This window comes from Mirounga leonina, unplaced genomic scaffold (genome assembly GCF_011800145.1).
Source record: "Mirounga leonina isolate KUSES-001 unplaced genomic scaffold, KU_Mleo_1.0 Mir_201, whole genome shotgun sequence".
NCBI lineage: Eukaryota > Metazoa > Chordata > Mammalia > Carnivora > Phocidae > Mirounga > Mirounga leonina.
Genome location: NW_023270504.1, coordinates 17,789,591 through 17,933,769, shown reverse-complemented (window position 1 = coordinate 17,933,769; position 144,179 = coordinate 17,789,591). Strand labels below are relative to the sequence as shown.

The 144,179-nt window shown below is 40.5% G+C and overlaps 3 protein-coding genes across 3 annotated transcripts; all 3 read left to right on the top strand.

Annotated features, from left to right (window-relative positions):
• The first annotated feature begins 49,769 nt into the window (after positions 1 to 49,769).
• LOC118025425 (receptor-type tyrosine-protein phosphatase O-like) lies at positions 49,770 to 53,101 on the top strand. Its single transcript, XM_035027835.1, has 3 exons — positions 49,770 to 50,348; positions 52,206 to 52,367; positions 52,965 to 53,101. The coding sequence occupies exons 1-3, from the start codon at positions 49,883 to 49,885 to the stop codon at positions 53,099 to 53,101; spliced, it is 765 nt and encodes a 254-aa protein (XP_034883726.1). The 5' UTR covers positions 49,770 to 49,882.
• Positions 53,102 to 55,738: 2,637 nt separating this feature from the next.
• Positions 55,739 to 74,126, top strand: LOC118025424 (receptor-type tyrosine-protein phosphatase O-like). The gene is made up of 7 exons (XM_035027834.1): positions 55,739 to 56,098; positions 62,829 to 62,949; positions 63,300 to 63,493; positions 64,627 to 64,738; positions 68,960 to 69,111; positions 70,796 to 70,916; positions 73,990 to 74,126. The coding sequence occupies exons 1-7, from the start codon at positions 55,865 to 55,867 to the stop codon at positions 74,124 to 74,126; spliced, it is 1,071 nt and encodes a 356-aa protein (XP_034883725.1). The 5' UTR covers positions 55,739 to 55,864.
• Positions 74,127 to 87,001: 12,875 nt separating this feature from the next.
• On the top strand, positions 87,002 to 135,475 carry LOC118025622 (receptor-type tyrosine-protein phosphatase O). The gene is made up of 14 exons (XM_035028153.1): positions 87,002 to 87,526; positions 90,556 to 90,688; positions 92,592 to 92,712; positions 96,852 to 96,920; positions 105,484 to 105,519; positions 108,965 to 109,046; positions 118,447 to 118,537; positions 119,635 to 119,711; positions 120,287 to 120,421; positions 120,649 to 120,771; positions 125,598 to 125,752; positions 127,020 to 127,155; positions 133,785 to 133,905; positions 134,931 to 135,475. Exons 2-13 carry the CDS (start codon positions 90,685 to 90,687, stop codon positions 133,887 to 133,889), a joined length of 1,134 nt encoding a protein of 377 aa, XP_034884044.1. The 5' UTR covers positions 87,002 to 87,526; positions 90,556 to 90,684; the 3' UTR covers positions 133,890 to 133,905; positions 134,931 to 135,475.
• Positions 135,476 to 144,179: the final 8,704 nt, after the last annotated feature.

Sequence of the window (144,179 nt, the reverse complement as noted above, 5' to 3'; positions counted from 1 at the left end):
ATGGCTACTGTTCCCAGGCCTAGGGCAAGATGCCCTAGGAGTTTGGCCGTCGAGCCACTAGTTGGTTCTTGACTAAAAAAAAGTGGTTATTTCCCTCACTGACACTGCCTGGATAACACATGAGGCTCTAAAAACCAAAATTACGGTCCACTAAGACTTTGCCTTCAGCCTCCCAAAGCATGGAACTGGGTTTGAGAGGGGGGATTGTACTGTTATCCCCTCATCATCTCAGAAGGGATTAATTAGTTATTTCACTCACATTGGAAGAATTTGCCTTCAAAAATTGTACCTTTTGAAAAGCCATGAAAACCACTTATTCATTTCTCTCCACTCAAAATATCATAAAGTATTTAATTTTCTTCTCACTTCAATTTTTCTTTTCTTTTTTTTTTAAAGATTTTATTTATTTATTTGAGAGAGAGAATGAGATAGAGAGAGCATGAGAGGGGGAGGATCAGAGGGAGAAGCAGACTCCCCGCCGAGCAGGGAGCCCGATGCGGGACTCGATCCTGTGACTCCAGGATCATGACCTGAGCCGAAGGCAGTTGCTTAACCAACTGAGCCACCCAGGTGCCCGAATTTTTCAAAGATTTTACAATAAGGAGCCATGTTAAGTGATCCCTTTTTAAAATTAAAATATTTTAGTGGGTGAGCAACATAACTGCTAAACTAAGAAAGACCTATAGTTATTTTAACAAACAATTATAATTGTAGTGGTTCCAACAATTATCATTCAACAAAATAGGTCTTTTTTTTCTTTTTTTAAAAAAGATTTTATTTATTTTGGGGTGCTTGGAGGGCCCAGTCAGTTATGCACCCACCTCTTGGTTTCAGCTCAGGTCGTGATCTCAGGGTTGTGAGATCGAGTCCCCTGTGGGGCTCCCCACCCAGCGTGAAGTCTGCTAGAAATTTTCTCTCCCTCTCCCTCTGCACCTCCTGCTCATGCTCTCTCTGTTTCTCTCTCTCAAATAAATAAATAAATCTTAAAAAAAAAGATTTTATGTATTTATTTTAGTTGAGAGAGACAGAGAGCTCGTGCATGTGCATGAGCAGGGAGAGGAGCAGAGGGAGAGGGAGAGAATCTCAAGCAGACTCTGCACTGAGCGAGAAGCCCAACTTGGGGCTGGATCTCACGACGCTGAGATCATGACTTGAGCCGAAATCAAGAGTCAGACATTTAACCAACTGTGCCACCCAGGTGTCCCCAAAAGAGATGCAACTATCAAAACAAATGAAAATACAATAAGAAATTCATAGTTTTTCTATATTGCTACAAATTCAGATAATTTTCAAAGGGATTTTTTTTTCTCTTTTATTTGACTTTTTACTTTAGAAAAAAAGTATTAATATTAGAAAAACTTTGAGTGGGGAGTTATATTCTTCACCAAAAAAACCCTCATATATTATTTCAATAACTGTTTCCTGATATTTAGTCATTTATTTTAAATCTGCTCTCTTGGGGCACCTGGGTGGCTCAGTCGGTTAAGCACCTGAGTCTTGATCTCAGGGTTGTGAGTTCAAGCCCCGCGTGGAGCCCACTTAAAAATGAGTAAGTAAATGAATGAATGAATGAATGAATGAATGAATAAATAAATAAATAAATAAAAATAAACCTGCTTTCTCAACCTAGAAGAGCATGCACAGTTTCTCTCCTTATTAGGGCTACATAGTACCACATGGCGATCTTCACCAGTATTCTAGGACCATGTAAGCATCTTTAGTGTGTTTACATTAATGTTCGTTGTGATCTTGAGCACAGAACCTTCTTTTCTTTTCTTTTTTTAAGACTAAATATTGTCCTGTATATTAAGGTTCAAATTCCTCCAGGACTCTCTGTCCCTTGGGGTCCCAGTATAGCCACTGAATTCCCTGTGTGTGCCTGGACCACGGGTCCTTCTTTTTACCACTTTGCAGAAAGGTTGCTTATTTGCAAATGAGTACTTCGGTAAAAAATATCCTTCGCAGAATTACTTCCCTTACTTCTATTACAAATCCTATCAAATTTTAGCATAACTGCTAGAGGCTGCAAACAATTTAAAAATTATTGCCTTATCAGGTGAAAACAGGTGTGGCCCCAGATGAGATATCTGATATTCAAATGCATGAATTTCCCATTTCACATCAAATTTCAAAATACATGTTGGCCTCAATTCAGCATTTGGGTTTTGATTCACAAGCAACAAAAGTAAATAAATGTAAACTGATTTGGGTGGCATATCTTTCAAGTAACAGTAAAGCAACTGAGGGCAAGTAAGTGCTTTATTTTCTCTCAAGTAAATAGTAAAGTCACAAAGATCAATATTTCCAGGAAAAGGGGGAAACCTTTTGCAAGGGGTGTGCAAATCCATTTCATCATCAAGCACTGTTCACAGAAACATAAAAGCTATTGCTGGTATCCCCTGATTTTCAAAAGTTCACGTTTTGCCAATTGCTTTTACAAAGACCTACATTAATACCTGTTTTCGCTAACCAAAAGAAATTTGAAGAGAATTCTCACTCTTACAGAAAAAGGCAGAAAGCAAAAATAGCATTCAGTGTTTGCTTCCCTGCGATCTGCTGTAGAGAAAGCACACAGCGTGACTTTTCTAGCGGGGCCCCGCGAACTTTCTTTCCCAGGAGCCACACTCAGAATCTCAGCATCTCAGCATCTCAGCACCAAGCCAACAGAACACTGAACTGTGTCTGTGAGCATCTGTGCCTTATTTCCCTTTATTTTGTGCATCCATTAGCAAGATGTGTCCTGAGGTAGCAGAAAAGCATAAGAGAGGTTATTTTGGGAGTCTGGGAATGCTGAAAAAAAACTTTCCATATAAATGTTAATTGCTTCTTCACTTTATGCGATTTCAGGTTGCAAAAGGTTTCATAGGCATGCTCTACTTTTGGATAGCATGGAAACCCGTGTTCCTAGGTTCTTTCCAACTCACCTGCCATAAGCTGAGAAGATCTGATCAGTTTATTCAATCAAAACCATATACAGAGCATCCTCCATCATCATAACTTGTAGATAGGAAGCTGAAATGAGGTTATCGACCTTCTCAACTATCAGAGGATGAGAGTAACTGTAACCATCAAAAATATAACAGAGCTTTCTTTCAGAAGTATGTGAATTTAGCCATTCAAATAATGGCTCATAAGGGATGATTTTCTATGATTTGGGATAGTTTTACAAAACACAATTTTCAGCTATCTTAAAAACTAAAGCAAAGAAAAACTAAAAATTTTTGTGTCCCCCAACTGACATGACACACGGAGTCTCTGCTTGGTTGGTATTTTGTCATTCTTTCAAAAATAATTTATTTACTAATGTCAACACCAATGCAGCTTTGCACTTCATGGATATACATCTGTTGTTCTTTTGAAATTTCAACTAAGGTTGACTATAGTTTCTTAGGAAATGAATTAGCAAAGCATCTCCTTTTCTTCTTGGCAATTTCTCCACATAATTCCTCTTTACCTCTTTCAATTTTTCTCTATCACCACTGTTTCTTCTCTCTTGATTCAGAATTTCTGAGAAAGGCTGGTCTGGAGTAACCAGCATTCCAAGGTTAGAAGAAATAACCAGGCCCTAGTGAGAAATGATGGCCCAGTCACATGAGTGGTGGCCTACCTGCTTCCCAAATACTAATTCATATAACCTCAAATCTTTGTTGCTGTATCACTGAAAATATTCTTATTAGCCAGCCATTGGCTCAGACTATGATTTCTGGACCAAGAAGTTCTAGTCAGACTAGCTAGATTGGCCTCAGTTTTTTGAGCTATCTAGTAAAAGACCAAGGTTATCCCCTTCCCTGCCCCCAATTTACATGAACCAATATTTCATCAGAAATAAGAGTATGAAGAGGGGCGCCTGGGTGGCTCAGTTGGTTAAGCGACTGCCTTCGGCTCAGGTCATGATCCTGGAGTCCCGGGATCGAGTCCTGCATCAGGCTCTCTGCTCGGCAGGGAGTCTGCTTCTCCCTCTGACCCTCCTCCCTCTCATGCTCTCTGTCTCTCATTCTCTCTCTCAAATAAATAAATAAAATCTTAAAAAAAAAAAAAAAGAAATAAGAGTATGAAGAATTACATTAAAGCAGGCATATAAAATGCAAGCCCCAATTTGGTTTTTATTATTACATGTCAGCAGACATACCATCCTTGGGCCATAAAAAACTTCAGTGCTTACCCTCAACTGATGTGCTTTCTTTGTCACAGATTATTAATACACAGTTTCAGACCAGCACTGTTTTACAGCCCACTCTGACTAGTAATGACCAAGATGCATAAGACAGCTTGTTTCACCATGGGCTCTGTAATTGGCAAACACTATAAAGTTTCAAGCACTGGAAAGCGGAATACGATATAGTCACTTAAAACAAATGCAGACAGGGAATATCTATTGATGGGCAGAGTTTTTCCCCTATATTTATTCAGAAAAGCATGTCATAAAGTAGTATGATCTCATTTTTATTAAAGAACAATGTCACAGTAAAGGAGTCAGCAAGTCAAGTGTACAATGGTACATAAGTGATAGACTTATGACAGTTTTTTTTCCTTTGTTAACATTTTCTTATTTATTTGACCTAATTTTGGTATCAGGATCATGTATTTCTTTTATTAAAATATTAGGACTCAGGGGCGCCTGGGTGGCTCAGTTGGTTAAGCCACTGCCTTCGGCTCAGGTCATGATCCTGGAGTCCCCGGATCGAGTCCCGCATCGGGCTCCCTGCTTGGCAGGGAATCTGCTTCTCCCTCTGACCCTCCCCCCCTCATGCTCTCTGTCTCTCATTCTCTCTCTCTCTCAGATAAATAAATAAAATCTTAAAAAAAAAATATTAGGACTCATGGAACTGATGATTTTTTTATTTATCATTTGTTCATATTTTTGAATTTCAATTCAGGGCCTATTACGCTGTCTCAATATGTGATGCTAAGTGGCTGGCTGGAGGCCCCCATAAATACAGTCCACAGCCAGAGAATGTGACAAAGTATAGTTACCCAAATGGAAGGGCTGAAGTTAATTGGTTTTTATTTTCAAAGCATCTAGTTTCAAAGATGTATTTGGTTGAATATTAGCAATTTCATATGGCTTATCCTAACACTAAATAGGATTTTATTTAAGCAGGATTTCCTCTCACCCTGTTCTTTTTTTTTTTTTTTAAGATTTTATTTATATTTGACAGAGAGAGACAGTGAGAGAGGACACACAAGCAGGGGGAGTGGGAGAGGGAGAAGCAGGCTTCCCGCTAAGCAGGGACCCCGATGCGGGGCTCGATCCCAGGACCCTGAGATCATGACCTGAGCCGAAGGCAGACGCTTAACGACTGAGCCACCCAGGCGCCCTCTCTCACCCTGTTCTAACTTGCCATTGATCACATGCCCGTAACAAATGGGTAATCATTACTTTTCTCTATTCCACAAAATATACTTTGGTACCTCTATTTAAGGTAAAAAAAAATGCTTCACTAAAATGAACCAGCTTGAACTGACATCAACAACACGTTCTGCAAATTTCTGCTTGGTTTCTGCATTGTAAGTTTCCTTCAATAAATTAATCCTTATCTCCCTAGGGCAGGCTTTTGACATGTCTGGAACAAAACTCAGCCAAATGTCAAAAGAGGAGGGACGGAAACAGCTCAACTGAAACATATCAGCCAAATCCAACTTAGAAGAATTTATTTATCTGGGACAGAGAGCACTTATGAAATTGATATTGGCAAAGTAGAACTTGTGGCATATTAATAAAAGGTACCAAACACATAGGTTTTTTAAATAGTGGATCATCTAACACTCTAATGTCTCATAATTTGGTGTCAGGCTAACTAGAACAACACATAATAGCAGTGCACTTCCTCAGTAGATTATTCTAGTGTACTTCAACTTGAAAAAGAATCAATTATCCCAAACTTTTTCCTTAAACTTTGGGGTTTTGTATTTTAAATTATAGAAGTTTATGTTACTTGAGGCTTAAATTTTATGAAGATGCCCACATCTCTGTAATTAAAGGTTCTGGTCAGGGTAAAGGGCATTATTAGAAGAAGCAGAATAAAATATATTATTTGCTTTTCAAAACATTCTATTCTCCTCCCCTGCCCACCAAGGAAATGAGGAGAAAGAGGTCCCACGAGGTCCTCAATGCAGCAAGTACTCAGCAAGTACTGAACTAGCTAAAATAGTGGGAGAATCATGCATCTCTTATTTAACTGGGGCCCAAAAGCAAAATAAGAAAAGATTCCCTCGGGGCACCTGGGTGGCTCAGTTGGTTAAGAAAAGATCCTCTCAGGTGCCACCAAGACGTCTCTATACGAGAGAGCAGAAGGGACTCCCCTGTGGAAAGCAAGTTTGGAAAGAGCAGACTAAGTTGCACTTCCCTTTTTTTCTTTTTCTTACCACCAGAAGACAAAAATAACAACACCATCCCAGAAAGTAACACCTGCAAGGATCCTGCATTACTCATGCTTGGCATAAAGACCATGCGTCATTTGGTCCTGACTTTCCCACGTGTTGACACCCAGGCCCAACCTCCAGTGACTCCTTTGGTATTTGCTTCTTGCAGCCTATGTTCAGCATATGAGTCATCAAACCCCCAGAAGGAGCTGCCGAAAAAGCCTAAGATTTTAGTTAGAGAACCAGCCTTATGGACTGATGGGTGGTTCTTACCCCACAACTCTGAATGACAATGAAATGGAATACCATCAAATGGCCATGCTCTTCTCTTTCTTAATGGATTTCAGGGGAGAAAGGCAGTAGAAAGTATAAATGTCAGAAAAGAATGAACATTCAGGTCCAAAACTGTGCTTAAGTAAATTTAAAAAAAAAAAAAAAAAATCACAGCGAGTACTTCTTGCTCCATTCCAGCCCATTTGCAGAGAATAAAAAGACAAAGCAATGTGAGTGAAAGGCAAGATAGCAGCCTCAGCAGGAATTTGCCACCTTAGCTTTAAATGCTGCTGAATTTATGAGTCTCGCTGTTTTACCATTGGCCTTCCCCGACCTCACTTGACCTCCATCAAGAAAGATGGAGACACTTAGGATGAGCAAGACAGCACGGACACGGAATTAACTCCAGGAAGAAGATAACACACCCCACCATGAAGGAATTACTAAACTTAAAAACAGTTCATGAATTCCTAGTGGAATTCCTGAGGGATACATCCAGAATTTGATTGTGAACTTGCCACAAACCTATGCCTCGTACCTATTGTTCTCCACAAAGGAAGAATCCAGGAAACCAGATTTTTGAAAGTTGAACTTGCCAGCTACATGAGTGGGTTGCATCTTATTGTCTTAAACAAAAAAAAGACAATTATAGATATGTTGGATTTCTGGTTCTTTTGAGACTCGTGATTCAGTATCTTATGTCAGGTTCATTTCAAGAGGATTGTGATTTATAAGAGAGAAATTGTGGATTTTGTGAAGGTCTTCTCGGGAAATATTTATTTTATTTTGAAGTATAATTCCAGTTGAGCTGCCTCGCAGAAACCAGTGAAAATTGCTTCTGTTGTCATCGAGATAAAGGGTGGTTTCGGTTTTCAGAAATTCTAAATTGTGTTCACTTGTGGCAAGAGTGACAAGAGAGTCACCAATCTATAGCCATGCTGTAGAAATATAGAACTTCTCTGGAACATGATGATTATCTCATCTCTTTACCTGTAAGATAGTGGAATACCAAACATTACATGCATATATATTTTCCCTGCTCAGCCCATCCCAATATAACTTGGTTACAGTTTATGTTAAAAAGGATGTTTTCTAATACTAGGAATGCTCCTCATGGGATTGTATGTAAAAGGACCTATCCAGGGTCATAGTTTTGTGTATTCAATCTTCCCCCTCTGATTATGCAGGAACCATGGTAAGGAATAGAGAGTTGGCACCACCTGCCTGCACATATAGGTAGGCCTTGAACAGTAGGTTCTCATCAAACACTTGTTTGAATGGTTTCTTGTCAACAGTGTTCAAGTTCTTAGCCCGGCATTCAAGGCTTGGCTTCATTTGTTCTAATCTGGCCCTTTGCCTTGTCTCGCATTCTCATGTGCCTAGTGCTATCGCTGCATAAAACCTTGGACTCTATCTGAAAAAGTCCTATTCTTCACACTGGCTGTCTCGAACAAACTTTCCTCACCATTTTCACCAGCCCTAAGGATCAGACTAAATTGCTTCCAAGATCCCTTCTAATTTTAAATGTAATGAGTTATGATTCGAAGAAGTACTACTTCCTGCTTGAAACATCCTTCGCTTCCCCAGGCTGAGTATAATCTCTCTGGCTTTGTTCCCCGCTCTTATTGTTCATTCACGTTCTGTATGTTACCTATCTGTATCCGTGTCCGTATCCCCTGCTGCATTTGCAAGTTCTCTAAGCAATGCTGCATTTTTTTTACCTTGTATCTCCTATAGCCCCATGACAGTACCCGGCTTTCAGGATATTGCTAATTATTGAACTGCAGTGAGTACTAAGCAACATCCTCGTCAATATGGGAGTTTTATATGATGGCTTATTTAACAGCTTTTCCTCTCCTGTGTATTGGAAACCCTCTGCCCAAAGTAGCTCAAGGAGAGGGCTGTTTTCCGGTCCTGATCCACTTCCTCTCCTGCCTTTGCCACTCAGCCCTTCTGCTCGTGTTGACCATAGTGATGTAACTGCCTTACAGAAACTTCGCTGTTGCACCAAATACACCAATTATAAGTCTTTCTGTCCATAATTGCTTAACTGAGTTCTTAAAGCCTGAGCTTTCTGCCTCTGCCACATGGAGTTCATCAGATTTACCTGCTCTTTCTAGACCTAAATCTGATTCGAAACCCATATATCCCTGGAAACGTACAGGTGCACCCCTCTTTTCTGACTCTTTGATAGACCATCGCCGTGTGTAAAGAATTATACTTAACTGTCTGATACAGAATGGCTGATGAATTTCCCAGAGCTGGAATGGGAAAAAGACTAGTTCCAAGGCTTAAAGATTTGCTCACACGATTTTCAAACATCCATCCCTCTAATGCTTTGGTACTATGTACAGGTTTCCATGCATATTATCTTATTAGCTTCTTTGAATAATTCTAAACATAAAGATGACAAAAACAGAAGCTTGAGATGTAAAATGGAATAAAACCAAGGCTCATAATGTAGGTCATAAAGCTAGGAATAAGCACCTTAAGGCAGAGTCTAGCACTCCCAGGGTGACACCCAGGGAGTCAAGATGTGTCAGCTGTGGTGACACATGGCTAGTTCTTCCTCTGGTTCACTTAGAGCCCCTGAGCCTCATCTGTGTGCTGCCCCAGTGATGGGAATCACCCCTTCCTGAAGATGGCTTCACAATGGAATATCAGCGAATTGCCTTGTCCACCCAGGAAGATATTTCACACTCCAAACGCCTCCCAGTCAGAGCTTCTGCTTAACCTAGATGGCTCCTGGCCTTGCTGATTAACTATTCATGCCTGTTACCAGTGAATAAAAACTGAAAAGTAAGCTCTTACTATGCAGTGTGTTCTGTGGACCAGCAACATTAACACCACCTGGGAGCTTGTTGGAAATGCAGACGCTTGGGCCCCATCCCAGACCACCTGAACTCATATGCCTTTTAAGTTTGAAAAGCCCTACCCTAGAGCACTATATGCATTTAAGATACTTCCTTTATGATATAATGATATCTTTAGTATGTTTGTGACTACAGGCAATCAAAACATTCTCAATTTCTTGGTTTTTGTTCTTAATTTATTCGTTTGTTATAAAGAAAAAAATTATAAACTCTGAAGGCAGTCTTCATTGCCTCTTGGCAAGCACTCGCTTGTTTACAATAGCCTTACAACCTAAGTGTGCCAGATTTGACTTGGACCTCTACAGCATGCACAGAAAGCCCATCTAAGTCAGCTTTCTTATGGCAGAAAGAGAAAAAAAAAATCAATTGATTTGGTAGGTTTGGGAGGCAAAATATTCTAATGGAAATATCACTGGAGACAGTTCAAGAAGATGTGCATGTAAAGAGTCTTCCTCTGGCCATAGCAACATTTCTCCTGGGGCAAGAGAAAAAGAAGCAAAAATAAACTATTGGAACTACATCAAAATAAAAAGCTTCTGCATAGCAAAGGAAATCATCAACAACTAAAAGACAACCTCCTGCATGGGAGAAGATATTTGCAAATGTTATATCTGATAAAGGGTCAATATCCAAAATATATAAAGAACTTATGCAACTCAACACTGAAAAAGAAAACAAACAACCTGATTAAAAAAAGGGCAGAGGACCTGAATAGAAATTTTCCCAAAGAAGACATGTAGATGTGAACAGACATTTTTCCAAAGAATACATCCAAATGGCCAACAGACACATGAAAAAGTGTTCAACATCGCTCGGCATCAGGGAAATCCAAATCAAAACCTCAATGAGATACCACCTCACACCAGTCAGAATGGCTAATTTTAACAAGTCAGAAAATGACAGATGTTGGCAGGGATGTGGAGAAAGGGGAATCCTCCTACACTGTTGGTGGGAATGCAAGCTGGTGCAACCACTTTGGAAAACAGTATGGAGGTTCCTCAAAAAGTTGAAAATAGAGCTACCATACGATCCAGCAATTGCACTACTGGGTATTTACCCCAAAGATACAAATGTAGGGTTCCGAAGGGGTACGTGCACCCCGATGTTTATAGCAGCAATGTCCACAATAGCCAAACTGTGGAAAGAGCCAAGATGTCCATCGACAGATGAATGGATAAAGAAGATGTGGTATATATATACAATGGAATATTATGCAGCCATCAAAAGGAATGAGATCTTGCCATTTGCAATGACGTGGGTAGAACTAGAGGGTGTTATGCTGAGCGAAATAAGTCATCAGAAAAAGACATGTATCATATGCATATGACCTCACTGATATGAGGAATTCTTAATCTCAGGAAACAAATTGAGGGTTGCTTGATTGGGGGAGGTGGGAGGGATGGGGTGGCTGGGTGATAGACATTGGGGAGGGTATGTGCTATAGTGAGCGCTGTGAATTGTGCAAGACTGTTGAATCACAGATCTGTACCTCTGAAACAAATAATGCAGTATATGTTAAGAAAAAAAAAAAAAGAAGACAATAGTAGGAGGGGAAGAATGAAGCGGGGGAATCGGAGGGGGAGACGAACCATGAGAGACGATGGACTCTGAGGAACAAACTGAGGGTTCTAGAGGGGAGGTGGGTGGGAGGATGGGTTAGCCTGGTGATGGTTATTAAAGAGGGCACGTTCTGCATGGAGCACTGGGTGTTACGCACAAACAATGAATCATGGAGCACTACATCAAAAACTGATGATTTAATGTATGGTGATTAACATAACAATAAAAAATAAAGTCAAAAAAAAAATAAAAGAAGACATGTAGATGACCAAAAGACACATGAAAAGATGCTCAACATCACTGATCATCAGGGAAGTGCAAATCAAAACCACAATGAGATACCACCTCATACCTATGAAGATGGCTAAAATTAAAATGACAATAAATAACAAGTGCTGGCAAAGATGTAGAGAAAAAGGAACCCTCTGTGCACTGTTGGTGAGAATGTAAATTGGTACAGCCACTGAGGAAAACAGTATGGAGGCTCCTCAAAAAAATTAAAAACACAAATACCATATGATCCAATAATTCCACTATTGGGTCTTTACCCAAGGAAAATGAAAACACTATTTCAAAAAGATATAGGCACCCCTATGTTTATTGCAGCATTATTGACAATAGCCAAGATATGGAAGCAATCTAAGCATCCATCAATAGACAAATGGATAAGGAATCTGTGCTGTGTATAAATGCATGTGTATACACACACACACTGGAATATTACAGAGCCGTAAAAAAGGATGAGATCGTGCCATCTGAGACAACATGGATGGACCTAGAGGATATTATGCTAAGTGAAATAAGTCAGCCTGAGAAAGCCACATACCATTATGATTCCATTCACAAGTGGAATCTTAAAAAAAAAAAAAAAAAAATGAAAAACAAACAAAAAGCAGAGTCAGACCAATAAATACAGAGACCTGGTGGCTGCCAGATGGGAAGGGAGCAAAGAGTTGGGCAAAATGGGGGAAGGGGTATGAGAGATACAGGCTCCTAGTTGTGGACTGAAAAGTTACAGGAATAAAAGGCCCAGCATAAGGAATACAGTCACTGGTGCTGTAATAGCGATGTCATAGGGACAGATGGTAGGTACACTTGTGAACATAGGTAGCATCATGTATAAACTTGTCAAAGCACTAAGTCGTACACCTGAAATGAATGTAGCGTCGTGTGTCAACTGTACTCAAAAAAGAAATTGTCTTCCTCTAACCAGCAAGATAGCCTTAGGCAGGCCCCTTCTCACCTCTGGGCCTGGGTTTCCTCATCTCTATCAATTTTGGATTACAACATAGTCTAAAGCTCTTTCCCATTCTGAACACTTGTAGGCACTCTACCACTACTTCCTGACTAGATCTCCCCCTGTCTCCCTCATCTCCTTTACCACTGTGAAGCCCAAGTCAGTCTTGCTTCAGTTATTATGAGGGCCTTCTAATTGATCTCCTGCTTCGCGCTGCCCTGCCCCAATCCAGGTCCACACCACCATTAGTTCTGTTCTCAAAAGAAAATCTACTCATGGCCATCTCATGCTTACTACATTTCAGCGGCCCTGAGGTAATGCCCAAACACCTGGACATGGCCTTGAAGGCCCTTCCTGTTCCGTGAAGGTGCTGTGCTGTCCTCCATCCCGGGTTTCCAAGCCCTCTTGCCTGAAATATCCCCTGCACTCCAGCCTCTTTACCAGCTGAGTCCTGTTTATTGTCCAAGCGTCAACATTGCCATTACTGGGTAAGGGGTTCTTGTTTCTGGAGTACTTTGTGCTTCTTGTCATAATATTTGATGCTTCTTACTGTTATTGCCCATTAGAATGAATCCTTGTGAGGTCTGAATCCAGTCTCCCCTGCTCACAATCATGCTCTTGTAGCTAACACCAAGCAAGCCCTGTGAATTATTGTTTGAATTACTCTTATTTGAATTTCTGGTCTTCTACTTCCTAGTTATTGATCAAATAATAATAATAATGAATTCTAAACGTTGTTCTAAGGATGAGACCTAATTAATCTAAAGCACCTAGAATAAACCCTGGCATATATTAGGCACTTAAGACACACTCTTACTATTGTCATTCTTTTCTTTCTTTAATTATAGCACTTAGTATGGGCTTAATTATAATTACCTGATAACTAAAAGTCTCTCTCTTACTTTGAATGCTAAAGGGAATAGACAAAGAAGGAGACACATTAATCAACTACACAAATGGATCAGATTAATGGTATTTTTTTATTCCAATGAAATAGAGAATCATATTGTTATGTACTAAATATATATAATTAATCATATTTATTATAAATCATGCAGCAATATATTTGGAAAATATTGTATTGAATTATCTTAAACTATGATTTAATTCTTCCAGTAAATGTTGTATGATTTGTTTCCTTGAAGCTTAAGCTAATGGAAAAGGCCTGGGAGAAATTGTCATTTTGAAGAAAACAGATCCTGGGTACTTATAACCTAAAAGGAAATCTGGCATGCATCTCTTAATATTCTTAGAAATTACTCATAGGTTCAGCCTTTATTAATTTATAACTCTTCAAAGTTATGAATTGAAAGGGGTCCTAAAGTCCAGTCTCCCATCCAGTATTTGAATCTTCGTGGCACCATCCTTGCCAAGTGGATGGACGGTCTCTGCCTGAGCAATTAGGCCATTAAATCTCTATTAGATCCCATAGCAATGTAGGATTTATTAATGGTTTATCTATGAGTCTATAGAATATATTCTCTGCAAATCAGAAACAGACTACAGAATAGTCATAGGAGAGAAAAGGAAGGTGGACAGTGGATAAGGAAACAGTTGAGATATTAATAGAAATTCAGCTTGATTCTCTTTCTCTGTCAAGTATTAAATAATGACAGAGGTAGAAGTCATGACCAGCAAAGATCCAGATATGAATGTTTTGTGTCCCTGGTTTATTGTTCACTCTTATGCTCTTTCCCAGTTTACAAATGTTTTTCACGGTCTCCCACCCATTCTTCCCTTCTGTTTTTTAATCGTTCCTCTTCATCTGATGCCTCTTTTCTCTCCACCTGCCTCCTTGCTTATTTCCCTAATACCTCTCTTTGTTTAGCCAAATATTCTTTTATTTCTATAATATGAAGATATGATTTGGGTTTAATAATCCAGAAACTGAACTATAGTTCTAAATATTCAGACATATTAAGAATAGGCTGGACAGACACAGTAAGAATATGTCATTAAAGGCTCAATAAATGACGAGTAGATGGATGAATGGATTATTTAGGTTTACAAATATCTGTTAAGTTCCAAATAGTAACACACTGTGATAGATAACAAGTGAAATCTGAATGCCTGTCTTTAGAAAGTTAAAATCTAGCAGGAAATTTATAGACAGAACTAACCAAACACAGCACAAAGCAGACCATGAGAAGCAATACAAGAGAGGAAAATAAGGAATGAAAAAAAAAAATAGGTGCAGAACTAGAGAGAGGGGGAATATTATTCAGGGAGGAGGAAATAGAAACAGAGTAATTGGTAAATGGAAAATTAATGTTGATCATAAGTATTATATTTCAAGGTATTTAAAATAAGAAAGGCATGTTTCAGAACTTAAAGTATATTGATATTAATTCTAAAACTCAGGGACACCTGTGTGGCCCAGCTGGTTGAGCATCTGACTCTTGATTTCAGCTCGGGTCATGATCTCCGGGTCATGAGAACAAGCCCCATACTGGACTCCGTGCTGGGCATGGAGCCTGCTTAAGATTCTCTCTCTCCCGGGTGCCTGGGTGGCTCAGTTGGTTAAGCGACTGCCTTCGGCTCAGGTCATGATCCTGGAGTCCCCGGATCGAGTCCCGCATCGGGCTCCCTGCTCAGCAGGGAGTCTGCTTCTCCCTCTGACCCTCCCCACTCTCATGCTCTATCTCATTCTCTCTCTCAAATAAATAAATAAAATCTTTAAAAAAAAAAAAAAGATTCTCTCTCTCCCTCTCCCTCCACCCCTCCCCACTCTCATGCTCTCTAAATAAATAAATAAATAAAATTAATAATACAAACTCAGCCATTTGATAAAAGTACTGCATGCTATGACTTTATTAAATCTTTATTATGAACTGAATAAACACTTTGTAAATAAAGATCTTTTGTTAATGCAAACAATGAAGATTATTGTAAATTGACATAAGGTACATGTATCAGGTGACCAGAACAGCTTCCGCCTTCAAGAACAGAAACCTTGTAAAGATGTGGAAAGAGATTTAAACACTTCTGTAAAGAATCCTATGAAAAATTTTCGCAGTTGCCATTAGATTCTGTACCATCCAAGCTTTCTAATGATAAAAAACACTTTTCAAAATTATCTCGATGCAAATATTTCTACATTTCACCTTTTAAGATACATATTATAGACGGCAATAAGAAAATATTTAATGATGAGGGGGCGCCTGGGTGGCTCAGTTGGTTGGGCGACTGCCTTCGGCTCAGGTCATGATCCTGGAGTCCCAGGATCGAGTCCCACATCAGGCTCCCTGCTCGGCAGGGGGTCTGCTTCTCCCTCTGACCCTCCCCCTCTCATGCTCTCTGTCTCTCATTCTCTCTGTCTCAAATAAATAAATAAAATCTTTTAAAAAAAAAAGAAAAGAAAATATTTAATGATGAAACACCAATTAGCAACAAGTGCAGTATGTCAAGTAAAAGCAAGGCTCTTTCCTTACCAAATAGCACAGAATGATTTATATAAATGCCATCCTTTCCCAAAGAATAGAATCCTTTCACTTGATGCAGTAAATTGCATACTGTCTTTTTACAGCTGTTCTGAAAGACAAAGATATTTTTGAGCTTCATTTATAAAACATAAATATCAGATTGTTGTTTTAGCCTTCTTGTAATTCAAAATAGCATCAATGCTGGCTGAACATATTACTCATACCGTGGAAAGTAAGAAATGGTGACAATCTAAAACTAACATTGTGAAATGAAGATGAATATGTGAAATGTTCACTTCAAATGATTTAAGTAGATGTTATAAATACTTAACGTGAGGATAGCAGGATCTTGGTAAAGAAGAGCCATTTGAAATTATTTCTACTTCTTCCTGCAGGAACAATCTACCTGCTACTAGATGTGTATGATTCTAAGTACAAAGTGATGTGTCCTGGGAGAGATGTAGATATTGGGCTGTGAGGTGACAGGAAGAGAGAGACCATTTTTCTGAGATGGTCATAAAGACTTCTCAAAGAAGGTGGCATTTAGCCAACAGACACATGAAAAAATGCTCCACATCAGTCATCATCAGGGAAACACAAATCAAAACCATAATGAGATATCACCTCATGCCAGTCCGAATGGCTAAAATTAACAACACAGGAAACAGCAGATGCTGGTGAAGATGTGGAGAAAGGGGAAACTCTTACACTGTTGGTGGGAATGCAAATTGGTGCAGCCACTCTGGAAAACTGCATGGAGTTTCCTCAACAAGTTAAAAATAGAGCTACCCCATGACCCAGCAATTGCACTACTTGGTATTTATCCAAAGGATACAAACATAGTGATCTGAAGGGGCACCTGCACCCCAATGTTTATAGCAGCAATGTCCACAATAACCAAACTATGCAAAGAGCCCAGATGTCCATCGACAGCTGAATGGATAAAGAAGAGGTGGTATATATGTACAATGGAATACTACTCAGCCATCAAAAAGAATGAAATCTTGCCATTTGCAACGACGTGGATGGAACTAAAGGGTATTATGTTAAGCAAAATAAGTCAGAGAAAGACAAATATCATATGATTTCACTCATATGTGGAATTTAAGAAACAAGACAGATGAGCATAGGGGAAGAGAAGGAAAAATAAAATAAGACGAAATCAGAGAGGGAGACAAACCGTAAGAGACTCTTAACTCTAGGAAACAAACTGAAGGTTGCTGGAGGGTGGGTGGGTGGGGGGATGGGGTAACTGGGCGATGGGCACTTGAGGTAATGAGCACTGATGAATCACTAAACTCTACCCCTGAAACTAAAAAAAAAAAAAGTGGAATTTGATAGAGATGTCAGTGCCAAATAGAACTGGATATTTGAAGTGGGGGAGAAAGGGTATTTCAGGCAGAAGGAACACATAAATAGAACCACAGAGGCAGGAAGGCACCTGGGGCATATGGAGTGGGGGGTTTGACTAGTGTGTGGGGTTCACGGAATTCCTGACAGAGAAGTGGCAACAGATTAGATGGGATAGAAAATTTGGGGACAGACTGTGGAGGGGGTTGAGTGTCAAGCAACCGAACCTGGTTCTTATTTGGTAGTGAGTATTAAGCTCAGTGATTCTTCCCCCGAGTTTTTAACCCAGAACATTCACACGATCAGAACTGTGCTGTTTTGGGGGTGCTTAGAATGCACCCAGCTCTACCAGGTAGTCTACAAACATTACCCAGTATAGTCACCACAAAAGTATAGCTGCAAGAAGATGAGCAACTCCATTTTACAGATGAAAAACTGTCTCAGAGAGGCTACGTAACTTGTCCGTGTTCAACAATCTAATAAGCAAAACTTTTTTACGCTAAATTTTATGTCCTTACTCTTCATCCTCCTATTTTCATAATTTTATTGTTTAACCAAGATCTTGTAACTTCATTCATAATTTGGTATTTTGAAGAAGAGAGAAAATGGAAGAAAGACTAGTTTAGAGGCCATTTTAATAAAACAATAAGAAACAATATTTCTAATTGAATTCTGTCTGTCACTAGTTCAAGCAGCATCAAATCTGAGCTACCATTGTTCCTGAGAAATGCACACTGAGAAATTGCATGATTATTAATTTAGGGCTTTATTTGATATTGAGGGTTCTTATACAAGGGCAAACTTAAATCCCTTTTGTGATCTGTGAGGTTTCCTATGATAATCAGAAAGCTTTGCAATGCAGCTAACAAGAGTTTCCTTAGCCAGATTCATTAGGTGTAATTTCCACTTCTTTTAAACCATCAAAATTAAGCACTTAGTATGTGTAAGGCATAAAATATGGCAAGTATCTTAGCTACATTTTTTTCATTGTATTCTCATAACAACCCTGTAAAGTGAGCACCCTTTTCCCATTTTATAGAAAAAGAAACTAAGGTTCAGAGAGTTCTGTGTGTGATGGCACAGATATTCATATTCAACTTTATTTGCCTTTAAGTCACTACTCTTCCTACTACAGCCAAATGCCCTGTAATTCCCCATGTAATAAGGATGAGTGATTAGGGGCGCCTGGGTGGCTCAGTCGTTAAGTGTCTGCCTTCGGCTGAGGTCATGATCTCAGGGTCCTGGGATCAAGTCCTACATTGGGCTCCCTGCTCAGTGGGGAGCCTGCTTCTCTCTCTGCCCCTCCCCCTGCTCATGTTCTCTCTCTCTCAAATAAATAAATAAAATCTTAAAAAAAAAAAAAAAGATGAGCGATTAGTTAAAGTGACATTCATGCCTCTTGGTTGCAAAGAAATTAAGTAAAATCTGAAATGCAGCTCATGGCAGGAACACAAACTTTGGAATCAAGAGAATGTGGATCTCATTCTCTTGTCTACCTCTTAAAAGCTATGTGACCTTAGATGTGTTACTTAATCTTTCTGAGGCGCAATTACCAATCTGGAAAATGCAAATAATAATACCTATTTCAGAGGGTGGTTAAGAAGATTAAGCTAAGTAATGCCTAAAAAGTTCTTAGCACAAAGTACATTCTTAAAAGAAGTCAGCTCTATTAATAGTAGCGGTTGGTATTTCCTTGATTTCCAGGGCCCCAGCTGCCATCTGTGATACAATCTGTTCCAAATATTTGGTGCAGACCTCTCTTCTGAATTCTGGATCCATATATCTTACCACCTACTTGGCATTTGCTCTTGGATGTCCCACGGGCATCTCATACTCGTTAGGTATCAAAATGAACTGAAAGAATGATACACATCACTCTTTTTCTGACCCTGCTAATATCTGCAGTCTTTCCTGTAGATGATGACGATGGTGATGATGATGGTAAGTGTGTATGAAATCAGTCCCACAACCAGCCCACAACCAAGTCAAATCTCAGGTCACTGAGTTCTGGGGAACATAACCTCTGAATTTCTGCTGACATCACCCTGGTCCTAGCCTCCTTCATTTCTCTCCAAGAGTAGTTCGATCACACCTACTTCTGCCTATCTTCACCAAGGAGCAATCTGCTCTATACTCAGAAGGAGCTTCCTGCACCCTTGAGACCCAAATGAAATTGGCCTTAAATCCCTTACCATCTCTGACGGAAGTTCACGTTCCCTTGGGATTTTTGCCATTTTGGAGGACGTTTGCATGTTCTCACTTTCTCCTCCCCCAGACACCAAGTTGCACAAAGAGCGCTTCCATGCCCCAGCACTTGGACGTGAAATGCAGCCCCTTTAGCAAGTTTCACAAATGACCCACTCACACAAAGCATTTGTGAGTATAGCAAATATTATTGAAGACTGGAATTTGGTAAGATGGATAAGTGTTTACTATTCAAAATGCTAACTTCAAGTGGAACATTAGGCATTTCCAGTTTTAAAATGCTCTTTGACCTCCTCCATCTGGATATTTCCACTGGCTGATTGCCCTTCTCTATCTCAGCATCACACCATCTTGCTGGCTCTTCTCTCCATGTTTTTCCTAGTCCCTTCCCTCTTATCTCTCCCTCTTCCTTTCTGGAATAAAGCCATTCTTTTCTTTGTGACTCTAATACTAGTTTGACTGGTTTTTTGTTCTTGTTTTTGTTTGTTTCCCTAGATGCCTCTTCTCACACTGTTAGAGTGTTCCCTTCTCTCCCAAGTGGTTCATTATCAAGCACTTTTCCATTAAAAGTTCCACCAATAGGAACTTGAGAGTCAGTAGTTAACACACTATCTTACTTCTATTACGGATGCAAATCTGATCATTTCATGCCCCTAATGACCCATAAGTGGCTTCCCATTTCCTTTAGCATTCAACTTTTTTAGAAGGACCCAACAAAGTATCCCATGATCCAGTCTCTAGTATTGGCCATTTTGATGTTATTCTGGTTTCTCAAATACACTGTGCTTTCTCTGGCCCCCAAGTCTTCAAATACATTGTTCTTCAGAGATCCTATTCTTTCTCCAGCTCCTCATCAGGCTAAGTCTTACTGATGCCTGTCCTTACATGTGTAGACTCTTACTTCCTCCAGGTTAGATCCTCCTCCTAAGGTCCTCTGAACAATGCCTTTTCCACTTGTAATTATTTAATTACTTAAAATGGTATATTTCCTCTCTTTTGCTGTAGACTCCAAAGACCATTGGGACGGCGACCAAATTTCTTTTCTCAACCTTTATATCCTTAGCACCAGGTATACAGTAAGCACACCATTTTTTAAAACTACATGAAGGTAAACATTGAGCAAAGTTTATATGTAAAGTATTGCACCTCATCTCCCTGAACTTCTGGGCTTAAATTTACCTGGCACAGACAGATCAGTCTTTTAGGAAAACCATAAAATCTCAGTGATGGTGGAGGGCATAAGAGATTATACACGTTGAAGGTCTGGCAGTTTTGTTGTTAAGGATGTTAACAGCTCAGGGGAATTAAAGGTCAGCGCTCCCAAAAGGTCACGAGGGTGGCACCTAAATATGCTGTGAACTACATGTTGGGTAACTCGACTGCCCTCTTTGTTATCTATCATCAGGATTTAATTAACTGGTGTCACAGTTGGAGAGACACTTCAGGCCCGGGGGGAAATTTGACTGAACTCATCCATTCTAAAATAAAAAATGATTAACACCATCATCTTCCACATTAGCTTTCAATAAGTGGGACAGATGCGTTTTCCTAAGCATCTTTCTGAGGTAAAAACTATTTCAAAACTATAAATACTGGAAAGGGTAGAAAAAGAGGTTTGGGGAATAAAGAAATTCAGGCAAAATTCTATTTGTGAGTGCTTGATTTTATTAAAATAACACTTATTTCACAGACAGAATCCACCTGCCAGGAAGCCCTATTTTTCATAACACATTAAACCAGAAGAATGTTGCGTATTTTTAGAAGTGGCCTGATCATTGAACTGTTGAGGACAAATGTATTTTGTGGCTTCCTGGATTGTGGACCCACCTCCTCCTGAGTCAATCATCAGCCAGGCACAGCTTCCCAGGTCTCAGAACTGCTCAGCGCAGTAGGTTCTGGAAACTGTTCCCATGGTAACCTTCAGTCAAATAGGGCAGCTCAGGCTGTCGTACGCAGGCATAATAGAAACAGAAATACTGGCTGCTCTCCCTCATGATGCCACAAAAAGGGGTAAAACTGATTACTGGATAAATAGACTGAAAGGCAGAAGATCTTTTGAACCATATATGAATCATGTTGTTAGTGTCCTAAAAAGATACGACTTCTACAACCTATATGTCCCAAAGAAAATCAGTGTGAAAGCATAGGTCATAAATTTTGAAGTAACAATCAGTTACTGCGTTCAGAGAATCTATTAAATATTAGGCATCGGGTTAAGTAATGTACACATACAATCTCATTTGGTTGTCCTCAAAAACATAGGTATTTTAGTATTTCCATGATTTACCTGAAGCAACTGAGGCTCAAAGAATCACAATGAGAGAGTATCACTTAAGTGGGACTTGCACCCAGGTGTGCCTGTTTCCAGAATTAATTAATTAACTAATTAGTTAAGATTGATTTATTTTTTTGAGAGAGAGAGAGAAAGTGCGAGCTGGGGGTGGGGCAGAGGGGAGAGAGAATCTCAGGCAGACTCCCAGTCGAGCGTGGAGCCCATAGAGGGCTCTTTTGATCCCAGGACCCTGAGCTGAAACCAAGAGTCGGACGCTCAACTGACAGAGCCAGCCAGGTGCCCCAGAATTTCTTTTTATCTCTTTAAATTGCCTTTTTTCGTGACAACACCCTTTTGGAGCATCTATCAATCATAACCTAGAGGGATAAGTCATAGTTTGTGCTGAGGGAGTTCACCACCAATTAAATACAGATATGAAAAGTAGCATCTGGGAGATCATTCTGGCTCCAGGATCTGATCGTCTGGGAGGAGTGGTATAATAGAGTCATAAAACTTGTAGTTAAAGAATTGCCTTGAGTACCAGCCCCTCCACGTCATCACAGAGTAGCCTTGAGAAACTCATTTGATTTCTTTGCACCTCAGTGTTTTCATCCAGGAAGTGAGATAATAACTTAATAGGATGTTTTGAGAATCAAATGAGAAAATGTGTTCGAAAGTGTTTTAAAAAACATGAAATGTGATATATGGCTATTATTATTTTCCTAAATAGCACATCGAATTTTTCTGGCATATCTATTCAGCAGAGTGGCTTCTCTCTACTTAAAAATGCCAGGTTAAATTCTTTTCTTAAGCATGTTTTGTTTAATCTCCTGAATTAAGAGTTCTGCAGAGCTTCTACTACAAGTCCTTATTAGGAATCAGGAAATAATTACTGCATTAATATATATAATAAAATGCCATTTAGCACGCACACACACACACACAGACACACGCATACCCGGTAACTTGATAAGGAAATGCCATCTGTATTTATTTTAAATGAATGCATAGGGGGTACCAGACTTCAGTTATCATTTCTGCATTCTGGCTGGGCAGAGCAAAGGGTATGATCAGAAGCTGAAGGTCCAAAGATAAGGTGTTTGATCAAGGAAATGGCAGTGCAACAAATTCAGGTGTTGTAATGTGGCAGCCTCTGGGCAGAGATTGGCCTGCAAAGGTGTTTTCTTTGGCCAGCATTGTTTTATTTTGTTATAATTGTGCTTTTTAATGATGCTTTTAGGTAATGCATGCACCCTCCCATTGGCTAACTATTTCATCAATCAATCCTGTTATACTATTTCACTTCTCTCATTTATATGACCTGCCTGACATGTGAGTTTGAACTCCTTTACCAAAAAGAGGCAAAAAAAATGAGGACTCTGTATCATGAAGTCATAAAAACAGAAGTGAAAGTATCTAGGCATTTAAAACATGAAAGGTTGACCTGGTGTCGATGTGGACTCAGGCATGGGGAGAGAACCCACAGGCTCTACCTGAAAGGATACATTTAGGACACTTATATAGAAGTCTGGTATTACACAGCAGATTGTAACTATATTCACTCAGCAGGCATGTATCAACAGCTTGCTGGATGAGCTTCAGAGAAGTTTCTGGCGACACATTATAACCACTATGTAAGTTAGTGTCCTTTACGATGATAGCATCTTCCTTATCATCATCATCGCTATTATTGGTCAGACACAATGCTAGGTGGGACAAAGGCACATAATACCAGTCTTCCTCTTCACTCCTCAATAGAGTGAATCCCCAGCATCTGGCACGGTTCCTGATATGTGCTGGCTGCTCAAGACATATCTAAAGATTGCATGCATGCATCATGGAAAATGAGAGGGAGGCCATCATCCCTAACCTTTGAGATCAACATCCAAATTCTGTTCTGACAATTTCTGAAAGAGACCTGTGAATAATTCTGAGAAAGGGTCAGGAAGGGATCTCTGCCCTGTCAGGACAGCTCTGGGAAATTGATCTTCCTGAAGGAACTGAAAGGAAAGAAGATCTTGCTGGAAACGTTTTCCCGCAGCTGGACAGGAGGCTAAGTGGATGAATTCCATAGCGTGTCTGGCCATAAGTGCTATAGAAACACTGGACACCATTGATATTATTATTGAAAAGAACTGAGCATCCCATTACTTCTTATGTGGTAACCTTAGCACAGCAGAATTTTCTACTTGTTCCCTCTAAAATGCCTTCTAATAAGTCTAATCATTGATTAGGTTGCCAGCTGGAGCATTAATAATGTTCTAAGTGCATGTCCCACAGGAGATCTGGTGTAACCAGCATTTGCTCAGACTTTCATCGGGTCTTACCTGAAGGGCTGCAACAGCCTCCTTACCATCTACTGGCCTTCGGTGGGTGCAGTCGGGCAATCCCTAACTATACTAGTCCATGTTCCTAATTGTATTGATCTTTGTAAGCTGTGATCTAACTATGTCACTTTTCTGCATTAAAACAGACCATGATTTCTTTTGGCCTAAAAAATACTCAAATTCACATCTTGGACTTGGCTATCAACCCTCCTCTCTGAAAGTCCTACCATGATCTAACCACTCCTGAGGCCTGTAGGGTCTTCTTCCCATTTCTCCAGATGGTGCACTGACCTTCGTTCCCCTGGGAAATTCCTGAGTGTCTTTCAAGCATCACTTCCAACTTGAAACCCTTCCTCATACCCATTGCAGAAGCGGATTTAATTGTTTTCTTCTCTACAAGTCTAGAGCACTGAACAATTCTCTTGTATTGACCAGGACCTTTGGCTGTCAGTTTTGGAAGTCCAGCTTAACTGACTTAAGCCATAAACTGGGATTTATGCACTCAGGTTGCCAGACTGCACAGGGGCTGGGCCTTAGGGTGACTGAGACCAGGGCCTCGGACCACATCAGGGATTTTCCCTCAAGCAATTGTCTTTGTGGGGCAGAAATGATAGACACTGACTTCTCCAGATTTGCATCCGTACATACTTGGGACCAGAGGAGAAAAAAACTCTTCCCCACTAATTCCAGTTATAAAATTTCAGACAAAGCATTCCAGTTGGCTGGCTGGGTCCCCAGTGGCATCCCCCTGGCTCTCTCCATGAAGGGAGAACGGGGCATTACGATTCACCCAGACTGAGTCCAAGTACCTCCTGCTCTAATCTGGGAGTAGCACACTCGTATTAGGAACCCCCATCGGGACCCCTTCTTGGCTTTATGGTGGAAAAGAAGCAGTGCTCCAAAACAAGAAGATATGATCAAAGAAGGGATCCCAGACAGGCAGGAAAAACAAGCATCAAACACTTTTTCAAAGTCTGTAACTAGTAACACTCACATGGTGTTGTAACTATGCATTTGGGTGAGCCTTTCTGACTAGAGTCTGGGCTCTAGGAGGTCAAGTGCCCCATCTTTCTCAGAGCCTGTCGCCACCACCCAGCGAGATACCTGATGCCAAGACATTTTAAAAGGCAATCCGTACTGACTGATCCATATTATAGAGACCGGCCTAGGACTATCCAGATCACAGAGTAGCTAACATATGGCCGCTAATGTTTTTTTGTTGTTGAAATGATAGAACGGATACCTCTACAGTGTGAATATAACATCCAGTAAACGTGATCACAGAATTCCATAGAGTTGGGAAGTTAGTTAAATGGATGTTTAAGGGACCTCTTTAGTTGACAGGTCATTGAGGGATTCAATTTAATTAAAACACGAGAATCTTTGAGATAGAGCTAATACTTATTGGGTCCAACCTATTAGCATTTTTATAAAAGCCACTTAATTCTTACCCCAATCCCATGAGTTTATAGGAACCACCCCTATTTTAGAAATTAAGCAGATGGGGATGCCTGGGTGGCTCAGTGGGTTAACTGTCTGCCTTCAGCTCGAGTCATGATCCCAGGGTCCTGGGATCGAGTCCCGCATCGGGTTCCCTGCTCAGTGGGGAATCTGCAGCTCCCTCTCCCTGCCGCTCCCCCCTGCTTTGTGCTCTCTCTGTCTCTGACAAATAAATAAATAAAATCTTTAAAAAAAAAAAAAGGAAATTAAACAGATGAAGTTAAGAGATCCTTGTGTTTTCCCATGTTGTCAGATAATAGGCTGCAGCAAAGGAGTAGAAACTCAGGCCCTCTGATTCCAAGTCTAGTGCTGTGTTCTTAAGCAGATTATTTAAACTCTCTGAGTAAAATGGGGAGAAAGACACTTATTTCTAAAGATTGTTGTAAGGAAAAAAAGAAAAAGACATAAAATGCCAAGTGCAAAGTGTAGTCTAGATTAGAGGATCGATAGATAACAGTTGTTATATTTGTCAGAGATGGTGGACGATTTCTTATGATGTCAGACTGGAATATATGAGACAAATTCTCTTCTTGTCCCACATTCCAGGGACTCATCTTGCATTTTCCTCCTCTTTAGTGCGGCCCACTCTGTCTCCGAGAGCTTCTGTCCCTTTAGGACTGGCCATAGCGCAGTTTACAAGCTCCTGGGCTCCCCCTTCCTTGCTGAAGCCAAGCACCCAGCCTTCCTTTGCTGCCTCAAACAGCCAACTCTAGTTCAGGAAAGAGCACTACCGGGAGACGTAAGGATGTGTGGATCCTAGACCTTGTTCTGACATCAATTAGCTGGGCGATATTTGTACCGCTGTGCTTTCAAGTGTGCAATGAGGGTGTTGGAGCGGAGAAATTTCTATATTAAATTGTATTATGCAAAGGAAATTTCAGTAAAAATATTTTCATTGCAGAGTCAAGCAATGTTACTACCCGGTTTCAAAAAAAATAATTTTAAATATTTCTCTATCCACCAAACAAATCCACGTTGGACTTGCCTAAGCTTAAATCCATTTCTGTAACTTTTAACTCTTCCTTCTTGCTGTACATCCCGGCAGGGATTGCATGCCTGCAGCATGCATTCAGAATCTTCTCCTGAATATAGATTCCAGGAAAAGCTGAAGCACAGAGAGCAGAGAAGAAATAGCGTGATGACATTTCTTTAGGCTCACTGCCTAGACTCACTTGGCCTGCTGCCTTATTCTCATTAGTTCGACTGACTGAATCTGATTAGCCTACCCTGATTTATTTTTGGTGACCTGGGAGCACATGGGTCAATGCTTATTTTCATGGCTGATACAATCATCCCCAAAGCTGTCTTTAGATTTTGGAAGATTAGACCCTTTCCCTGGAAGACTGCGCTGTCTATGCAGCCTCATGACCCATTAGATACATATTTCTTCAACACTTTGCAAAATTGAGTCTATGTAACCCTCTTTTCATTATCACAAAATTTTGTTATTGGCTATTAAAACATAGAGCAAAAAATTCTTAATAATTCTGAAGCTGATGTTTGTATCCTTACTGTTTTCTGAGTTAGTGAATCCATTTCTGTAACCAATAATAAATAAAAGCTAGAGTTCAATGTTATTGGATATTGGATGCTTGGTTAAGCCTCACAGTTCCACCTGGACCACTGGCAATAATAGTGGGTCACATGTTCTGTATGTTTGTTATGTTTCCCAAAAGTACACAATTTTAAAAACCTACCCATGTGTCTGACGATGAGAGACAATGTGAAGAAAAGGACATTTTAAAAGGCAATCCGTACTGACTGATCCATATTATAGAGACCGGCCTAGGACTATCCAGATCACAGAGTAGCTAACATATGCCAGGCAGTGGTCCTGGAGCTAGAGGTGCAGCTAGAAATAAGATACAGTCCCCGTCCTTAAAGAACTTAGGGTCTCATACGGTTAACACAATTAAGTCTACTAAATGTTAACATAGAATTAAATTTCTATTAAGGGCCAGATAGTCTTTACAAATACTAGGACCATTAAAAATTAAATTAGATTTCTAAAACAACTAAATAATAAAAAAATCAGTACATTTTTAGGTACATTTTGGCCTCCTTTAGGATACTGATATGTACTATATGCTTGATTTGGCTTCTGACAACATAAGAGGTACCATTAGGTTAATTCCAAGAAGCAAGTGTCCACATGTAATTAATGCAATCAGCAATTCTTTCATTCATTTAACAGAGACTTACCAGTTTATACCGTGTGTCAGACTGAGTGTTAGGAAAACAAGTCAAGAAGGGAAGACAAACAGACACGTGGACGTAATGAAGCTCAATTTTGGTACTTGTGTAGTTCAGTGTTTAAGAGTCCAAACTACATGTGTGACCTTGGGCAGGTGACTCAGTCCTTCTGAGCCTTGGTTTCCTTAACTACAAACTGAGATTGAAAAAAAAAATACCAATCTCATCGGGTCATTTTGCATATTAAATGAGATGACTGTGTTTACAGCCTGCCTAGCTTCGTACCTGGATCCTGGTAAGTCCTAAGCATGTTTTAAAAAATTGTTCTGTCCCCCTTTCACGGAAGAGAGGTCTGAAGCTCAGAGCAGTGAAACAACTTTCCTGGACCCCATGTACCCAGAAGATGAGTTAAAAGCAAAGCAGCAGTGATACAAAGTATACGAGTCTTGTGTGAGACCAGAGTGCAGCAGGACTATTCTGCCTATACAGTATGGGAAAGAATCAGGAAGGGATATTTACACCAGCCACACCATGACTTTTCAAGTATACTGTCCGTAAACACTGGTCTAGACACTTAGAGCAGTTTTCATTCCCCTTCACTGCTGCCTTTACCATAGATGCCAGTGATCCTCAGTCTGGTTCCTTCTTCAAAGAGCATGTTAGCTTCTCTTATTAAAGATTGGCTGGGCGCCTGGGTGGCTCAGTTGGTTGAGCGACTGCCTTCGGCTCAGGTCATGATCCTGGAGTCCCGGGATCGAGTCCCGCATCGGGCTCCCTGCTCTGCAGGGAGTCTGCTTCTCCCTCTGACCCTCCCCCCTCTCATGTGCTCTCTCTCTCTCTCTCATTCTCTCTCTCAAATAAATAAATAAAATCTTAAAAAAAAAAAAAAAAAAGATTGGCTAACCTCCAGTGAGGAGGATTGTCACAGGATTCTCAGTCCCGACTTTTTTCTTTCTTTCTATTTTTTCAGAACTGACAGGTGCAAGTGAGTGAGGAAATAACTGCTTTGTGACATTCTTCTAGAATTCTCCTAGGACCCCCACAGCATTACTCCTTCCTAAGTAAAATGGAGTGCTCCATCCATATACTTTCTCCAGCATAGCTAAAACCAAGAATTTCTCTGCAAATCGAGTGCCAAGATGATTTTCATTCATTTCATTCTTTCCTCATTTCCACGATGTTTATTTTGTGTTTATTACATGACACAATCCATGAGTTGGGAGCAGTTTTTCAATGGAGAAGAATCAAAAGTAAAAGCCTGAGAAGATCCTTAGTCATAAGAGGGTCAATCTCTCTCGTTCTGCTTTTCCTTGAACACTAAAATACCTGTGTAGTGCTTATCACAAACATTAGTTTTGGGAAAATGAGCTCAGCATAATTTTATTGCCAATGATCTCAATTTGACCGTCATTTCCTTTTGTTTTTCTCTTTTCTTAAACAGAATGCCACAACATTCCATGTAACCGTTCAAGATGATAATAGCATCGTTGTCTCTTTAGAAGCTTCAGATGTCATGAGCCCATCATCTGTGTATGTTGTGAAGATAACTGGGGAATCAAAAAATTACTTCTTCGAATTTGAGGAATTCAACAGCACTTTGCCTCCTCCTGTTACCTTTAAGGCTAATTACCATGGCCTTTATTATATAATCACTCTGGTAGTGGTAAATGGAAATGTGGTTACCAAGCCATCCAGATCAATCACTGTGTTAACAAGTAAGCATCATTTGTAATGTCCTCTGTGTTTCTTCTTTGGGTATATTCTCATGGGGCTCTCATTGAGAGAAAGTCAACCCAGGATGGCAAGACCAATCACCCTAAAGTCAAGTGACATAAATTCAAAGTTTTTATTGAGAATACGGTTTCTTGCCAACGTTTGATAGTGTTTAACTGTTACCTTTTGTTAAAGAAAAATCTATTTTAAACCCAAAAAAGTAAACCTCTATGAGATAGTATATTTTCAGACTGAATAATAATTTTATATTCATGATTGGACCATGTAATTTTTTGCTATATAACTGAATAGTATGATCATAACTAAGCTTTTTTTTTTCCAGAACACGTACTCTCATATTAAGCCATTTGGGTTTTGAGACAAAGAATTTATACTCATATTTAGCCAGCTAAAAATTAATTATACATTTTTAGCTGAGAGAGAGAAAAAGATATTATTTATCGGTTTCTATTCTTGATCTCACCCTCCAAATAGCCTTGGCTCCCACTGCCCAAGAAAAATACCAAGAAAAAACAAATCATTGGCATTTTAACCTTCAGTATATCATGTCTTAAAACATTAATGCTGATATTAGGAATTTTTAGGAGTAATTGTAATTATATGTGATTTTCACTTTTCTCTCTGGGACTTTAATACCTAATCTCAAAGTAAGATGCAACTTTACTGTATATGTTGATGTATATGTTAGAAGAAAAACTGTTACCTATAAGATGGCAGAGTTTACCACTAGAGCAATTTAATGGCTCAGTGAAGTTCTTTTTGCTTTTTGTTCCTCAGTGCAAATTTTCCAATGGCTGTGATTTTTTAAATGCCAGCTACTTGCAGTCATTTTGCCACAATTAAGGAAAAGGACATAGTGATATTGTTTTCTCGGGATAAAAGGAAAGAGAAACATCAAGAAGCAAGAACTCAGAATCAAGCTAGAAGGCATATTTTTAATATGACTGTCAAAAATTAATTGAAGTTTCCCTTAGCAGAGTCCCAGAATCAGCATTGAATCCTAAAAATTAGGAGTGGAATGGCATAAACCCAAGACCTTCAAGGTTTATAGATATAATGAGCAAACCTAGGACCTAGTAGAATTAAAGGAAGAACGTGCCTGTTCTAAAGGACTGTTTTAAATAAGTTGCAGAGAGAGTTGAACTGGGAGTTAATAGGTCCAGGTAGCAGATCTAGGTAAACAATGGCTATAATACAATTCCTTGAAATCAGAAGCTCTGCCTTCCTCATCTTCATAATCTCATAAGCACCTAACATGAACTTTACACTCAATAAGTGATCAATAAATATTAATTCAATTCAGTTGAGCAAGTAACAGGAGAAAGAACCAGGGGGAAAAAAGACTAAGGCACAAAGCAAGATAAAAGTATAGTTACTGTTGCTGACCTAACATTCATTAGCATGCACTTAGCCACTCCAGATCAGAAAAAAACTCTAGCAGTCAGCCCTTTAGCTAATGGTTCATAAAGACATTTGATAAGTAAGTGAATGATAAGTAAATGATAAATAGGTACATGATAAGAGATTTCCATAATATCTCATTGACATTTTAGTGTATGCAATGAGTTGTGTTCAAAATATTTTTTTATTTTCTTTTGTGATTTCTTTTTCGACATGTGGGCTTGAAAGTGTGTTGCTGAATATCCAAAATTTTGCAATTTTTCAGAGATCTTTTTATTAATTTCTAGGTAAATGTTGTAATCAGAGAACATACTTTATATGATTTCAATTACTTTAAAATCATTGCAATTTGTTTTAAGGCCCCAAATGTGGTCTGTCTTGGTGTGTATTCTGTGAGCACTTGTTGGTGAAGTGTAGACAAATGTCAATTAGTTCAGGTTGGTTGTTCAAGTCTTTTTTACCCTTACTAATTTTCGGTCTACTTGTTCTAATAATGATGGATAGTGGTATGTGAAAGTCTCCAACTATATCTATGTTGTCTATTTCTCCTTGTACTTCTTTTAGTTTATGCTTTACATATTTTGAACTTTACGTGAAGTTTGAAGCTTTTCACCTTTACACTTTTAAGATTACTATGTCTTCTTTTTTATTGAGGTGTAATTGACATATAACATTATGTTAGTTTCAGGTATACAACACAATGATTTGATATTTGTATATACTGCAAGACAATCACCACAATAAGTCAAGTTACCATTGTCACCATTCAGTCTCTATTTTTTTTCTTGCGGTGAGAACACCGAAGATTTACTTTCTTGACAACTTTCAAATATGCAATACGGTATTCTTGACTATAGTCACCATATTGTACATTACATCCCCATGACTTATTTATTTTATAACTGGAAGTCTGTACCTCTTGACCGCCTTCACCTATTTTGCCCACCCCACCACCCCCTTTCCTCTGAAAACCACCATTCTGTTCTCTGCAACTATGAGTTTTGCTTTATTTTGTTTGTTTGTTTGTTTTTTAGATTCCACATATAAGTGGGATCATACAGTATCTGTCTATTTCTGTCTAACTTATTTCACTTAGCAAAATACCCTTAAGTTCCACCAAGTTGTTGCAAATGGCAAGATTTCATTCTTTTTTATGGTTGAGTAGTATTCTATTGCACATAGATACACCACATCTTCTTTATGCATTCGTCCATTGGTGGATGATTAGGTTGTTTTCAGATCTTGGCTATTGTAAATAATGCTGCAATGAACATGGAGGTATATCTTTTCAAATTATATCTATCTATCTTATACATATCATATATATCTTTTCAAATTAACGGGGTTTTTTTTCCTTTGGCTAAATATCCAGAAGTGGAATTGCTGGATCATGTGGTAGTACTATTTTTAATTTTTTGAGAAATCTCCATACTGCTTTCCATAGTGGCTATCCTAGTTTACGTTCCTGCCAACAGTGCACAAAAGTTCCTTTCTCCACATTCATACCAATACTTGTTACTTCTTGTCTTTTTGATAATAACCATTCTAACAGATGTGAGGTGATATCCCATGGTGGTTTTAATATGCATTTCCCTGATGCTTAGTGATATTGAGTATCTTTTCATGTGCTTTTTGGTCATCTGTATGTCTTCTTTGGAAAAATGTCTAGTTATAGCCTCTGATTATAAAAATAATAATTAGTAATATAATAACTAGTTATATACATAATAATTAGTGATATACATACATACACTAAGTGGTGTCCTTTCTTTTCAGCTTAGAGAAGTCCCTTTAACATTGAACAATTATCACATGGTTTCACTCATATGTGGAACATAAGCAATAGCATGGAGGATCATAGGGGAAGGGAAGGAAATCTGAAGGGGGAGAAATCAGAGAGGGAGACAAACCATGAGAGACTATGGACCCCAGGAAACCAACTGAAGGTTTCAGAGGGGAGGGGGGTGGAGGATGGGGTAACAGGGTGATGGGTATTAAGGAGGGCATGTGTTGTGATGAGCACTGGGTGTTATTCGAAACTAATGAATCATTGAACACTACATCAAAAACTAATGATGTACTATACAGTGGCTAACTGAACATAATAAAATAAATAATATAAAAAAATAAAATAAAAATAAAAGTGAAGGTCTGGTTAAAAAAAATTCTTGTAAGGACAGTTTGGTAGTGATGAATTCCTTTAGCTTTTGCTTGTCTGAAAATTTTTTTTCTTTTTCAAATCTGAATGATAACCTTGACAGATAGAGTATTCTTTGTTGGAAGCTTTTTCCTTTCAGCACTTTGAATATATTTGCCACCCTCTTCTGGTCTGTAAAGTTTTTGCTGAAAAATATGCTAATTTTTTTTTTTTTTAGATTTTTTTATTTATTTGTGAGAGAAAGAGAGAGAGAGTGAGCACAAGCAGGCAGAGCGGCAGGCAGAGGGAAAAGCAGGCTTCCCACTTAGCAAGGAGCCGGATGTGGGACTCGATCCCAGGACCCTGGGATCATGACCTGAGCTGAAGGCAGATGGTTAACCAACTGAGCCACCCAGGCTACCATATGCTAACATTCTTATGGGGTTTCCCTTGTATGTGACTTCTCTTGCTCCTTTTAAGTTTCTCTCTTTATCTTTAACTTTTGACATTTTAATCATAATGTGTCTTGAGTGGATGTCTTTGGGTTCGTCTTATTTGGAACTCTGAGCTTTCTGGATCCGAATGTCTTTTTTCTTCTTTAAGTTAAAAAAAAAAAAAAAAAAAGCTTTCAGCCATTATTTCTTCTAATGAGTGCCTTTCTTTTGTCTTCTTCTGGGACCCCTAGAACGCAGATGTTATTCCACTTGATGCTGTCTTACATGTTCCTTAAGCTGTCTTCATTTTTTAAAATTGTTTTTTCTTTTTGTTGCTCTGTTTAGGTGAGTTCCACCCCTGTGTCTTCCACTGATCCTTTCTTCCATTTTTGCTAGTCTGATGTTGAATTCTTGTAGTGTATTTTTCAGTTCAGTTATTGTCTCTTTCAGCTCTGTAACTTCTGTTTGGTAATTTCTTATATTTTCTATTTCTTCGTTAAAATTTTCACTGTGTTCATTCATTCTCTTGAGTTCAGTGAACATCTTTATGATGGTTACTTTGAACTTTTTATCAGGTAAATTACTTATCATTCATTAAGATTTTTTTCTGGAATTTTATCTTGTTCTTTTGTTTGGAACATATTCCTCTGTTTTCTCATTTTGCTTGACTCTGTATTTGTTTCTATGTATCAAGTGAAACAGCTACCTCTCGCAGTCTGAAAGAAGTGGCCTTGTGTAGGAGGTAAACATTATTGTTCAACCTTGCCTTAGCTCTTGGCTGTCTCTTGAACCTTTGTGATTGTCTAAGCAACCTGATTTATTCTTGATAAGTCCCCATTGGTAAGGGTACGCTAAGACCTGTCAGTGTTCCAAAGGGAGGGATCTCAGGCAGCACCTAGTTTCAGGCTGATTGGAAGACATGTCCTCAGGCAATAGCTTTTAAATTACGCAAGTATGTACAGTCCTGAGGGGCCACAATTGTAAACCCTGCTGGCCTCCAGACCAGGTGATCTGGAAGTGTCCCGTGGACAACAGTTGCAAAAATTGGGGCTCCAAACAAGTGTATAAGCTCCTTTCTGGACTAGCAAGCTGTAGCACGACCGAGGGAGATTACAAAAAGAGTGTTACCTGACCTAAGTTCCCAGAAGCACCTCCACAGCTTCTCCATGTGTGGCAAACCTGAAGCCTGCCTCTCAGGCAGAAGCTCCAGGACAAGTAAATAGGCCTTTTTCACAGAAAGTCTGCTGGTGTGTTGCAGTTTACTGTCTGTGCAGTGCCTTGAGTTGGTAACCTGCCAAGAGCTGATTCTCCAATTGTTACAGTTCTGTGGGACCCACACAAGCCCCCTGGTCACCGGAGGCAGGTGGATGAGCTCACTACTTTAGGGAGGCAGTGAGGAAGCACAGGGTGGAGGCACATGCACCAGCTTTAGTGACTCATGACATTTTTATCTATATGCAATGGCCCTCTTTATCCCAAGAAATATGCCTTGTGTTGAAGTCTATTCTGTCTGCTATTAATATAGATATTTTCATTTTCTTCCATTAAGTCTTTTCATGGTATACTTGTTTTACCCTTTTTATTTTCAACCTACTTATGTCTTTATATGTAAATGGCTTTCTTGTATTCAGTATAGAGCTGGATTTTGCTTTTCTTCCAATCTGAAAATCTCTGCCTTTTATTTTTTATTCTTTTGAAAATCTCTGCCTTTTAATTGAAGTGTTTAGACCAGCACTATCCAACTAAAACAGGATGTTAACCATATATGCATATTACATTTTGGGATAGACACATTAGAAAAGCTTCTGAAACTATGAAATTAATTTTAATAAGCTTATTTAATCCATTCCATTTAAAATATTACTATTTCAGTATATAGTCAATATGGAAGTTTACACATTTGTAACTTTTAAGCATAAGTTTATTAAAATTAAATAAATTTTAGGGTGCCTTGGTGGCTCCCAGTCGTTAAGTGCCTGCCTTCAACTCAGGTCATGGTCCCAGGGTCCTGGGATCAAACCCCACATCGGGCTGCCTGCTCTGCGGGGAGCCTGCTTCTCCCTCTCCCACTCCCCCTGCTTGTGTTCCCTCTCTCGCTGTGTCTCTCTCTGTCTAATGAATAAATAAAATCTTAAAAAAATAAAATTAATTAATTAATTAATTAATTAATTAATTAAAGTTTAAAATTCAGTTTCTCAGTTGCACTAGCCTCATTTTAAGTGCTCAATAGCATATATGGCTAGTGGATACCAATTTTGACAGTGCTAGTTTAGAGCATTTATACTTCTGTAATTATTTATACCATTGGATTTAGAGATTTTATTTATTTATTTATTTGAGAGAGAGAGGAAACAACCGAGAGATGGGAGCACTAGTGGGAGGAGAGGGACTAGTAGGCTACCTGATGAGCAGGGTGATCCCAGGATCCTGGGATCATGACCTGAGCCCAACGCAGGCACTTAACCGACTGAGCCACCGCCCCTACCATTGTATTTAATTTAAATCTACCAGATTGCTAAGCTGGTAGTATGGGAGAATGAGTCAAGCTGGGCTTCAGGTATTAGTCACTTTCAGTTCACACAGATATCAAATGTTTCCAGTGTTGCCTGCCAGCAATGGTAGAGTGTATTTCTCAGTGTTCCAATTCTACCTTCAGTATCAGCAAGTCCTGAACACCTGCACCACAGAAGGTCTCCATGATTTTGCCCCTTCCCTCCCAATGGATTGCTGTTGGTTTTTACTAACGTTAAGCTTTTGGTGAGGATAGGCGAGGTTCTTGGTTCTCCTGGTCCAGCCTCAGGCTTAGGCAGACTCTGTGATCCTAAGTGGGGAACTATCAGCATTCCTGCCCCTCACTTTACACTGACAACCAGTCGAGCTCAAATCTGTGGAAAGTCTTGGGTTGGAGTTTCCTGCCTTTTCCCCAGTAGTAGTAGAATTCTACTTTGTATGAGTGTGTAACCATAGGTCCAAAAGAGTCTGTGCCCCTCTCCTAGGAACAGACTCTTTCACTTCTACCCACCCCTCAGAAGGGGGTATATTTTCCTGAGAACTTGGAGGGAAAGATATTTCTGCCCCTCCCAAGGATTCTGTTTTGTATTCAAGAAAGATCCAGGGACTTGAGTAAGGTTTCAACCTGATCTATCAGTGGTGCAAATTATCGCCTCTTTCCCTCAATATTCTCATGAGCACCTGATTAAAGCCCACAATAAGAGCTAGAAAGAAAGTGTGGACTCCACTCCAATCATTCTAAACAAGTGTTGTCCTAGAACTTTTGGATGATGGAAATGTTCTATATCTGCATTGTCCATTATAGTAGCCACTAATTTTTAATTTTATTTAATTTTGATTAATTCTAAGTTTAATTAAAATAGCCACAGGTGGCTAATAACTATTTTATTGGATAGAATAGTTCTAAACTGTCATTGAAAACACAACCAGCCTTTATGAATTTATTAAAATCTATCTTCTTTCCTGTTTTAATGGAGCCCCCCTCTTCCTGTTATGCTCTGCTAAAGGTGAAGCAGTTAATGTCCCTTCTGTTTTACAGGGGGTTTGTCACTCTTGGGTATTTAGTTCATTTGGTTGCCTTGCAATCTCAGAACTCTGATAGACTCAAGAAAAATCATGATCTCATGGATTATTTGGCTTTTTCTTCTTGTTGAGGGTTGAGACAGTGACATTGACTTGTAGCTTTCTACATCCTAAGTGGAAGGGGAAATCTGCATTAATTTCCAAAGAGCAAAAATTAATTAATGATGGTTTCTTGTCTCTCATACTCTATCTCATTTATAAAGACTCAATTACATCATCCCAGATTTTAAAAGGGATAATAGGTTCAGAATATAAGAATCGGGAAATAAGGCACAAATATTTCTGTGACCTTAGGCATGAGGCAACATTAGGTGACATTTGGTTTCAGCTTCCTCCTTTAAAAAAGACGGAATTAAAGTACGTGATGACTAAGATTAGTTTTGAGCTCTAAAATTACCACTATTTGTCAGTGAATGATGTATTTTTGCCATCTTTATTTTCATAACGGGAGCTTTTTTTAAAGTTTAGGAAACATTAATAGTATCTGCTCAAGGAGATGACACATTGCTCTTGAGAATAAAAGGGTACATTTGTTGCAGTCATTTACTGTGTGTTAGATGCTTGTCTTGATGAAATAAGCAGTGACAAAGCAATTGGCCCCAGGGCCGTCCTTTCATAGTTCCCTATAGTTGTTCCAAGTCTGGTGTTCTTAGAGAATGCTGAGAAACATGGCAAAAAATAAATTCAGCACAAATAAGTCATTTGACCAGCCCAAAGGAGTTTCACAACCCTTAGGCACTGACATCTGATTAATATTTAATTGATTAAGAATCATCAGTATATTGTCTGCACTTTAGAGAGAAGTCATTTCTTAACAGATAAAATAACACATGAAAACAATTGCTTAAAAATTGGAGAAATGTTATTTACACACCGCTGTCTCATGTGTTAGTAAAATATGAGATGTAGTAGTTGTAAACATTACAGAACACTTTGGAGAATATACAAATATAATATTATGTATTCTATAACATTGTACAAATATAAACATGCATTCATACATTATGCAAATACAAATTCATGTATTATAAATAACAATGCACGAATTTTTATTTTATTTATTGTTTACATTCTGTATGTCACATCCTTCATACCCACACTGAAAGATCATATGCTATAGTGTAAAAGACAAATAAACAAACTAGTACGAAAACATGATAAATGCTGTAAGAAAATTATGTGAGAGGGATTGCCCAGCCTTCCTTAACAAACACTGGGAAGGCATCTCAGAAGAAACAATCATTGAGAATGTAGTGAAAATTTGCTAAATGAATAAAGAATGGAAAGTGTTACAACAGAGTCAAAGGGAATCCTACTTGCAAAGACTGGACCTTCTTCTGAATTGCAAGGAGTTAACATGGCTAGCATGTATGAATCCAGAAAATAATAAGAGAGGTAGCTAGAAAAATTGGGAGGAACCTTGACTACCTTACAAGAGTTTAGACTTTAATCCAGAAGTGATGAGGAATGCTGACAGATACAAAGAAACGACATAATAAGATTTTATTGAGGAAAGCTCCTTCTTAGAGCTGTAAGTCGTAAGATCCTGAATCCTGCATTGCAATGGGCAAATTATCAAGCAGGTATTTTGAGTAGTGGTTCAAAGTATGAACTTTAGAGCCAACAAAGAAATCTAGAAACCATATGTGTAGCATTAGGCAGGTTATTACTTTTTTAATCTAACCCGGGGGTGAGCAAGCTTTTTCTTAGATGACAGATATTTTAGGTTCTGGGGGCTGTACAGTCTGTTGCAATGATTTAACTCTAGTGTTGCCACACAAAAGCAACTATAGGCAATACATGAGCGAACAAGCATGGCTGCGTCCTAATAAAACTTTATTTAAAGACACCAATATTTGAATTTCATATAATTCTGATATGTCACGAAATATTGTTCCTCTGTTAATTTTTGTCAACCATTTAACAATGTAAACGCCATTCTTTTTTTTTAATTTTTTATTGTCATGTTAATCACCATACATTACATCATTAGTTTTTGGTGTAATGTTCCATGATTCGTTGTTTGTGTATGACACCCAGTGCTCCATGCAGAACGTGCCCTCTTTAATACCCATCACCAGGCTAACACATCCCCCCACCCCCGCCCTTCTAGAACCCTCAGTTTGTTCTTCAGAGTCCATCGTCTCTCATGGTTCGTCTCTCCCTCCGATTTCCCCCGCTTCATTCTTCCCCTCCTGCTATCTTCTTCTTTTTTTTTTAACATATAATGTATTATTTGTTTCAGAGGTACAGATCTGTGATTCAACAGTCTTGCACACTTCACAGTGCTCACCATAGCACATACCCTCCCCAATGCCTATCACCCAGCCACCCCATCCCTCTCACCTCCCACCACTCCAGCAACCCTCAGTTTGTTTCCTGAGATTAAGACTTAACTCAAAAGTCATACAAAAGCAAGTGGCAGGCCAGTCTTGTCTTGGGGGCTGTGGGTTTGCTGATTTGGTAGAGGGTAATATTTTGTAATGTGAAAAATATTAAAATACACTCCTTAACAAAATGTGTAGCACTTCATATAAGATCAATAAATATAAACAATACCCATGGCATTAGACAGAAAGTTACTCGAGGAGTTGGAAGCAAAGGAGAGTCAAAGCAGATCAGGCAGGGCAAAGTCAGTGAGGTGCAAATGACAGAGACTCTAATAAACTGAGAGTATCAAGTGGCCTGCAGGCTTAGAAGTTTTGAGCAGAAACAAGTAGAAAAAATTAAGGGGAGATTGGAGGCAAGGAGAATAATTTAGAGAGCTGTTGAAATATTCCAGGAAGGAAGTGGCAAAGACTTGACTTTCAAGTTCATGGGTTTGATAGTGACCATGGCGCTTGGACCCCACAGCAGCTGCTGTCAGCTCACCTCGGTGGCTTGCGTGGATAGAACTGAGCTGTCTATCTCAACATAAGTTTAGGAGCTCTGGCCTGGGACCTGGGATCAGTCCCTTTTCTGCTTCTCATCAGAACTGAGTCTTGGGGTATCTGGGCGGCTCAGTCAGTGAAATGTCCGACTCCTGATTTCAGCTCAGGTTATGATCTCAGGGTCATGAGATCAAGCCCAGTACCAGCTCTACACTGAGTGGGGAGCCTGCTTAAGATTCTCTCTCTCCCTCTCCCTCAGCCCCACCCCACTCATGCTCTCTCTCTCTCAAAACAAAAACAAAAACAAACAAAAAACCTGAGAGCCTAATCACAGGTTTCTCTCTCTCAAGAGGACTGTGTCAGAACAGACACATTCTTAGGTTGGTCACATCAAAGGCAAGGACACTGGTCACTGATCCAACAACTCCTTTAGTTTTAGTCCATCAAAACGGAGCAATCTCAGAAAGAAGTGCCTCTCGGCTCTTACCAGTTACCAACAAGCACAGGGTTAACTCTGCTTTTTTTAAACAGTATTTGCTCTACATTTGTTTTGTTCCTTTATCTTCTGTCTCAGATAGTTACTTCCAGAACTTTAAGAAACTTCCTATTCATGATTGTCATGAATGATTCAAAGGTACTTAAAGGACATAAAACAGTCTTCGATTAGACATCAGATTTAATTATGTGGGACACCTAAATGAGAAAAAAAAAAAAAACAATCATATTAAATGTCATTTAAAATGTTTTTATTAAAAGAAAAAAATGGGAATTTCATGTTAGGATTTCTTGCAAACATAATGCAGTAAATATCTGCTTGTGACACACTCTTTGCTCCTACCACAAAGCAAAAAGAAAACCAGAAGTATATTGGTAGGCTCAAAAATAAAATCGTTGTCTCTATAAATCAGAAACAAAACAGAAACTCCAAGGGGGGAGGGAAGCTAAAGTCCTGGGGCCTCTGTGCTCTGCATCTGGAAGAACACAGCCCTGATCTTGGGCCCCAGTACAGTAAGGATTGGAATCCTCCATACCAGGTAGGGCACAGAGCCAGGCTTTCTGTTTGGAGCAGAGATTCTTTCTGCCTGTGATAAAATTATAGATGGAGGCCTTGGGATGCAGGGAACACACAGTCAATCTTACTCTCAAGGACCAAGCTTAGTTACCTTCTGACTCAGGGAATGAATTTGTATAGCCACTATATCATCCATAATATCAAGAACCTCAGAATAATATTATATGCCCTGGTTCTAGACTGGGCACTGTGGTGAGCTGAACGGAAGCAATGGCTAAATTGTCTCAACAGCAAGAATAAGCAAGAAACAGGGCAATAAGAAGACACAAAGTTAGCCTAGGGCTTGTATTTCAAAACACACAATGAAATCTATGCTAAAAAAGATAGACATCAAAACAACAACCATAACATTGCAGATTATATTTTGTATAGTAATTTTTTTTAAGATTTTTATTTATTTATTTGACAGAGAGAGACACAGTGAGAGAGGGAACACAAGCAAGGGGAGTGGGAGAGGGAGAAGCAGGCTTCCCGCGGAGTAGGGAGCCCGATGCGGGGTTCAATCCTAGGACCCTGGGACCATGACCTGAGCTGAAGGCAGGCATTTAACGACTGAGCCACCCAGGCGCCCCTTGTATAGCAATTTGATAACAAATTTACAGTATGTTGTGATGTTCAAAGAGATATATATAAGAATTCCATCCATTTAAAAGGATTAAAACATAATGAAGCAAAGATTGGCAGAAATTAAATAAAAATGAATCAAATAAACATAAATTAGAATTTTTTAGAAGTGAAAAATACAATTATTTAATTTAAAATTTAGTTGGTTAGACTAGGCAAAATTCACTTACTTAGTCAAATTTAGATTCAATCAAAAAACTTCAACTGATGGGATAAATTCTGTACTGATAGCATTTAAATAATAAATTGAAAGGTATTCTTTGTGATTGCCCATTATTTAGCACAATTCTTAGATATGAAGGTGGGAGAGGCTCTAACTAAGGAGGTTAAGAGTTCAAGAAAAAGGGCGCCTGGGTGGCTCAGTTGGTTAAGCTACTGCCTTCGGCTCAGGTCATGATCCTGGAGTCCCTGGATCAAGTCCCGCATCGGGCTCCCTGCTCGGCAGGGAGTCTGCTTCTCCCTCTGACCCTCCCCCCTCTCATGTGCTCTCTCTCATTCTCTCTCTCTCAAATAAATAAATAAAATCTTTAAAAAAAAACAAAAAAAAAACCAAGAGTTCAAGAAAAAGAGAATGAAGGGAATAATGGGCACACTATTTCAAGAGTTGATTATGAAAATTTCCAAGACTTGAAGAGTGACATGAATCCACAGATTGACAAAGCATTCCAAATACTTATAGGGTAATTCAAAAATAAGTCTATATCTAGATATGTGATGGTGAAATCTTAGATTACCAAGGACAAATAAAAAGCTTAGAAGGTATCAAAGGGAAAAAAACATAATATGTACAAAGGAGTAACTGTTAGGCTCACAGAAGTTTTCTCTTCCACAATGATTGATTCAAGAAGACAATGGAGCAATAGCTTCAAAATCCTGAGAGGAAATCTTATAATTTCATATCCAGCTAAACTACATCAAGAATAAAGATAAAGGGACACCTGGGTGGCTCAGTGGGTTAAGCGTCTGCCTTTAGCTCAGGTCATGATCCCGGGGTCCTGGGATCCAGTCCCACGTCCGGCTCCCTGCTCAGTGAGGACCCTGCTTCTCCCTCTCCCTCTGCCCCTCCCCACCACTCATGCACACTCTCTCTCTCAAATAAATAAATAAAATCTTTAAAAAAATAAAAAAATAATAAAATATAAAGAATAAAGATAAAGAACTTTTCTAGAATACAAAGCCTAGGAGAATTTAACACCTAGACTCTAACTTAAATAACTACTAAGTGATATGTTTTAACAAGGAAGGTGAATCCAGAAGGAAGGCATAGGACACACACACAAAAAAATGACAGTGGGAATGCAGTATATGACAGAAGGTGCATTACAAATTAGCAGGAGAATATGGAAAATGAACCCATGAAACAGGCAAAAGACCAAACGATTTTAAGAAAAGAAAAGCTGAATGACCAATAAACATAAGAAAAGATAATCAACCTCTTTTGTGAACAGGAAATTAAAAATTTCATATGTCTCAGAGTGGCAAAAACTAAAAAGGTTGATACGAACAAGTGTTGAATAAGAATATGGAGAAAGAGGAACTACCATACACTGCTGATGGAAATGTAAATTGACATAGAGTTAGAACACATTTTTACAATATTTCATACAATGGAAGATGTGCATACCCTGCTATCCAAGATTTAATCCAGAAACATATCTCAAGACATTTATTGCAACTTTATTTGCAAAAGTGGATGATTGAAAACAATCTATCTAACAAAATAACAGATAAACAGTAGAGTCTGTATAATTCTAAAGTGAACACTAAAACAGTTTCTAGAGATACTTGCATCAAGATGGAGAAATCTCAAAAGCATGATAGTTGATAAAAGTATAAGCTGCAAAAAAATTCATGTACTATGATACCATTAACATATTTTAAAACATGCAAAATAACATTTTGTATGGATGTTGGACACATATAAATATCAAAGTAAAAAACACATCAGAAGATAACCACCAAATTCAGAGTACTAATTTATCTCTGGCCGTGGTGGGAGGCAAAGGGGGTCTGAGTGAGTTATATGAGGGAATTTCAAATATATTTTATAATGCTTAGCTTTTTGAAAAATAAAAAGACCTGAGGACAAAAAAGGAACAAACAAACAAAAGTAATAAATGATTCACATTTTCTAACAACTCTATGTTTCTATCCTGTCCTGCCTGGTTCCTACGGGTGAAGTGTGGCTTGCAGAGAAAGGAATATTGAATTAGATCAAGATTTAACCTTGTCATCACTGAAAAACACTTGAATAATAGCAGTTCTGGTTTATAACACATCACTTAATTTCTAAAAAGAAAAATAATGAGGGAAGTCACTGGAGACACAGTAAAATATTTTTAGAGAATGCATTTGAGTTCTACTGAAAATAGACTGAATGTGCCTCAGTAATGGCTGGGCTTAGACTTTAGAATTTACAGCTGACCCGGGTCACTTAGATTGAAGCCAAGAGAACCATAAGAAGCAAACAGGCAAAGCCTGTAGGTCTGTAGGCATTTAAAATATTCTTAGTTTAGGGGCGACTGGGTGGCTCAGTCCTTAAGCGTCTGCCTTCGGCTCAGGTCATGATCCCAGCATCCTGGGATCGAGCCCCGCGTCAGGCTCCCTGCTCAGTGGGAAGCCCGCTTTTTCCCTCTCCCACTCCCCCGGCTTGTGTTCCCTCTTTCCCTGTGTCTCTCCCTGTCAAATGAATAAATAAAATCTTAAAAAAAAAAAATTCTTAGTTTAAATACAAGTAGCTTGCAGCAGCCAAAAAAAAAAAAAAAAAATCACAAAATAAAATATCTATGCTGTAATCCTCATCTATCTCTTGAATTTCAAAGTTTGACTCTGGTTTTGATGTGCAGATGTCATGCCTCAGGGCATGAAAGATTGGGTGGACCTCTCACTTCTCTTTTCAGGAGACAGAACCCTGGTGAGAATGAGATACTGGACAGCAGGAATGGAAGAGTCCCTGCTCTGTGGCTGCTTTTTGTTGTTAGCTTTCATTTTGGATCCCTTAGATCCAGAAGCAGTAGGTGGATTTGGTAGACTCCGTGGGTTAGTAATTAGACTGGGTTGAAAGAAAGACCTTCAAATAGTTCAAAACTTTTGGGGGATTAATCAAAGAGAAATACACAAGAGTCTTGCCGGGTTGGTTGGTTGGTTGGTTGGTTTACGTGGCACAAGTGTGTTCACTTTGTAAATGTTACCTTTAAGCAAGAAGACCAAGGACAAGTCAAAGATAAAATAGAAACATTTTAGCCAGAGAATACAGCATGTAGTCTACGGGGACATGATCACAATATATGCTGTAATCTGAACGTCCTTCCTGACTTTTTCGCTAGATGTTGGCTTGGTTTTTAAGAAAATTCCAGGAAAAATCAAAGCTTTAATATGTTGCTTCAATCCTTCCTGGATCTTGTCAATCAAAAGCAAAAGCTAAACTAGGTCACGATCCTGGAGGGCAAAATGAAAAACATTTACCTACAGATTAAGACAAAGTAGGTACCTGCTACTTGTGGAATAAATTAAATCAAATTTTGGTGTCCTAGGGTATTGAAACTGAAATTTTAAAAGTGTAAAATTTAAAGTAAGGATATTGATATCATTTAGGCTGTAGATGATATCTGAGAATCCTCTAATGATAAAACTTTGAATCAAAATTATTTTTGTCTGTAATACAATAGTTGACTCCAAACCAAATTATTTAAAATGATTTTCTCAAATCAAATGAATGCAAGTAAAACTAATCCAACAGCTCCTTCAGAAGAGTGAGGGAGCGCTGTCATTTTTACAAGAATTTTGCTGAAGAATGGGATATGGAGGAGATACAGATGTGCATCAAATTGTAGTTTTAAAAAATGAGTATTTAAAAAGTTTTGTAATGGGTTAACAACTCAAGCAAAATAGAAATAAACATTTTTTAAGCTTCTGCAGGAAAAGTGGTTTGATAAACACCATAAACTATAATTCTCACAACATAGGGTGGTTTGCAATCTTAATATAGAAAAATAACTACTAAGTTTATACAAAGAAATAAATAATCACATAAACATTTATCCTTGGTCAGAGCCAAAATGTATTTTCTGTTACTGGTCTGTTATTAATATCAAGTTTTCTTGGCTTGGAAAAAAGAAAAATGAACTAGGAATTTGGAGATACAGACTCTGCCATGTACTTGTTAAATTACTTTTGACAAATAATTTAAAGTCTCTGAGTCATCATCATTTTTATCTGTTGAATGGCAATATTCATATTTGCTTGTCCTAGATCTCAGGGTTGTTGCAAAAGGTAAATGGAAAAATGAATATGAAAGTTCTTTGAAAGACACAAAACACCACATAAATGTACTTTGTTAATTACTGCTCTGGAGAACAGTCAACTCATGAGTATGGGGGAGTTTAATGTTTATGGGATAATAAAAGTGTGGAAAGTGTTCTGACAGGTGTAATTTTTGGTACTTCCAAATACTGATAATGGCCTTTCTCCCTTTTTATCCACTTCCCCTTTGTCCATTTACTTCCCTTCTGCAGAACCCCTACCTGTAACCAGTGTTTCAATATATGACTATAAACCTTCTCCTGAAACAGGAGTCCTATTTGAAATTCATTATCCAGAAAAATATAATGTTTTCACAAGAGTAAACATAAGCTACTGGGAAGGTAAAGACTTCCGAACAATGCTATATAAAGGTAAGAAGCAAAAGGAAGGGTGATAAATATCATCTTTAAAATATTCCTTTTTACATGATGTTTGCTAATTGGACTTCTGTCTTCCTCTAAAGAGGTCTTATGATTCTCTACCTGCCCATGGAAGAACCATTAAAAATAGTTATTAATTTATGAAAATCTTGTCATGAGGAATCTTAGAACATCTGGTTTGCTAGAGTCACATGCAATGCAAAAGCATAAGAAATACTCAAATTATTATCGTTTGTTTGTTAGTCTTGCCAAAGGCAGCATGTCTGGTACAAGAAATAAATTCAAACTTAAACTTAGAAGCACCTCACTTAACCATTTCCTTCTGGGTGTGTTAGAAGGGCATTTCTAGAACTAAGAAGTTCAAAAGGCACTTTCTACCAAGTTTCGCTTGGAGGTGGTCCAAGATTATTCTCAAATGTGAATGATAATGCTTTTTTGTTCCTTTGGATATATTTATCTGTATGACCAGTTAAATGATTGCATTAATATACAAAAATTGGTTTCATTGTTTATACTGGCCAGATGGGGACCCTGTGGGGAAAGGAGAAAAAGAGATCCTATGGGAATCAATCATTTCAAAGAACCTGGTCACCTTCTCTGAGTGGACTGTTGGGGAGAATGTGGGGAGAGAGGAATGGAGGGAGGGTATTCAGCTCCATTGGGAGTGAACTGGGAAGGAAAGGAACTTAGATAGTTTCAGGATACAAAACTGTAACATTTCTCTCTGAGGACTTAGATGATGGTTATCAAAGTTGACTGGTTGTAACTGGAAATAGGTAATGGTGAGGTGAAGAATGGATACTGGGGCACACAGGTCATGATAGCCAGAAAAGTGTCATTTTGACTTGCTGCTTTTATAAACTCATTTCTTCCATGGATTTCTTTTTTATGAGACATGGTTTAAAACAATGCAGTGAATTTATAGTTTTTGAAGCTTTAAACCATCAAATAAATATAAACATAGACTCCACAAATTTTTAAATTTTCAATGAAAACAGATTATCTGCAAACTAATAAATGGGGCCTTATTTGCTTATTGATCACATGCAAATACAAGTTCATGAATAATTGAAAAGCATTCTCTGGAATTTTTGTGGAACTAAAAGCCAGGAGTTTTTAAATAAATCAATAAATATGCTCTCCTTTTTAAGTTAATTAATTTTTAAATTTATTTTTGGCTTTTAGTTCAGTAAGTGGTACTTTTGGTTTCTTTCCCACATTTCCTTCTAATTTGAATTGGAATCTTAATTTTATTATTTTCTTTAATGTTTTTCAAATTAAATCCAAATCCTTCTTTTCTTTCTTTCTTTCTTTTTTTTTAATCAGGTGCTGCCAACTGGCAGATAAACCATTCTACTTTTAAGGCCAGTTTTACAAGTAAGCCTAGTGAAACCATGTCTTATAAAATTACTTTTTCCTAAGTCATAAGGTGGCAAAATATCTTTGATTTTTATCATAAAATAAATGGTTAGCATAAACTGAATCTATAATTTCTATATGTTATCTTCTCCATTTAATACACAAAATGTTCCTATAATAAAAATTTAATTCCATTGTATCCAATTCCTGCAGAAAAAAAGCTTTTCAGGATTTTGGATATAAAGATCCAAATTTTCATCTCTAATCTTATTCTAATTTTGTATTACTGACCATGCCAGAAGTTGCAGGAAATAATATCTTAGGGCTATTTAATCATAGTTGTTTAGAACTTTCTAGAAATATGTGGCATTTAGGAGATCAAAATTTTAATATAATTGTTTTTATTCTCAGATTTCTTTAAGGGAAAAACAGTATTTAATCACTGGCTGCCAGGAATATGTTATAGTAACATCACTTTTCAGCTGGTATCTGAGGCAACTTTTAATAAAAGTACTCTTGTGGAGTACAGTGGTGTCAGTCATGAGCCTAAACAGCATAGAACTGGTAAGTCTTCTGAAGAATCAAATTTAGTTAAAAAATAATTAAATTATATGTTTGTTGCATGTATACATTCTATCATTCCTAGAAAAATTATGTTCTAGAGCTAAGAAATAAAATAAATATATATTTGTAATAGTCTAAAACAAATTCTCTATCAATGTAAAAGAACTGAGTAAAATATTCAAAAGAAAAATCTAAAATATATCAATGTAATCATAGATTTATAATCTTTGAATGGAAAAAAAGTACGTGATACTACCAAAAGTTATAATTAAGTACCTTAACTTGACCAAGTATTCGATAACCTGGCAAAATTCCCACATGGCAGTAAAAATGATAAGAGATGTTCTAGTAAAGAATATCAGATTATTAGAGGAAAATATTGGGATTCAGATGTGTCTAAAACTTGCAGTGTTTAATTTTAGTAGTATCACTAATAGGAAGCACTGTTACAGGATGGATGGATAGATGGATGGATGGATGGAAGAATGGATGGCAATATACACCTACCAAATGCCTGTCACCAATACCAATGTAATTGACATTGCCTGTGCCTAATGTGTCCAAATTACTCATTAGGAATGTTGGAGATACCTTTCATATGAACATTGGGAATGGATTGTTATAGATCAGCCCTGAGACCCTGCCAGTCTGAATCTAAGATGTCATGATTTTCATTAAGTAGGACAAGACAAAGAAACTATTTCAGCTAAATAAGTTAGTCACGTCATGGCAACATCTAAGGTTCTATTTGTATTTTTCATTATTCAATTCAAGTAAGGAAACGTTATCAATTGAGTGACTTCTACCGGGAAGTTGTGCTAAGTCTGAGAGAGATGAAGACAAAGTCTGGTGAGATAGTTTCCTGTCCTCAAAAATGGTAGAGATACAACACAAATGGCAATCATACAAGGCAGAACTGATACATGTCCTAAGAGGTACAAAAGTTATGTAACTACACAAAGGAGGGAAAGATTAATTTTTATTCAAAGTTCATGGAAGGGGTGATATTTCAGGGGCTATTTGAAGGATAGGTAGAGAAAGAATTGCAGGGAGAGACCAGACAGCATGCCTTCATAATTTTCTACCTCTAGAAAAGTATGCTTCCCTAATTCACACATGGATTTTGTGCTCATATGTTTCATTCGGGAGAAGTGAGGAGTGAAGCAGTATTTCTAACATGTGTGCTAGTGTTTCAAAGGCATATATGCAACTTTCTTAAGTGAAACTATATCACTGGGAGTATTTTTATCTTGATAGCTAGAGTACACTAGAGTTGCTTTTTTTTGTAAGGAAGATCCAGTGGCAGAGACTCAGGTTTTTTAAAAGGAGATTTTGGGTGTTGAGGGTTCTAGAGGGGAGGGGGGTGGGAGGATGGGTTAGCCTGGCGGTGGGTATTGAGGAGGGCACATTCTGCATGGAGCACTGGGTGTTATGCACAAACAATGAATCATGGAACACTTCATCTAAAACTAATGATGTAATGTATGGGGATTAACATAAATAAAAAAATTTAAAAAAAGAAATAAAAGGAGATTTTGATAAGCTACAGAATATTTACAAAACTCTGCTTGGACATGGTTAAATTACCACCTGGACAAGCATCATATCACTAGTTAATGTAGTTGAAGTATGAGTGGTGATATACTCATGTATACACATCGTGCACAAAATCTTAGATAAATGTGTGACTTAACACCACAATAGTTCTTGATGTAGATTATCTTCTACTATCTTTTAGTAGAAGTAAAATTAACCTCTATTTTGTAAATCCACTTGTGTATTTGACTTACTAATAGATTAAGTATTCACTGTCATAGAACTAAAAATTACTGGAAAATGAAAATTCTCTCTCTTACAGCCCCTTATCCACCTCGAAATATCTCAGTTCGTATTGTAAACTTGAACAAAAACAACTGGGAAGAACAGAGTGGCAGTTTTCCAGAGGAATCGTTCATGAGATCACAAGATACAGTGGGAAAAGACAAACTCTTCCATTTTATGGATGAAACCCCTGAAATTCCCTCTGGCAACATTTCTTCTGGTTGGCCCGATTTCAACAGCAGTGACTATGAAACTCCATCCCAGCCCTATTGGTTGGGCGGCGCATCTGCAACTCCCGAAAGTGAAGATGATTTTGTCAGTGTCCTTCCCATGGAATATGAAAATAACAGTACACTCAGTGAGACTGAGAAATCAACAGCAGGCTCTCTCTCATTTTTTCCTGTACAAATGATCCTGAATTGGTTACCACCCAAACCACCCACTGCCTTCGATGGGTTCCATATCCACATAGAAAGAGAAGGTAAAGTAACAGGAAATCAGCGAAAATAAGAAATGGTGCACAAAGGAAAGGGCACTGACATATGTTGCAACTAAAATATTTAGAAAAAAAGGCTAATGGGAGACAGTTAATATTTAAAGACAAAATGGTCAAGAAAGGGAAGAATTTAATTGAGTAGCAACGCCCACTAAGACTAGAAAACAAAATTAAATAGGTAGGATCAGAATCCAGGGTTTAGGTAGTTTCTAAGTTGCGGGTATTCACAACTTGCTCACATTTCACTGCCCAACATGTCACATACTCCGGGCCGCTGAGGAAAACCTTCCGTTTGGAAAGATTTTGAATTAAAGTTCTAACCATCACAAATTACAAAATATCCTGGAGAAATTTTCTGTTTTCTAGTACACAGTTTGTGAAGCATGTAGCAAAACAATCTTTCTGACAAGAAGGCTACCTTCCCAAGAGCGTCAGCCCTGGGGCTTGCTCATCTAGCGACTCTGATTTGCCTCAGGGTGTGCCCCTCAGGGACCAGCACCATTCCACATTTGCCTGAAGAGGAGTGGGTCATAAAATAGAAAATGCACAGCAACTAGTATTTTCGCCATAGCATGGATCATAGTCATTGATCCAGCATTCCAGAGCTTTCTTCGTACTTTAGTCCACTAGCTTATGAAAAACAGGGCCCTGGCCAGCAGTCAATGTGGGTCATGAATCATGTTTAAATTGTTTGCTAGGTTATTATCGTTATTTGCTGTTTGTTTTGTTTCTATAATAACACACTTCATTTCATACTTTCCAGTCTAGTGGTTTGAGTGGTAAAAGTTGTCAAGTTGTTAGAATTTGAAGTTTCAAATAATAGCTTTATTTTCAGGGTAGGGCATTAATATCATGTAGTATCATACAGTGCATACTGTTGTTTGCCCTTATTTTATTTTATAGAATAAGACACCAAAATCTGTGGATTCCTCTATCCTGGATTATAGAGCAATCAACCATACCCAAATATTGTGTAAAATTGAAATCCTTTGTCATTTCCAATTATTGGACTCAAAAGTCTTCACGTTTACCTAGAATTACTTGTATAAAAGATATCTTTCTTCATCTGCCCTTAATTTGTCTTTTATTTTCCTGTCCCATGGTATATTCTGTGGAAAATAGGGTCTTGTATCTCACAATTGTTTTTTTTAATGGGTATTTCCATGAACGTTCAATCATGCTTTCATCTGACTGCTGTGTGTTCTGTTGAAGTCTATCGTAGTCACCAACTGATGAGAACAACTTCAAATGGAGTAATAAGCAGCAGGAGATGGACTTTGAAGCAATGCAAAATCATTTTCACTTTTAGAAAGTAAAATCTGGAAGAAGACAAATCAAGGACAAGTATTACAAGTGTCAGAAAATCTGCCCAGGAGAATTATTTCCAACTAGAAATAATTCCATTGATTTTAAGGCATTTCTGGGTATTTAATACTAACCACAAAGAACTGATAAGATACTGATTGCTGGTTATTTTTTTAATCTTTATATCCAGATAAGAAAGTCAACTGTTGCAATCTTATCCCGACATTCTACTTCTATTCTGTGCATATGACATTGTTGGGTAATAGTGCATAAGAATATACAGTATATACTCATCTCTAAGCTTTATTGCTTTGGATGCCATATTTTAGATTGGTAAATTAGAAGTGTTGTGAAAAGCAATTTGAATACTTGGTCATGTTTCTTTTCTAGTAGCTTTGATGAAGATGTATAATTGAACTTGACAAAAGAAAGGAAACGTATAAAAAATACTTATTTTTTGTATTAATTGACTTGTCTACATTCAGGGCCCTTCCAGGTTTCAATTCATATATATTCTCTTTTTTATATATGATTCAGAAAACTTTACTGAATATTTGACAGTGGATGAAGAAGCACATGAATTTGTTGCAGAATTGAAGGAGCCTGGGAAATATAAGTTATCTGTGACAACCTTTAGTTCCTCAGGATCTTGTGAAACTCGAAAAAGTCAGTCAGCAAAATCACTCAGTTTTTATATCAGTAAGTACCAAAGAGATTATTTTGCACTTACAGGGGAGCTAGGACAATGGAACTGGGGAGATTAATGATGCTCAGGCATCAATTATTCATCAAACCTCAGAGACCCTGAGAAATCGTCAAGGTCAGAAGAGGCTCGGTTCCATGAGATTTTGACAGCAGAGGAAATATATGTATGTTTAATAGTAGCAAACCTACGCAGAGATTTAGCTTATGGGTTTTTTTATTATTGGGATAACTGAACATTTATTAAGCTGACTTTCCACGCTAACCATAACAGACCCTCCAAGGACACAGACACACGGTTTAGGACATATGACTTTTGTTTGAGGCCATACAGAAAATTGGTATTGTTGGACTGGGATAGAAGTCTCATTAGAATATTGAGCTGAGAGAGCTCAAAAGAAAACCAGAGATTTAAGTGGCGTAGGACCTAGGTGGTCACCATAAATTTGGCCCAAGAAGACAAAGCTAGAGCATTCTAAAAGCCCCAGTGTCAAGTCTTCTGGTAGTTTCTACTGATTCCATGAGGAGTAATGACAGAGCAAATAATTAGTCTCTAGAAGCTGCATGAATGGTGTATGTCTGTAATGTTTTTAGCTAATCTGAATGTGCTCACCAGAGGTCTCAAAGCCAAAAATCAGTTACCTGGTTTATCAGCAGTTACATGTGCCTCCCATCAGCAGAAAGAAAAAACCAGATGGCAATGGATAAAAATGGCTCTTCAGAAAAGATGACCACCACACACTTTATCACCTTCTCCAAAGGCAAAATACCTCCTTTCCCCAAATAAGCCTCAAAAGGGTGGATGGGAGAATGAGAAGGGGGGCAGAGGGAAGAGATCCGTTTATTTAACAGCTGAAAAATGTTGAAAATGCCCCATGTAGCATTTCTACTTAAGAAATCAAAAATGTTGCCGCTGATAAGAGGCCTAAAGATCCATGAGGTATACAGAAAGAATAGTCATAATTTTGCTTGCCTGGTTTTCAGTTATGGAAGATCTCTGACATGAGGTCACTTGAGAATGAAGTTTAGTATTCAGTTCTTCCGTGAAGCTTAAAATGTCTCATTAACTAGAAGGTTTCCCTGTCTGTCAGTAGAGATCAGCCCAAGTGTCAACAGCTTCCGGGAAATCTCCCTCAGCTATTCTGGCCAAACTGGTCCTTCCCTTCTCTGAATTTCTACTCTGTTTCATAGTGCACAACACAAAATACAGAGCTTATTTGTGTATAATATTTTTCTAGATTTGTTTTATTTGTGTACATCTTATTTCTCATACCAAATTATAAAATCCTAGCCTGGGGTTATTACTACTTATTTATTAAATTTGTTGTACATTTGACAAATATTCACTGAACAACTTTCATGTGTCCAGCGCTCTGCTCTAGAGTATCCAAATTGACTAGCGCTGTTGAGAATGTGTCAGAATTGCTAAAAAATATGATTATTTCAAAGAGATGCATCTCAATACTCATCTAGAAAATATAGGGCACTAAAAATTCTGTTTTTTTCTCTGCCAATAAAAGAATACTATTTTTAGGGCTTAGGATATTCTGCTCTGCAGTAATGAGTTATTCAGGCGTACTGTATATACACCTTTAGTTTAAAACAGGAAACTATAGATATAAATACTATACTGGAACTGAGTAAGCCCCCTCAACATAGTACAGACTCATACCAGCTAAACGATATTCACAGCCCGTTTTCCTGACCAAACTGTTCCGGTGTTAAGCTAGGACATTAATATTTATTAAATTCCATTAAGATTTATATTTCTCGTATTGCATTATAATTTTTATTTCTGTGGTTTTGAAGGCTTTCTTCAGAGATGAGAGGAAAGGTAGACATTTACATTCATCCCCAACAGCCTCACATTTCAATGATCCCCATGTTTCAGGTGGAAAAAAAAAACTGAGGCACAGAAAGTTTAGTAACTTTCCCAAGTGCCTGAATGAGGACTAGAACCTAGGAATATTTGATAGCAAAGTCCATTTCCACGTAGCGTGCAGTGACCCTTTACCTTGGCTTGATCATCAGGTCAGTCCTAATGTAAAACCATTGAACAAGTGAATTTGTTTTACTTCCTCTCACTTTGGCTCTCTGTGCCCCTGCTACCTCAGTAATCTTCCTAACGGCGATGAAAACACTTCACAATTACAGCGTTCTCTAACATCTATGATCTCATTTGATCCCAGTGACAGATGGCATCATGATAAATTGTCACAAAGCACTGAGCCAGGAGGCCGGAGGTCTGGGTTGGGCCCCAAGCACTTACTAGCTGTGTGACATTGGAAGGTCATACACATCTCTGGGCCTCAGTTTTCTCATCAGTTAAATGAGGTATTGGATCTCTCAAGTTTTCAATTCTAACATTCTATGGTTTAATCCATTTGGCCGGTGCATTGCCAGAGATTCAGAGAAGTTAAACCGTTCGCCCAAGTTTGTGTCACTAATAATGAGCAAAGCCGAGTTTTGGTCAACTTTCCTATCTCCAAACCAGCGCTTTTCACAGTTCCTAGTGCCCCCAGCGGTTTCCTGCAGGGGTTAAGAGCGTGGATTCTGGAACCAGCCTTCCTGTGGGTGAATCTACTTATCCTGTAGAGGCCTCAGCGCCCTCATCTGAAAGTGGGATTAATACTTGTACTTATCTCATAGGTCTGTTATGAAAATTAAAGGATTAACATATGTAAACATATACAAGCCTAAAGCAGAGCCTACGACCTGCCAACCTGCCGAATGCTCTATCTCTTTGCCATCATTATTATTGTCATTTTTTATTGTCATTATCTCCCTGGCCCCATTGGCTGTGAGCCTGAGACTGCTCTCCCCAGGAGATCCGCTTGCTTCTTTCCCCCTCCTGGGTTCCAGCCCAGGAATACAGCTCCCTATTAAGACACTGAGAAGTGTATCCTAAGCAAATAAAGGAACGTTGCACATGTGCATTTCAACAAGGAACTTCTGTAGATAATAACCACCTCAACGCTTCTTGAGTCCTTACTATGTGTCAGGCACAGCGCTAATAACCACTTCAGAAACTTAAGAAAACAAAGCAAATGGTGGGCACTTCTGACGAGATACTTTATAATGAGGAACCGACCGCGTCCCTCAAATTATCACCCAGATCTCAGGCAGCTTCTGTAATTGAGCCAGCCTGTTGCCTATTTCTTCTCTCAATATAGTCGCACTCCGCCTCTTTGATCCATCTTTTCGTATGATGGCAGTCAAGGCTAATTTGAATCTCAAAGTCATTGTTTCTAGAGACCAAAGATCCTAACAGCAAAGGAATTCTAAACACGCTGAAATGCCCCCACTTCCACACCCGCTCTGCGTTCAAAGAGAAGTAGATTCTCTCTGGAGAAGAATCTACTGGAATAAACTCAGAGGCAGGGGACAGAGAGCCGTGCCGGTCCACCTGCCCGTCTTAACCTTGACTGTGTAAAGGCGAAAGGAAAACATCATGATTTTTTAAAACTCGACTCTTTTATCTCCACCAGCTCAGCATGAAACCTCCCTTGTGCTCTTATTTGACATGTTTAGGCCCTTCAGGAGAGTGGATGGAAGAACTGACTGAGAAGCCCCAGCATGTGAGTGTCCACGTTCTAAGCTCAACCACTGCGTTGATGTCCTGGACATCTTCCCAGGAGAACTATAATGGCACCATCGTGTCTGTGGTGTCGCTCACCTGCCAGAAACAGAAGGAGAGCCAGAGGCTAGAAAAGCAGTACTGCACTCAGGTAAAGGAACAGGAAAAAATGCTGATGGGCTTGCTCACTCAAGGCCTGCAGGAGGCCATTGCAAGAGGCTGCCCTGGGGTCTCCCCCCCCAGGGGGGGGTGGCGGGGGGGGTGGTTTGTGAGCAGGGAATGAGTGTGCCTGGTTCTTCAGTTACACTCTTCCTCCCTCCCCCTCTGAGCACTAGCATCTTCCTTTTATTTTCACACCTCATTCAAGACACCTGTGATGTGCCAGGAATTCAGATAGGACAGATGTTGGGATTCTAGATAATTGCTACGTATCTGCCTCTTGCAGAGTTTATAATCTAGGGAGAACAACGCATAAGTGAGCATATAATTACCGCAGAGTATAAAATCAGGCCGAGGCTAAAAGTAAATGATCGAGAGGCCCTATGAGTTCATGGGAAGAGAGAGCTGAGCATGAGTAAATAATGGACTGGGGCAAGAGGATTTGGAAACTGGCCAGAAAAACTTTTCCCAGAGAAGGAGATGAGCAAGCAGAAGGTTCTGGGGAATTTGTGTTTGTTTGTTTGTTTGTTTGTTTTACTTTTTCTATTCTTTTTTTGTTGCTTGAACTATAAAAGTAATTCATGCTCACTGAAAAAATAATTAAAAATTAAAAGTACTAAAGTAAAAAACTCCCCATTCACTAATCACAATTGAGAAGAGCTTTGAAGGATAAATGGAAGTTAGCTCGGTTCCAAGGGGGCATAAAGGGGCACTCGGAAATGGGGTGCAAATCAGTAGTTCTGGGAATGGTTACCAGAATGAGCTCATGCACCCAGCCATCAGTCCTGAGTGAATGCCTGCCACATGGGCCCCAGGGCAGACCGTGCTTTCCATCGCCCTGAGTATCCACAGGGAGCCTAGAGCCCAGCACTATTTTCCTAAAACCTGGTTTTATTTTTTCATAGGATCGAATGTACTGATTCCTGGTGTCTTGCAAACACAAATTTCCTTCCCTAAAGGCAAAAAATTACATTATCAACTCATGTGTCATACACTGGAAATATAATACTCAAGAACAATGTTTACTATATGAAAGCTTTTTGGAATGTTTCCATTTATCCCACAAAAATTAGGATTTAGGGAAGTTCAAAGAGTGAGAAACTTTAAAGTTGATAAGAGGAATTCAGGAATCATGGCCTTTGGAGTGCTAGAAAGGCTTAAGAGTGTTGAGATAAGCCCTTACTTGCAGATGAGGCTACCCCTTGACTTAAAGTAAGGAGTACATAGGCTAAACCGATTAATGTAATCACAACTCACTGTGCAGCTTAGAAGTTTCCCTTCCTGAGCATAGGAAAGACAGCTGACTCGATATATTGGTAGAAAAATGTGTTTCTCTTACAGAACATGACACAGAACTTGACTGCTCCAAGGCACATTTCATCACCCCTCATCTAATGTACAAATTATGTATCTTTTGCATAGAAGCCAAAGGCTAACAGTACAGATAAAAATTGTAAATTATAAATGAGCCAGAAAAGGCTGGGCTCAGTGCACTTTGACAATGCTTTCTTGAAATGCAAACATGAAATTGTTAAGGGTTATAGGCAAAGAGGCCAATATTTAAAGTGGAGGGCAGGATCTAGACCACTGTGTGAGGTGTCATCTCAATTACAAGACCATTTTGAAGATTTGTTATTATACCAACATTATCCATTGCCCCACTACACACACACACACACACACACACACACAGATGCACGCACACATTTTTAGATGAGGAAACATCAGTTTAAACAGTCTGAAAAGCAGTGGTGCCTGGGTGGCATAGTTGGTGAAGTTTCTGACTCATGGTTTGGGTTCAGATCATGATCTCAGGCTGTGAGATGGAGCCCCTCATCAGGCTCCTTGCTCAGTGCAGAGTCAGCTTGGGATTCTCTCTATCCCTCTCTCTCTTCCCCCCACCCTCAAATAAATAAGTAGATCTTTAAAAAAAAAAAAAGAAGCCTCAAAAACTGGCCTGTAATCATGTGGCCATTAATCAAAAGAATCTGGAAGATATTATCACCAGTATCAGTCTGATTTGGGCTTATTTCCCAAAGCAACCATTATCCAAAAAGAAAAAGTAATAATATTTCTTTAATTCTGTATTCGGTGGTACTGGATTGAATTAATATTCAAGATGCAGCTCAAAAATAAGAGTGATTCTAAAGCTAAACACATACAGTAGTGCCCTCCCCCATTCATGGTTTCACTTTCCACGGATTCAGTTTCCCATGGTCACCCGTGGGCCAGAAGCGGATGATCCTCCTCCAACATGTGGGCAGCCGGTCAATAATAGCCTAACAATAGGTCACAGCGCCTACGTCATTCACCTCACTTCATCTCATCACATAGGTATTTTATCATCTGACATCATCACAAGAAGGGTGAGTGTAGTACAATAAGGTATTTTGAGAGAGGCCATGTTCACATAACTTTTATTACAGTATAGGGTTGTAATTGTTTTCATTACTGGTTATTGTTAGTCTCTTACTCTGTCTAATTTATAAATTAAACTTTACAGTAGGTATGTATGTATAGGGAAAAAACATAGTCCGCATAGGGTTCGGTACTACCCATGGATTCAGGCATCCACTGGGGGTCTTAGAACATATCCCTTGCAGATAAGCAGGGACTATTGTATTAACGGTTAATATAATGTTCCACCATTTTATACTTTCACTCTCCCTACTTTGCCTCTACCACTGACTATACCAAAGGATCCTTGCTTTATGTATCACCTAGATCATCTATGAGACCCAATGCTAGTGCCACTACTCTTTCTGACACGACCACTGATTTCTGTGCCACACCTTAGAAATAAAACAAATTTGACTTGAACCTTGAGTTCACAATGCTTAGAGTCTAGCCTTCCATGTAGGTACATCGTACCCACTAATTTGAATTTGTCCTCATCATGTGTATCCTCTTTATGTCTGGTTGTTGTTTCGTGTGTGAGTTTGCATGCAAATGTTTGTAGAAAAGGGTGTTTTCTGTTGTACGCCTCCTAACAATCATCTCAGTGCTATTCGTTAATAAATATATATTGAACATCAAGTGTGGGCTCCATCAGTGTTATACATAAAGGACCCGGTCAATTCTTCAAATTGTGCAAATGTGCTTTCAGTACTTTCTCCAAAGACTCACACACAATCATAAATTTCAGGATTAAAAAAGTCATATATATATATATATTTATTTTTACATGTGATCTGCCTTGGTCCCTAAGTGTTTTCCGACAATGTACGTACCCTATGATTTAGCAGTCTGTCATGTATTTCCTATGCTCCCTAGGACATCTTTCCTCCTATTTCTTTAGCTGGGGAGAAACAGGACTGGTGCTTCATCGGGGGGGCATTGGGCTGAACTGAATCCTCTTAAATGGAGACGAAGCCCATTGGGAATGGGAGAGAGGAAATAGTGGAATGCAAAAATGGGATGAAAATTGGGGGAGGGGATGTGGGATGATCCTCTGGAGAATAAAATACATATTATTTAGTAAGTAGTATTCAGGGGCGTTTCTCCTGCCTGCCTACAGTCTATTTGCCCCAAGGCGATCCAGGATAAAAGCAAAGGGCATGGAAGCGTAGAAGCACTAGGTACAGGCTGGTGGCTCAGCAAATATTCAAAAACGAGGTAGCAGGAAGGAGTTGGTGTTTATTATTTGTTATTTATTACCGAGGTCATTTTTTGAAATAGTCTGATGTATATACACATAGTTGCTTCTTTATTAAAAAAAAAAGTAGGGGCGCCTGGGTGTCTCAGTCAGTTAAGCATCAGTCTGAGTTCGGTTCAGGTCTTAATCCTGCGGTCCTGGGGTGGAGCCCCATATGGAGTCCTGTGAAGAGCCCCACCTTTAACCCCACCTTGAGCTCCAGGTCAGAGGTGATGGCTCCGTTCTCAGTGGGGAGTCTGCTTGTCCCTCTCCCTCTGCTCCTCACTCCACTCATGCTCTCTCTCTTGCAAATATATTAATAAAATCTTTTTAAAAAGGAGTATAATGTCCCTAGGGTGAATTTGTTATGATGGCGTATTTTTTGTATTGAGGTATAATTGATGTAGAACATATTTTCAGGGTAACAACATAATGATTCAATCATTGTATACATTGTGAAATGATCATCACAATAAGCCTAGTTGCCATCCATCACCATTCAAAGTTACAAAATCTTTTTTCTTGTGATGAGAACTTTTAAGATTTACTCTCTTAGCAATTTTCAAATATACAACACAATATTACTGACTATAGTCACCGAGCTGTACATGATATCCCCATGACCTGTTTATTTTATAACCGGAAGTTTGTACCTCTTGAGCCCCTTCACCCATACCATCCACCTCCCAAAACCCCTCCCCTCTGGCAACCACCATTCTGTTCCCCTTACCTATAAGTTTTATTCTGTTTTGTTTGTTCATTTGTTTTGCTTTTTAATTTCCACATAGTGAAATCATACAGTATTTGTCTTTCTCCGACTTATTTCACTAGCATGATACCCTCAGGGTATTAAATATGATGGCATATTTAAGTGGCTCTGATTTCACATAGTCATTTGAATAATCAGAACCAACTGCTTGCTTAAAATATTATCCAACCAAAGAATCTTTAACACCACCCTAAAGCAGTCTACACGTTTTCTGTCCTGCTATTCTAAGTATTCTAAATGAGTGATTAATGAGCTAAGTTAGCATTCACGGATATGCCTAGACGTCTCTGATGTGTTGTTAAGTTTTAAAGAAAAGTTGGGAGCGATGTTAATAATGTAACACCTATATGGTTCTATATCATATTATTTATGTCTATATGTATCCAGGAGGGTCTGGAAGATTGCCCACCAAAATGTTTGAAATGAGGGGAGGAGGACAGAAAAATTGCCGGTTTACGCCATTTGCTCTTCTACTGTGAGCATTATTAGTTTTCTCATTTAAAAAATTATTTTAAAGAAATAAGACAGTGTTACTTAGTTTTGCACAGCATGCATGTCTTGCTCGTGGTTTGTCTCTTCAGGAAATGCTCCGTCAGATGAGGATATCTAGTTGGCCAACTTTGTCTAGATGGCTTCCAGCAGAATTCACCTTCGAAAACATGGGCAAAAAATTCTGATATCAGTGTAAATAGGAAAGAAAGGAGGGAAATGCTAATGTAGTCATTCAACTTAATTTTATTTTGCTCAAGTTATTGGTAAAGAAATTATGGTGTGCCTGTCCCTCCACTTACATTTAGAGCAAGTTCTACCGATTCAAATTCCACAATTTCACTTGTGTAGAATCAGTTTCTGGTATCAGAAAGGTTTAAAGTTCGTATCATATCACCAATTCTGTGTTTATTCTTAAAATCATAACGAAGCTTAATAAACAAAAACTTATAGCATACGTAAACTGCCAACAATACTGTTCTTCATTGATTTATGCTCCTTTCCACAGCAATTTTATGTTATGTACCCCAGAGGCCAAAGAATTGCTGAGTAATGAGTTAACTTTATTGATACTCTAGTTTAAGCATCCTTGCCACTCTGTGAGGTATAGAATAGCATTATCTATAGTTTACCAATCAGGAAGCCAAGGTAAGAATTAAAAGCAAATTATAAATAAATTCCCATTCTTACAAGGGAGTAGAGTCAGGATTTGATTTCAGGCAGTCTGAATAGAGAGCCTGTGTTCTTTCTACTAAGCAAGACTGTCTTAACTACAGAGGCACTTAAGGTCAAAGTCGCACACTTCTTGACCCGTAAGCTGAAGCATCAATCCTCGTGCACACCAACATTTAACCTTAGTAAGAACATTTCATTCATCTATCTGTTCTATTGTTCTCTATATTGCATTTGTTACTGACCCAAAAGTTTTCTTTTTTTAAGATTTTATTTATTCATTTGACAGAGAGAAAGAGAGAGAGAGCACAAGCAGGGGGAGCAGCAGAGGGAGAGAGAGAGAGAAGCAGACTCTCCACTGAGCAGGGAGCCTGATGCAGGACTCGATCCCTGGACCCTGGGATCATGACCCGAGCCAAAGGCAGACACCCAACCGGCTGAGCCACCCAAGCGCCCCCCCCCCCTTTTTTTTTAAAGAACAGCAAAGAGCTCATCTAAATGAGAAATATTTCCTACAACATTATTTTATGGGGTCACAATAGCCTGGAGAAGTGCTTCCTGCTGTCCCCCCACGCTAAGTCCCATGACTTGCCCGTAGCAGGCTGTAGAGGTCACAACACTAGGCTCCCAGCCCCAATATGTGACCTTGGCCATTTCCTGGCTTTACTTTCTTGATCTATTAAATGAGAGATTTGGAGCAGATGATCTCTGAGGTCATTTCCATCTCTATAATTAGATATTATATGCTTCTAAGTGACGAAAGGCTGAAGACATTGTTGCACTGATCTTTGTACGGTTTTAGCTGACACTACGGTTTAGGATGTCAGACTCCCCTTATGGTATTGCTGATTTGATTATGGTTAGGGGCTGATGTGTCTCTAGTGTATATAGTTAAAATTGACAGTGATGGGTACAAAGCAGTTCACGGGGCTTATTAAATCCAGCCATAGAATTTGAATGTTCTGGGTTCCCTTCAGTGTTCACATAAACTATAAATCATCCCAATTCTGAAATCTGACCTTCCCCAGAACGAGCAAAGGCTTCTGGATTTCAAAGGCATCTGTGGCTCCACAAAGAGCCCTGAATATGATATCAGCTTTTGTGTCACATTATGAAAGCCCAGCTCTAAATAAATCATTTCGGGTGTTTGGTTTAAAGGTGAACTCAAGCAAATCTATTATTGAAAATCTGGTTCCTGGTGCCCAGTACCAGGTCGTGATGTACCTAAGAAAAGGCCCTTTGATTGGACCCCCTTCAGATCCTGTCACATTTGCTATCGGTAAGCTGCCAGCCTCCAGAATAACTTTATCAGAGTACTGTTGGGGGGAGAGGCGGGGGTCCAATGCCCAGGTCCAAGTCATTATCATCATATATGGGGGGCCCTACTTGTTCACCCAATATTCTACACTCAGAGTAATAAATGACTACTGTTGTATACCAGGGGGATATCGTTAGCATCTACAGCTCAGGAAAAATAACATCAGAGGCGAATATGATTTATTCAATGATGGTATTGGAAGAGCAAAAACTCTAGCTATTAAGAAGTTTGAAGCCATTGCTAAGATATTAAACATTCCTTCCTGGCTCTTTTTTTTTTTTTTTTTTTCATCCCTCCCTACTTCTTCTTAGTTCCAACAGGGATAAAGGATTTAATGCTCTATCCCTTGGGTCCTACGGCAGTGGTCCTGAGCTGGAGCAGACCTTACTTAGGAGTGTTCAGAAAATACGTAGTTGAAATGTTTTATTTCAACCCTGCAACAATGACATCAGAGTGGACAACGTACTATGAAATCGCAGCAACTATCTCCTTGACTGCATCCGTGGTAAGTAGCTGTCACACGTCCCTGTGTAAACAGATGTGCCTTTCCCTACCGAATGTACCAATAAAAGTTACCTGTAAATACATACAGGGGGCTTTCTGCTTTCAAGATTTTTCTAGTTGTTTTTGCTTTCTGGACTATTTTTGTTTTGGGGAGAGATAGAGAGAGAGAAAAAAATAATTATGTGAAGCAAGCTTTCACCCCTAATTGAGCATATCCACATTCTACTGGAGCTATCAAGTGCTTATTGTTTCTCTCTACTCCTGAGGAGGAAAACACACAAAAACATTTCCTTTAGTCATTCGATAATGAGTTGACACTGTTTAACGCTAACGATGACTATTCTTAACATCTACACATCCTTTAAATACCTCTAATGTCAGGTCATTAGAAGATGCTTTTCAAGAGAGCAGGTGAAGATTGCTCTCTCTGAGACTGGAATAATTTCTAAAGTGCAGGTTCCTACAGGTCATGCATGAAGTACACAATTGTCCTCTACCCAGCTGAAGACTCTGATATTTGCCACCCAACAAGGATGCATGCTTCTAGTCCAAACTGGGAGAACACAGAGTTGTGAGAGGCCAATTTTCTTAGAAATAGGGGGATGCGTATGTACAGTCATTTACAAATAAGTAGTATTTCATATGTGTAACACAACTTGGGAGACTGCAAAACGAAACCAATATTGGAAATATTTGACTGTACCTATGAATCACTTCTTCAAAACTATGTTTGTAGGGCACCTGGGTGGCTCAGTCCGTTAAGCGTCTGCCTTCAGCTCAGGTCATGATCCTGGGGTCCCGGGATCCAGCCCCTCATTGGGCTCCTTGCTCAGCGGGGAGTCTGCTTCCCCCTCTCCCTCTACCCCTCCCCTCTGCTTGTGCTCTCTCTCTTTCTCTCTCTCAAAAATAAATAAATAAAATCTTTAAAAAAATTATGTTTGCATATCATTCTATTTACACCTTACCTCAGTCCGGAAATGGAAAATTTGGGAAATCCAAAAAGGCACAGAAATAAAAATAATAAAAAATAAATAAAATTAAAAAAAAGATTATTTTCATGACCTAATAAAAATAACTGTACTCCAAAAATATGATTTTTTTCCCCTTAGTCTTTTGTCTCCTTGCTCTTTTTAGAGGATAGCCAATCTATTGCCAGCATGGTACTACAACTTTCGAGTTACCATGGTCACATGGGGAGACCCGGAATTGAGCTGTTGTGACAGCTCCACCATCAGCTTCATAACAGGTGAGTGGTGTGTGGGAACTGCTTCCAGGGGGAGAGAGGGCTGTTTTGAGGAGTTTCTGAAGAGATGCACCTCCAGAAATTTCGAGTTGTTCACCTGGCACTGATCGAGCATCAGTTCCACGGACGACAGTATGCTTAATTCTGTAAATTCATTATTTGTTTAAATGATAGTCTTTAAACATTAAAATATGTTTTTATTCTGAGTTACTGTCCTTTATGTGCTCCATTCGGAATTGATGAGAATAGAGTTGTAGCAGACAGAGCTTTTAGCTTCACGCTGAGATGAATTGATTGTAGCCATTCCATGATGATATTTGCTAGAGTGCCTTCGTCTCCTTATTAATTAAGCCATTTTTAAGGTCACAGACTGATGGCAGTGTTGTCCATTGCAGGAGTGAAAATAGGCTTTGGAGACAGGTGGACCTGGGTTTGAATCACGGATCGGCCATCTACCCTGTGTAACCTGTGCATGTTAACTTTCCTAAGCCTCAGCTTTTTAAAGTGTTAAATGGATATGATAATGATACCTATTATTCTTTTCCATTTAAATATGTCCCTTAGGGGACACCTGAGTGGCTCAGTCGGTTAGGCATCTCACTCTTGATTTGGGGTCAGGTCATGATCTCAGGGTTGTGAGATCAAACCCTGCATCGAGCTCCACTCTGGGCATGGAGCCTGCTTAGGATTCTCTCTCTCCCTCTCCCTCTGCCCCTCCCCTCACCCCCTCCCTCTTTAAAAAAAAAATACATTACTTAGTGAAATATGTGGCACAAAGTTTAAGTACTTAAACAACTGTTAGCTCATTATCATATAACAGAGATAGCAGAGGTGGTCAGAGAAGACAACGAGAAGGGGAAATTCATCAAAGAAACATTAATCCTTTTTGAACCCTATTTGCACTAAGATTTTTCAGGAACTTTTGGTTGGACTACAAGGCTCTAATCAGTGTTATGCTGAGAGAAGAAACGAGAAAAACATGTCTAGGTGAAAGATAATGTTAGCAAAATACTTTCTTCTCTGGGCATTTAGTTTTATTCCATCAAACTTTACCAGAATGAAAGAAAATGGAAAGAAATTAATCATGTGAGGGCACCTGGCTGGCTCAGTTGGTAGAACATGCGACTTTTGATCTTGGGGTTGTGAGTTCAAGCCCCACATTGGGCATAGAGATGATTTTATTAAAAATAAAATCTTAAAAAAATTAATCATGTGAATTCTTACACTATCCACGTACATAGAACATCCCCTTCTTTTAAGAGCCAATGTCTAGAGCTCCCTGTGTTCCAGATGTTAACAGTAATGCTAGAGTAGAAAAGTGAAAAAACACCAAAAAGGTAGAAAATACCAACTATGTGACAAGTACTGTGTTAGCTTCTTGACTATATTAATAATTGCGTACTTAAATTTAATTAAATTTTACCATATAAATAATTCATACAGCTTAACTTCATTGACATTGCCTCTCTGAGAATATTCTTTCCTTCTCAGACAGAGCAGATGTCTGGAAAAAGCCCAGACTTTGCATCTGAACACTTGATTTGAGCAGACCGGGCTCTGCAAAATTCTAGCAGTCGAACTCGGGGCAAATTATCTTAATGATCCTGGACTTCTCTTTTCTCGTTGGCAGAATTCAAAATGCTACTTAACAACTGGCTAATAGAGCAAAATCAAGTTTATTAGAACTCACTGCAATAAGGCAGAAAACTGCCTTGATGGGCTCTTTGCAGTGTCTCTGAAGGGGGACATCAGAAATGAAAAATTAACAGGATTTGGAGTTCTGGACTCAAGTGGTGGGGGTGTGCCTTTCAAAGCTGGGAACTGACCAGGATCTGGCAAAGGTGATGGACCCAGCAAATCTGAATAGTTATAAGGTCAATAAGTGAGCTACTTGCCTAGGTGAGCAGTCTATTATCTCTAATAAATTGATCTCTGGGAATTTCTTATCTTTTCCTGGGACAATCTCCTAAGGCATGCTGACATTGGTAGTTCATGGTCTCCTCTAAGCATATTAACACAGACAGTCAATTCTCACATCTATAAAATGGGTATAATGGAATTTCACAGGTAGTGTGAGAAATTACGTAATAAAATGACTATTAAAATATATATGGTGGCTGACTTTTATTTTTATACTTATTTTTAAAAACCGGTTGAAATTTTAGCTTTGTCTCGTTTTGTTTTTCTTCCCTCATTTCAAGTTTAAAGCAAACAAGGATAGCATACTTCTCTTACGTATGTTTTTTTTTTTTAAGATTTTTATTTTTTTTATTTTGACAGAGAGAGACACAGCGAGAGAGGGAACACAAGCAGGGGGAGTGGGAGAGGGAGAAGCAGGCTTCCCACAGAGCAGGGAGCCCGATGCGGGGCTCGATCCCAGGACCCTGCGATCATGACCCGAGCCGAAGGCAGACGCTTAACGACTGAGCCACCCAGGCGCCCCCCTATGTTTTTAGTTGTGAGCCAAAATGCCAAATCGTGTGATATAAAAGGATATAGGAATAAAATACCTGAATAAGGTGTGATTTATTAGGACCTCAGGTCCCCTGTCTTTGTTAGGCAACTTTGTCTGCAAGTCAAATGCATAGTAATCATGCTAGTGTACCAAATAATGTTTAATAAACAAATAGTGACATCTTGTGGCCTTTCAGCACTATGCTGCATTTTAAAGCGACCATACAGAGTATAAAAATCTAAAAACTTGGTTAATACCTGTGAGGGGAGCTATACACTTCTGGGTTCGCAATTTTAAATACATTTCTCGCCCTTACTAGAATTAGGACATGAGAAAATATCCTTTGAAGAAATGTAAGTATAGATACATACATATAATGAAGTACAGAGAAATATATTAAGAGAAAAGAAGCCAAAGGTATTATTCTTTTTATTAGACTATTCTGAAATAGGATGCAGTTTTGTGTTACTTGCTAGATACATTACTGGTATTTCAAGATTTTATTGTCAAACATATAGAAATACTACTCTAATTTCACATGAAACAGTATTTTTTTTAAACATTTAATTTTTTTTTTTTTTAAGATTTTATTTATTTGCGAGAGAGACAATGAGAGACAGAGAGCATGAGAGGTAGGAGGGTCAGAGGGAGAAGCAGACTCCCCGCTGAGCAGGGAGCCCGATGCAGGACTCGATCCCGGGACTCCAGGATCATGACCTGAGCCGAAGGCAGTCGCTTAACCAACTGAGCCCCCCACGTGCCCTGAAACAGAAATGTTTTTTACTCTATATATTACAAATCTCTTCAGTGAATAATTGTTCTTGAAAGCATAGTTATGAGTGCTTGTTATGAGTACTTGTAGAATCTTGAGGAAAATGAATCTTCATGGTTTATGGAAATTCTCCTCCAAATATTTCAGCTGGTTTTGTGCTTTCAGAATGGAACACCTGTTTGTCTTCAAACCAACATACACATGGACTTTAAATTCAACTGTGAATGTGTTTCCTAAAAATCTTCAGAATTATCAGTTAGTTTAAAAAATAATTAAAATACGCTTTGAGAGCTCATAAATTACAAATCTTCTAAAGAACTCTCCTCCCCACTAGAGATAATTTAAATTTAAATGTGTGAGAAAATTAAAAAATTAATAAACTCAGTGTTAGATTTTAGCAAAGAGCCCTTCCTGCCTTCCCTTGTTACTTGTTTCAGCAACATTTAGTTAGAGCCCACTTTTTGCAAAGCTTTGGTTAGACACTATCAATGATATTGCCTTATTATTTTATAGAAACAATAATTATTTTCTGTCCCTCTAATTGTTGACCCTATTGTCCTTTATTTCCATAAACATCTTTGCTGCACCACAAGTAAAAATTTACTCTTATAGGACCCCAAATTTTCCAGTACTGCTTGGAAAATAAGTTCAGCCACACCTTATACTATTAATTTATTGATACAAGTGTACTCAAAGAAGTGAACATTTCAGGAATCTTTAACCATGAAATTTGTATAAAGACCCGATATCCTCAGGTACAGATGGGTCTGACTGCCTTGTGTCTGAACCATACAAGGTGGGGCCCCAGGAAACAAGTGTCCACCTTTTACCACCAACCTTCACATACTACTGAGAGGTCCAGGGATCCCCAGGACCATCATATGGTGTGAACTTTAATTCTCTAAATTAACTCCACATGAGATTTCATGCTCTGTTGAGAAGTACTTTAATTATTGTTAGTCTCTTAAACTAAAGTGCACCTCTTTCTTTCCTTTAGCCCCAGTTGCTCCGGAAATCACATCTGTGGAGTATTTCAACAGTCTGTTATATATCAGTTGGACATATGGTGATGACAAAACTGACCTCTCCCATTCTAGAATGCTACACTGGATGGTTGTTGCAGAAGGAAAGAAGAAAATTAAAAAGAGTGTATGTTTCTTTGAATCCCAGTATTGGGCATCTGAACATTCATTTACATAAACTATTGAAAACCATTAAGCAGACATTTATTGAAACATTAAACAAATGTCTTATGCTTGTTGGCACTGTTTTAGGCTCCGATGATAGGACAGTAAAATTTGAATTCTTCCTTTCAGAGAGTTTACCTTTTACTCTTTAATAGTGAGCTGTACTAGTTATAACTAGGAATTCATTTATATTTAAAGTTAAGATTTGAGTTTTTCCTTCAGGATGTCAAACTTTTTTTTTTTTTTAAGATTTTATTTATTTATTTGACAGAGAGAGACACAGCGAGAGAGGGAACACAAGCAAGGGGAGTGGCAGAGGGAGGGGGAGAAGCAGGCCTCCCGAGGAGCAGGGAGCCCAATGCGGGGCTCGATCCCAGGACTCTGGGATCATGACCTGAGCCGAAGGCAGACACTTAACCATCTGAGCCACCCAGGTGCCCCATAGTAATTCATTTATATTTAAAGTTAGGATTTGAGCTTTTCCTTCAGGATGTCAAACATTTTCAAGAAAACCACAGTGAATATGTTTTAAAATTTTCTCCATGTATCATCAATGCCTAAATATTTGAGTACGTTGGAAATACTGATTTCTTTTCTTCTGCTTTATTAAACTATTTGGCATTACATTAGTTAAGGTACAGACTAAATTACTGGAAAAAAAACAACAAAAAACAAAACTCGAAGATTGTGGCTCAAAGAAAATAAAAGTTTGTTTCTCTCGTGTGGGCACAGGACTATGAGGGCACCTTTGCTGTAAGGGATCAATCATCCAGGGGTCCAGATTCTTTCTATCCTGTTGTTCCATCTACCACGGTGTAGTCTTCATTTGCATGGGTGAACCTGCACAGTTATTAGATCCATATTCTAGCCTGTGGGGAGAGGAAAAGACAAGGTGTGGTAGCCCAGTACTTACTGGGTGTGGACAGAATTATAAGCTGCCCGTGTGACTTCCACTGACAATCGATTGGTCAGAGGTGGATCACACGGTCCCCTCTAACTATAGGGGAGACTGGGAAATTCCGTCTTTCATTAAGAAGCCAGGTGGCTGTAGACGTGACTAGGTTTCTTCGGAGCTTCCCAGCTAGGGCTGAGTAATGTATACATCAGTGGCAACCCAGCAAATGCCTTTTCTACAATTTGCTGTGAAGATGAGGAAAAATATCAGAGAAATACCTATTCCAAATAGAAAATTAATTGCAGGGCGCCTGGATGGCTCAGTTGGTTAAGCGACTGCCTTCGGCTCAGGTCATGATCCTGGAGTCCCGGAATCGAGTCCCACATCGGGCTCCCTGCTCGGCAGGGGGTCTGCTTCTCCCTCTGACCCTCTCCCCTCTCGTGCTCTCTCTTTCATTCTCTCTCTTTCAATTAAATAAATAAAATCTTAAAAAAAAAAGAAAAAAGAAAACTAATTGCAAAAAATATTCTGATAGGTATTATGCATTTTTAGAGCTACCTTGCATTTGGCTCAGTTGAGGAATTTATAACATTTTCAAAGGAAACAAAGTATCCATAAGGTTGTGATCAACTGTAGATTGATTACACAGAACAGAGAGGGAATGCCTGCTATAGCCCTGTCGTTGTTTGGAGTGGTATTCTAGTTCAAGTTCATTAGAAGTTTAAACCCTTGATTTTGATGGATCTTGCAGGTCACACGCAATGTCATGACTGCAATTCTCAGCCTGCCTCCAGGAGATATCTACAACCTCTCAGTAACCGCTTGCACAGAACGAGGAAGTAATACCTCCATGCTCCAGCTTGTCAAGCTAGGTAAGAAGAATGCACATGCGCGTGAGTGTGTATGTGTGTGTGTATGTGTTGACAATAGTCATGTCCAGAGAACTGGTGTTTGCATCTCTTGATTTGTCATGTCTTCTCAATTCAGTGAAATAACAGAAAAATGGTTCACTCTCTTTTGTAAGTGTAAAATAAACATGTATACTACTAAATGAGTTAAGTTCAACTTATGAGTTTTCATGAAAGAAATTTTTACTCTGCTGAAAGACAGGAGTATTCACCATCATTAGTGAGATTAGAGAAACCAAGGAGTCTGAGGAATTTAGAGGAGACAAGATTTTAGAGATTATCTAATATGGTGTTCTCAACCCTATCAGACACCATTCCTCCTCATAGGAGCATTATGTGATGCCCTCTTTAATAACTCAAATTGAAATTCGTACATAAAATAACCCACATATTGATTTTTTATGTTGATATAATGTCCTAACTCTAATCTAAAACCAAGATAAAATTTAAAAAATATATAACAAAATTGTATGGATCCCCTATGTACTTGTTCAGATACAGTTCTTCTGTAGTCATAATGAAATTGCCTGTGACTACAAATAATTAAAATGAACAAGTTTGAGTTTACAAGATGCAAAGGAATCGGTAGTCCTTCCGTACAAGTATAAAAGTAAATGAAAAAGTGAGTAAAATAACTGAGCAAGCATAAGTACAGGTGGACCCTTGAATAAAACCTAGTGTTATGATAAGAGACTAGGTATATTTGCATATGATGAGAGAAAGAGGAAAATAACCTTAATTAAAGTAAAAGAGAACATGCCAAGAAAAATAATGGGCTGTGGATGATGGAAAATGAGGAAAGTATAATATTCTTGCAAATGAGCTAGAAATTATTGTGTAGTGTCGTGTCAAAATTATTTATATTATGAAATACAACTAGGAAGTGACACTGTTTAACACAAAACGCATCTTCTACATTCAACAGTCTTCCATGTAGCGAGGTATACATTTAGTTTCTGATACATAAAGGGACCTCAGAGATAAGAGTCCATGATCAGCAGCAGGCAAAAGAGAATAGATTGGCAAACTGTTGTGGGGTAGTTTCAGTGTACGATGGGCAAGCTGGAAACAAATGCACTTCAATGTGTCATTTTCACAGCAGAGATCTCCTCTTCATATTTCGAAAATGAAAAGTATAGAGAATAGCAATACAAATATTTTCAAAACACTTAATGCAACTTACTGACATCACTGCTTCAGACGTCTGCTAATTTAGACTCTGTATCTAAGCCTATTCATAAGAGTGTCAAATTGTCACGGTTACTACATATGTTCAGATGTGCAGCTGTAAATAAAGATGGATCCAGGGGGAGGGCCGCCTGGGTGGCTCGGTCAGTTAAGCAGCTGACTCGTGGTTTTGGCCAGATCATGATCTCAGGGTCATGAGATCAAGCCCCAGGTTGGGTTCTGCACTCAGCATGGAGTCTGCTTCAGAGTCTCTCCTTCTTCCTCTGTCCCTCCTCCCTATGCGTGCACTCTCACTCCCTCTCTCTCTCTCAAACAAATAAATAAAATCTTTTTTAAAAAAGAAGAAAAGTCTGATCCAGGGTGTTTTATAAGAAGCTCAGACACCCTGAGTAGCATTTGCTGGCAGTGATGTACCTTTAGAAAACTCTTAGAAAATCCCAAACAAAACAAAACACAGTCTTCCTTAGTTTCCCCAATAGTTGTGTTTCACTGTAATTCAGTGCATAAGACACTAGTCTTAAATCTTTGTGTGTGTGTGTGTGCCTCATATTTGCCATTGGAAAAATTAAATCCTTGCACTGGAACCCTTTAAAATTAAATAGGTAGTTGGAAATATATAACACGTTAAATAGATACTATGGGCAGAAAAAGCAAATTATTGAATAATTTGTAAATAACACCTAATTCTTCTTCATGACAACTTTCTTCTAAATTATTTTACCTAACTTCTTGAAAAAAATTCCCAAGATTATCATGTGGTAAAGTACTTGCAGTTATATTTATAACGTATCTATAACTGGTGTGACATTACAAAGGTATGTGAGATGTGGGACATGGGACAGTTTTTCCGTTTGGAGCTTTCTTGATCATTTCAGGACATCTAGCACTTCTGCTTCCTGCCCACAGAAGGCCAGTTAGCAACCTTCCCTGTGACTATTAAAAACATTCCTGCAAACTTACAAACACCTTCCCACTGAGAACCACAAGTTCAATTTCATTCACTGCAGGCAATCTGCTCTTCTTCCCCAGCTATCTATACTTCAATTCTAGGAATGCGAAGATCATCAGCTTCCAACCTTGTATGATCTTTCTATTAAGAAAAAATTGCCTGCCTATCCATTCCAACTGTTATGTCTGATTTTGTCCTCCGTGGACATAAAAATCAGTTCAAAACTTGTTTCTAGGTAACTGGAATTGCTTAAAGATTATGCTCACTTTCCCCATGCCTTTCTTTTCCCCAGCTTCATGATGACAGGAATCTGTAAGTGTTTCTTGGGTCCTAGCTGATTTCTCTAACTCATTTGGTCTTTTTTAGTCTTCCTCGAAGTTCAAAGCTAGGTCTTACCAAAGTAGCATTCAGTGAACCTATTGAGAGCTTCACTGTTATTTTTCATTTTTTATTTTTTATTTTTTACATTATGGCTGATATATGATCAGGAGTATGAGTTAAAATCATGAGCTGATACAACTATACTCACACTACAAAGGAGTAGGAGTGAAAATCATGATAGTTCCTAAATTTATCATGAGCTTTCGAGCCTCCATGTCTCCCTGTTAATAGATGGAACTACCTAAACCACTTTAGAAAGGCCCTTTAAACTTTTCAAGAAGAGAAGGCAAGTTTCCATAGAAATTATTTCTTGGAATCAGCAAGGTTTTCCCTTTTGTGATCTAAATATCAGGTGAAATATTGCCTCTCTATTGTTCCTCTCTGAAACTAAGACAATGTATATATACTGGGCCTGAACTCAGCCTTTTTCCCCCCTGAAAACTAAATAACCTCACTTTTTATCCATTTGTCTAATAGTCTATTTTCTATTCTAGTAATCGCATTATTGCGGTTTTTCAGCTCTTCCAATTTCCCATAACACACAAGGCCTTGCCTACTTCAGATGTTCAATAGATACTCATCAAACCACACTGCAACCACAGACCTCAAAGTTGGAAATAATATTGCAAGTTTTACCTTTCAGAGAAGTAAAATAACATTTCACTTTAGTAATAACTGATTGCAGGTATTTTGTATTTCACAAAACTTTCATTCTAGTCACTTTATGTTTCCTTATGGCATTCATGTGGTATACGGAGAAGTCATATTAATTCTACTTTACGGAAACATGCAGCTTTGGCACACAGATTGTTAGGGCTTGTTTGGATCAGAATGATGTTGTTAGAGCTGGGACCAAAGCTGGCTGGGCTGGGGCATCTGGGTGGCGAAGTCGGTTAAGCATCCAACTCTTGATTTCGGCTCCGGTCATGATCTCAAGGCTGTGAGATCAAGCCCTGTGTCCGGCTCCGAGCTGGGTGTGGAGCCTGCTTAAGATTCTTTCTCTCCCTCTCCCCCTGCTCTCCCTCCTCCCTCTCTAAACAAACAAACAAACAAACTGGTTGGGCTAACCTTTCGTTCAGTTTCGCTGTGATAAAAGCCTCTTTGTTCTACTTGCCATCATGGAGGGCAGAATTGACATCTGTGGGAAAAAACAGGCTACTGATGAATCCAGTATAATATAACTTAATCCAAGATGGCATGTACAAGGATAGAGAGCCCTCAAACAATTGCCAAGGATTTTCAGCTATTATATCCTCAATAAGCATCGACGAGAAGACCCTACCAACAGTGGTGCTGTTTGCGGGGCATTGAGCCAGTCATCCTATTAAGAATTTAGGTTGCCAGGAGTCTCACGGTATCATGGTGGTGTGTGATGACAGCTCTTTTTGGCAGTCAGTACAAATGTCAATCAAATCTGCACTAAGACGTGTCATTTTACAAGAACTTATTTGTTGACATGCAACCATGGCTTCAACCAGCAACCAGTCATAACTTCTGGTCTTGGTGAATCCACTTAAAACTCTGAGCCAACCTGAAGAGGATTTGGTAAGTTTACATCAGATGATCAACCATTTAAAAAAAAAAAAGGAAAGAAATAAGGAGGGGGAGTGTTGGGCATATCACAAAATAGCTCTATGGTAGTGGAGTATCCATTCATTCATTCATTTAATGAATACATACAGAGAACCTTGTAAGAATTGTCCAGTTGCCAGACTACTTGTAGTAGTGAATTCAAAGGGCTACTTTCAGTTTCAAGGAACTTATGGTCTGCTGTGTACTGTACTAAAACAGGGCAGTGTGGGACAGATTGCATATGCAGCAAAACCTTTCTCTGAGAATGCAATGATGAGAGATACGAATAACAAGAAAGGATCTGCCATGAAAAGTTTGGAAAAAGGCATGCTAAGCAGAGGGAATAAGCAGAGGCCAGATTATATAGGATTTCTAAGAAGATGGAGTTGAGATTTTATTTTGAATGCAATAAGAGAGCATGGAGAGAATTAAAAATAAACAATCTAACATATTTAAAATAATCCTTCTGGTTGCTCAAGGGAGGAATGATTGTTGGGTCACCAATGAAGACAGGGAGACCAATTAAGGGACCATGTGTCTTAAGCTTAAAAATAGCACTCTAGGGGCACCTGGATGGCTCAGTCGGTTGGGCAGCCAACTCTTGATTTTGGCTCAGGACGTGATCTTAGGGTCATGGGAACAAGCCCCATGTTGGGCTCTGTGCTCAGTGTGGAGTCTGCTTGAGATTCTCTCTCCCTCTGCCCCTCCCCCTCTCTGTTTCTCTCTCTCTCTCTCAAATAAATAAATAAATCTTTAAAAATAGCATTCTAATTCAATAAGTTCCATGGGAAATTAAGGCAACTTTGACTTAAGTGGTAATAATGGAGAAAAATGGACAGAATTCAGGAGTTATTTTGGACCTTGTGTCCACAGAGCTTTCTGGTGGGGTGAAAATAGGAAATAAGAGAAAGGGAAATTAAGAATGACTTTCAGGCTTTGCTCTTGAGCAATTAGGGTGGATGGTGGTACAATTCACTGAGGTTGAGGACTAAAGAAACTAGAAGAGGAATAAATTGAGGGTATGGTGAGAAGCACAGATTCTTCTTTGGACATAAAAAAATTGAGAGGACATCCAAGTACAGTTGTCAAATAAAATGATTATTGTTATGTGTCTAGAGATGAGATCAGGGGAGAATTCTGGACTGGAGATAGAAATTTTGGAGTGTCTGGATGAGATCACTAACTAGTAAGCAGAAATAGAAAAGAACCACTCCAGCACTTAGACATTGAGCAGAGCAGGAGTCAGCAAGAGACACTGGGATGGTACAGCCAATGAGGTCAGAGAAAACCAGAAACAGAATGTATACACCATCACTGTCAAAATTCTGCAGTATCCTGACCGCAGTTGTGTTCAGACAGGTTCAAGATAAGGTAACTTCAGTCCTTTGAGGTGCTAGGAGAGATTTGGAGATAATTCAGTACAATGCCTTCATTTGAGCAACTTGGAACCTAGAGAAGTTTGACTTTACATATTGTTGAGTCTGGATGGAGAAACAGTGATTCAGCCCTTTTTATCCACCTGCTGCTTATGTCTTCCTGGATTTGGAGTGTATTTTTTTTTCTAAAAACTTCATTTTTTAGTGAACCCTTCTAACAGAGCTGGGAGGTGTTTCACACCACTTGGGTGGCTTTCTCTGTTCCTCTTTTGGAATTTGGGTATTAATAACATTAGTTTGATTTTCTTAATCTCAATCACGAAAGGTTTTATATAAATTAGAAATCTTTAAAACATAGTTTGATTATAAATAAAAAAGAATCAAAATACTTTTAGATGTTAGGAATTTGGGGCATATTACAATCTCTCTCTTTCTCTTTCATAATATTTCAGTAGGTTACAAATAATTATTTACACTTTGATGAAAAGTAATTTCTGACTTTATAAAAGCCCAGCTATTACACAGTGCTGCCCTTCATGATCTCACTCTCAGTTGAGAAAATTTGTTTATTCTTATGTTGAAATCATTGAATTTACAATTTTAGAAATAGTTGCTTGGATATATGCAGTCCTTATTTTTCGCAGGAAGTGAGTTAAGTGTTGTAAGTCAGAACACACTGAAGTCTAAAGTACCTCTCCCTATCCACCCGTGCCCTTTTCTCGGATCCTCTCTTAGTAAGGGACTACCTTGTTATCCCTCTCACCCCCCACCAAAAAGAAACGAATTTAATAAGATACAAATGTGACTAAATTGTGTCAATGTAGCACTGAGAAAAGGAAAGAAAGGTGGATGAATGAATGCATGGAAGGGTAGGGAAGGAGAAAGTGAAAGAAGAAAGAAAATATGCATATCCATTCTATCCATCCATCCATCTATATTTATTTACTTACTTACTTATGGGCTGCCAGTCAGAAAAAAGCTAATAAATTAAGATACTGTACTTTTAAAAAATTAATTCAGCTCAAGCCCCACGTTGAGCTCCCCTCTCAGTGGGGGAGTCTGCTTCTCCCTCTCCCTCTCTCCTTGCTCATGCTCTCTCTCTCTCTCTCAAATAAATTTTAAAAAATAAAAAATTAATTCATTCTATACATCAACAAATATTTATTTAGCATTTACTATGCGCTACATACTAATCTAGGTGCTGAGAATACAGAAATGAACAAAACTGATAAAAATTTCTACCTTCATTCTAGTGGAGAAAAAGAGACAATAAACATAAATATAAGGATGCCAGATGGTTACGCATGTTATGGAGAAAAAATGAAGCAGTGAAAAAAGTGTTATGGGGAGTAGGGTGCAATTTTTGTAGGGGGTGGCATAGGTTAAGCTTCATGGTGAAGGTGGTATTTCAGTCAAAACCTGAAGGAGGTGAGGCAGTGAGCCAAACAGATAACTGGGAGGTTTTGTAGGCAGAGGGAACCACAGGTGCAAAGCTCCAGAAGCAGTAGTGTACCTGGAAGGTTCAAGGAAAAGTCAGGAAGACAGTATGGCTGAAGTGGAAGGAACAAGGGGAAGAGTAATAGATAAAAGGACAGAGAGGTAACAAGGGAACAGATCATGTAGGGTCATTGAATAGACGTTTCATTCCAAGTGAGATGGTACTGCACTGGATGGTTCAAGTGACAGAGTCACATGACCTGACAAGTTTCACAAGATCACTTTGGTATGAAATAGAGTGTTCAGGAATCGAGGTAAAATGGGAAACCAGATAGATAAGGTGACCATACATTCGAGTTACCACAGATAATACCAGTTTACACCTGCTATGGATCAGTTAAAGGCCAGTCACCCTCTTTTGCAATCCTTTTCTTCCCCCAAAAGTATTTCAATTTGGACACTTCTGATAAATTACATAGTTAACTGAAAGTTAGGAGGCTATTGCATCTATCCAAATAAGGGATTATTCTTGCCTGCACCAGGGTGGTAGCGATGAAGGTGATGAACAGTGATCAGATTCAAAATTTATCTTGAAGATGAAGCTGAGAGAGTCCACTGCTGGATTTAGATGTTGTCTATGAACGAATGAAGTAAGTCTTGAGAGATGCCAAGATATGGGTCCTGAGCAGTCAGAAAGGAAGATTATGGGAGAGGCAGATTTGGGTGAAAGACCAGAAGCTGAGGTTTGGATGCATCAATATTTGAAGGTGTCTGTTAAGCATTAAAGAACAGATGTTGAGTGGGCAGTTAAAGGAGCTTGGATTCTGGGAGATTTCAGAACTGGGAAGTATAAATTTGAAGGTAGTCAGGAAACAGACTTGATGAGGTCATCAGGGAATGAATTAAGGAAAAAGAATGCTATCTATGGACTGAGCCCTGGCACTGCAGCTTTAAGAAATGGAGGTGGTGTGAGGGAACCAGTAAAAGAGCCTGAGAAGGAATGCCCGTGAAGTAAGAAAGAACACAAAGCAGTGTGATGTCCAAAGAACCAAGCAAAGAAAGTGCTTAATTGATCAACTTGTCGAGCCTGCTGGTAAGTCAAGTAAGATGTGGAACGAGAATTGACTGCTGACGTGAGCAACGCAGAAGTCATTGGTGATTTGGGGAGAAGGCATTTGGGTGGAGTGTAGTGAAGACAAAATATTTCAAATATTAAAAGTAATTCGAGAGAGAATAAAAGGAGAACAACTGAAGACAGCTGGAATAACAAAACTTTTGAGGGGTGTGATTATAAAGAGGAGAAAAAATGAGCAGGAGCTGAAGACAGAATCCAAGAGTTTTTATCTTTTTTGTTGGATTTGTTTTCTTTTTCTTTGTATTTTTTGGAGTGGGTGGAAACAGCTTTTCAATGGGCTGATCAGAATGATTCAACAGAACAGGGAAAATTGATGGGGCAGGATGGTTAGAGATGACACTCGTTAAAATGATGTCCTTGCTTGGGCCAAAAGTGGCAGGACCGTGGGTGCCACTGGAGGGGGCAGCCCGAGACTGGGTGAATCTGTAGTAAGGAAGAGTGACAGAGTATATGGGCACCAATGGGGTAGGCGAGTCAGGTGGGGGCGATGATGGAAGCTTGTGGAAGACTTCTGCTACGGACTTCTTACAAACGTGTTCTTTAGGTTTTCAGAGGATCATGACTGCCATGCTACCCTTCTTGTAGAGTCCTCCATGGCCAACAGCCTCGTGCCAGCATTATCTTCTGGGTTGGGCTGCCAGGCATGTCACTGTTCCATGGCTCCGTCTCATCCCAAGACTAACTGATGCCCCTTCTCGATCTCCTTCTCTCCCATTTCTCACTGTGTTCTTCTGAGTTTCACAGCCATTTGTCAGCTGCCCACAGCCAAGCCACACAACTTCAGCACTTCCTTAAAAGCACTTCTCCTATATACCATAAAGTGACTTGCAGAATTTGTAGGTTTCTGTTCAACATACTGGAAGAATCTGGATGATGGACAGATAGGGCCATGACTGTGCTGTTTGGCACTGATCTCCATGTACAAGCAAGTGCCCACTCTGGAAAAGTTGGTCTTCTAGAAAGAGGAACTTTTCAGGAGGCCCCATCATCCTCAGTTATATGGAAATGAATGGCAAATACCCACATTTTTAGGGAGGAATCCAGGTATAGAAAAGATCCTTAACTAGGCGTACAGAGGTCTGGATCCCAGTTCTTGCTCTCACAGGCAAGTTGTGTTACCTTAGAAAGTGGGTTAGGGGTGCGCCTGGGTGGCTCAGTGGGTTAAGCAGCTGCCTTCAGCTCAGGTCATGATCCCAGGGTCCTGGGATCGAGCCCCATGTTGGGCTCCCTGCTCAACAGGGAGTTTGCTTCTCCCTCACCCTCTGCTACTCTCTCTATCTCTCTGTCAAGTAAATAAATAAAATCTTTAAAAAAAAAAAAAAAAGAAAGTGGGTTAGGGCCTCTGGGTTTCAGTTGCCTCGTCTGTAAAGTGAGGGTCTGAACTAAATGATCTTTAATGTCTCTTCCAGTTTCAGAATTTAGTTCATGCCTGAGTTCAGAGTAAAGGCAACAAGGCTAATGATACAATAAGAGTAGTGACCTTTTTCTAAGAATTTGGCAAAAATAACTCCTAACTAAATAAAAATGCTAGGTAAAAAACCATATTCTTGGAACCCAAAAAGGAGGAAGTCGGAAATGTTGTTTTGAAACTAAGTAAGGTTAAATGAGAGCTTTCTTTGAAAAATTTTACTTATCTTTAGAAGTTACCAGAGCTGGTGAGATCATAAAAACACCCAGTGACTCACAGAAGGGGATATTACACTTGCTATCATTAAGGCATAAAGAATTTATTTAAAATGTGATAGAAATCACAGGTATTTCTTTTTTTTTTTTTTAAGATTTTATTTATTTGACAGAGAGAGATACAGCAAGAGAGGGAACACAAGGAGGGGGAGGGGGAGAGGGAGAAGCAGGCCTCCTGCCGAGCAGGGAGCCCGATGAGGGACTCGATCCCGGGACCTTGGGATCATGACCTGAGCCGAAGGCAGACACTTAACGACTGAGCCACCCAGGCGCCCATGGGTATTTCTAATTCCTGAGAAAATCCTATGTTTTGCATATGGAAAGGGCCTGATTATAATGTAATATTTGCCTGAATTTTTTAAATAGTTCCCCATGTTGTTTTTAAATTTTCTCATTACTTATTAAAAGAATCTCCCTAAACTGACAAGAGAATAGGCTTAGTATAGGTTTAGTAAACTTTGGATCTAACCCAGGTTTCTGTTATTTAATGTATATTTTCTCTTCTTAATTTCACTGCCTACCAATCTCAACCCACTATGAATAATTTCTCTAACACTTTTTTTCCCCTTTCAAATAGTGCTTTCTTTTGCGGATGTTGTTTTTGACCAAGCTGAACGTAATTTATGTGGCTTGCACTGTAAAAGTCACAAATGTTTCTTTGACCTAGTTGAATATAAGTTAGGCTTACACTCCTTAAGGTAGAATGGCCTGCTGGGAGGAAAATAAAAAATATATTTATTTTTAAAAGACCGATAATAATATAGACGTTAAAGGCCATCCTTTATGTATGAAAAGGACACTCGCAAATTGCTGTCAGTGATGCTGAGGATTGAAAACAGATTTTATCATATCGATCATTTTTTACAATGTTTTTTTCTATTGAATTCCCCTTATCACCAATGTCACACATTTGTAAAAGGACTCACCAGCTTTAGAGGTATAAACTATAAACAGAATGAAACTAGTGGGCCCTTGTGGATATAATCTTGGCCTCATTAACATCATTCTATCGGCAGCTAAACTGATGGGTCCTATTAAAATAAGAAACAAGGTAATAATTGTCAGAAAAAAGATGGATTTGAGACAATAAATACATTCTCTTCTGCTCTAACGTGAAATATTACAACCTGACTCCCTTTGGGATTCCCTAGGAAAGGAAGAAAATTGCTGCCAGAGCAAAGAATAAGAGTCAGGCACCAGCCCATCCTTTACCCAAGGTCACCTTCACTCCCCTGAGATCCTAGGGAACAGCTTGAGCCTCTCATAAGCCAATCAAAATTAAACGTAGAGATAGCCTTACAGCTTTCCTTTCTGCCCATGTTCTGTGCCTTGTACTTAATTTCCTTATAAAATTAAGTTGGATTTCCCACTCAAATAGGAGAGGCATTGAAAAGGAAAGAAGAGAAGGAAAAGAAGAGGGCTGAACAGTTGAGTATAACACTGACAATGTTAGAAAGCTCTTAGAGAATATTTTAAAGCCAACAACCCAGTATCTGTACCTTGTTTTGTAAAGAGTCCATCTGTATCCTTTCCCCATATCCACAGGTTTTCCCCTCAAATACTGTGGACTCTGAAGTGATTTTAAACAAAAGGAAATCTGACATTATGAAGCCAGGGAATTTTGAAGAAGCTAAGGTTTAAAATGTCATTTTGAGAAGTAGGAAGTGCTAGCCAGGGGATGTTCTATAACTAATGTCTGCCTGGCTCTTTATATTCTAGAAAGTGTTTTTGTGTGTGTTATCTTAAAGCTCGTTTGCTCTTCAAAACATCATTAAGGCCTTCCTCTCTCTCCCTTTTATGAACTGGACTGGATTTGATGTTTTGAAGAGTAAGAGAACTACATTAGTTTGCTAGAGCTGCCATGACAAAATATCACAGATTGGGTGGCTTAATCGACAGAAACTTATTTTCTCAGAGTTCTGGAGGCGAGAAGTCCAAGATGCAGGTATCAGCAGGTTTGCTTTCTCTGAGGCCTTTCTCCCGGGCTTACAGGTGACCTCACCTTCCATCTGTGTCCTCACATGGTTCGTCTCTCTTCCCATTTGTCTTTGGTTTCTCCTTGTCTGCCCAAATTTCCTGTTCTTATAAGAACACCAGTCAGATTGGATTGAGGTCCACCCTAAGGGCCTCATTTTAACTTACCTCCCTAAAGGCCCTATCTCCAACCACATTCACATTTTTGAGGTGCTGGGGCTTAGGACTTCAACCTAGGAATTTGGGTGAACAGAATTCAGCCCACAACAGAGATGAGAGACCAATAAAAAGGCTTTTCCATGTCATTGTATTCATAATCATGCGAAATTGCCTGAACAATATTTAGACACTACTGGGGCACCTGGGTGGCTCAGTCATTAAGCGTCTGCCTTCGGCTTAGGTCAGGATCCCAGGGTCCTGGGATCGAGCCCCACATCAGGCTCCCTGCACAGCGGAGAGTCTGCTTCTCCCTCTCCCTCTGCTGCACACCCTGCTTGTGTTCTCTCTCTCTCTCTGTCAAATAAATAAATAAAATCTTAAAAAAATATATTTAGCCACTACTCCCTTTTGGTTTTGTGCCTGAGGATGAGAAAGAGGAATCATCTAAGTCATGTTAGGCTATGGAGTTTAGCTGACTTTGCCTTCTTATGAGAGGAGCTAGATAACAGAATGGGGAAACCTCCAACCAGCTTCTGCCAAGAATTTCCACACTTCTGCTCTACCAAACAGGAAAGAATGTTCCAGCCCTGTACTGTATAACTGAAATATAATGAGAGCCAAAGATGTAATTTTAAATTTTCTAATAGCCACATTACAAAATACTAAGAAGAGATAGGTGACATTGAGTTTAATATACCTTATTTAACCAAATCTATCAACGTAGTATCATCCTAACATGGAATTGATATAAAGAATTCTAAATGAAGGGCGCCTGGGTGGCTCAGTTGGTTAAGCGACTGCCTTCAGCTCAGGTCATGATCCTGGAGTCCCGGGATCGAGTCCCGCATCGGGCTCCCTGCTCAGCAGGGGGTCTGCTTCTCCCTCTGATCCTCCCCCCTCTCATGCTCTCTCTATCTCATTCTCTCTCTCAAATAAATAAATAAAATCTTAAAAAAAAAAAAGAAGCCCTTTCCAATCCAATTACACCTCCACTTATGAAATATTGCAATGACTTTCTTTGTTTCCTTTGGAATAACAGGTGAAATTTCTCTCCAGTACATCTAAGGAAATATACCTGTCACAGAGATCCTAAACAGTCCTCAAGCAGGCGATCTGTGTATGTTACTCATTGACCTAGAGAGCTAATATGCATATGTCTTCCAGAAAAGGATACAGTGATAATGGGTACAGTGACCTTGGAATAATCTATTGCCCCTATATACCACCTGAAAAGAAAATTTTATTACGTGGCTGCTCAAAGGTCCCAGGCCCTTTGGAGGTTTTCCTGAGGATCCTACTTATCACCTAGATCCACATTTTTAGTGAGACCCAAAGAAACCACTACTCCAGTATTCAAGTCATACTCTTTGGACCACTGAAAACACTTGTAATTCATGACGGTCTTTGACTCAGCCACCAAAGCTGATAATTTTACCAATATGATCACTTTAAAAAGACAGAGAGCATCAAAATGTAGCCCCAATGTGTCTGGTCTTGCCTGATGCTTAAATCCTAATACCTCTGATTAATGAATCTTGACTTATGGTTTAAATCAGCCAGTAGAGAAGATTTATTGAACAATTGCAGGTGGCTAGTTCAAGGTGAAAACAAAATAATTTATAACACATGGCCCCTGTTCTTAAAGCATTTAGTAGGACCTAGAAGAATCAGGACTTTACTCACATAGATCAAATAAGGTAATAGAAGGTCAGAGAAGGGATAGATCATCGAGATTGAGTTAACAGACAAGGCTTCAGGGAGAAGAAGACTTTTTCCTGATCTTAGGATGATCCAAGTAGAAGAAAAAGTACACTGAGTTAAGAAAGAGTACTGCTTGGGGGCGCCTGGGTGGCTCAGTCGTTAAGCGTCTGCCTTCGGCTCAGGTCATGATCCCAGGGTCCTGGGATCGAGCCCCGCATCGGGCTCCCTGCTCGGCGGGGAGCCTGCTTCTCCCTCTGCCACTCCCCTGCTTGTGTTCCCTCTCTCGCTGTGACTCTCTCTGTCAAATAAATAAATAAAATCTTTAAAAAAAAAAGAAAGAAAGAAAGAGTACTGCTTGTATGATAGTCAGTGAGAAAACTGGCTTTACCAGGGGAAGCATTTCTGTGCGGGAGGGATGGTGGTGAAGCTGGATGGGTAATATGTGGCCTATGTAAGTAGGATCTTTAACACTTGGCATATTTGGATTTGATGCAATAGTCGTTGATCACAATAGATGATTACACAGATAGGACTTAACGTGAGCAAAGTAGTGTTTCAAGATGATTTAAGCCCTCATTGACGAATGAAGAAAGAACTGATTAAGAGCAGGAAAAAAGAATGAAGAGGCTGTTGTAATGACTGATAAAGTGTGATGACAAAAGCCTGAACATGCAATATAATAAAAGGAATAGACACAATGAAGAGATGACAAGAATTCTTTAAAGATACGCTCTCTGGCACTTGAGAAGCCAGAGAAGAGCCTCAAGCTTGTCAGCCCAGACAAGGGAACGAATGGAGGTGCTCATTAGGAAACATGGAGGGTAGGTGATTGGAAAGGCATGTGTAAAAAGTTGGAGCTGGAGATCAGGACTTGGGCAATGTTCATGTTGGATAGCTAACCTGAGTTTACCTACCCATCAGGAGAAAAAAAAAAAATACAAAGCTGTCCTAAGGAATCTAATCAGTGCAGGAGACTCACTGTGAAGGGCAATTCTCTCATGTGTGTTTTGTAAAGAGAAAAAACCAAGGTTCAGCCTAAAAATCATCCATCTCTGCCCCAGACAACCTCATACTTGCCTTCAAAGGTTCAAGCTCTGCACCAGTCAGAATCACTGGAGGACCTACCCTCTGACTCATACCTATTCGCAGTGACAGTTATAAAGGATGTGGGCAGTGGAAGCTGCCCCCATGTTTCATCAACAGTTTTCATCAGAGGGGAAGTGAGACAGTACAACAGTACAACGTTTGGGGGAATGGACGATCCAGTGCAAATGAGAAAGGGGTCCTGACATCTGTTGTGAATTACGCCTGCGCAAGTTGAACCCCACCCCCCTTTCCTCCTTCAACTCTTCTGCCCAACCTCGTCGAGTTGTCTCTGGAAAGAAAACGGCTTTCTTTTTATTTGGACACAAATTTAAGTTGCCTGTGATAAATCACATGAAGGGCGGTTCTGACATACTGCCTGGTTCTGAATAGGGCCGTGATGATGATATTCTAGAAAGAAGATCCAAACCTTCCCACGCAAGGATCATGGACATGTCAAAGGCTTCAGGGGCTTCTTCAAGCACTGCTAAAATCCAGGAGCTAGAGAACAGACTTTGGAGCATGGGACAAATAATAAAAAGAAATCCAAGTAACAAGCACACAGCATGTTGTCCGACAGGGACCCACACGTGGGCAGAGTCTGATGTTCCGTGAACCTGATAGCTAGCTATAGTATGTTCAAATAAGCAAGGTTAAAGACGTCTGACACAGGGTAGCAGGGACTCTGGCTGAAGCACCGGGGTTCAGGCATAGGGCTTTGTGTATTGGAGGAATTCAAGGGAAAGACAACACCCAAACGACAGGGAGGAGGGTAGGAGAGATTCAGGAATGGGGGAACAAGACACAAGACCACTTCCTAAAACTGGGGAACAGACAGGGGTTTGGTCTGAAGCTAACAAATCCCGTGACTCATTTACTGGAAATGAGTACGAAGGGGCACAGTTTACTTGACTAATGGATTAATTTATTGATCTAGATTAAATGTCTAAAAGAAGAAGATAAAGAAATCAGTCCTCTAATATTTTGTTAACCATCCAGTCCCCTTCCATTAATCCTTTTCTTTTTTTTTTTTTTAAAGATTTTATTTATTTATTTGACAGAGAGAGTCACAGCGAGAGAGGGAACACAAGCAGGGGGAGTGGCAGAGGGAGAAGCAGGCTCCCCGCCGAGCAGGGAGCCCGATGCAGGGCTCGATCCCAGGACCCTGGGATCATGACCTGAGCCGAAGGCAGACGCTTAACGACTAAGCCACCCAGGCGCCCCCCATTAATCCTTTTCTTTAAAAAAAAATCCTATCTGTTTAGCTTTACCCCTCCTAATTTCGACTGAATTTTCAAGAAGCCATTCCTCGGACTAAACTATGCCAAATAGTCTCCAGAAAAGGAAGACAGGTTTTTGGCTAAGTACCAGACTGAATGTCTCCATTAGATGGGAGCAAACTATTTTCGTTTTCTCAGCCCTCTAAGCACAGATTTTTGTTTCTCCTGCAGAAAGTTCTGTATTATCAGGGCAGGGCTAGTTCCAGTGCAGATGACACAAAAGCTATTAATAGATTATGGCTATAATAAAGCTGAAGTAGAAAACAGAAGTGATCCAAAGAGGGAGGTATAAAATGGAAGGGGGAGAAAAAGGCAAAATAGTCTGCCTCCCAAGTTAGATGACAACTATGTTGGGACATATTTCAAAAGCAATAATGTAACATTTCGATGGTGCTCTTAACTACCTGTATTTGGGAATTTTTTTTTTTTTTTTGCCTGTCTTATCCTGCCAATCGGGGGAAGAAGAAAGAATGTATTAAATTAAATGAAATTTTTTAAAACTCTGCCTTTGCTCAGAACCAGCTCCCCCAAAATCACTGTTTGCCGTGAATAAAACCCAGACTTCGGTGACTTTGCTGTGGGTGGAAGAGGGAGTAGCTGATTTCTTTGAAGTCTTCTGTCAACCAGTTGGCTCGAGTCAAGAAACAAAACTCCAGGTACTTTGCTTTTTGATTGTCCTCGTCTGAGTTCATTTTGATTAAGGCTAATAATCTAAGTAAATTAAAGTCCTTTATTTGTTTAAACTACAGAAAATGAAAACAAAAGTTCACTTGCACTTTTGTGTTTCAAGGATAGAAATTAGCAATCGGCTTAGGGCAAGCCGTAAATATAAGAACCAATTTGCCAAATTGCCAAGTTGATTTTCATCTTTGCATGTATCTTTTGTCCCTAATCCTTAGTCACCCTGGGTCATACTGAGGACTGGAAGGGGTTCATTTTTCCTATTGCCATTAGATCGATCAAAGGGATAGACACTGTCATATAAAATATAACTTAACAAATATGAACTGATTGCCAGCTATGTGGAAGGTTCTGTGTGTAATACAAATGTTAGAATCAATACTTGCCTTTAAAATTGTTTTCATGTAGTTATGGATATTGCATCCGTCTAGAGATAACTAAGGTGAAACGCAGGTGCCATAGAGAGATCCATTCTACTAAGAGAATTTAAAGAAGGGACTATTTCTAGTTAGTAAGGAGGACAATTTTGCTTGGGAAAATGAAGGTTGAGAGAGGAGATTATTAAAGCTTTAGAATCGCAAATAGCAGATAGAGTGACTGCTTAGTTATTCACCGGGTCAAACCGAAGGGAAGGAGGGAGATGAACCAGTAGCTCCAAGGGTAACAAAACCACAAGAAAAGAAATATATTACAGCCAGACATGGAAGGGAAAGGTCAAGTTTGTGAGGGATGTCACAAAATGCAGTGTACAGACTAATTCTATGCACATGAATAATTGATGCTTTTTAAATAATGCAGTTCATGAGATTGAAAAGAAGAAAGGATTTCTGGGAGTAGGAATCTTTTCATATGAGTGTTAAGATAATTTGCTTTGATTTCTTTCTCCTTTTGATATTCTCTCGTACAAACGTATCTCTTTTTGATTTATACTGAAGAGCTCATCTTTTTCTTTTTCTCTTCTAAGAATCCTTTTTGGAAATAACTATTTTGCAGGTAGCGGATTTTCTTCTCTGCACCTATAGTAAACCCCCCCTTAAGAAAACAATGGTTATGCAGCCACTTACTGTAACAGTCTTGCTAGCAGAAGTCTTTCCTTAGAACCATTCTTTTATAGAACAGTGAAAGAGGTGGAATTGCAAATAAGTGCTGACGGCTCTCATCTCTTTAGGCAGGAGTGTTTCAGATACCTGTTTTGAAAAAGAATGTTATGCTGGCTCATATTTTTATATTGTACTGTGGTACTTGCCACTGGTCTAACCACTGGCTCACCAAATTAACAATTTGTTCTACTCAAGGATAGGTTAATGTTAAATGTTTGTGAGAACACAAAGTTGCTGTGCCTTGGGGGGATGTGATTTAAAAGCTGAGAATGCAGACAAAGGGGGTAGTGTCCTTAATATACAAAGAACAACTACAAATAGAAAAGAATGAAGACCAATAGCCCAAAACAAATATTTCATAGAAAATAAACACAAGGGACACCTGGGTGGCTCAGATACTTAAGTGTCTGCCTTTGGCTCAGGTCACACCCCCAGGATCCTGGGATCGAGTCCCGCATCAGGCTCCTTCTTCAGCAGGGAGTCTACTTCTCCCTCTCCTTGCCACTCCCCCTGCTTATACTCTCTCTCTCTCTGGCAAGTAAATAAATAAAATCTTTAAAAATAAATAAATAAAAATATACACAAAAGACACTTAAACATATGAAAAGATGATCAAGTTCACTCACAGTAAAAGAAATGCAAAATGAATCTACAATGAGGTGCAATTTCCATTAATAAGACTGGAAAAACTCAAAGAGTTTACAAATATATTGGATTGGAAGGAGTGTGGGAGAAGAGATGTTGTCACAACTGAGGGCAACAGGATAACTTGGAAAATGTCTATAGAAGACAATTTGTTGGGGGACCTGGGTGACTCAGTGGATTAAGTGTCTGTCTTTGGCTCAAGTCATGATCCCGGGTTCCTGGGATTGAGCCCCACTTCGGGGTCCCTGCTCAGTGGGGAGCCTGCCTCTCCCTCTCCCTCTGCCTCTCCCCCCACCAGTCATGCTCTCTTTCTCTCTCTCAAATAAACAAATAAAATCTTTAAAAAATGAAAAATTTAAAAGAAGACAATTTGTCAGTCACTTTCAAAATTTTGAAAAATATTCAACTTTTGGACCCACCATTCAGCTGCTGGAAATATGAGTATCCATATATGCATGTACATTCACACATATGAATACACACACACAGGTTTTGTGTATAAGTACGTATGTGTATACATGCATACACACATCCATGTATTAAGTGAGTGTCTGTCCATATATGTTTGTTCCCATAATTTAAAATTTTGTTCACTGTAGCACTGTTTGCAATAGCAAAAAATCAGAGGCAACAGGGGCGCCTGGGTGGCTCGGTCATTAAGCGTCTGCCTTCGGCTCAGGTCACGATCCCAGGGTCCTGGGATCGAGCCCCGCATCGGGCTCCCTGCTCCGCGGAGAGCCTGCTTCTCCCTCTCCCACTCCCCCTGCTTGTGTTCCCTCTCTCGCTGTCTCTCTCTCTGTCAAATAAATAAATAAAAATCTTAAAAAAAAAAAAAAAAGTAGGTCCTTTCAGTGAATTTCTACACAGCCCTTAGGAAGAATAAATCAGCTTTTTCTGTGCTGATATAAGAAGAGCACCAAAATATACTGATAACCAAGTAAAACATAAGCAGCATGATGTGTAAGCCACATTATCACTTAAGTTTCGCTTAGCTGTATCTTACGTTTTCACATCCATAAAATACAGATCAGAAGGAAAAAAAGAAAAATCCCTGACAACAACGGCTCCTTCTGTGGAAGAGAACTGGGTAGATAGAAAGTAGGGAAAGAAGGAAACTTATTTTTCACTGTTATCCTCTCGCATCTTTTAAATGTTTTACTCTGTTTGTGTATTCCCCACTCAACTCTGAAAAACAGCCTAAAAAAAACACAAAACAGATGAAGATACTATGACGCCTGTCTTATGTTCTGCGTCTCCAGGAGCCGATTTCTGTTTCCTCTCACGTTGTGACCATCTCCAGCCTCCTTCCCGCCACTGCCTACAACTGTAGCGTCACCAGCTTCAGCCACGACAGCCCCAGCGTCCCCGCGTTCATAGCCGTCTCAACAATGGGTAATTACTTGCGTTCGTGGAATCCGCTGTCTTTGGAGGTTTTAGCACTCTCGATTCTCCTTCTGTTTTCCTTTCAAATATAGGTACTCTATCCTTTTAATAGAACCATGTTCCGCGGAAACATTCCAGGCTCTGGGGGCAGGGGGCCCTTCACTGCGCTTACTAGCTGTGTGATTGAGGGAAAGACATTTACCATCTCTGAACCTCTGTTTTCTCATCTGCAAAACTGGAATCGTAATATATGTCCCCTGTTGAGCTGTAATGAGGCATGGAAATGAAGTGCCTAAAGCCCTAACACACGCCGTGTGAGTCATAGCAGCTCCTGTCCACGCCACCGGCCTCATCCTCCTCCCCAGCGGTGGCCACAGTACCCTGATCCACTCGGGCTCATCTGTTGTCGCCTTGGCCCTTAGCTGTCCCTGGTCAAGCAATGACAACACTAAATTCCTGGGTCAAAGCGGGGAAGTTCCCAATGAAGCCAAACTATAAGGGGGGAAATTAGAAATTAATGGAAGCTCTAGAATAATGGTGCTTCCTTTTTTTTTTTTTTTCCTTCTGAGTTTTATGTGTTACTGCCCTGTTTGTTGGAGGCTGATCCTGCGGTCTGAGACCCGCCACGAAGCCACCTGTAATACAGCGCTCGCAGTGTCACATGATCCCTTTACTGGGGGCATTTTCATTTCTGTTGCATTCATCGTATATGCAGCCGCTCTATTCGGTGTTGACTAGAGTGGCCTTTTGTTTGTTTTCTGTTTTAAATTTTTATTTTTCCGGAAGAGGGCACCAAAGATGGACCCACAAAGTATATTAATGGTCTCTCAGTTCTATGGCCTGTACACCATTCCAAGCAGCCTTTCCTGTTCACTATTCCTTGTCATAGCTACGGCAACTTGGTGAAAACAGGTATAGCATTCAACTTATTTACAAGTGAGGAAAATGAAGCCCAGAGAGACAGATAAAATAGCTTCTCCGAATGGCAGTTAGTAGTCAAATGAACCTGAAGGTCTCCTGACCCTAAGTCTAATGTTCTTTCTGTTCAGTCAGTCTGCCCATGAGTAGGAGTCATGCTGGCCCCAGTGGGAAGTGGCAAACGCACAGCGTCTTAGGGATGGAACGCGCCGGCCAGTTCTGTGATTTTATGATCAAAGCAGAGGATGGTGTGTCATTCTCCCCTGCTCTAGTCGGTCTCTGGTTAAGAGTTTCATAAAAACATTTGATATATGTATTCCCACTTATAGTGTGCATGTGCCAGAGCAGTCCCCATATAAAGTATAGGGAAGGGACACAGCCGCTGTTCTTAAAGGGCCCACGACTTATTAATAGGTTTAATCTCTTGAGTTGTGCAGATGGAAAACCACTCGACATATGGTTACAGATCATCAGAACGCCTGCTTCTAGAGACGTGTTAAGTGCTGCAGCAGATGGTAGCTTGCTAATGCCTTTTTCATATACGATATTAGTTGTGAGCAAAATACACAGTTGTGGTTTCTGACTTTAAAGTCATGGGCATAAAATGAAAACCTGCCACTCTCTCTCTAAACTTCTGAAAACCTTAAACAGTAATAAGATGACCTCTAGATTTTTTTAATTTTCAAAGGAATTTAAACCATGGTCCAGGCTTTGATTTATTCAGTGTATAGTTCTCCTGGCTAAGAGCATTCTGAATGTAAGCCCTCGTGATGGACACAACTCTGCTAGGTACCTGAACGCCATTTATCAATCTGCTTTACTAGGTTGTATTTGACCAGCAGGAGGTCATTGTCGGCTAGGAGAAACATTACTGTTGCTGTTATTGTCATCATTATACGTTCAGTGCTGTTAAAAATCAATGGAAAATGATGAGTGGTTCTGTTAGTTTTGTGTAATGGAAGTTATAATGAAAATGCATGGCTTTTCTCTTCAGTTACAGAGATGAACCCCAATGTGGTAGTCATCTCGGTACTGGCCATCCTCAGTACACTGTTAATTGGACTGCTGCTCGTGACCCTTATCATTCTGAGGAAAAAGCACCTCCAGATGGCAAGGTAAGTTCAGTTTGGTTGACCTTTTACCCAAGGGCTTTAAAATATTTTAATTTATCCTATAGGTCTGCTTTTGCAGATCGAAATAGTATAGCAGGGCTTTTAAAGTATTTTAACTTATACTTTAATTTGTAAATGTAATTTATAATTATTTTAATAATATTAAAATGTTTAAATTTAATATCTAAATTGTATAGCCGTAAGTTTGATTTCGGTTTTCAGTGTCTGTTTTGTGTGTTTTCTAAGTAGACTTCTAAATGTTATTTTAGAAAACATGACCATTGAAATGACAAAGCAAAGGATGGTTTACACAAATCCAGACCTCTTACTATCAGTCTTGTCATTTTAAGAAACCCACACAAAGGAATCCATTAATGACATTTGGATACTTTCAAACATACTTTGGAGTAAAATAAAGATTTCTGGCTACTCCGTATGATTAATGAAAGGAGTGAATGTATGGAGAGACCACAAGAAAGAAAAAAAGTCCCTCTCCTCATCAGTTCTGCCAAAGCTGTTTTATCAGAAAACATTTGAAGAGTTTATGATTAGGTCCATTTGAAGTCTCATATTAGTTTTGTTTCTACTACTCAGAGTTCAGGCAGTTTTCATTTTTCTTGCAGCTAGAAAAGACTTTTGATTTATGATTTTGGTGATTCCCTATTCCTTTGACCACTGATGCATTTTTTATCAAAGCACATTCTCTAGTACTTTCAGTGGTCCCCTATATTATCAGAACAATCCATCAATTCTCTTTAAAATTGTTGCCTCGTTGAATACTGCTGGGTTTGGGAAATTTGGCTCAAATTATATTTACCCAACGTTAGCCTGCTGAATTGTCAATCAACATCCTTCTTCTTTCTCAGAGTTCTCTCAGTTGCCTAGTCATAAATAAATTTATCCATCCAATAGTGATCTAATCAGTGTCTTATCCGGCACAATTAAATAAAAATCAGATACCCAAGCTGTCCACTAGGAAATTAGAACGTAGCTGGAGATATGCACATAAAGAAATATATTTAAAGGTATAAACTGACCTGCCCTGGAAAGGAGATAAAAATGAGAATCCATGAATGTAGAGAAAAGAGATTAGTTCTGAATATAAAAATCAAGCTTTATGACTATTGGCATTTAAACAAATCTTAGAAGGATAGGGAGGAAGGTGGCACCACATTGTGGCTAGCATAGAGATCTCTGAAATTACACTCCTTGGGATCAAATCCTAACTTGTAATCTATGTAACTTTGTGCAGTTTACTGAAACTTCATTCAGTAGTTTGAATAAATATTAGTGGATATTTTGAAAATATTAATAGACACCTGCTATGTGTCAGACTCTTCCAGATGCTTGAGATATGATAGTATATAAAATAGACAAGAATTTCTGCCTTCATGGAGCTCGTATTCTAGCGGAGGAGATAGACAATAAAAACCGTGTTGTATGTGAGCAGACAGCAAAAGAAAAACAATAGAGCAGAGTAAGGGAAATTAGCAGTACAGGTGTGCGGATTATACGGACAGGAGCTCTGGGAGGTGGATAGATCTCACTGAAAGGATAATACTTGAGAAAAGATGTGAAGGATATGATGGAGTTAGCCATTTGTTTTCTGGCAGAAGAGTATGCCCAGTAGAGGGAAGAGCCAGTGCAAAGGCCCTGAGGCAGGAACATGTTCAAGCAGTAGCAAGAAGGTTAGTGCAGCTAACACAGAGGAAATGAAGGGAGGAGCAGCAGGAGATGATGTCAGATCACATAGAGCTTTGTAAGCCATTGTAAAGACTTCTTGCTTTTATTCTAAGTCAAGCCATTGCAGGACTTGGGGCAAAAGAGCCGAGTTACACTAGAAAACAGTATGTATTGAGGCGAAGCAGGCATATTAATGCAGGCAGCCATTACAGTAACCCAGGCTAGAGATGGTAGTGGTTTAGTCCAAGGTCACAGCAATAAAGGTGGGGAGAAATGATCAGATTCTGGATATATTTTGAAAATAGAGGCATTTGCTGAGGGGATTTGCTAACAGATCGCACTTGAAATGGAAATGAATAAGGGTCACAGATGACTCCAAGGGTTTTGGTCCTAGCAACTGAAAGGACGGAGTTGCCATCAACAGAAATAGGATTCCAGATGAAGATTTCAGAGTTGGGGGAGCATCAAGACTTCAGTCTTGGAAATGTTATGTTTGAGATGACTGCAAGCGCAGGTGTGGAGTAGGCAATTGAATATAAAAGTCTGATGTTCAGGAACGAAGTCTGGACTGAAGATATAAGTTTGGGAGTTGTTAGCATATACGTGGGATTAAAGCAATAGACTGGATGAAATTCTCCTTTACCGGAGGGAGTGTGAGTAAATGAGAGAAGAGGGCCCTGCACTAAGCACCAGAACAATCTAATATTAAGATTTTCAGGGAGGAAAAAAAAGATAAGAGCAAAGGAAACTGGCCAGAGGCATCCAGTGGAGTGCAAGAAAAACTAAGAAAGTGTGTAGCCTGGAAGCAAGGGAAAGAATGTATATCGAGAAGAGATGAGACTAGCCCCTACATTAGTGGATGGTTAGGAGCAATAATGCCATAATTGGGAAGCATGCAATAAATGTTAGCTCATAATAGTAATAGTGGAGGGGGTGGTAGCAGGTGTGGTAATGGGTACAATTCCAGGAGCATTCTCTGTGGTGCATACAGCAAGATGCTTAGGAGAAGTGGTTCTACTTCAGCCAGCTGACCATTAGAGCAGAGATTCTTCACATTTTTTGTGCCATGATCCTTTCTGGCAATCTGATTAAGCCTGTGGATCTCTTCCAAGAATAATGCTTTCTTTTTAAGTGCAAAAAATAAAATACATAAGATTAAAAAGAAACGAATTATATGAAAACATGGTAATCAGAGTATTTAAAAAACAAATGCATTACATCCTCCTTTATTAATATATTTAGATAATATTTAGTAGGGTGTCTAATAACTCTCATAATTTCATCAGAGTGATGAATATGAACAATACTTCCATATCTGCAGCAGGTTCATTATAGAGAAACATCTGCAGTTTCTGTGGTTAGCAATCTTGCCAGTACTGATGATATTATTTTGGCTTGTTGCCTACTTTAATAATTTTAAAAATTGCTAAATTTCAGTTAGAGGTTGTGAAAACAAGAGTACTTTCCCCTCACTGTGTTCACGGAGCTCTAAATTCTATCCTTGAGCCCCAGGTAAGAACCCTTGAATTACAGGATAAAATAAATCCTATATATGAGAAATTGACAGAGGAAAATTAATTGATGATGTGTAATTTATAACACAGCGTGACATAACAATGTATTAGTGCATTTTTGAAAGAAGAAAACTGTTCTTAGAACACAGTAATAAGAACAGGGAGATCACCAAAGTTATTAGCAGATGTGCCAATTAATGTCAAAATCTCTGCTTCAATTCTGAGTAAGTCCATCAATTTCATCTAGGGGGGAAATGAGATGCATGAACCCCCATGAGCTGTGTTGTTTATCCATGACATTAGGTAAAGGTGGAGAAGGCATGGGAATATGTTTACCTTTGTCTTCCACTTCTGGAAAAAAAAAAAACTTCAACAATATTTTCCACTGACAGAATAATAGGCAACCTTTTGGATAAGAGGCACTGCTAAGCCAATCTGTTTCCATATGTCTCACTCTTTTTACTCTTATCTCAAGTGATAAATCACATGGGCATCCCAACATGAGGGGAAAACTTTGGAGGAAGAAAATAATCCAAATTGATCCACCATCATTTTAGAGAGGAAATCAAAATGCTTTAAAAACAACCCCACAAAGAATAGGTGCTAAAAACAGAAAACCCTCAGGCTAGGAGGCTTTGTGAAAAATACTATACCCCAAATAGTTCAAAGATTTATGTTAGGATCACGAGTGCCCTTTGGAAAGGATTGTAAGCCAAATCCTCTTGGCTTCAAATAACTTGATTAGAGCATGTGCAACCTATGAAAAACTTTTTTATTTTTTTATTTTGTATTGCATGTGAAAGAGGAACACGTGGAACTTATATTAGCTTTTTTTTTTTTTAATTTAATGCTGTGATGATAAGCCAGTAAAGGCTTTCTTTTATATCAAGGTAAAAGAGTGCTCCACCAAGCAGTAACCTTGATTTTGTGGTTCCTTTCAAACAGGGAATGCGGAGCAGGAACTTTTGTCAATTTTGCTTCTTTGGAGAGGGATGGAAAGCTTCCATACAACTGGTGAGCATTACTTTGCAACAAGGCTCTAGAGAGCTTATCTATGCTGTGTGTGTGCTCCGAACTTTATTTTACTCTTTTTGGGGATACATGGTTTTGTCTGATTGTCCTTTCACAATTTTGGTGAGAGTGGACTTTCCAAGGTTAGATTTTCTTCCCTGAATGTATTAGTTTATATAGGTTTACTGCAGTTACGAAGTAGAGAAAATGTCGTAGTCGGCTGAGTTGTTACTATATTAAACGAAGGACTAACACAGGCAGGGATGTAGCCCCAAACCGTGCTGAAGAAGGGCTTCAGTGCAGGAGTCACACTGAACGCGCAAGTGGTGGCGAAGGCACAGGACAGACCCCAGCGAAGCAACAGGAGAGAGAGAAGCATCTCTATGTCAAACTGACATTTCAGTGCCTGAGAATATGAGCCCCACTTCTGGTCAGAATCGAGGAGACGTATTCAGCCCAGGCCTCTCAGCTCTTACACTTATGGGTAAATAAATATCAAAGGCAGTGAGGTCCCATGGGAAAACCTGGCCTTATTTTTTTCCCCATGCTTGAATCTTAAGGACCTAGAGGGAGGAGATATTTGGAGAATTGAGAAAGCATTGTCAGGAGATTAAATTGTTTGACATTATACCTTAACACTGATACATGAGAATTAACAATGCTATCAGCTACAATGGAGACCCAACAAAATTGCTAATGAAGTAACCATTTAATACAAAGCTGGTACTGCTTACATGATCAGGTTTGTTTCTTTTGCAAGCCTCAATGCAAAGCACATTTATTTAAATGTATACATTTCATGTTAATCCTTGGTAAATGGTCTTTTTTTCTTCTTTTTGTTTTCCTAATCCCCCAAAATGGTGATCTTCAAGAAATAGATAGGTGAGACTAGAAACTTTACAGAATCAGTGAGGGAGGGAGGGCTTTAATTGGAATATAACTTCGGCTTCCCTGAGTGGGCATCCAGCAGCGGGAAGTCTAGTTGAAATAGGATTCTTTTCAATAAGACAGTATGTTGTACTATTTTTAAATTTTAGCCTGAATGGAATTTTGCTATTAAACTACAATTAATCCAACTGTGAAGAAAGAAAACCCATAACCCCTCGACGGTGGAAAGTTAGTAAGCATTTCTAGGTTTGTTCAGATATATTAACACTCTTGCCAAGATTAAGAGACTAATTCACTGATCTTTGTTTCTTGTCTGGCTCACCCTTTAAAAAGGCCCAGTCACAAAACAGTGAAGAATAGCCCATCTAGGAATTGATCCAATTATACCTGGGACTCAGGGCAGCTATGTATTGACTAACTGCACAATCAGTCACAACTGATAGAATATGGGACGTCAGTTATGGGAGAGCTAAGGCAAAAGAGAATTCACTTCAGGAATTTTCTAGAAAAATCTAGAAAATTCTCCTCCTGCTCTTGGCAAAGATGGTTTTGCCAGTACCGGCATGTACTGGCTGACAGAACAGATATATCCCTGGGAAACTGTAGTAATTAAAGTGACAAGGCGACAGCATTTCCCCTCCTATTTCTCAGTGTAGCTACAGACACAGCCATAGGACATGTTAAAATCTTCGTTAATGAACGTTCTATTTTGCACGTGGTTTAAATACCTGAAATTGCATTCACACCACGCTTTTTAAATCAGCAGACTGAATTAGAAGTAAAGTACAATGCAATAATTTTGCTCCCATTCAGGTCAGTATTAATCAGATTATGGACCAGGCAGTTTCATGAGCTACTTGTCTTGAATCATTGATACCTGAGCGTCCTTCCGTAGCTCTGTTTTAAGGGTTATTTTTCAGCGATGGTGTATGAACTTAAACTAGAAGTAATATAGAAAGTCACACCTAGGAGTGCAGCTTTGTAAGAATGCATCCCAGAAGCTTGGGGTCTCTACCAGAATTGGTATAGGCAGAAATTGACCATTGGTTGATATTTCCTCACACAAGCCGCTGTTGGCGATCGAATGATGTTATAATGGTTCCTTAAAATAGGTTCAAGCATGGCAAAGGTAATAATATCCAAGAATAAGAGACAACTAATGAGGCATTTAGGAGCCTCATTTAACTGAATGTAAAATGTAATCACTTAATAGCAGACTAATCGACACAAAATAAGTTGAAAGGAATATATCTGATTACAATATGTATGTGTGCGAATAAAACTGGTGTTGGCAATATGATAGCACGTAAGCCTTCGCGTTTCAATTTCACAGAATGGAATAATATGTAATTGTAATTAAGATGCTTGTCATTTTAATTGATCCCAGTAGGTAATTTACTGATATCTGTTCACAGTTTATGTTACTAACTCTTGCCACTTTTTCATCTTTACATCTGTTATATCTATTAATGCTCACAGGCGTAGGAGTATATTTGCTTTCTTAACCCTGCTACCCTCATGTCTTTGGACTGATTATCTTTTGGCATTTTATATTAATCCTTGGTAAGTGATTTTTTTTTTTTTTACTGTTTACCTAACAAAAAGTCTATAAGGTTAGCTCTCCAGAAGTAAAACCAAAAGGAAAAATTCTCTTTAATTATCTGATGTGTTTGGGCAACCTCTAAAATTATTGATCAGGTATTGAAATGGATTAAAATAGTTCATGGTACCAAGATGCTAACTAAGTATAATGTTTTTCCAATTAAAATTTTCTTCTTGGGATGTTCTTGGCAAGCTTTTCTTCCATGAATTACTAGTCATTTGTTTCTTCATTCAGTCAATGCATTGGCTTCTCATCTTTGTAAATGATGCTTCCCATTTTCCTTACTATCTCCATCCATTAGAAAGCTCCATATTTCCAAGAAGGAAGAAACGCTTTCAGGTAGAGAAGCCCAGAATACTGTACTCTGTGTTTGAGGTGTTAGTGTTTTCACAGTAGTGCTAACTCAATGAATATTGAACAACTAAGTGCAAGCCTCTTTGTATAATTATCTTATTTAATTGTCCCCACAACTCTGCAGAGCCCCATCCTAGAAACATGGAAATAGAGGCTTAAGGAGATTATATTAACATCATACTACTCTATAGAAAATCCAGGTTCCAACCCCAGGTGTCTCCAAAATCTATTCTTTCCTCTGTAAAAAGCAGCTTCCCTTAAATTCTCCTTTTCTTAACTTTTAAATCATTTTAATAACCAAATCTCAGAGAGTATCCTTTTCAGCTTGTATAAAATCTAATAACAATAATTTTGAAATCTGGGACTAACATATCTAGAAGGACTATTTCCTTTCCTGAGCAGCAGGAAAAAAGGTAGTGGTTTCCTGACCAAAAACAAAACATCATTGTCCTGAAAAATCCAAGGTGCTTAGGTACTAAATTATGTACAGACAGATTCAGATATATGGACAACTTCAGAACTCAGAAAAAACAATAAAGATAGTTCATGAACTGGAAAAATGGCACTTGAGTGGGGAGAGTGAGGGGAAGAGTGAAAGACGAAAAGCAATCTGTAGAGTTATTTATTCAAAAAGACAGTTGATCAAATGTTCTTCAGCTCCTCCAAGGACAGAATCAATACAGTTGGCAAGGTTAGGACTTCAGGTTGCAATGGAAGAAATACCAGAAAGGACTTTCTCACAGTAGAGATTAATACCAGCATTAATACCAGTAGAGATTAATACCAGCAATGGGGTTGTTTTGGGGTTTTTTGTTTGTTTGTTTGTTTGTTTTAAAGAAAGACTAGAGGAAAACTGTTGAAACATGGTAGACACTGAGGTGTTAAGTAATGAACCCACAAGAATGTCTCGGATGATAAGGACCCATTTGCTGTTATTCCAAGTTGGTTTTAATAACAGTTTTGAGTATAGGGCTTCACCATAGCCAACACAATATTTTAAGTATTTAACATCAGATAGTATTCAGGTATGAGTAGTGCATATATATTCCATTTTGACCTTCAAAATATGCATCACTTTTCACTCAACATCTACTAATCATTCTCAAGTATTCTACCTATCATCAGAATACTTGTACCCAATACCCTTAAAGTACCCGCCATAGATCTCAATTCAAACAGAAGAAAGAAAGATACATATAGTATCGTATTAATTTTTCTGCTTAATTCTCTGACTTTCCCACAGTTTGGTTTCTAAGCTCATATCAGGGCTGTGCTTTTTTTGCATGTATTTCTTACTGGGTCCCCCTGATGAATCACATCTTCAAATTCCAACAACTCCTTCAAGGTCTGCTATTTATAGTATTGATCAAATAGCATGAGACCCAAGTCAGGGGGGAAAAAACCCTTCAGTAGTTGTGTTTGTTTGTTTTTTGTTTTGGGGTTTTGTTTGTTTGTTTGTTTGTTTTTAAAAAACGCTTCAGTCTTTTTTAGAAGAATTGTCTTGAGATGTAAATGGTTATCTCCAGCTGCGAAGAGAAGGCAAAACATAGAGCCCCAGGCTTTCTGTCACTTTCGGTAAACCATATGCTTATCAACCAATGAGAATAGACTGAACATAAACTCTGTTTTCCGCCCTAGGCTTGTGCTAGGTCAGATATAACAGAAGTGAAATACATGATCCTTGCTTTTTTTCAGGTACAGCTAGCTTAGCACTCACAAAGCCACCCGAGGTCCCTACTGTTTGCTACTTTTCTCTTCATCTAGTAACTCGTGGATGTTTTCCCCTGCTTTCATTTGCAGATAGCCATTTTTAATCCTCCTCCAGATGTGTTTGTCTTCATAGCTCACCTAGTCTGTTAACAACCACTAGAAATAACAGAGCCGCCCACCCTACCTCCTTCCTCACACACGGCCTGGTTTCTTCTCTGAATTGCCAAGTTCAGGGGAATAGATGTTCCCGTTAATTTTGTAAAATCTTCCTGGTGAGTGGTTCGTGTGGAAACCAGGAGACTCTTTCTCTCTCATAGTGTTGCTTGAATCTTCTCCCAGGACGATAGCAAAACCAGAGCCGATCACCAGTGCCCGGGTGGCTTAGTCTCAAGATGGTATTCTGCCAGGATTTCTGGTTACCATCATCTCAGATCAGGTTTCCTAATCAGAGAAAACCATTTCATTCGGACCAGCTCTATCTGGATTCATTGTTACTACTCTTTTTATTAACACCGTACTCACCTCATGCTCTGCTCAAGTATTCATCTGCCTGCTCGAAATCTACAAGAGTTGTCATTTTAAGCGTGAAGCAACATTTAGTTTAAACTGCTCAGCTTTCCTCCTGGTTATTGCATATTTTATTCAGAGGATGATATAACTCTAAATGCCTTTTTAAGATTTGGGGATGATCTCCAGCTAGCTCATGAAAGAGTAAGTGGCGCTTATGAAATTGGGGACATTTAGAGTATTGGGGGTTGTTTCAGGGGGGTTTTGTTTGTTTTTAGTCTTTGTAAATCCCATGCTTCTGCCATTGCCTCTTTTCATATTCCTTTTCACAATGAATTCCAGTCTGGCTGGCTTCCCAAGATCTCATAACCATGAAGAACTTATGCATCTTAACTTCTTGAAGTCATTAGGATTTTGAACCTTACCTAACTGATATAAGTAAAAGAGAAAATTGGAAGATGTGCATGGTCATGTATGCATATATACTGTTTGTCTGATGAGTGTTATCAGTTACTCAAAAAATCTTTTGCAATGACAAGATGACACCCTACACATCACCTCAAATGTTCATGGTAACAGACGCACACATTAGCTCTTTCCATAATGCACTGACAACCAAAGGGCTGGCGGAACCTCCACTTACATGTTTAAAAGTGAAATGTCCCCTGATTTTCGTCTTAGAATTAGTACAGCAATTGAAAACGTAGGAAAATTCCATCCGTGTGGCTCTGGAGTCTCATAATTCAGTCCTGTCCTTGTCCCACAGCCTACAGATGTGAGAACTCCTTGGAATCAATTCTGCAAAATCTAAGCAGAACATAAAGGTTGTATACAAATCATGAAGACATACACTTAAACATACACTTTTGGCAATAAGTCATTGAAAACATGTGGTGGAATTTTACATTCTATGTAAAGTTCATTCAATCAATGAATGAGAATGAAAGAAAAAAAGTGCCTGTCTTCCAGTAATCAGGTTTCTACACAGCTGTTGAATAGTAGCAGCTTAATATTTCAGCACTGAATTTATTCAGTGTTACTCTCCCACATACATTTGTTTCTTCCCAGTTTCCCTTAAAGTCTGTTTGGATAGGAAAGATTTGGTTTGGTGTTTTTTGTTTTGTTTTTTTTTCCCACTCCCAATCACAAAATATGTTGGCAGCCTCCTGACTTCACCAAACTGTTATCTCAGTGAACATTCCTCTGTCAAAAAGCACCATCATCAGCTCCCACGATGCAAAGTGAATGTGGCATTCCTAAAGTTAACTACATTACCCCCACAAGAGCTGAGTAAAAATTATTCAAGAGATGTTCTTTTAGGTTCCCAAATGCCTAGATGATACAGCCCTGTCCAACATTACAGTGGTATTTTGAGGGGGTGAGGGAGAAGCAAAGTAAAAACCGGAATGTCTATTCCCTCTAAATCTCAAACATGGAGGACAGAGGATGAGGGAGAACAAATAAGAAGGGAGCTATTGAGTGGACTGTCATCACTCAGAAGTAGGAAGAAGTAAAACTGAAGTAAAAACTGAAACCAGGAAATGAAAACCGAAACACCTCTTGCCTTAATGGATATTTCCCTGTATTCCCTGCCCTCGTAACTTCCTGTCCATCCACCAGTTCCACTTCCTGAGTCTAGTATCAAACTCCTCATTGAATCATTAAGTAAAATTGTGGGGGCAACATGGCAAACGTGTTTTGTTTCAACCCAATTCACTAAGCATTTATTGAGCACCACCATGTGTCCTATTAACTATGCTCAGCTCTGGGGGGGGTGGGCAGGGGGTGGGAAGGACTGTGTAGCAAGGAGCACAGAAGCAACTGATGGATACCAGGAGAAACATTCCATGAACAAAGTGCTATGAGAGCACAGAGGAAGCAGTGCTTCATTCTGCTACAGCCTTTCTAGAAATGAAGGTACCCGGATATTCACAATTCTAATTTTTATTTTTTTAAAGATTTTATTTATTTATTTAGAGAGAACGAGCGCAAGCGGGGGTTGGGGGGAGACACTCTCAAGCAGACTGAGCTGAGCACGGAGCCCAAATGGGGGCTTGATCCTACGACCCTGAGATCACGACCTGAGCCGAAAGCAAGAGTTGAGTGCCTTAAGCGACTGAGCCACCCAGTCGCCTCCACAATTTTTAATATAAATAAATATTCTGGCACATGAGAGCACTCAGATCACACTGGTTATTTACTACAGATGGTTTATTTTCTGAAAGTTTGTGTGCTTCCATCAATATTTAAAGACTTTGGGAAACTATTTGTAAAAATTGTCACTCACAATCGTATCAATATTTATCATTTATATAAAACAATAAAAATACAGTAATGAAGTGTTTCAGCAGAGACCATATTCTCATTCACTAACTTAGGTCAGTTACCTTATTTGTTGGTTGAAAACAATTACCCTAAATACCCCCTAAAAATGTAATTAACTGTAACATATATTAGCATTACATGTGTTTGAGCTTACAGAATAGTAATGAATTAAGAACTAGTAATGGTACAATTCTTCAGATAGCTTAAAAAACTAGTTCAAAATTGAATAAGAACAATGCCATAATAGAATTCTATAAGACACACGCCAGGGCACCTGGGTGGCGCCATCAGTTAAGCATCCAACTCTTCGTTTCAACTCAGGTCATGATCTTAGGATTATGAGATCGAGCCCCGCATTGGGCTCTGTGCTCAGCACAGAGTCTGCTTGAGATTTTCTCTGCCTCTCCCTCTGCCCCTCCTGCTTGCAATACTCTCTCTCTCTCAAATAAATAAATAAATCTTAAAAAAAAAAAAAAAAAGAGGGACACCTGGGTGGCTCAGTTGGTTCAGCGTCTGCCTTCGGCTTGGGTCATGATCCCAGGGTCCTGGGATCAAGTCCGGCATCCGGGCTCCCTGCTCATTAGGGATCATGCTTCTCCCGCTCCCTTTGCTGTTTCCCATGCTTGTGCGCTCTGGCTCTCTCTCTGTCAAATAAATAAATAAAATCTTTAAAAAAAAAAGATACATGCCAACACTCTTAGCACAAACTCACATTCCCAGGGAAGATGCTTTGAGTCTTCGAGTCTTTGACAACCAACATATCCACCCTCCCAGATACTTCGTTCTCCCCTTTTATTCCCCAAATCTTTCCTTCTTGCCTATAGATCCTAGAGTTTTCAGGCAACAGATATTTCTGTATATTTATAAAATACTTCAGCAGCTTAACCACTAGTAGCAAGAGATTATATTTCTAAAATTTAGTATTTGGCAAATCCAAAATGTAAAGTACAAGTATGTTCTTGTAATCTAATAGACTTTTTAAGAAGTGAATCTGAAATTATTACCATTATCTTCTCATTTAAGGAAAAGTAATTAAACAAACTGGAGGTATGTTTAATGAAAATTAAATAAAATTGAGGTGCCTGATGTAATTATTTAAAGCTCTTCAAGTTTCATCATTATGTCAATCGATTCTTCTGCCCAGATAAAGCTGTCTTTTTTTTTTTTTTCAATTCTCAGGAGTAAAAATGGTTTAAAGAAGAGGAAACTGACTAAGTAAGTTGTTTTTTATTGTTGAGATATAACTGACCTATAACATTGTGTAAGTTTAAGGTGTGCAATGTGTTGATTTAATACACTGATATAATGCAGTATGATTCCCACCATAACATTTAGGCAACAACTCTATCCTGTCACATAATTATTGTTTCTTTTTGTGGTGAAAATATTAAAGATTAGTCTTAGAAACTTTGAAGTATATAATACAGAAAGTTTTTCTTATATTTCTTTTTAAAATGTTTGATTTAAAAAAAGTTCTTCATAATGATCTTCACTTTGCCTATTAAAATGATTGCTTGTTGGGTGCCTGGGTGGCTCAGTTGGTTAAGCGACTGCCTTCGGCTCGGGTCATGATCCTGGAGTCCCGGGATCGAGTCCCACATCAGGCTCCCTGCTCGGCAGGGAGTCTGCTTCTCCCTCTGATCCTCCCCCCTCTCATGTGCTCTCTCTCATTCTCTCTCTCTCAAATAAATAAATAAATAAATAATCTTAAAAAAAAAAGACTGCTTGTTTTCAAATGGAAGGGATGCTTAAGAAAGAGGCAAATGCAGGGGCGCCTGACTGGCTCAGTCGGAGGAGCATGAGACTCTTGATCTCAGGGTCATGAGTTCAAGCCCCACGTTGGGTGTAGAGATTACTTAAATAAATAAAACTTAGGGGCGCCTGGGTGGCTCAGTTGTTAAGCGTCTGCCTTCGGCTCAGGTCATGATCCCTGGGTCCTGGGATCAAGTCCCACATCGGGCTCCCTGCTCAGCAGGAAACCTGCTTCTCCCTCTCCCACTCCCCCTGCTTGTGTTCCCTCTCTCGCTCTCTGTCAAATAAATAAATAAAATATTTAAAAATAAATAAATAAATAAATAAAACTTAAAAAAGAGGGCAGGTGTATATTTCAACAGCTAAACTATTATGTGTGGGTGTGTTTACACATATGGGTGGCAGAGACCACTAAGAAACCAGCTTCCTCTTTCCTTTCATTTTCTTTCTAATTCTCCTTCCTTCTCTAAAAGCCAGCTCTTGAGGGGCTCCCCTGCCCACATTTCCATTTGCTTTCTCTTGACTCTTTCTCTTTACCTCCCAAGGCCGCCCCCTCCCACTCCGCACCGTGTCCCCGTGGCTCCCCTTTCCTATCTGTACCTATTCTCATTTCACCCCTCGTTTGCTCCACCTTCTCTTCTCCCTTTTCCCTCTAAACCTTTATCCTCTCGATCTTTACTCCCTCCCAGCTTGCTTTTGCTACTCCTTACCATCCTCCTCCTCTCCCTGATGTTCATTCTTCTGTTTCCTGGCCCTTCCTCTGTCTCTCTTTTCCTTTTGCTTTTTCTAACCCATAAATATTTTCTCAGATTGCCTTTCCTATTCGTGCTTCCTTTCTTCTGGTAATGGGATGAAAACTGGAATCATTCAATCCAACGTTAAGGTCAATGCCCTGCTCAGAGACAACAGCCAGAGAGGGCAGGTCTAACGGAGTTCCTTCTAGGATAGGAGCCCCACGTTTAGCCATTCTTTTGGAAGGATGGCAAATTTGATGTGGGAATGCTTTTATTTTTTTTTAAAGATTTTATTTATTTATTTATTTGAGAGAGAGAAAGAGAGAGAAACAGCATGAGAGGGGATAGGGTCAGAGGGAGAAGCAGGCTCCCCACCGAGCTGGGAGCCCGATGTGGGACTCGATCCCAGGACTCCGGGATCATGACCTGAGCTGAAGGCAGTCGCTTAACCAACTGAGCCACCCAGGCGCCCAGGGAATAGCTTTTAACCAGAAATCATTCTCCCAGGTGCTCGTCATCATTCTACTGCTGAGTAGCCACGTAATCTTGGACTATTCAACGGACTCTTAGCCTTGGCTGTCTCACTTGAAGCATGGGGTTGATGTTGCCCGGGTCTCCTTCAGGGATCAACCGAGCAATATAACATATGCGAATATGTATGCACTGCAGTGTGTTTTATGGATACGAGTCATTAATGCTATTAAGTGAAACCATTAGAATTCAAGTGTACCTCTGGGAGGTATAATGCCCTTTAAATTCTACTAAAATCTTAACAGAATCTATGGGATTGGCTAATCAACAACTTTAAACAAGTAACTATTAATAATACTATGTATTTGCTAATAGGACATAAGGCCACAGGTAGATGATATAAGCTGAGTAATTTGTAGCAAGACTAAGGGAAAGGTCACTGTGTGGATCCTGCCAAAGTGGAAAGGCTTGGATTAGATGCCAGAGCAGAGCATCTTGTAGAAGCTTAGGGAGCAGGTTGGTATAGGTAAACTCTGGGAAGGATAAGCAGCTACAGAAAACTGTAGGAAATAAAATATAATTTTTTTAAGATTTTATTTATTTATCCGAGAGAGAGAGAGAGAGAGGGAGGGAGGGAAGGAGGGAGGGAGATCATGAGCAGGGGGGAGGGATGGAGGGGGAAACAGACCCCCCACTGAGCAGGAAGTCTGACTTGGGACTCGATCCCAGGACCCTGGGATCATGATACTGAGCTGAAGGCAGACGCTTAACCAACTGGCCACCCGGGCACCCTAAAATATAATTCTTATTCATGAAAAGAAGAAGGAAAGAGGTGAGAACTTCGGGTATAGATACAGAAACATAAGCTCAGATGCGTTACTTGATTGTACCTTTGAAACTTTTTGATACTTTTATAGATACACAAACATGGCTCTTTAAGAGTGAGGCTCTAGAAGCTTTCTGGATATGTGCTTCATCACACCGACCCTGCCTCTGCTCTGAGGAGACAGTGTAGCTAGCATGTATGTATGTAGACTAGTATGACCATAATATTTTATAGATGACAATGTTGAATCTCACAAGAGTTCGAGCAATTTCCCATGATCACACAGTAAATAAAATAAAACCATATCTCAAACAGTTCTTCAGACTCTAATCCTTTCTTTCCCATAAATCAGAATTTTCCAGAAACAACATATATACATGTATGTATGTAAGCATGCATATATATATATATAATATTTTTTAAGATTTTATTTATTTGTCAAAGAGAGTGAGCACAAGCAGGGGGAGCGGCAGGCAGAGGGAGAAGCAGGCTCCCCACTGAGCAAGGAGCCTGATGTGGGACTTGATCCCAGGACCCTAAGATCATGGCCTGAGCCGAAGGCAGACGCTGGACCGACTGAGCCACTCAGGCGTCCCATGTATATAATATTTTATTGCTAGAGTAAGAGCTGACTGAAAACCTAGAGCTCTCTCCCATCTCAAGGAAGTATAATACATAAGGCCCTCTTTTTAATCACAACATATTAGGGACTGATAACTTTAACAGCAACAACAGAAAGATGAATGCTGACCCTGGAGCAGTAAAGCTTGCTTTTTTCTCCAAGAAAATCATTCATTTTTTAAAACTATGACATTAAACAGTATAGATACCTGTCAACCAGATTTCTGAAACATACATTTCTTTGTGTTTGGTAAAGCCCAGTTCAACTGGATGACTTTGACGCCTACATCAAGGATATGGCCAAAGACTCTGACTATAAATTTTCTCTTCAATTTGAGGTGAGTAGATCAAGTATTTCCTACCTTCTGTGGTAGATGAGGCATGGGACTTGCCAGATTGGGACTGGTGTCATTTCCCTGCTCACTGGGCAGGGCTTGCGATACGGTTCATAATGGGCAGTGTGGTAACTGTGATGGGCATGTCTCATCAGCTGATGCAGAGTGAGGACGTGCACCCTTTGCAGGTCAGGACTAGGGTGGCTCCACTGGAGGAAAAGAGAGAACAAATGCGGGTAGTGGGGTGAACAACCACAATCCCAGGAGAAACCATCACTAAACATCAATGCAATCGAGTGTGCGGGGAGGAAAGCAAGGTGAGGATTTAGGTCGGAAAAGAATTTCACTTTCAGGGAATTTTTAGTGTGTCTCTTATGTCACTGAGGCCACAATAAGGGGGTGGTGGATGAAACAGGTCCCCTTTCTCTTCTGGACACAGAAGAGCCTGGGTGGGGTGGGGGTGGGCCCTCACAGCTGTAGGACTCCTGGCATTCTGCTTCATATTTCCTTGTGCAATTTCCTTTACTTTTTGGGGGGGAAATTAGGGAGAGAGTTATACCTGGTTCATGTGGAAGGAGGAAAAAAAAAATGGCAACACCTCCTTTCTCTGAAATACGCATATCCTTTGAGTCCAAGACCATGTGTCAGAGTAGGTGGAAATGAGTCAGCCTCAGATCTCAGCAGTGTAACTGGTCCTCAGGTTTTCTTCCCATATATTTCACAGCTCAGACAGTCTGGGTGGCCTCATCTTTGAGGTTCCTACAGCAAGGCTCAGGTGGTCCATGATTCAAGGAAACCAGGGAAAAGAAAGAGATCAAGTGACTCTTCTAAATACGGCAATGTTTTCTTAAAGGTCTTAGGAGCTCTTTCGTGTGAAACACCAGGTTGTCGAATGTAGCCGCTTTGCCCTCATTATTCATATTCATTTCTTCTTTCCCCTCATCAGCTGAGGATATCTTAGGTCTGCAAGAAGCAGCAGGAGTCCTGGTGTGGATATCTAAGAGGGAATTTAAGGATGAGAAGAACTTTACTCATGATCAAATACAAGGCCCCCTAATACTACCCACCTGTGGTCATCAGAAATTCCACACAGAGCCGGCTCTGTTATCCATTACATGCAAGTGTGCAAGAAGTTGTAGATGTGACACCAAATACTATACCTCAAAGAATAGAACTTTGGTGTGAACTGGAGATCTATGACAAGGATGGCATTTCAGGAAGAAAAAAACAAAGGAGATTTTCTTTAAGAACACATAAACCAAAACTCAGGCAGAAAATAAATGTCTGGGTAACTCTGATAATGGTGACGAAAATTATGATGTACATACACTTTCAAATTCATTGAAGCCTCCAGCTCTTCATCCCTACGTGATGATGTCACCTTGGTGACACAGTTAGCATCATTGCCCTCGCTGGGAAGGTTAGGAGTACCTCCCAGCTTATTCCATCAAGCCCCAGTGTGATTATTACTGTGCTTCTGAAGTGCATCATCATAAAGAAAATTCAGTGAGCCATTTTTTGGTAAAAAGAGAAGATGATTTTAGTTGTCAATGACACACCATTCAGACTAGTTTAGACCAAAGAGAGAGGGCATTTGTTCAAAGGATGCTGAGATATCTCATCTAACCAAAGGAATCTTATAATCAGAGCTAAACCAGAGGAAGGAAAGGGAGCAGCTCAGTGTCAGGAATGATTGGAACCAGGGGCCACACCCCTGCAGAGACCTGCTCTTTTTTTTTTTTTTTTTTCTCATTTCTGCTTCTCTCTCTGTCTTGGCCTCTCTCTCTCTTTCGCTGCAAACCAACCTCTTTCTCACAGTGGAAAACACTACCACCCACAACCCCCAAGCATCACATCTGAGAGTTTCCACAGTTTCCAAAGGGAACTGTTGACTCTCTTTCTTAATCAGAGTTTAAAAATTAACAGGAGAGGATACTGATTGCAGGCCTGCGTTGTGACATCCTCTCAAGCCAACTGCAGCCCGAGAGAGCAGACTCACATAGGAACAGGACAGTTCTTACTAGAACCGCTTGGCTAAATCAATGGGGAGCACTATTCCCCAAAAAAGGAAGGATACTGGAGAACCAAATCAATAAATGATTTGAAGCTTCAGATGCTTCAAAAATATGAAACGTAGGGTAATAAATTCTATGTGCTAAATGTTTAATTTATAGCATGTTGAAAGCTTTTGTACATTCAATATATAAATGAACACATTCAGGCTTATTCCAAAAGAATTATAAAGGAGGTAGAATTGTACTAAAGGTCTGACATACATCCTAAAATCAGATATGGGTATGAGTCTTTGAAAACAGATCCCAAACCCTTAGTTATCATGACCATTTTGCCTTTAATCAATATTGAAAAAAAGCCACAATTTCTCATCCCCTCAATTTGTTCATCCAATGAGTAGGCTGAACTAAATCAGTAGTTCTCAACTGGGCCAGGACCAGGAAGTCCCCTAGGGAGAGTTTGGGAGTGTGTGGGAGTATTTTTGGTTCTCATAATGCCTTGGGAAGAAGCTACTAGTGATATTCAACGGAGAAAAGGACAGGGATGAGAAATGTTCTGTGATGAGTAGGACAGTCCTGCACAATAAAGAATTGTTCCAGGCCAATAGTGTTCCATTGAGAGACCCTGGACTAAATGTGGGACGAGGGTACATCCAAGCTTTCTAACTCACGTGTATTAGAGTTCTCCAGAGAAACAGACCAATAGGAAATATATACATGTATAAACACTAATACAATATAATGTAATCATATAATTCATCCATAAGTTCATTACATTATATATTTCTTATATAATTATAAAATTCTTATGTAATTATTATAAGATGCATAGCCTATATACTATAATATAATTGAAGAAATATATATATAAAGAGACAGTCTTATTTATTTATTTATTTATTTATTAGATTTTATTTATTTATTTGACAGAGAGATAGCAAGAGCAGGAACACAAGCAGGGGGAGTAGGAGAGGGAGAAGCGGGCTTCCTGCCGAGCAGGGAGGCCGATGTGGAACTCGATCCCAGGACCCTGGGATCATGACCTGAGCCGAAGGCAGACGCTTAACGACTGAGCCACCCAGGCACCCAAGAGACAGTCTTATTTGAAGGAACGAGCTCACACAGTCGTGAGAGCTCACAAGTCTGAAAACTGCAGGGCAGACTCTGGACCCAGGGAAAAATTGATGTTGCTGCTCAATCCAAAAGCAACCAGGAAGCAGAATGTCTTCCTCCTCAGGGCCCCTCAGTCATTTCTCTTAGGGTCTTCACCTGATGGATCAGGCCCACCAACATTATGGAGAGTAATCTGCTTTGTTAATCACATCTAAAAAAAAAAACCCTTCTTGCAACATCTAGACTGATGTTTGACTAAGCACTATCTAGGCTCACCAAGCTGACACATAAAATTACCCGTCACACCATGATTTGAAGGAGCATTTAGTATCTTTATTTATTCTGAAGCTTTTCTTCATCTATCTTTGTTCTTAGAACATTGTTGATCCTATATGTAATTTATTTGGTGCCGAGTCCTGATATTGTATCCCTGCTCTGGTGAGAAAATATAAATTATTCTCCAGAAGTCTGCTTTAAGTCATAGGCTCAGACTGTATTTTTTAACATTTGCCCAAGCAGTGACCCATGGGTGTGACTCACTTCCCTTTTTGTTCACCAGCCCTCAGGCACCACCAGCCTCCAACAACACCCCCGACCCCCTGCCTCCACTCCCTCAGGTTCCATGTCCCGGTACCCTCATCTGTTTTCAAAGACTCACACTCATACCTGATTTTATGATGTATGTCAGACCTTTCACATGGCAGCCATCAAATTTTCCTGAAGTTGGTAATTAATCGAAACTTAAGGGGAAAAAAAAAAAAGGTTTCCTGCTCTAATAAGAACCCAAGAGGGTATCAAAATGGCCCAATCAGCTGGTCTAGCTAAATTCAGTAGCTGAACAGTTATTTGTTCTGTTTGTATGAATGCTTAATACTTGTCTTCATTTTGATACTGACATTGAAAGATCACACTCATACTGAGACATTACATCATTTATAAGCATTATGCAAATTGAAACTAATGTCTGGATTTACATATATTACCGATACAGCTGTAAGTCATACATGAAGCTCTATGATTTGCTAATTTGCACTCACTAAATACATCCCTTTTTCACTCTGCATCTGATTTTGGATCTGCTGGAAAGATTGATTATCCTTCTGATGAAAATGTGCATCTTTTCTTAAGGAGGTTTGGGACTCGGGGATTAGATTCAGTTCCTCATTTTGTATGTCTCATATGGAAAGGTTTTGAAGAGCCAGACTTTAGAGCTTGAAATTGGAGAGCCCACGAGATATACCATATATTGCTCATTCTGCCATTAATCTCTGTGTTTTGTATTAGTTTGATCAGGAGGCTAATGAAAGCTCTCACCATCTTTGTTCAGAAACGTGGCTGCAGATGCCAAAAGGGACTGTATTCCTTGCCACGTAGTTCATGAGAGATGAGCCTTGATTTCTGCTAGTAGCTCCCATTGGCAGCTCTTTTTACTCGTGTTCCAGTCCAGTTCGCTGGAGACCTGCCTGCAGCCTTTGTTGAAAGAAGTCACCTTGAACTCTCTCCAACAGTGCTTACTCCGGGGGTCTTGCTTAGTTCCCAGACCTGAGTTTTCCCTCCTCTTCTAGTTTGGGTCTCTGTTTCTAGGTGTCTATACTAGCGATCTGTCCAGCAGCTGGAGTGTGGCCCCTCAATCCCGTCCTAGTGGGCCAGGGCCCTGCCAGCCCCTGCTAGACTCCCCTGAGGTTGGTGCCCTTCTCCTCCAGTCCTCCATCACCTCCCCAAGATGCCCATTATTACTGCACCCCATTCTTCCTTTAGAGTACCTGTCCTGGGTTGAATTGTATCCCTCAAAAGATATGTTGAAGCCCTAAGCACTCAGTACCTCAGAATATGACCTTATTTGGAAACAGGGTCATTGCAGATGTAATCAGTTAAGATGAGGTCATACTGGAGTGGCGTGGGCTCTGAGTCTGACTGGTGTCCCTATGGAAACACAGCTGTGCGAAGACACAGAGACGAACAGGGAGAACACCATGTGGTGACAAAGGCAGAGATCGGAGTTAGAGAGCTGCAAGTGACGGAATACCAAAGGTTGCCAGCAAACCACAGACGCTAGGAAGAGGCGGGAAGGATGCCCTAATATTCCTCTATAAGTGACAGACGTCGGAAGTCCCTGCTAGCACCTCAATTTCAGACATATAGCCTCCAGAACTGTAAGACAATGAATTTCTGTTGCTCGAAGCCCCCCAGCTTGTGGTGCTTTGTTACGGCAGCCCTCAGAAATGAATACAGAGCCTCACTAAACACCTCTTCTAAATCCCACCTCCTTTAGGGTTTTCCTGAAAACGAGCCAGACCTGGCCCAATTCCACCGAGCCTTGTACCCTGCCACACTTGGCACCTCTACTGTCAACACCGCTGGTGACGTCGTGTCTCCTCACTTGTTCCGTAGTCTAGTAATCGAACCCGCCTGACTCTGATGTCCAACCTGTCCCAAATACTTAGCCCCTGCTGACATTGTTACAGACTCGAGAGCCAGACTAGAGTTTGCACTCTTCTCAGAAGATGACTGTGCATGTTATGGGCTGCCTGTGTCCTCCCAAAATTGGTATGCTGATGAGATGGAGGCTTGGGAAGGTAAGTAGGGCTAGACAAGAAAGGTCACGTGAGCACACAGCAAGACGATGGTCACAGGCAGGCCAAGAGAAGCCCCAGAATGACGTCTACCTTGTCGGCACGTTGATCTTAGCCTGCCCAGCCTCCACAGCTGTGAGGAATACATTTCCATTGTTTAAACCACCCAGTCTATGGAGTTTTGCAATGGCAGCCTGAACAGACTGACGCAGTGCATATGTTTGTGCTTTGCTTTCCCCGACTTGCATGCTTCAAACTCAGCCAACCCAACGTAGACTGCCACTGGGCTTTGGGGACTGTATTAGATTTCTAGGGCTGCCGAAACAAATTACCACAGTCTTGGTCACTTAAAACAACAGAAATTTATTCTCGCAGAATTCTAGAGCCCGGAAGTCCAAAATCAATGTTATCAGGGCCATGTTTCCTTTGAAGGCTCTAGGGGAGAATGCTTCTTTGCTTCCTCCAGCTTCTGGAGGCTCCAGGTGCTCCTGGCTTACAGCTGCATGACTCCAATCTATTTCTCTGTCTTTATATGGCCTTCTCGTCTCTCTCTTAGAAAGACACGTGTTCTTAGATACAGGACCCACCCAGATAATACAGAATAATCTCATCTTATGATCCTTAACTTAATTACGTCTGCAAAGCCTCTTTTTTAATAAGGCCACATTCACAGGTTCTGCGGGTTAGCATGTGGACACATCTTTTGGGGAGCCACCACTCATCCCGCTGTGGATGACTCCGTGGCCCAGGGAAAAACACACAGAGTGATAAATCATAATAGAAACAAAACTGAAAATTCAAAAATGATTTATGTCAGTTTCAGGCCATCACCTCGTCCTTTGCCTTTATGAAGATTTAAGCCTCTGGAGTTTCCATATGGCTGGAAAGAGAACAACTGCAAAGCTACTGATCCGGAAACTTAGTATTTGATTTCCCACTGAGCGACAGGCTAAATTACAAAAGATTGCAGAGCATTTTGTGTACATCCGCCGTTCCCGCTCTGCCGTGGTTCAGCCTTGGCAATTTATGTTTACAGTGTTCAGCCAGTTAAACCTCTCTTATCAGCTTAGGGCATTTACAGCAGGGAGGCAACACACAATTAAAGTTCTGTCAGTTAGTCAGCTTCCATATGTGCTCCAGCTCCCAGCTCCAATCTGTTTCCACACTTTTCTTTCATCACCGAGGCCTCTTCCTGTGGCTCCTCAGCCTGTCCTCAAAGCGGGGCATTTGTGGGGAAAGTTGTCGGTCTGTTAGTGCCAATGGCAGAGGAGGGAGAAGTTATGCATCCAGGCAAAGCAAAACAAAGAATCCGAACAGAAGCATTTCATCGCCATCATCAATAGTGCTGTATTCATATTTGTTGAGTTTAATCGTTTCCTTGGAGGGTCACTATACGTGACTGAGGGATGGAAATGTTGTTAGCCTTATCTTACAGATAACTAAACTGATGTTACCAAGAGTTGAACTACTTTTCCAAGACCCTACAGTTAAGGAGTGGTACACCAAAAGAAGCCAGATGTTTTGACCAACTATCTCTAGAGACACTCTCTAAAGGAGGTAGACTTCCAAAATATTTTAAGCAATGGGAGCATCATTTAAATTAGCGTCTAGCTTCCGAGAGGAACTAACCTAAAAATAACACTGATTTGGTTGAAGTTTGCTAAAAATAAACTTTGTTACTTATAAGAACAATGTAGTCAGTCTTTGAAAACCCTTTCAAACGAAAAAACCACTTATAAAGTGACAGTGACATGCTTCTGGTTAAAGGCATTTAGCAAGCAAGGATTTTGCCTGAAACAGAAAAACTCCCTTTGTGAATTGAGGATCAAAGTCAGCATAGCTTGTCTTTAAGGTTGGCTTCCACTTGGGCCCCAGAGCTTGGGATTTCATGATCTTAAAAAGCCCAAAGTGTTGCAGAATGGAAGGAGGAGAGAGATCTGAGTGATTCGAGTGAGTCCATCCGTGTGGACCACAGCGTTGCATCCCAGTTAGTTGTCAAGGAACTTCTATGTGGAAACAAGAGAAGACTCAAGAACTTGGTCTCTTTAAAACATATGCTTTGCAAAGAATGCTTATATCAAGTTAGAAAGGCCATGAAAGAGATGTGCCTGTTTGGTCTCTCAAAACATCACCAATGTCTCCAGCCCCCTTCAAAAGTCTTTCAAAGAGGGGCACCTGGGTGGCTCAGTCGTTAAGCGTCTGCCTTCGGCTCGGGTCATGATCCCAGGGTCCTGGGATCGAGCCCCGCATTGGGCTCCCTGCTCGGCCAGGAGCCTGCTTCTCCCTCTCCCACTCCCCCTGCTTGTGTTCCCTCTCTGGCTGTCTTTCTCTCTGTCAAATAAATAAAATCTTAAAAAAAAAAAAAAAAAAAGTCTTTCAAAGATGCTCCCAAACTCTACCCCCAGCTATGTATTCCTCTCGATTATGATTCGATGGAGTAAAAATTGGGAGGAATTATGAAGAGTGAAATGTGAGCACAACATTAATGTCCTATCTGAGTAAAAACAATTACAGCCTCAGCTAGTAGTCTCACAGAGAAGTGCGTACTCTATAGATCATTCCATCTGTAGATGGCTGTATATGCTGTTTACTAGTATTTCCCTGAACTTTGTACAGGAACATAACCAGATCTGCTGCACTGGTTGTGCACTGCCCAACTCCAGGGAGCTATTCACACCGACCACACCATCAATGATACCTCCTGGGAAATCCAGGTGGCCTGACCATACCAGCTTGTTTCCTAGAAGACACATGAGATGAACACTTAGAAGCCCCCCTAGCCCATCACATAATCTTGTTGAAGTGTGATGGTTGTCTGTTTATATAAAAATTGCCCTACCAATGCAATTGGATTATAGGTTTTATAGCAGTACTGATATGTACATACAGGCAGATATTTGGTTGTTCCTATTTTCACTGAAAGGTTTGCCTGCCCACTACTGATTCATCTTCACTCTCCAATTTATTACCAGATACTTAGTGCCTGTGGATCTTACTTCTTGTAACATGGGGAATATTCCCCACTTGTTTTCACTCTCTTACTACTTTCTCTAAGGCCTATTGCCTGTAGGACAAACACCTACATTTCCCCATAGAATAGAAATGTTTACACATATTGCGTACATTTCAGTTAACATAGACCTCCAAAAACCTGAAATGTGTCTCTGTTTTCAAATTTTCCATACCTTGGGTGATACACATAATTCTTACCTTCTCCATGTGATCACTAAGCTATCCAGGGTATTTATGTATTATATTAGCCCTATTCCTGCAATAATGCTATAGAAGCATCCTATAGGGTTAATCTCAAAATCTCAATGAGCAGCGACAACATTTATTTCTTTTCCTCCTTCAAGGGTCTGTAGGACAGAGTCAGGTCTGTTCTAAGCATCTCCTCATTCTGGAGCCAGCAGCCTCCCTGAGCATGTTCTTTTCATGGCAGATGAAAGGAAAACCAAACTGAGCAAGCACACTTAAAGCTTCTGATCAGAATGATTGCTACCCAAGTTCATTGGCCAAAGAAAGTTGAGAAGAGTGGAGTGGAGAAGTGCACTCTGTCCCAAAAGGGAGCAACGGGAACATCATGTGGAAGATGGGGTGTGATAATTCTATTACAGGCAGGGAGTGAGGAAAAATACAGTGTGAACAATAATCCAATCCACACCAACTACTGAAATCTCAACTCTATTCTCTTGTCATTTACAGGAGTTGAAATTGATTGGACTGGACATCCCCCACTTTGCGGCAGACCTTCCACTGAACCGATGTAAAAATCGTTACACAAACATCCTACCGTGTAAGATTCTCACTAGAGCCTATCCTGTTCACGTCTCTCAAAGGCTGACAGACTGTTACTGCAGATTCATCATTTTCCCCAATCTCTGGCCAAGCCCAGCTGCGGTCTGGATCCTCAAGGCCATCTCTGCTATTGCATTGGTCCCATTCATGCTTTGATGTTATTAAATAACATAGGGTACCATCCTATGTAGGAATACTGAACTTCTTTGCTTTCAACTGAATTGTGTCTGGTGATCAGGAAAGACTGGCCATTTGGCTCTTCAGAGATCAGAAATCTTAGCCAAATTAGGATAAGATAATCTGAGCTCTCATAAACTATTTTCAGTCAACTCCCTGACAAGGGAAGGAGTGCAATGTACTAAAATGCCTCCTCTTTCTTACTTCTGGTAGGTTCTCTTGTTGCTTAGCATTTTGTAATAAAAGCAACATTCGAGAAAAAAGTAATATGAAGCATTTAACGGACAAATAAAATACATTCCAATATAAATTTAACTTTCTTCTCTGCCACAGTGGATAGAGGTCAGGGGGGCGGGTAGTGCTGGGAGAAATGGAGAAGGGGGAGGAGGGGAGCTGAAAAAGCTCTAGAAGGAGAACTTTCTCCTTGATCGGCCTTCTTAATAAAACTGCATAGTGTCATCATTATAACACTTTTCATCTGTACACATTCCAGAATGTACTTTTCTCATCTGAAATCTGTTTACACAAAGTCTGTGCAACTCCATCTTCTCTAGATTTCCCAAAGGTAGTGGATTTTCTGGATGTGCTAGGTGACATGGAATTCATGGATTTAGGCTATATCTTCTAGCCTTCCATACAACCCACCAGATACTTTAGTTCCTCTAAATGTCCTGGACAATGACCCCACAAGCTTGAGACAAGCACAGGGGAGCTGATGGAGGGGAAATGGTGATTGAGATGTGTTTCTATATTTGTTTAAACAAGAAACAAAGATTGAGGTGTGGCTGAAATATCAGGCTAAAATAAACTCGACCTACTCTGTCACGGGCTGATCTGACTTGCTGTTTGGTTAGAGAAGGTCAAGACAATTCTTTCTGCTCACATTTTTAATATTTCTTTTCTTCTCGTTCTTTACAGATGACTTTAGCCGAGTGAGATTAGTCTCCATGAATGAAGAGGAAGGCACGGACTATATCAATGCCAACTACATTCCTGTGAGTAAAACACAGTAAAAAAAAAATTTTTTTTTAACCAGGCATCCAAATTCTAGCTCAGCCAGAGGAGGACAATTCAGGCTCCGGGGATGCATCCAACAGTTGTAAAGAGAGCCATTCTCCACCTAGCCACCCGACTCTCAGGAACACTTCCCATTATTCCTCTTCAGAATAAGGAATGGGGGGAAAAGCCCCTAGATGAGTAATGTTCGGATTTCTTTGTAAAAGCTGGTGAAAGTGAAAGTAAATAATTACACTAAAGATCATCTGTGTCGGGTTTAGCTTTCGGTTTCGGCAACTCAACTCAAAGGGCTCCACCTGAGCCCCTGTTCTTCAAAAATAGTGGCTGTTCTCATTAAAAAGGTGTGAGAACAAGGCTTACAATCACGCTGACCTACACGGGTCTGTTACTCTGACTACCTCTTTATGTAAAAGGGAAAGAATACGACCCAGGTATGTGATCCTTTGCCAGGCTCATCCCCCAGTAAATTCTCAGGTTTTCCTCTTTCATGTGGACCAGCATTTGGTGTTGACTGGGGCTCCTTAGGTGACAACTTGGTGACTTCATCTTTCAGGGATACAACTCACCCCAGGAGTATATTGCCACACAGGGACCACTGCCTGAGACCAGAAATGACTTTTGGAAGATGGTTCTACAACAGAAGTCCCAGATCATTGTCATGCTCACGCAGTGTAACGAGAAAAGAAGGGTAAGTGCCCAAGAGGGCTGTCCCCACTGGCAGCACAACCCGTACTAGCCATGGTCATGGCTTGAGTGCTTACTGTATACCAGAAACTTCCACTTGCTCCATTTTTCCTCCTCACAATAGTACGATACAGTCCTTCAGAGGCAAGGACTTCTGTTTTCCCTAAGTGAGCACAGACTCTTTCTTCCATAGCCTGTTTGTTTTAAAAGGTTGTGCCATTGTCCCCTCAGGTGAAATGTGACCATTACTGGCCGTTCACGGAAGAACCCATAGCTTACGGAGACATCACCGTGGAGATGATCTCGGAGGAAGAGAGGGATGACTGGGCCTGCAGACACTTCCGGATCAACTATGTAAGTCACGAAGCACGTTTTTCAGGTCCTCATGCTGAGGGGACACCCACGTGTCAGAGGCCAACCCACCGTCACCTCAGACTGTGAGCTCTTCAGGCTTTGCAACAGTGCTTTCTTCAAGAGATAAAGAGATAAATCCCACTTTCTGAATGTATTTGTTTCCCATTTCATCCACAATGGTGTGGATGAAATGGTTGGCCTGGAGAGCCCGAAGAGATGGGATGAAAAGTCCTCATGGTTCCATCTCAGTTTAGCCCAGGGCAAGAGGAGACTCGGGGAATCACCCGCTCACCAGTTATGACTGAGGAGAGAAGTTCTCAGTACTTACACTAAATTCCATGTGCGAATAATTAGGATATATAAGACACACTTAAACTTTAAACACTTAGACCATAACTTAGTAGTTTGGGTTTGGTTTTGTTTGGCTTTTTTCCTTATTTTTGTTCTGGTTTGGTTTTTACTATGTCAAAGCTACTTCAGGCCTTTTTAACCATGGTTCCATACCTCTTTTAAAATGCTATTGATTTCTGAATATTAGCATGTCCAGGAAAAGTCTCCTTTTCCCGGACCTGCTACCTCTCTGATGATTAACCTTTGAGCTTATGCTGAATGTTTATGTGCTGCTTAGGGGCCGACAACAACCAGTCACCCTGTTGCCTTCTTCACACATGGTAGTCCCAGAAGAGGGGAGGGCATTTTTACTAGTAGTCACTTGAACATGCTCTCTGTTGAGGACAACATTGAATAGGAACATTCTCATTGCAATGTTCTCTGCTTAGAAATAGCACTTCCTAAACGTATACGTCAGGGGATGGTAGACTGGGCTGTGGACCGATGGACCACTGCTTGTTTTGTAAAGCCTGTGAGCCAAGAATGAGTTTTAATTTTTAAGTGGGTGGAAAAAAAAAAAGAAAAATAATATTTCTCACAAAATATGGAAATCATATGAAATTCACATTTCAGTGTCCACAAATACCATTTTATTGAGACAGAGCCACACACACATTTGCTTACATGTCACCGATGAGCATTTTTGTGCTACATCAAGCTCTAGTAGTTGCAACAGAGACCCTATGACCCATAACACCTAAAATATTTACTGTCTGCCCTTCACAGAAAACATCTGCTGACCCTTAATGTGGACAATGGAAACAAAGATTGTCCGTATCAATACAGCAGAAGTACTCATTAATTCGTCATTTATTGATATTTGCAAGTTTAATCACTTCTTAATCACTGGTAGTTAACAAAACGGTTTTTGCTACAGGGGAATTTAGGCAAATCCTTAGCAGACTGTTGCTTTGCGCTGTTCCATACTTTTGAAATGGCCATGTCTGCCTGTTCCCTAAACACTTCCCCCTCAGAGTTTCAATTCAAAGGTCACCTCCTTTGTTAAGCTTTTTTCCCTAGTCTCCAGACAGCTTTATTCCTTCCCCCTCTGCTCTAGTCTCATCTAGATTATTCTATCACAGGACACCAGAGATGCTTATAACTGTCTCTCTTCATGTCCTCTTCCCCCAGCGTGCTGTGAGTTGGGAAGCACGTACCCTGTTGTAATAAGCTTTGTAATCGCAACCCTTTGCCATTTATAAAATCTTTGTGGGATGAATAAATGAGTGAATGAATGAACGATTTCAAAAATAATAAAACACTTGGAAATCTCACAGACGTTCCTCAGGGAAAATATTTGACAGCCCGAATGCCGTTTGAATCCAGCTTTGTTTCTTGGCTGTTTCAGCCGGAAAGCCAGTGTAAACTGCTGGGTAAACGTAGAACAAATAATTCCCTGAGTTTGCATTCAGGAGAAAAGAGACTGCGGAGCACAAAATAGGGTCTGTTCCACGCCTGTTTCCTTGACAGAGAAGAGTCACATAGAGCAGTGTCTGGTCAGTCCTATGCTTCTCGTCCTTGGTCTTAAATGCTGACCTATCTTTCTTTCTTTCTTTTTTTAAAGATTTATTTATTTATTTGAGAGAGCGAGAATGAGAGAGAGAGAGAGAGAGAGAGAGAGCACATGAGTGGGGGAGGGTCAGAGGGAGAAGCAGACCCCCCCCGCTGAGCAGGGAGCCGGATGCGGGACTCGATCCCGGGACTCCAGGATCATGACCTGAGCCGAAGGCAGTCGCTTAACCAACTGAGCCACCCAGGCGCCCGTGACCTATCTTTCAATGATAATCGTGTCAAGGGCTCGAAACACTGAAATAAAACATTGAATAATAGTATGTTCTGGTAAGATGCCTATTCAGTAGTCACAAGCATTCGGTCCTAGAGTGCCCCCTTTTGGCCATAAACCAAATCTAAGTTTTATGCTTCCTGGATGAAGGTTGTATTGCGAAAGAATATTGTGCTGTGCTCATGCGCATGTTTTTCTATTTGTTTCAATTTTTGCTCACACTCTTCTTTATTCCTTCCATATTGATATATGGGAGCTTTCAGAGTACAACCAGATAAAAGTACATGAATGAGGACATCGGGGTAAGAGAAATTTTGAAATGGCTAAGATGAACAAGGATGGTTTTCTCATTTAATAAGAAAGGAGGAAAATGACCATAACACATAATTTGCCGCCTTCCAGGGCTTGAAAACTTGGCCTGAACTGCGTAGGAACTGGAGACTGAAACCAGCAAAAATATGTTTGTTCCCATCGACGCGTGCCTTGCTATTCAGCTGACAGGGATCACCCTGATAGAGACTAATGACAATTTAAGTGTTTCCCAGTTTTGAACCACTTTGCATATTTTAGCTGGATACATTTTCAGATCAATTATATATATGTATATATATCTATACACACATATGTATTGCCTACCATGTACAAGTCTTTGAGCAAAGCCTGTAATCAGCCTTGGAAAAGAGTTAACATTTTTTGTGAGCTTTTCTGGGCAACCAAAGTTATCTAGTGATTGAGTATGCTTAAATCCTCATGGTGCTGAGTAATGGAATCATTCTGCACAATTTATTATGCTTGGGTTACTTCCTTGCCGTACCTCCTGAAAACAGCAGTGAGAATCGCCAGCATCTTTGCAGACTTTTGCACCCATGCTCCATGTGTCTAAGAAAGAGCCCTTGAAGGCAGTGAGGGAGGCACTGCATGTGGCTGGGAGTGGATAGCCTTGAGTGCCTAGGGGACAGGGGGTCCAGTCGAAGTGCTGATTTACTTATGTTTACACAGATCTTATTATGTATCTTATCACGTATTTACGTATATGCTTTGTTTATGCATTTACTTATATTTATACAAATTTTACTCCACCCAAGGCCACTGACTCTTTGGAATTCATTTCTCTTCAATACCTGAACCTGGCTTTAGTTTCATAACCAGGCCAAATTCTTCGAAATTATGATACAGTATTCCATTCACCGAGCGCATTCTAGGCTCTTAGCAAGTTTGAGGGAAGGGGATGAATTAGATCTTTGTGAGGCCTGGATTTGGACTATTTCTGATAGTTGATAATAAGAACAGAATAAATCTTTATGCTTACAAATTAGTAGAGACTAAAAAGAGTGAGTCTTGGGGCGCCTGGGTGGTGCAGTTGGTTAAGCATCCGACTCTTGGTTTTGGCTCAGGTCATGACCTCAGGGCCGTGAGATCGAGCCCCGCATGGGGCTCTGTGCTCAGTGTGGCATCTGCTTGAGACTCTCCTTCTCCCTGCCCCTCTCCCTTACATTCTCTCAAATAAATAAATCTTAAAAAGAAAGAAAGAAAGAAAGAAAGAAGAAAGAAAAAAAGAGTGAATCTTGAAGGCCCACACCCTAACTGATAATTCTCAGTTCAGAGGGGACAAGAACACATTTGACATATGCGTCAATATGAATGAGATAAATATACAAAACATACCGACCCACGGGGATTCCCAGAACCAACCATAAGCCTGCACTGAGCTGGGAGAGAGTGGTGGTAATTAGGTAGTAGTGATGACCATATCTACCAGGTCCCATCCTTCACAGACATGAGCACACTGAATCCTCACAACCACCCTTGTGATGGGTTATTTTATCCTATAACATCTAAAAGGGCTCATTTTAAGCATGAGAAAACATGTTCAGCAAGTCTGTCTTGGGTCAGAGCACAAGACAGGGATTGTCATATTGGTGACTTTTTGAAAGTACAGTCTTGGGTCAAATCTCTAAGGGAACAAGGGAATCAGGATAGGCCAGGGCAGGGAAGGAGCTACACGCAGCTGTGGGTTCCGCTGAATTCTGGCCTCGGCTGGGTCCCACGGAGATGGCCGGGGCAGTGAATGGCACTGTGCTGTTAGCTGTGCCCCCTGACGTAAGGGGGCAGGCATTTGTACCCCAGGATCCGTCATTCCTTAGCTACGCACTGCCCTCATCAGGAGAACACATCCCCTCGGGCACGCTCCAGAAAGGCAGGCAGTTCCCTCTCTGGAGGACAGCTATGAGGAGGACACAGCCACATGCTGTTAGCAGCCGCTGGAAAGGGGGTGCATCAGCCTGGCAAAGGGGACCCGGGGGCAGGCAGGAACCAACAGCACCTTCCATGGGATTCCTGGACCAACGCTGATGTAACTGCCAAGTGGCCGAGCCAGGAGGCACACCCTGATCGGCTTGAGCTCTTATCTCTACAAAGGCATAGATTCGCCCATTTATCCTACTCTTCGAAGTTTTACACAATTAGTATTTTTTTTTTCAGGGCCTGCTTTGGGCCAGACACCATCCTCAGAGCTGGGAAAGGAAGGGGACTGGCCAGGGGGGAACGTGGCTTGAACGTCTGAAGCCATTAACCTGTGAGCTGCCGTGGAGGCCTAGGCCATCGGGCCGGCGCACTGAGACATTCATGCTTGTGTTGGCTTTTTCCCCTAAAGGCTGATGAGATGCAGGATGTGATGCATTTCAACTACACGGCGTGGCCTGATCACGGGGTGCCCACGGCAAATGCTGCGGAGAGCATCCTGCAGTTTGTACACGTGGTTCGACAGCAAGCTACCAAGAGCAAAGGCCCCATGATCGTGCACTGCAGGTAACCTCATCAGCCTTATCTTCTGTTAGGGTCCCACGGGCTCTGTTTTCCAAGCAAAGAGCCCACCGTTCCATATACCCCGTCACACTGAATTTGCCATTATGTAAACTATGCCTTTTTTTAAAATTTACAATTGATATCTTACCTGATACATGATTTACTTATATTATGGCTTTTCTTATCTCCCATAGCCTATGAGGTAGATGTTATTATTCTCATTTTCAGATGAAAAACAAACTGAGAAGAGGGGAGGTAAAGGGATTCACACAAACTCAGGCAGCTAGCATGGGGAGGGATTAGGGCTCAAATCCTTGCCTTTAGGTGCTGTGGGATAGTACCCTAGCCTCTCAGTGATTCTGAGTGGCTTATAACATGGCCAAATACAAAGTCAGATTAAAAATAGCTCATCACAGCCCTGAATAATATAAATATTATTGCCCGCCTGCAAATGGCTGCAGCCCCAGAGCTAGAACTAGTGTGTGGCCTCTCGAGCCGACTTTCCAGCAGGGGGTGTGCACCGAACTCTGAGGCTACACAGAAAACTGGATTTGTTTTCTGTGTATCCGCTGAGAGCAGGAAGCGACTCTCCAGCCGGCTCCCTCTGGAATCCTTACCTTCCTCAGGAAGCAGGGTGCCCTGTGGCTGGACCGGGGTGGGGCTAAGGCTGTGCACCCGTGCACCTCTTTGAGGGAGGCAGCAGGGTGAGTCAGAAACGTGACACTGAAAGACTCAGTCGGTTAAGCGACTGCCTTCGGCTCAGGTCATGATCCTGGAGTCCCGGGATCGAGTCCCGCATCGGGCTCCCTGCTCGGCGGGGAGTCTGCTTCTCCCTCTGACCCTCCCCCCTCTCATGTGCTCTCTCTCTCTCTCTCTCACTCTCTCAAATAAATGAATAAATAGGGCGCCTGGGTGGCTCAGTCGGTTAAGCGACTGCCTTCGGCTCAGGTCATGATCCTGGAGTCCCGGGATCGAACCCGCATCGGGCTCCCTGCTCAGCGGGGAGTCTGCTTCTCCCTCTGCCTCTGGCCCTCCCCACTTGTGTTCTCACTCTCAAATAAATAAATAAATAAAATCTTTAAAAACGAAAAAAAAAAAAATACCAACCGCAATCATGTACTTCAAAATCAGGAAAATATTGTCAGGAGTATTTCTTCTTTTTTTCTGAGTGGTGCTACCTGTAGTTTGGGGGGTTTTCTAGCGGCCCATGTGTTTGCAACCGTGTAAAAGGACTGTCTGAGGAATATGCTGTCCAAACACTCTTTTGCAGTGCTGGAGTCGGCCGGACGGGAACATTCGTTGCCCTGGACAGGCTCTTGCAGCACATTCGGGATCATGAGTTTGTCGACATCTTAGGGCTGGTGTCCGAGATGCGATCCTACCGGATGTCTATGGTGCAGACAGAGGTAGGAACGGACTCAAAACGCATTTTCAAATGTGCCCTGGACTGAGAAACTTCCCATGATTCAGTCTCATGTTTCAAAACAGGTGTCTCAGTTTTTATTTTTCTGCCTCTGCTCTTCCCAGTTTCTCAGTGTGCATGTTCAAACTGCTTCAAGGTATTAAAAAAAATAGATCTTAGCCTCTAGAAATCCATTCAGTGTATAGCACTTGCACGTGGTTTCATATGTCCTTTAGTAACCCAGAGCACATGGATGTATCTATATTATCTATAATAGAATAAAACCTCTTTGGGGCGCCTGGGTGGCTCAGTTGGTTGGGCGACTGCTTTCGGCTCAGGTCATGATCCTGGAGTCCCTGGATCGAGTCCCGCATCGGGCTCCCTGCTCGGCGGGGAGTCTGCTTCTCCCTCTGATCCTCCCCCTCTGATGCTCTCTGTCTCCCATTCTCTCTCTCAGATAAATAAATAAAAAATCTTAAAAAAAAAAAAAAAAAAAAAGAATACTCGCTCGAGGGCGCCTGGGTGGCTCAGTTGGTTAAGCGACTGCCTTCGGCTCAGGTCATGATCCTGGAGTCCCGGGATCGAGTCCCGCATCGGGCTCCCTGCTCGGCAGGGAGCCTGCTTCTCCCTCTGGCCCTCCCCCCTCTCATGTGCTCTCATTCTCTCAGTCTCAAATAAATAAATAAAATCTTTAAAAAAAAAAAAAAAACATAAAATTGTTAAAAAAAAAAAAAAGAATAAAACCTCTTTGAACAGACTGAGAGTTCAGTGAAGGTGACAGCCAATCTGGGTAAATGCCACCAAGTGGAGGCTGTGGAACTGATGTGATTTAATTTATATTTGAAATGCTAGATTTGATTCAATAAGTTTGGCATTAGTTCGTCCTCCATGTGACTCTCTGTCCCAATGCACTTTGGATGATGATCAGGGGTTGGATTTATGCTTTCTGCCCCCCTTATGATTTTAAGGATTTCCAGCTCCCATCCAAGCAGTGCTGCCAGTGCCCTTGATCTAAAGGAATGGAATTATCACTGTAACAACACGGGAGCATCCCCAGAAATATCCACCAGTGTTACGTGCTCCCTCTCCCTCCTCTCCCACCGAGTCCTCTCCTGCCTGGAAGCCTCAGAATGCACTCCTGCCGGAGTGGTTAGCCCTGGGCTGCTTGCTGCCCACACACAGCATCACACCGCCTCTGAGCAGCCGCGGGCGGGCACCTGGGTGAGCCCCTAAACCTACGCACAATAGCTGGCTCATAATCCTCGTCACCATGCCCTCCTGCGACTTCTCAGCTGCGAGCGTACAGTAATCCTTTTTGCTCAAGGAGTGTGTGTGGGAGGAACGCTTGCAGAGTAGAAAACAACCTAGGCTGACCTCTTACTCAATTTCCAGGAGATTAAACGCTGCCTTCGTCTTCCCCATGCTTTTCCTACTAAGCGCCACTAGGTGTCAGCATAACTCAAAGAGCCTGCAGTATTGGCTGCTATCTGTTTGCGCTTCTGGTTCCCCCTCCCCCGCCCCTTTACTTTTCTCTCCTGCTTCCCCACTCCCCTCTGACCAAGGCTCCACACAGCCAGCCCAAGGGATCTATTTCTGCGCTCCAGCAAGATCATACCACTTTGGAAAGAGTGACCCATTCACATGCAGGTGTCCCATTGATGATGTGTTTGTCTGCTCACTTCCTGGAGCCCACTCACATCCCAGCCCTACTGCCTTGGAATTACGCCGGTGGGGACGTTAACATGACCTCATTAGCCTAAGCTCAAAATGTTCTGCTTTCCCAGAGAAGCCCACTACCTAGTGATTAAACAGTGCTTTATGAATCAGTCCATATTTTTGATCTTCACTGCCGTAAACTGACATCCTAATATGTGGTTAAAACTCCCCATTATGTCTATCAATCCCCAGCCTTCAAAGGGCCTCTCCTTATTTTAATTATTTTGGATGTGATGAATTGTCTGCCCCACTGACTTAATGTATGCCTCTTATAACTTTACAGACTTTGATTATAGCCTGGTTGCCTTTGGCTTTCCCAATTACAGAATCCTAATGCCTTTTTTAAAAAACTACCTACACGGGGCGCCTGGGTGGCTCAGTCTGTTGAGCGTCTGCCTTCTGCTCAGGTCGTGGTCCCAGGGTCCTGGGATCGAGCCCTGAGTGGGGCTCCTTGCTCAGCGGGAGCCTGCTTCTCCTTCTCCCACTCCCCCTACTTGTGCTCTCTCTCTCTGTCAAATGGATGAATACAATCTTAAAAAAAAAAAAAAAAAAAAAACTACCTACACATGGCAGACCCTCCGTCCAGTTTTCAACACCATTATCTCTCCTCAAGTGTGGTAATCACACCAAACTACAGCAGCCACCGTGTGCCTCTCAGAAGAGCTGAGGAAGTGTTTTGTGTTCTCCCTAACTTTCCGGTCCCAAATTTTGGTTGTTTGGCTTCTTTGTTTATGGCAGCATTTTTAAGTTGCCATCTCCAGGGAAACAGTCTTTTTAAAGTACAATATCCCTTCCCTGAACTCTGGTGGGAAAACTCAAAGTCAGCAAAAGAGGCGGAGGTCACCACAGGTTACTGATTTTTTTCCAACCGTTCCAGCTTCACTCTTGAGTTCCCTCGGGATTCTGCAGTGGAGGCTCTCTAGCTCGAGTTATTTATTTATGTCTGTTTTGTTAGTTATGTCTGGAACATCTTGTCCGTTTACCTTCGTATTTTCCTGGTTCCTGTGCTTTTCATGGTTCAACCTGGATTCTGAATGTTAGGGTTTTCCTAACATCCTCCTCGAGCCCAATCATAATACCCCAGTCCTGCTGCCTTTGACCTTACTGATGTTAACAAGTAAGGAGTGGAATAAACAAATTATTTTCTTCAGCTTTTTCATCCCACAGTACTCCTTTGACACTAACGATTTTCAAGAGGCCAGAGTGATTCTCCAGCTGATTTCCGATTCTCTATATAAACCACCTGTGTGCTGTGGACCAGGTCCCCTCCCATGGCCGGTTTTCTAATTTTCCTACCTCCTCGATTCTACCCCCCGTCATCTCAATTCTACCACCCTGCCCCAATCTAGAAATAGCAAGACTAACTGATTAAAACAGCCTGTCCTGAGATGCACATTTCAGGTCACAGCAACGCACTGCATGGGCTGCATTTTGACATGTTCTCTTCCCTTTTCTCAACTGACTGGCACATGGTATGAACCTCTCCACAGGAGCAGCAAGGGGTAGTTAGAGAGTCCGGGTCCGCAGGCCAGACGCTGTGAGTCGGCCTGGATCACTTATGGCCTCTGTACACTTTGAAACCATACAGCGCTCTATATGGGTGGCATTCACCTCTTCTGGGCTCTCTTCTATTTCTATCAAATGTTTTGTTTAGTTTTCCTCTAATAGGCTTTCCCTGGAGGTCAGTTAGGGCTTTGCTTTGAGCAGCCCTCATCCTGATCAGCAGCTTAGACTTCTCAGGGGCTCTCAAGGATATGTCTGTAAATAGTCTCTCATTTACTTTTCCTGTGGTTCAGCTACTTTTTTTTCTTTGTGACACAAAGTTTGGCCACCGAGTCGTTCTGAACTGAAAAACAAGGCACTCTCTGGCCTGAACCGAGCTCGGTGCTTGATAACACCAGAAACAATGGAGTGATGTGTGATAATGAGAAGAGGTAGTCAGCTACGGATGTGATACTATCACAAAATAAGGGAATATATTTTCTTCAAAGCTTGTTGAAAAATACAGATTAGGCTGAGGTATCAACCTTTAAGTATTAACCTAACCTTTATAAAGTTGTCATACAAAAGACCCCTTAAATCCTTTGACTATAATGACTGGATTTTGTGTCAAGGTTATTTCTAATGGTATTACAGAGAAGCTCTAGGAAATAAAGAAAAAAGGTGAAAGATCATGAAGTTACTTGGATTTCATGGCACCAAGACAGCTTCCTCAATATTTTGATGTATTTCATCTCCATCTTCATTCAAGTATAACTTTTATACTATTATGCTTACATGCTATATGTACATATGCTAACTTTACACTGTAATTTTCCACTTAACAGTTTGCTATACATATCATCCCAAATTGTCCAAAACTCTATAAATCTCATTTTAAAGACACTAATATTTCAGTATAGATCTGCTGTGCCTTATTTAAACCATTCTCCTTTTTATAGAACATTAAATTGGATCCTTTTCCACTTGTTTACTATCTGTGTACACAAGGTCATTTACTAGCACCTTAGTAATAACACCTCCACCCAAGATAGATAAAAATGACAGCTTTAACAAACTCCTCTTCGAGCGTTACCATTTTCCTTTAGCTTTGCTCATATCATGGATGAAACACAATTGTTTCAACTTACATTTTTTATTATGTCACTGTCTTTTGCGTCTGTTTTAATATTTCCTCAGTTTACTTCAGAAAACCTTTCATAAGCACAAACTGAGGGCTAAGCATGAGGAATAAAAAGATATAGTCCCTGCCTTCCGGGAATATTTGGTCTAATTGCCGATATATTTTATTGGCCAGTTTAAGTGTGTGTGTTACTGACTGGAGGAATTTTAAACAAAAATAAAGGTATCGAGATGCATTCGTTAGGTTACTCCTTCCTGCCCGTGGATGCCCACCGAGTAAGCGTCATTAAAGTCTCCCTTCCCACCGCCGTTATATCTAAGTCAGTCTCCCAAGAGCCTGAACAGGAGCGGAAGCTCTTCATTGGAGGTTTGAGCTTTGAAACAACTGATGAGAGTCTGAGGAGCCATTTTGAGCAATGAGAAATGAGCTCACGGGCTGTGTGGTCATGAGAGATCCAAACACCAAGCGCTCCAGAGGCTCTGGGTTTGTCACATATGCCCCTGTGGAGGAGTGGATGCAGCCATGAATGCAAGGCCACACAAAGTGGATGGAAGAGTTGTGCAACCAAAGAGGACTGTCTCAAGAGAAGATTCTCAAAGACCTGGTGCCCACTTAATTGTGAAAAAGATTTTTGTTGGTGGCATTAAAGAAGACTCCGAAGAACATCATCTAAGAGATTACTTCGAACAGTATGGGAAAATTGAAGCGGTTGAAATCGTGACTGACCGAGACAGCGGCAAAAAGAGAGGCTTTGCTTTTGTAACATTTGATGACCGTGATTCTGTAGACAAGAGTGTCATTCAAAAATCCCGTACCATGAATGTCCACATCTGTGAAGTAAGGAAAGCCCTAGCTAAGCAAGAGAGGGCTGGAAACTTTGGTGGTGGTTGTGGAGGTGGGTTTGGTGGGAATGACAACTTTGGTCACGAGGAAACCGGTGAGGCGGCTTTGGTGGTGGTGGTGGATATGGTGGTGGTGAGGATGGCTATCATGGATTGATAATGATGGAAGCAGTTTTGGAGGAGGCAGAAGCTATCATGATTTGGACACCTACAACAATCAATCTTCAAATTTTGGACCCATGAAAGGAGGAAATTTTGGAGGCTGATGCTCTGGCCCCTTGGTGGTGGAGGCCAAGTACTTCACCAAACCCCTCAGGTGGCTGTGGCGGTTCCAGCAGCAGTGGTAGCTACGGCAGCAGCAGAAGCGATGGTTTTCATGACTGCCAGGAAACAAGGCTTAGCAGGAGCGGAGAGCCAGAGACGTGACAGGGAAGCTACAGGTTACAACAGAGTTGTTACCTCAGCCAAGCACAGTGGTGGCAGGGCTGAGCTGCTACAAAGAAGACACGTTTTAGACAATACTCACATGCATGGGCAAAAAACTCGAGGACTGGATTTGTGACTAATTGTATAACAGGGTATTTTAGTTTCTGTTCTGTGGAAAGTGTAAAGCATCCCAACAAGGGGTTTTAATGTAGACTTTTTTTCTTTTTTTGTACCCATGCTGTTGATTTCTAAAGGTAATAGTCTGATCTTGATACTGAATAAATTTTTTTAAGTGGTATCAACATTTTGTCATAATTTTAGAAAATAATTTTCCCTCCCATTTTCCAATTTACCCTTTATTTTATTCATTTTACTTTGTTTTAAAAACGGTAGTTTGAAATTTTCATTTGTGATTACATTGCTTTGAAGTTTAGAAAGTCCTTCCTAAAAGTAATCAGAGAAAAACTAACCTGTATTTCCCCCCTTCCCCATTTTATGGCTTAATTTGTTAAACTTCCCAGAATTCATTTTGGTGTATTATGAGATGATACACTATTTTTTTTTTTCAAAATAGGCCCATGATTTATTGATTGGATAGTCATTGCCTTTAGCGTTACATTGTGATGACCTAAGCTCTATTATTTTTTTTTTAAGATTTTATTTATTTATTCATGAGAGACAGAGAGAGAGAGAGAGAGAGAGGCAGAGGGAGAAGCAGGCTCCCAAGGAGCAGGGAGCCCAATGTGGGACTCGATCCCAGGACCCTGGGATCATGACCTGAGCCGAAGGCAGACGCTTAACCATCTGAGCCACCCAGGCGCCCCTAAGCTCTATTATTAATCAAAATATTTTTACAGTCGATTCTCTTGGATTTTCTAGTTATAAAATTATCTCATAAATAATGGATATTGTTTCCTTTTACATCAGATCATAGTATCTAATCCTTCCGTACTATGAAAATACTAACTCTTTGCATGTGTTTGCACAATACCTTGCTCTGAACCCTGCTTTGGTCTTTTGCTCCAGGAGCAGTACATTTTTATCCATCAGTGTGTGCAACTGATGTGGATGAAGAAGAAGCAGCAGTTCTGCATCAGCGATGTCATCTATGAAAATGTTAGCAAGTCCTAGTTCAGAATCCAGAGCAGTAAGTAGACGAGGCCATCGTGGGCACTCTGTCTTCGAACCATGGAAGGGGACGTGATGGGATACAACAGAAGGCAGCAGTCACCAGTTGTATTGATTCTGACCCCCCAAATGTGGTTATAGGGAGACAGTAATACCATACAGATCTTAGAGCTTCAGTGCACCTTGGTTAGGGGATGACAGGCAGGAGCTTCGGCAACTCATTATGATTTGACCTTCCTTCCCTGCATCCGGAACTTTCAATTGTTCTGATACTGGATCTGTGCCTGAGATATCAGGATGCCACCCTCCCGCTCTGTTTATCTCAATATTTTGTGCAAATATTTTATGGATTACAAGGGTCATACAAGGGGTTACAAAGGAGATATGAGCTGGAGTACACATCCCAAAGAAGAGAAACAATATTAACACTAGTCTCGGGATGGTGAAGTCAAGGAATGCCTTGCTTCCGTCCCTTATGTGAACACTTACTTGAGAGCTTCCTGAAAACATTAGTAACATATTCAATGCCTTGTGCTCAACTTTGACCAGGAGATCTGATTTTGGAGGTGTTATACTCTTAGCTGAAGTAACAATATGCCAATTCAAGTCAGTAAACAGTGTGAAATGTATCTGAGTACAGTGAGGTGGGGGGACCATACGCAGGGTTGGGAGAGGACAGGGGTACATTGTAGGATTCAAATGGAAGGATAAATAGCATATGGATAAGTGGATAGCAGGATAGGATTAGTATTCTACCTTTATATCTATTAAAACATAGAAAGCCCAAGGAGGCAGGAAGGGTAAAGACTAAGAAAAAAATTTGCCAAAAAGGGAAAGATATTTAGATCCACAAAAGGGACTTAAAGGGAAAAAGATGCACAGATAAGCCTGTGTCCACATGGGCTATGGGGTTGAGTGTGAAGAGAGCAAGTAGTGGAATCGGGAGGAAGATGCTCTACTTCTAGCCCCCGACCTGTCAGTGTGTGCCTTGTCCCTGCCAAGCTGCTTACTGTCTCCCTCTCTCTCTCTCTCTTTCATCCACAGGACAGGACATGCCTCCCTTGCTTCCAGAGTTTTTTAGGGGCCCTGCTGGCCATTTTGCTAAGAAGGGCCCCTGCTTTGTAGTCTGTGGCCAAGGAGATAATCTATCTCACCGAAGCACTGGGAAGACTTAGCCTTAAAGAGCCTACAGTGTCTTTTGGACTCCTTTACTTCTGGACATTTAATAACGGACCAAATTCAACTGAACACCACAAAGGTCCAGACGCTCTGCAAAGGGCAGGAAGCACAGCACTTCCGAAGAGTTTCCTTGGCCCTTGGCTGGTTGGGCTGAGTTTTTTGTTGTTGTTGTTTTTAAGTGCAATAATTTTTGTATGTGTGATTTTATCAGGAAGTTGAATTGTTTTTACCCACACGACCGACCAAGCCCGTAGCCCAAGAGGGAACAGGAATGGTTAGTATCAAATTATACCTCATTGTTAAAAAGTGGCCTGGTCACACATGAGGAAATGTTAATTCCACTTCAAGGAAATTGAACCAGCGATATCTGTCCTCCAACATTAAGCTGCTGGATCAGGAGTGGGGTGGGCGGAGGGGGTGGGGGGAAGAGAGAAGGGTTCTACCCACAGATCAACTGCATATGTTTTCCAAATATGAAAAGCTGTAATCCAGCTGCAAAGTAGAGTAGAAAAAATATTTAAGTCTTATTGTTCTAGTTCTTGATGGTTTTCTTCCTTATTAACAGTTAAGTGTTGTTTTTTCCTGGGCCCTCTTGAACTAATGTCACTGTCCAGATTCTTTTTTCACCAAACCAGATCTGGTTCGGAACAGTTTGAAGAAGGACTCTTAAGACTCCCTTGCTGTCTGAGCAACCTTGGTGCCTAGACTTTGCATTCCTTTTTCTGTGGACCTGCATACATGTGAAAGCTATTTCTTTGAGAACTATATAGGCTGTGAAAAACGCACTTTCTTTCCCTCAAAGAGCTGGGGATTTATGAAGTTATGGCAACGAACTGCAGCATGCTAGGACGATAATTTGGCTATTGTCAAGCGTCTCTATGGATTCCAACGGAGGTTTCTTTTGGTTTTGTTTTCTTTCGGGTTGTCAGTTTCATTTTAACCAGTGTAACTAGTAACATTTTCTTCTTCGGATTTTGTATAATTACAGTACGTGATTGTGTATTGTGACCTTCATGCTGTCAAGATGGACGCTGACAGCATCGTGAAGCCTGTTACTTTGTGTCACTTCCTTAAAAATAAGAGGTGATGGTATGGAGATACAAAGGAAAACATTTGGAGCTGAGAGTAAACACAAGCTGACTGCTTCACTGTGGCAATGTGGCTGTCCCGCCTTCCCGTGTGTGCTTCCGCAGGCTTTGCTCTTCTCTGTGTATCTGATCATCACCCCTTGCCCTGGCTTCCCTTCACTCCTGATCATCTTCACGAAGCCATGTACCTAGGAGCAGCTTAATAATTTATCAGTGACCTTAGTGGTGGCGAAGGATGCCAAGCGAACAGCTCCGCACCCCGCCGTCTCCTGCCACTGAGAAGGCTTGGCCACAGCGGACCTTGGCACGGGTCTCTGCAAGAGCTGGTCAGTGAGTCTCAGGTTCACCTTGCAGGGGGAAAGGCAGAGGACACCCAGACCCCGTGGCTTAACAGCTTGGGCTCCTCAGGCGTTGTGAGTTCTCACTCACCTCCCTTCCTCCCCTTCTCGCCTCCCTGCTGCCACCTCCTCTTCTCACCCCTACCTGTTCCATTTCCCTTCTTGGACATGTTCATAAGGTATCACTCCATTCTCAGGAACACACGGGGCTAAAGAAAGGTGGCAAAGGGTTGTGTGACATTCTTAGATTTTCACACAAGGACAGGTCAGGAGGGACACGGGCAACCTCGGAAGGGGCCGATAAGATGGAGCGGGTAAGGTGGAATTCGTTTTGGCTTCGCAGACTGGACTATTACTTCCCCTGAAACTTAAAGCACTTCGTAAATATTTCATGTTTTTTCTTGAGCATCCCCTTCAATGTCGGGATCAAATGGTACCAGATCAGTTTTCCCAAAAGAGAAGATAAAGTAGCCAGAGTTTAGACTGAAGACTCCGAGCTGAGACCACAGAAAGTTCCCACAAAAGCACTTTACCAGATCCTTCCTTCAGGGGTCTCCAGAGCAGTCACTTTGTTCACTGGGACACGGGTGCTCCTGAGGCTGTAGAATTTATAGTGAGGAAAGCATCCATCTGTCAGAAGGCTTGGATTTTCATCCCAACAGATGCCTTTGGGACTTCTCTCTCCTGAGTCTCCGTTCACGAACTGTAGAATGTCTTACCATAGCTCCAGATTTTTCAGATATGAAGAGTATCAGTATGACAATTCACCCAAAGGTGCTTCGCATCTTGTCCTCTCATGTACCCTAAAACCACTTCCACTCCAGGACTCAATGTGAGCATTCAGAGGGGAGGTTGCCAGGGCCTCTGTATTATTAATAAGGTTATTGTTGTTGTTGTTGTTGGTTTAATCATCTGAGTCGTGCTACAATGTTCTTAACCTAGAGGTGCTGGCACATACAGGTCATAATAGCCTACATGGTGCATGGAAAGAGAGGAAGACTCTGGAATCACAAAATATTTAACTTTCAGTGTGTGGAGATCCAATTTCTTCACTGCAAAAGTCAATTTCTAAAGTTAATTGAGAAACTACCATGAGGGCCTCATTTATAAATTTAATATTTAATACCAATATATCCCTCACTACACATTATATGATTTTATTTAACTTGAAAAGGGGAAGCAAAAGTGATGGATGACAACATTTTTTTGGACAGCATTTTAATTCAAGGCTTATCATTTTCCACTACAAAGTCAACGTGACCCCTCAAATTGAGAGAAGCTAGTAAGATTATTTTAATCTCTTATAAAATCTTTAATCGGATTTTCTAAGGTCTCTCCTGTTCTAAAAGCTTCCCCTCCCACCCCCCGCACCCCACCCCAAAAGGCAGGGGCTGGAGACGTTGGATCTGAGTTTTTTTACAGACCATATGATAGCTGCTTGCTGGAGGACTGGCCCTTAGCCAAGGAGTTAAAGTTACTGAATCCAATCTCTAAGAGCCAAAATCCTCCCCGCTTTCTAGCAAGCAGGCCTTCCTTTCCACCTCAGGAAACGTCTGATATAACGTGTTTCAAACGAGCTGGCTCGCTTCCTGGCTCACCGCTTTCGAGCCGGGTACTTGGCACAGGCCCCAAGTGCAGAGGCCATGCCCGGGGACTAAATAGAACGTCTCCTTTGGCCAAAAGGGTAAAAAGCAACGAAAACAGAACACATGCAAATTTCTACCCCTAGTTTTTCACAGCCCCATTCGTATGCATTTGGAAAAAAAAAAAAAAAACAAACAAAAAACGTGAGCTATGGTATCTCGGACACCTGGTCCTTCAGAACAGCAAGTTTGGCTTTCGGTTTCAGCCAATGCTTATGGCCAGGCCTGATCCTGGTGGGTTCACTCGATGAAAGACGGAGTGTGATGTGTAGCTCCAGGAGTTGTATCATGAGGGACATTAAGAAACTGAAGGCCGTTCAGGGCAGAGTCACCTGTGGGAAATAGCAGGTCAAAGTTTCCAAGAACTTGAGAGAAGTGGGGCCCTTAAGCCCGGAGTAAAGGTAGCATCCTTTGTTTATTTGATCATTAATTCAACAAATGTTTGTTGACCGAATCCTGTGGAACGAATCAATCCATTGACCAGTGAAAGATTTCTTGACGACTTGCGATACGCTAGGCACTGTGAGAAGCGCAAGTGCTTCCATATGGTCACTTTCAAAAATGTGCCATGAAATCCGGTTGTTGTTGGAAGGAACAAGAAAACAGTAGTCAAGTCTTTTTCACCATGTTTCACTTACATATCTCAAAACGTTGTCAGTGTATTTTCGGCAGTGCCTACCAGTCAAGAGAACGGTGTCAGGCTTTTTTCCCCATGGCTTGTAGAACAGCGAACTAGCTTCTCATTGTTCTTGTTGCTCATCCGTCACTACCCTGACATGGTCCCTGTTCCTTGAGGAGAATCACCAAGCTAGCCTCCTCTCCTCCTCCAAAGAGGATTCTCCTCAACCATATAGTCGCTGGCGGACGGTGAGTTCTTTTCTACTGAGCCCTTCCGGCATGCAGAATTGCCCCCTCACCGGGCAGTCCATCCCTTCGTTTGTCAGAAAGCATTTCCTTCTTTTGTTTACATATCTAACCACCTTATTGCTAACATTAAGAATGTCCGCGTCTATACCTCTCGTGGATATAGGCTCGAAGCCCAAACCGTGTCCCCATTTTGGTAAAAGGCCAGGTGCTGTGTGTGGGTGCTAGGGCCCAGAGCTGCTTTGAACAGAGGTCTAATTTCAAACCATTCCATTTGAGAAATAGTCAACTTCTAACCCGCTCAAAAAATCATTTATTTACTCAACATCCCCTATGAGGCACGGGGGCTATGAAGATGGATGAAACAAGGTTCCTGCTTCGAGGAATTTCTATTCTCTCGGGGGAAGTTAGAAGTGAAACTAAAGGCAGCAAAGTGTTACACGTGCTGTGATAGAAAAACATAAAACACCCAATGTGGGCCCAAGAGCGGGACAGGTGATTTTTTTTCTAGAAGGGTCAAAAAAGACTACCCTGCCATATGAAAGTGTTAAAGACCACAGAGCCATGTTAAGAAATACTAATGATGTACACTCATTCCTGCACTCAGCAAGCATTCATGAAACCCACTGTATCAGTCACCAGAGCCCCCATATGGGCAACTTAACCTCCAATCCTGCCTTCTGAAACTTTTCTTTCTAGATGACTCCAAAGTGACAATTTCTTTCCAAGCCTCCACAGACAGCTCTAGCTCACGTGTTATTCCACAGAATCCAGTGAATTTACTATTACTGCCGATGTAACAGCACATCAAGCCCACATTTGCCAGCTACTGACAGTTCGTGCTGTGCAAGGGAAGACAGGCAGAAATGGTCAACTCTACTCCCTGGCCTGTGACCACTGAAAATCACCCAGGAGCAAACTTCCATCTCTGCCTGTTTGTCTGTCTGTTTTTCTCTGTCCCTCCCTTCCCCCCTCCAGATCGAGATGATGGTGCCAAAAAGACAGAAGGAGGCTGGTACCCTGAATCACTACCTGGAGCAGGAACACCTGCCCGCAGGCCCATAATGTGACCAAGTAACACATTTCCATTGTGTTCTCACAGTGATTCCGGTATCGCCAGCCCGGGCAGTCAAGCTGCTCTGAACTAACATGGCAGCACAAGGATATGCTTTATGACCGTGGGTGGCCTCCGTTACCATGGGAGCTTTCCAGGGCAGTGGTGTGTACTTCCTCATAGAATTCCCAGAAGGCAGGTGAGAAATGAAACAGAGCAGAGCAAGGTTACCCCACAATGCAAACAAGTGCTCAGGAAGAGGCCACAGGAGCAATGAAGTTTCTTTTAATAAAGTTTTCTATGGAAATATATGCATTCTTCTCCAGAAGTGGTTTTACCTTGCATTAGATCTCTCCTTCTCTTTGTTATCCTTTTTTAAACCCTATCATAAGAAGACCATTACTTAGGAAACCCACTTGAATTCTTTAGCCTTATGTAAGGCTATTGGCTCTGAATCAAAGTCCTGGATTCCTATGAACAATAAGCCCCACTGTGGTTTCACATCAATAAAAGCCCCAACGTACAGGAGGCCATGAGGCTTGGCGTGTGCGGTGATGCTCAGGAAAACTAGGAAAAGTTCACTGGAACCACTACCGCCTTTACAGATACAGAACAGAATGGTCTTGGAAGGGTTCCTTTACGTCCCAAACCAAACTAGATTACATCCTCCTGTAACCTGTGAGTGAGCTTGGGAAACAGGCCAGCCAAGGGTCCAGCAGGATAGCAGAAGGGAGCTGCTTAGAACAAGAGACGATGGGTAGAGAGAGACTTGAGCTGAAACTCTGCCCACCTGTGACTCAGTTGTCTCATCTGTGAAATGGACGTGGTGATGGAGGCTTTATGGTAGTATAGGGCTTCAAGAAGATGCCGTAACATGTGGTGGGGCTGAAAACAATCTGTGGAAAAACACAGCGTATTTCATGGCTCCCTGGGACAAGCCAACCACCCACTGTCCCCAAGGGCCATCTTGGAATTCTTGAATACATTTGATTAGAGCATCTGAAGTCGGTCCCTGAATTGGGCTGGGCCAGTTGCCCCAGGGTGACAAGTGAACCCCCACCCCCACCCCACCTAGTCACACAGCTCAGAATTTAAAGGAGGTGCAGCCTGTGATGCAATGTGGACTCTTGTGTCATAGGCACGGGGTGTCGAAGCCGGGGCTGACCCTCCATCCAGATCAGAGTCCTGGACTGTCCGGGCCTGCCTTTCTGCTCTGATTCTCTATTGCCAAGTGCATCGGCAATGTGTGTTTCGAGTCTAGTGCACATCACCCACACAGACGGTTCCCCAGCAGAGCAGTGCCACGACCTGACCCACATTCAATGAAAACGTCTGCCATTGTGCAGGCAAGCTCTGTCTAAGACAAAGGCGCCAATCTGTACGAAGTGTAAGATGTAAGAGTTACGAGTCAACTCTCCTGGCTGTAGAGTTAAGAATAGAGGCTTGGAGTGAGCACGCGCCGCTGTGAACACCGCTCGGCCCCTCAGAGAACCAGGCTCCTTGTTCGTAAATGGGGGTCAGAAGAGCTTCCTCCACAATGTTGAGGATGAAATGCAAAGCCTTGGGTGTGGTGCCTGGTGCTCTGAGGCGGCAGAGTGACGTCACTGAAAAAGTACAGACCTGGAGTTCGAGCAGCCCGTGCTCCGCCACGCTGAGCAGCGAGCTCTGAGACGCGCCCGACCATCCCTAAGCCTAAGTGTCCCCACAAAAACAAAGTAATACCCTGTGGAGTTGTGGTTGCGTAAAGCACCAGCCGGGGCCTGGCAGAGCTGGCACGGAATAAATGCTGTCCAGTTCTCCAAGTGACCGCCAGACCTCCCACTCGTTCCAGCACCGCGACATCTCCCGACGGGGCCTGCGCAGGTGATTCCGCGATGTCCCCCGTGGGAGCGCTGACCATGCGCCGCCCTCCGCGAGCCCGGCTCCCCAGATTCGCGGTGACAACCCTCTGGGCTCAGTGCTGCCAAACTTGGAGTCAGCAGCTCTGCAAGACAGGCATCTGTCTCATCTGCACACTCATGTCCGACAGGGCTGTGGGAGACTCAGTCTGACAAATGCTACAAGAAGCAAGAAGCATCCAAGCCATTCCCGATAGCTGTTCTAATTTGCATTTTGTCAATGCGTTGTGCTGTTGCCAAGGCATAAAATAACAATAGTCACTTCCTCCATTTTTTTCCCCTATTGCTGCAAGACAAATGAAATGAATTATGCCTAAATTCTGCCCTGTGATTAGACTGGTTACAGAGACGAGGTAATAAACTAAATTCCCTGTGCTGTTTTCCTAATGAAAATGTGTCTTCCCTCACTGGCTGCAGGATCCTGGGTTGCTACAAGCTATTAATGCTCTAGACCTCCTCACCTTGCAAAGGGCTGTATTTTGTAAGCTAGACAACAGATCAGGGTAATTGTCTTAGCCTGTGGCGCAGTGGCTCTGCCACTTTCCTCTCTTCCCTGGTGCAAGTCACACTGTTTTACCACATGCCTCCTGGGAGCTGAAGACCCTGTCACTGTTAGGTTTCCCGCATAAACCACACCACAGATTAACTTGCAGCAAACGTGTATCTCTTCCTGGCTCTGGCCCGGCTATCATGGGGAAAACTGGGACCAGAATCAACTAGTACTTGTCAATTTATTGGCATCTTTTATAATTTCTACTTCAAAGCATAAGTATGAACTTAAGAGAGGGGGCACCTGGGTGGCTCAGTCGGTTAAGCGGCTGCCTTCGGCTCAGGTCATGATCCCAGGGCACTGGGCTGCCTGCTCAGAGGGGAGTCTGCTTCTCACACACTCTCTCTCTTCCCCTCCCCATCACTCATTCTCTTTCTCAAAAAAATAAAATCTTAAAAAAAAAAAAAAAAAAAACTAAGAAAGGATGTCCAAAGGCAATTTTCCTGACATTATTATGCTGTTTTGAAGGGGTGGTCAGCCACCTGAAATTTCCCAAAGATGTAAATGACTGCTGAGACCAAGTCTAGTTGTGGCCATGGAACGGTCAGCTCCCAATCCACCTTCACGTTCACCTGCAAGGGTCTTTGTGGAGGAGGGAATCTATGGGAAGTGGGCCAGTGATTTCCAAACGAGGCTCCAAATCTCCTCTCTGCAGCTTCGACAAGAGAAACTCTGATTTAACCTATTTTATACAGTGGTATACTATATAAAATTCCAGGTCTTGAAAAGATGCTTTCTATGCTTTAAATTTTTTTCTACACTGACCTATGATATCTGAGAGTAAAGATAATGCAGGCTGTACAGAAGTCCAAGAGAGCTGAGTCCAAATTTAGTTTTTCTACTTACTGTGTGACTTTGGATATGCTACTTGACTCATATTTGAGTCTCAATTTCCCCATCTGTAAAGTGGGGTTATATGTGAAAGATCTTAGAATACTGACTTCAGTTCTTTTTTTCCCTTCCCTTAGACTAGATGGGAGGCAGAAAGCCTTAGCATATGATACCGGCTTAAAGTAGGAAACTTTAAAACAGGACCAGGTATAGATATTAATTTCTCACCGTGTGAATATATTATTCCTTGTTTTTCCATTATCTGAAAGACTGTGTGTTCATTTGGGCGGGGGGGATGATGGGAATAACTAAAGTAGGACAAATTATGTTTCACTCCACAGCCAGGCTTGAGGGACAAGAAAAGAAGCAGGAATTGGGCCAAGAGTCTGGAACTACACTCAGGAAGGAAAGAGCCCATGGGACCAGCCTGGACCAGGACCATCTGGGCCTGGCAGGAGCCCTGATTCATTGCCCACCCTATCCCCACACCAAAGCAAAGGCGGTGTGCCTAAGGCTCTTCAGGAAGCATCTCAGCTATTAAAATATCTCGTTTGATACAGAAATCCAGATTCAGGACTTTAGTCCTCTCATAGCAACTAATAGCTGTATCTTTCCCCAATTCAGATTACAGCCTACTAAGTGTAGCTCTTAGTAACTCCTTTTAGCTTACCAGATTTTACTGGCTTTTTATTTTATCACCTTTTACAAATTTGACAAGGTAAACCCAAATATTTGGATACTGGAAGATATTCTTTGCCTGGTAACTATGCCCCTTCTCCACCAAAACACTGAGCGCTTCCCATAAAACTGAGCTCAGAGCACCAGCTTCTTCAGCCTCTTTCCTGTCC

Excerpts from the sequence above, each read along its gene's own strand:
- LOC118025424 (XM_035027834.1), top strand. The coding sequence starts at position 55,865 with ATGAAACCTCCCTTGTGCTCTTATTTGACATGTTTAGGCCCTTCAGGA. Across the intron at positions 62,950-63,299 it reads TCCTGTCACATTTGCTATCG|TTCCAACAGGGATAAAGGAT; the intron begins GTAAGCTGCCAG and ends ACTTCTTCTTAG. Across the intron at positions 64,739-68,959 it reads CACCATCAGCTTCATAACAG|CCCCAGTTGCTCCGGAAATC; the intron begins GTGAGTGGTGTG and ends TCTTTCCTTTAG.
- LOC118025425 (XM_035027835.1), top strand. The coding sequence starts at position 49,883 with ATGAAAATTCTCTCTCTTACAGCCCCTTATCCACCTCGAAATATCTCA. Across the intron at positions 50,349-52,205 it reads TATCCACATAGAAAGAGAAG|AAAACTTTACTGAATATTTG; the intron begins GTAAAGTAACAG and ends TATATGATTCAG. Across the intron at positions 52,368-52,964 it reads ATCACTCAGTTTTTATATCA|CTAATCTGAATGTGCTCACC; the intron begins GTAAGTACCAAA and ends TAATGTTTTTAG.
- LOC118025622 (XM_035028153.1), top strand. Across the intron at positions 120,772-125,597 it reads GACACTTCCGGATCAACTAT|GCTGATGAGATGCAGGATGT; the intron begins GTAAGTCACGAA and ends TTTCCCCTAAAG. Across the intron at positions 125,753-127,019 it reads CCCATGATCGTGCACTGCAG|TGCTGGAGTCGGCCGGACGG; the intron begins GTAACCTCATCA and ends ACTCTTTTGCAG.